Source organism: Lepisosteus platostomus, unplaced genomic scaffold (genome assembly GCF_059453375.1).
Source record: "Lepisosteus platostomus isolate fLepPlt1 unplaced genomic scaffold, fLepPlt1.hap1 Scaffold_97_H1, whole genome shotgun sequence".
Classification (NCBI taxonomy): Eukaryota; Metazoa; Chordata; class Actinopteri; order Semionotiformes; family Lepisosteidae; genus Lepisosteus; species Lepisosteus platostomus.
Window position 1 is genome coordinate 1 of NW_028291709.1, and position 115,000 is coordinate 115,000.

Genomic DNA, 115,000 nt, shown 5'->3' on the forward strand with positions numbered 1-115,000 from the left:
AAAAGTATTCAGAGGGTCATAGATGGCAGGTTGCTGTGGAATGGGGGACCGTTAACCTGCGGCTAATCAATGTGTATTGTCCTACTGACGTGGGAGGAAGGGTGGAGCTACTCAAGGCACTCTCTCCCCTATTGTTAAGTAGCACTGACGTGATAGTGGGAGGGGATTTTAATTGTATCTTAGAGCACACAGACAGGCAGTCTAGCTCTCCGATAAAATTGGATTCCAGCTCACTGGCCCTGCAAAACTTAGTTCAAACTCTCAGACACATATAGATGTATATATCCCGCAACAGCAGGATATACATGGTCAGGGAGGAATAGCAGCTCCAGAATTGACTATTGCTTTGTCTCAGAGAGAGTGAAAGTTGTTGGGGTCACTCTTCAGCCTGTCTTCTTCTCAGATCATCAGGCTTTAGGGTGTAGAGTGGAACTCCAGGGCGGGACTGTCTTTGGCCCAGGCCTCTGGAAACTCAACACAAAGCTGCTAGAGAACGAGGGGGTAGTATCCCGCTACAAGGAGAAACTATCACAGTGGCTGTCCTTGCAGTGTCTGTACGGGTCAGTAGGAGAGTGGTGGGAGGAGGTGAAGATGAGGACAAAGGCCTTTTTCATGGCTGAGAGAAGGAAGGCTGCTGCCAGACGGAGAGGAGTGCTAGCCAGGAAACAGAGGCAGCTGCAGCGTCTCTACACAATGCTGCACAGTGGCTTCGATGTGCTCGAGGATATCACCCTTTTAAAAAAGGACATCCGGAGCATAGCCGAAGAAAGTAGTCGAGGAGTGCTGTTAAGAAGCAGAGTGCAGTTCTTGGAAGAAAATAAGAAGTGTACTCGCTTCTTTTTCAGGAAAGTGGTAGGCTCCAAGTCTGTCATGGAAAGTGTAGTTGATGAGGAGGGACGAGAGAGAACAGAGCCGAGTGCTATCCTCTCCTGCACCGAGGCCTTCTACTCAAGACTGTACAGCTCTACAGAGTTAAAGGATGAAGAAATTCATTTTTTTACCTCAAAGCTAGAAAACGTTTTGAGTGAAGAAGATAGGGAAGTACTTGAGAGGGATTTGACAGTAGAAGAGCTGAGACAGGCTATGGAGAGCTTACAGAAGGGGAAAACTCCGGGTGCTGACGGGCTCCCTAAAGAATTTTATTGCACCTTTTGGGATCTGCTTCAGGATCCGCTACTGCTCCTATTCGAGGAAAGCTATAAGACAGAATTGCTGCCTGACTCCTTAAGAGAAGGCACTATCTCTCTCTTGTTTAAGAAAGGAGCAAAGAATGACATAAAGAACTGGAGACCCCTCAGCCTCTTAGGCGTGGACACTAAGATCCTGCGCCTACAAAATGTAGTGGCCTCACTGGTAGGGAAAGAACAGACTTGTGGGATAGCAGGACGCCTGATGAGCGACAACCTGGCCTTGTTGAGGGATGTCTGTCTGTACTCAGAGGATCGCTCCCTCCCTCTGTGCATTTTAGGCGTAGACCTAGAAAAGGCCTTTGACCGCCTAAACCGGCAGTACTTAACATCGGTACTTGAGCACATGAAGTTTGGCCCCATCATGAGAAAGTGGATTAACCTGCTGTACACAGGTAGCAACAGCAGAGTAATGGTTAATGGCAATAGATCACGCCCCTTTGAAGTCTGTTCAGGGGTGAGGCAGGGCTGCCCATTATCCCCCTTGTTATTCGTTTTGGCTATGGAGCCCTTAAGCCTGTGCCTTGCGCCAGGATCAGGCCATTAATGGGATACCAGTGCCTGGAAGTGGGGGAGGAGAGGTAAAGACATCTCTATACATGGATGACGTCACCCTGCTCCTCTCTGACAATGCCTCAATTAGCAGAGCTCTGCAGTGCTGTGATCGTTTCTCTTTGGCTTCCTCCGCAAAAATTAACAAATCTAAGAGTGAGATTTTTTATCAGAACTGGAGGGAGCCAATAGAAGGACATGATCTCAGGCTGCAAGAGAAGAGAATTAAGGTCCTGGGGGTGTATTTTGGAGAAGAGATGGGAACAGTAAATTGGCAGAACAAATTGCCAATCTTAAACAAAAAACTGATGCAATGGAAGGACCGAGACCTCACCATGACAGGGAAGGTGCTGGTCATCAAAGCCGAGCTCTTGCCTGTCTTGAATTTTCTGGCTTCTACCTTCCCAATCCCACACCGTGTTGCGGCGGTGCTGAGGAGATTGATGTTTCAATTTCTATGGGGTGGGAAGCAGGAAAGACTCAGAAGGGAAATAATGTACAGGCCGCTACCCTCAGGGGGGAAGTCTGTCCCAGATATTGCTACGAAGCTGCTGTGCATTTTCCTGGCCTCTGTGCTGAGAGGCTTTGCAACAGCACCTGCAGCGCGTACCTGGACTTATTTTTCCAGGCTCTGGGTAGGTAGGGAGGTGTTCAGAGTGTGGGGTGTCAGACCCAAGCTGGACGTCCCACTCTCTGACACATGCCCTGCAATTTATGGGACAGTTAAAAGTTTTCTAAGATCTCACCCAATTGGCCATATTCCCCTCCGAGATGTCAGCGTCCAAAAACTGGAAGATTTCGTTGCACCCCAGAATAATAGGCAGACCCCTGTGGGCATTTTAACATCAGCCCAAACAAGGAAGGTGTGGAAACACACATCCTCTAAGTTTCTGTGCAACATTCACAGAGATTTAGCCTGGAGTCTCGTCCACCAGTGCTTACCGGTACGAACTTTCTTGTACCGTAGGGGCCTCACCCCCAGCCCTCGTTGCGTTAGGGTGGGCTGCGGCGAGGAGGAGACTGTGACCCATCTCCTGTGGTCCTGTTTTTTTGCTAAGGCCTTCTGGGCACAGTTTGAAGATTGGTTGCAGGCTCTCTCGCCCCAATTTACCCTGACCGCTGCTTTCGTCATATACGGCATCTCTCCTGTCAAACTTCCTCCTGACGTGTTTGACAGGATCTGGGCCGTGGTGAACAGTGGGAAAGACGCCCTGTGGAGAGTGAGGAACATGGGGCTGTTCAAAGGCATCGAGGTCCCAGTCAAGGCAGCAGGTAGCCTGGCCCTGTTCATCACCCGAGAGAACTATTACCTCAGAGATCTGTGGAGAGAAGGGAGGGAGGAAGCAGAAAATCTGTGGGAAATAGAGAGCATAGGTCAATATCTCAAGAGACTGTGAAAAACATTATCATGTTTAAGTAAAGAATGTGATTTGCACCAGAAAAAAATAAATTGTTACTATGTAACTGTTACCGTGTCAAAATGTAATGAGATGTGATCATATATACTGTTTTAAGTATGTATATTAATGTAAAGCTTTCTGATTTGTGATGTCCTGTATTTTATTGTGAAAAGAAAATAAAGTTCTTAAAAATCGAAAAATCGAAATCGGTTCACCCAGGGCGAGGCTCGGCCATTGCACTCCGGCTGTGCTGACCCCTGCGAATTCCCCAAATGAGGGAATCTCGACTGCATAATTTCTGGTAGTGGGGGACTGCGTTCGCGCTCTCCCCTGATGTGCTTGGTCCAAAATCAGATACGGGAGGGTTAGGACACCACGAGCTGCGTGGCTGCGGAAGGATCCCGGTTCGACAGGAGTGGACGCCGCTGCTGGTTCTCGCTGGCTTTTAGTTAGGGGTCCGGAGAAGCATCTCAAGCTAGTTCCACTACTCCTTCCGGACGTTCATTCCCTTTTCAAAGTCAGTCGTTTTGCTGTAGTCTGCGTTCTTTAGGCTGATTATCGAGGTTAGCCTTTATTTGGTCATGGGGGGCCTCGGTACTGTATGCTGAGACTAAAGACAGTTTCACCCGTTTTCTGATTGCTCGGTTCTGTACCAGTGCAGACATGTCAAACAGTGAATGGCTGTACCTCTATTGTATCCGTGCTCAATGAATGAAATCGGTAACAAATGAATATATGTCTAGTTATACGAAAAACGAGTGGTTTATCGACTCATCTTCATTTGCAGATTTAGAGGCAGCTTCGATATTCGTTTTACAGACGGGTTTTTTTTCTTTGAATATGGGTCACACACATGCCACAGCAACAAAACATCTTTAGAGATGAGGCTATAGATCACCTTTCCATCCTGCAGGTTTTCCTCCCAAAGCCTATGGCACCAACAGCGACCCCTGCTGGTCAGGAGAGCAAAGGCTTACAGCACCTGGTATTCCCAGGCGGTCTCCCATCCAAGTACTAACCAGGCCCAACCCTGCTTAGCTTCCAAGATCAGACGAGATCAGGCATGTTCAGGGTGGTGTGGCCGTAAGCGAAAGCCCCGGCGCCTGACTCGCTACTTGAAGCTGTGTGTGGCGGGGGCTCCGTGCCCCTGAGCGGGACTGAAGGATCGTTCGTGTGCAACTCTTTGGAAAGGAGCTGCTTTCCAAATCGCATTGCGTGCCTGGATGTTGGCGAATGCGCTCCCTTGTGTTGGCTCGTCCCGCACTGGAGGAGGACAAACAATCTGCACGGAGGAGCACCAGGCAAGTCTTCACCAGACAAAAACCTCCAGTGCACAGCACTCTGGAAACATTTCGGGGCTGTCGCGTGTTTATTTCAGCACGTAAAGCGCACCGGTCCAACACGCCGCCCTCTTGTGGCCTTGCGGCGTCAGAGCAAGAGGCTCCTTCTCGCTGCCCTTCTGCTGTGTTGCAGGGCCCCGAGAGGGAACCTGGAGCGCACAATTTGTGGGGGGCGGGGGACCGCGTTTGCGCTCTGCCCCCGGTCTCTTGCGCGAGTACTAAATCTCACGGACAGGGGGGCCTCGTCATTGATTGTTACAGGTGAGACGGGGATTAGGAGGAGACCCCGACTGATGGGTAAAGGGGAGCACTAACACCAGAGGGACACCCCCGGCGTCTCTTTTTGAGAGACGCCCTGGGGTTTCCTAATGGCCAAGGAGGGTCGGGACCTCGGTTTGACGCCTCCCCCGAAGGACGGCGCCTGTTTGTGCAGCAGAGTGTCGCCATCAGGAGGCTGGGGCGTAAGAGAGCCACACAGCCCGCAGGGTGAGCGCTCCCTGCTGGTCCCAGTCATATCTCTTGCAGGAGCAGCAGCAACCGGAGCTTTTCCGGGGGGGAATCTCCCATCCGGGTGCCGGCCAGGCTCACACCTTCACTGTGGCTGTGGAGGTGTGGTTTGTAAGGGCCCAAACTAGGGTTAGAGTTAGGGTTGGAAAACAACCTGGATTTTTTTAAATGCCTTTACTGTGCTCTAGGATGCATTTGAAATGCAGGAAAAGTGTTGGTTTGTTGTTTCCTTGATTACGAATTTTTACCAATATTGCAGTTTTTTCTACTCCATATACTGTACATATCAAAATGATGGTCAAGATTGGAGATTGTGATAATACACTTTCTAAATGCTAAACTCTCTTAATTATTGCATGTCAAAAGCAAATTAAAAGGATAGTTTTAGCCAGACATTGGTGGTAATTGCAATCCTTACCTTTTTAACCTAGGAAACAGTTTGGTTTTATTTGCAATTTCAGCAGCAAGTAAAGAAAAAGATCTGGATATCTGAAAGTTTTTCACAGGTGACACATTAAAATACTTTAAATGTGCAACTTTGAATGTTTCTGGTTGATTTGGAGTCATCTGGGTTACATTTTGGGCACTGTATTTGTAGGCAAGGTTGTGGAGGTGTGGTTCGTAAGGGCCCGAACTAGGGTTAGGGTTAGTGTTGGACAACACCTGGATTTTTTTAAATGCCTTTACTGTGCTCTAGGATGCATTTGAAATGCAGGAAAAGTGTTGGTTTGTTGTTTCCTTGATTACGAATTTTTACCAATTTTGCAGTTTTTTCTACTCCATATACTGTACATATCAAAATGATGGTCAAGATTGGAGATTGTGATAATACACTTTCTAAATGCTAAACTCTCTTAATAATTGCATGTCAAAAGCAAATTAAAAGGATAGTTTTAGCCAGACGGTGGTGGTAATTGCAATCCTTACCTTTTAAACCTAGGAAACAGTTAGGTTTTATTTCCAATTTCAGCAGCAAGTAAAGAAAAAGATCTGGATATCTGAAAGTTTTTCACAGGTGACACATTAAAATACTTTAAATGTGCAACTTTGAATGTTTCTGGCTGATTTGGAGTCAACTGGGTTACATTTTGGGCACTGTATTTGTAGGCAAGGTTGTGGAGGTGTGGTTTGTAAGGGCCCAAACTAGGGTTAGGGTTGGAAAACAACCTGGATTTTTTTAAATGCCTTTACTGTGCTCTAAGATGCATTTGAAATGCAGGAAAAGTGTTGGTTTGTTGTTTCCTTGATTACGAATTTTTACCAATTTTGCAGTTTTTTCTACTCCATATACTGTACATATCAAAATGATGGTCAAGATTGGAGATTGTGATAATACACTTTCTAAATGCTAAACTCTCTTAATTATTGCATGTCAAAAGCAAATTAAAAGGATAGTTTTAGCCAGACATTGGTGGTAATTGCAATCCTTACCTTTTAAACCTAGGAAACAGTTTGGTTTTATTTGCAATTTCAGCATCAAGTAAAGAAAAAGATCTGGATATCTGAAAGTTTTTCACAGGTGACACATTAAAATACTTTAAATGTGCAACTTTGAATGTTTCTGGCTGATTTGGAGTCATCTGGGTTACATTTTGGGCACTGTATTTGTAGGCAAGGTTGTGGAGGTGTGGTTCGTAAGGGCCCGAACTAGGGTTAGGGTTAGTGTTGGACAACACCTGGATTTTTTCTAATGCCTTTACTGTGCTCTAGGATGCATTTGAAATGTAGGAAAAGTGTTGGTTTGTTGTTTCCTCGATTACGAATTTTTACCAATTTTGCAGTTTTTTCTATTCCATATACTGTAAATATCAAAATGATGGTCAAGTTTGGAGATTGTGATAATACACTTTCTAAATGCTAAACTCTCTTAATTATTGCATGTCAAAAGCAAATTAAAAGGATAGTTTTAGCCAGACATTGGTGGTAATTGCAATCCTTACCTTTTAAACCTAGGAAACAGTTTGGTTTTATTTGCAATTTCAGCATCAAGTAAAGAAAAAGATCTGGATATCTGAAAGTTTTTCACAGGTGACACATTAAAATACTTTAAATGTGCAACTTTGAATGTTTCTGGCTGATTTGGAGTCATCTGGGTTACATTTTGGGCACTGTATTTGTAGGCAAGGTTGTGGAGGTGTGGTTCGTAAGGGCCCGAACTAGGGTTAGGGTTAGTGTTGGACAACACCTGGATTTTTTCTAATGCCTTTACTGTGCTCTAGGATGCATTTGAAATGTAGGAAATGTGTTGGTTTGTTGTTTCCTCGATTACGAATTTTTACCAATTTTGCAGTTTTTTCTATTCCATATACAGTACATATCAAATTGATGGTCAAGTTTGGAGATTGTGATAATACACTTTCTAAATGCTAAACTCTCTTAATTATTGCATGTCAAAAGCAAATTAAAAGGATAGTTTTAGCCAGACATTGGTGGTAATTGCAATCCTTACCTTTTAAACTTAGGAAACAGTTTGGTTTTATGTGCAATTTCAGCAGCAAGTAAAGAAAAATATCTGGATATCTAAAAGTTTTTCACTGTTTTGACATGTCTGCACTGGTACAGAACCGAGCAATCAGAAAACGTGTGAAACTGTCTTTAGACTCAGCATATAGTACCGAGGCCCCCCATGACCAAATAAAGGCTAACCTCGATAATCAGCCTAAAGAACGCAGACTACAGCAAAACGACTGACTTTGAAAAGGGAATGAACGTCCGGAAGGAGTAGTGGAACTAGCTTGAGATGCTTCTCCGGACCCCTAACTAAAAGCCAGCGAGAACCAGCAGCGGCGTCCACTCCTGTCGAACCGGGATCCTTCCGCAGCCACGCAGCTCGTGGTGTCCTAACCCTCCCATATCTGATTTTGGACCAAGCACATCAGGGGAGAGCGCAAACGCAGTCCCCCACTACCAGAAAGTATGCAGTCGAGATTCCCACATTTGGGGAATTCGCAGGGGTCAGCACAGCCGGAGTGCAATGGCCGGGCCTCGCCCTGGGTGAACCTCCTTCTTGATCAAGGTATCTCCCCTGCCAGGTAAGTATGAGTTGTACAGGCCCCTGCAAGCGGCCTGCACCCACAGCACAAATCGCGCAGCCTAGGCCACCTCCTCGCCCCGCACGCCACCGCCTCCTGCTGGGCCCACTCTTTCGCACACTCACACGCCACACTAACACTCAAAAGTGTGGGCAAAACGAGAAAACTAGCGCGCCATTTCCTACACATCTGCAGTCGCCGTTGCGCATTCGCAGCATGTCCCGGGATGCAATTCGGCCTCATTTGCATAACTCCAGACCGGCAGATCGCCACGCAAGCTCGCGACGTGCGCCTGCCACACACCGAACAAACCTTTTCAGCAATTTCCAAAAAACGGGCCTGCTCGCCTGCCCACAAGGCTCCGTCTCTTACCTGCTCTCCAGAGCCTGCTGCCTTCTGTGCTTTTCTCTCGGCACCGCTGCAGCGCACACAACTCCTGCAGCGGGAGGGGGGGAGAAAGTTCCTGCGCTCCGCCGCAGGGAAGGCTCGCTCTGTGCGCACACGTCCTTTCGATGCCAGTCCAACAAGTGCTCCACATTAGCTGCGTCGGGGCTCCGGCGTGTCGCACCTCACCTCACCTCACCTCGCACTGCCCCCTCCTTGAATGTCTGCCGCTGGGCATGCCCCGCTCTCCTCCGCCTTATCTTAATGCGTGTGAGCACCGACAATGGCCACAATGCCGGGGAATGGCACCTCTAAAGTGTTAATTGGGGCACAGGAACAGCCCGTCTCGTCTCAGGGGGGCCGGCTTCAGAGACAATACAGCAAACACAGTGGGGCGCGGGAAGAAGACGACACCACACATGCGGGTACATTCAGCTCCGGCGGGAACGAGACATTTGTCGGTCTTTTCAAGTGCCGAGAGCCGAGCAATCCTTCACTTGTATCGTTTCTCCCCGGTGACTAGATCTGGCCCTGCGACTCTCGACTTGGCTCAACCCGGGGCAGCCCAGCAGGTGTGAGCCTGGCCGGCACCCGGATGGGAGATTCCCCCCCAGAAAAGCTCCGGTTGCTGCTGCTCCTGCAAGAGATGTGACTGGGACCAGCAGGGAGCGCTCACCCTGCGAGCTGTGTGGCTCTCTTACGCCCCAGCCTCCTGATGGCGACACTCTGCTGCACAAACAGGCGCCGTCCTTCGGGGGAGGCGTCAAACCGAGGTCCCGACCCTCCTTGGCCATTAGGAAACCCCAGGGCGTCTCTCAAAAAGAGACGCCGGGGGTGTCCCTCTGGTGTTAGTGCTCTCCTTTACCCATCAGTCGGGGTCTCCTCCTAATCCCCGTCTCACCTGTAACAATCAATGACGAGGCCCCCCTGTCCGTGAGATTTAGTACTCGCGCAAGAGACCGGGGGCAGAGCGCAAACGCGGTCCCCCGCCCCCCACAAATTGCGCGCTCCGGGTTCCCTCTCGGGGCCCTGCAACACAGCGGAAGGGCAGCGAGAAGGAGCCTCTTGCTCTGACGCCGCAAGGCCACAAGAGGGCGGAGGCGCCGCGCGCCCGGCCGACGTGTTGGACCGGTGCGCTTTACGTGCTGAAATAAACACGTGACAGCCCCGAAATGTTTCCAGAGTGCTGTGCACTGGAGGTTTTTGTCTGGTGAAGACTTGCCTGGAGCTCCTCCGTGCAGATTGTTTGTCCTCCTCCAGTGCGGGACGAGCCAACACAAGGGAGCGCATTCGCCAACATCCAGGCACGCAATGCGATTTGGAAAGCAGCTCCTTTCCAAAGAGTTGCACACGAACGATCCTTCAGTCCCGCTCGGGGGGCACGGAGCCCCCGCCACACACAGCTTCAAGTAGCGAGTCAGGCGCCAGGGCTTTCGCTTACGGCCACACCACCCTGAACACGCCCGATCTCGTCTGATCTCGGAAGCTAAGCAGGGTTGGGCCTGGTTAGTACTTGGATGGGAGACTGCCTGGGAATACCAGGTGCTGTAAGCCTTTGCTCTCCCGGCCAGCAGGGGTCGCCGTTGGTGCCGTAGGCTTTGGGAGGAAAACCTGCAGGATGGAAAGGTGATCTATAGCCTCATCTCTAAAGATGTTTTGTTGCTGTGGCATGTGTGTGACCCATATTCAAAGAAAAAAAACCCGTCTGTAAAACGAATATCGAAGCTGCCTCTAAATCTGCAAATGAAGATGAGTCGATAAACCACTCGTTTTTCGTATAACTAGACATATATTCATTTGTTACGGATTTCATTCATTGAGCACGGATACAATAGAGGTACAGCCATTCACTGTTTGACATGTCTGCACTGGTACAGAACCGAGCAATCAGAAAACGGGTGAAACTGTCTTTAGACTCAGCATACAGTACCGAGGCCCCCCATGACCAAATAAAGGCTAACCTCGATAATCAGCCTAAAGAACGCAGACTACAGCAAAACGACTGACTTTGAAAAGGGAATGAACGTCCGGAAGGAGTAGTGGAACTAGCTTGAGATGCTTCTCCGGACCCCTAACTAAAAGCCAGCGAGAACCAGCAGCGGCGTCCACTCCTGTCGAACCGGGATCTTTCCGCAGCCACGCAGCTCGTGGTGTCCTAACCCTCCCGTATCTGATTTTGGACCAAGCACATCAGGGGAGAGCGCGAACGCAGTCCCCCACTACCAGAAATTATGCAGTCGAGATTCCCTCATTTGGGGAATTCGCAGGGGTCAGCACAGCCGGAGTGCAATGGCCGAGCCTCGCCCTGGGTGAACCGATTTCGATTTTTCGATTTTTAAGAACTTTATTTTCTTTTCACAATAAAATACAGGACATCACAAATCAGAAAGCTTTACATTAATATACATACTTAAAACAGTATATATGATCACATCTCATTACATTTTGACACGGTAACAGTTACATAGTAACAATTTCTTTTTTTCTGGTGCAAATCACATTCTTTACTTAAACATGATAATGTTTTTCACAGTCTCTTGAGATATTGACCTATGCTCTCTATTTCCCACAGATTTTCTGCTTCCTCCCTCCCTTCTCTCCACAGATCTCTGAGGTAATAGTTCTCTCGGGTGATGAACAGAGCCAGGCTACCTGCTGCCTTGACTGGGACCTCGATGCCTTTGAACAGCCCCATGTTCCTCACTCTCCACAGGGCGTCTTTCCCACTGTTCACCACGGCCCAGATCCTGTCAAACACGTCAGGAGGAAGTTTGACAGGAGAGATGCCGTATATCACGAAAGCAGCGGTCAGGGTAAATTGGGGCGAGAGAGCCTGCAACCAATCTTCAAACTGTGCCCAGAAGGCCTTAGCAAAAAATCAGGACCACAGGAGATGGGTCACAGTCTCCTCCTCGCCGCAGCCCACCCTAACGCAGCGAGGGCTGGGGGTGAGGCCCCTACGGTACAAGAAAGTTCGTACCGGTAAGCACTGGTGGACGACACTCCAGGCTAAATCTCTGTGAATGTTGCACAGAAACTTAGAGGATGTGTGTTTCCACACCTTCCTTGTTTGGGCTGATGTTAAAATGCCCACAGGGGTCTGCCTATTATTCTGGGGTGCAACGAAATCTTCCAGTTTTTGGACGCTGACATCTCGGAGGGGAATATGGCCAATTGGGTGAGATCTTAGAAAACTTTTAACTGTCCCATAAATTGCAGGGCATGTGTCAGAGAGTGGGACATCCAGCTTGGGTCTGACACCCCACACTCTGAACACCTCCCTACCTACCCAGAGCCTGGAAAAATAAGTCCAGGTACGCGCTGCAGGTGCTGTTGCAAAGCCTCTCAGCACAGAGGCCAGGAAAATGCACAGCAGCTTCGTAGCAATATCTGGGACAGACTTCCCCCCTGAGGGTAGCGGCCTGTACATTATTTCCCTTCTGAGTCTTTCCTGCTTCCCACCCCATAGAAATTGAAACATCAATCTCCTCAGCACCGCCGCAACACGGTGTGGGATTGGGAAGGTAGAAGCCAGAAAAATCAAGACAGGCAAGAGCTCGGCTTTGATGACCAGCACCTTCCCTGTCATGGTGAGGTCTCGGTCCTTCCATTGCATCAGTTTTTTGTTTAAGATTGGCAATTTGTTCTGCCAATTTACTGTTCCCATCTCTTCTCCAAAATACACCCCCAGGACCTTAATTCTCTTCTCTTGCAGCCTGAGATCATGTCCTTCTTTTGGCTCCCTCCAGTTCTGATAAAAAATCTCACTCTTAGATTTGTTAATTTTTGCAGAGGAAGCCAAGGAGAAACGATCACAGCACTGCAGAGATCTGCTAATTGAGGCATTGTCAGAGAGGAGCAAGGTGACGTCATCCATGTATAGAGATGTCTTTACCTCTCCTCCCCCACTTCCAGGCACTGGTATCCCATTAATGGCCTGATCCTGGCGCAAGGCACAGGCTAAGGGCTCCATAGCCAAAACGAATAACAAGGGGGATAATGGGCAGCCCTGCCTCACCCCTGAACAGACTTCAAAGGGGCGTGATCTATTGCCATTAACCATTACTCTGCTGTTGCTACCTGTGTACAGCAGGTTAATCCACTTTCTCATGATGGGGCCAAACTTCATGTGCTCAAGTACCGATGTTAAGTACTGCCGGTTTAGGCGGTCAAAGGCCTTTTCTAGGTCTACACTTAAAATGCACAGAGGGAGGGAGCGATCCTCTGAGTACAGACAGACATCCCTCAACAAGGCCAGGTTGTCGCTCATCAGGCGTCCTGCTATCCCACAAGTCTGTTCTTTCCCTACCAGTGAGGCCACTACATTTTGTAGGCGCAGGAAAAGGGCTTTGGACAGGATCTTAGTGTCCACGCCTAACAGGCTGAGGGGTCTCCAGTTCTTTATGTCATTCTTTGCTCCTTTCTTAAACAAGAGAGAGATAGTGCCTTCTCTTAAGGAGTCAGGCAGCAATTCTGTCTTATAGCTTTCCTCGAATAGGAGCATTAGCGGATCCTGAAGCAGATCCCAAAAGGTGCAATAAAATTCTTTAGGGAGCCCGTCAGCACCCGGAGTTTTCCCCTTCTGTAAGCTCTCCATAGCCTGTCTCAGCTCTTCTACTGTCAAATCCCTCTCAAGTACTTCCCTATCTTCTTCACTCAAAACGTTTTCTAGCTTTGAGGTAAAAAAATGAATTTCTTCATCCTTTACCTCTGTAGAGCTGTACAGTCTTGAGTAGAAGGCCTCGGTGCAGGAGAGGATAGCACTCGGCTCTGTTCTCTCTCGTCCCTCCTCATCAACTATACTTTCCATGACAGACTTGGAGCCTACCACTTTCCTGAAAAAGAGGCGAGTACACTTCTCATTTTCTTCCAAGAACTGCACTCTGCTTCTTAACAGCACTCCTCGACTACTTTCTTCGGCTATGCTCCGGATGTCCTTTTTTAAAAGGGTGATATCCTCAAGCACATCGAAGCCACTGTGCAGCATCGTGTAGAGACGCTGCAGCTGCCTCTGTTTCCTGGCTAGCACTCCTCTCCGTCTGGCAGCAGCCTTCCTTCCCTCAGCCATGAAAAAGGCCTTTGTCCTCACCTTCACCTCCTCCCACCACTCTCCTACTGACCCGTACAGACACTGCAAGGACAACCACTGTGATAGTTTCTCCTTGTAGCGGGATACTACCCCCTCATTCTCTACACCCTAAAGCCTGATGATCTGAGAAGAAGACAGGCTGAAGAGTGACCCCAACAACTTTCACTCTCTCTGAGACAAAGCAATAGTCAATTCTGGAGCTGCTATTCCTCTCTGACCATGTATATCCTGCTGTTGTGGGATATATACATCTATATGTGTCTGAGAGTTTAAAGTCTTGAACTAAGTTTTGCAGGGCCAGTGAGCTGGAATCCAATTTTATCGGAGAGCTAGACTGCCTGTCTGTGTGCTCTAAGATACAATTAAAATCCCCTCCCACTATCACGTCTGTGCTACATAACAATAGGGGAGAGAGTGCCTTGAGTAGCTCCACCCTTCCTCCCACTGGACTGGATGGAGGAGAGGAGGGCATCTGTAGCACTTGCAGAGTCTGAGAAAAGCAGCTCCGCTGAATCCTGGGTATCGTCGCTGGACCCGCTCCACCGGGGGGCCCCACACTGGCCCTCGTTCTGAGGAGCAGGAGTGGGGGAGGGGTCCTCGCTGTTCTCTGGGGTTTTCAAACCCTCGTGCTTGTCTGGTGCAGTCTGCGGTTGTGGGAGCGTAGTGGATTTCTCTTCCACCGGCCCTGGAGCCACAGCAGGACTGATCCTGGCTGGAGGCTGAGACTCTTTGTCCAACAAGGGTTCTTTGTTTGACTTGTTGTTTGCTTTGGCTTTTCGGGCCGGTTTGGCTGAAACAAGCACTGCCTCATCCTTTCTCATTTTGAGTTTATTGGCGTAGGCGTGAGGGCAGTTCTTAAAAACGTGTCCTTCCGAGCCACATAAATTGCACTTTGGCAGCATTGAACAGTCAGAGGCTAAATGTCCCTGTTTGCCACAGGTCTTGCAGCATTTCACAGTGCAGGACGATGCCAGGTGTCCCACAGCACCACAGCGCCGACACACCTTTGGTTGTCCCACATAAAAAATATAGCCATTGCAGGCGCCCAGCCGGATTGTAGAGGGCAGGTGCCTTAAGCCTCCATTTACATTGTCCGGTAGCAAGCGAACCTCGAATTTCCTTGCTCCTGTTTTTATACCGTCAACATCTCTAACCTCAGTTCCATGGTGGACGGTGCAGTACTGCTTAAGCCAGGTGTGAATGTCCTCCGTCTTTGCCATTTCCGAGAACATAACAACATGCACCGTTTTCCTCTCTCTCTGTGTCAGAGGCTGCAAGTTGATCTTCTCAAGGGCAGGAACTTTCCCTCTTTTTGCCTCAAACACATCCACACATTGTTCAAACAGAGAATAGGTAGCAAAAACAACCTCAAATGCTTTCTGACCTGGGAGAGCGAAGATGAAATCCAAGTGCCGAAGTTCAAAGCCAAGTTCCTTCTGTAACACTTTTCTGCTGAACTGCATACGATCCATGAAGAGATCATCCAAAAGCTCAAAACTTACAGCATTCTTGCGGGATCCAAAGGTTGCCATCTCAAACTGCAAAACAAACACTGCTTCCACAAAACAAGAAAACAATCCAACTACTCCAACTACAGGCTGATCAAGGTATCTCCCCTGCCAGGTAAGCTGAGCCGCAGGCGATGAGCCCGGAGCTGAACGGGCCCCACTGGCTCGTTTGTAAGGCCAGGTGCATTGCCAACCACGACTGGCAGGGCAGAGGACTTGAAGGCGGCCTGGGCTCCTGCAGCTGTTCAGCCACGCACTCTGGTTTCTCTTCATCTCGTACAAATCTTTTGCCTTTTACTAAAGATTTCCATGGAGAGGAGCATGAATGAGTTCCATACAATTTTTGTGCTTCCCTGCCTTCGGGTGGGGCGCAGCTGGGCTGGTCAAAGAGAGAAAACAAAACCGCTCACAATCGCTCTTACAATGCAGTAAGTAGCACAGACTACTTAGGGAGTAGGCTGATGTGTTTAAAAACAACCAGCGCCAGGCAGGAGTCGAACCTCCAAACTCCTAATCCATAGTCAGACACATTATCCATTGCACCACTGGCCCTGGTGTGACACTTCAGGACTGTAACCCAGTGAGCTTAGCACTGCAACTAGTAAAATATTACCCCTGGTCCATTCTTTTCCAAAAGTGAGAAACACCTGTTTTCTACATTTTGTCTGTTTTAAAACCATATCTCTTTAAACCAAACCAAGAGTTTGTCTTTTGCACTGATATTCTGATTCATTTCGATTTCAAAGAAAAAAAAAACATTACCTTCCAAAGCATCATAAAATTGTCCCTTCCTCCAGACACTACTTCTCTCTTGTAGTAGTACAGCAGACCTTTCCAGGTGAGCAGATCACAGAGTCCGAAATGAGCTTCCTCCATCAAGCAAAGTACCTGAACATGACTCTGTCTTCATAAAAGCGCCCCTGTAATAAAGAAATTAAATCCGAAATCAAGAGGGCAGTTGCCTACTGAAGTTCAAGAAGTCATCAATTTTAACCTAGCAACACATTAAAGGCTGCATCTATACAAGTACGATTCTAGAAATGCTCACCAGATTACGTTTTAAGAAAGAACTGCGCCTCAGGTTCCGCCGAGATCTTAACTCAGATGGCAGGATTCAGAGTCTGGAGTGTGGAATGATGGCGCACGGAGGGTCCACATACTGTGGATCCCTCAGTGATCTCTCGCGTGTTCAAACCGCCAGCGTGTGACTCCCCTGTCCCCGTGACCTCATTGCTCTGCTCTCGCCTCTGTGCAGCTGAGCCCGACTCATGGTAAAGTGGAAAAAAATATGCCCTCAACGTGAGATTTACTCTGGAGTGAGGATAGTTGTTACTTTCTCATCGTTGAAATGGATTTATGTGATATGGCGACTAGGTTCTTCTCCATTAGCAGGCTTAAGGTTAAAGAAAAAAACATTGCTGACTTCTTTTTTTTTTTGCCAGCCGCGAGCGCTGATTAGCGAGGTTTGTATTTCATGTTTTGCAAGTTGCATCCATTTTAAGAAAAACAAGTCGTTCAAGACAGGAAATGAATACTTGCATTTAATTAAGTCTAGACGTATGCGGTTGTCCATAATGACCAGTTCTGTTCAAGAAGACAGAACAAAAAAAGGCACCGCTGGGATTCAGACCCAGGATTGCCTGTTTACTAGACAGGCGCTTTAACCAACTAAGTCACGGCACCCCGGGAGTGCTGTCGTTTTGCAGCCGCTTGGACACACCACTCAGACACATCTGCATTCGGTGTGTGCTCCGCCTGCTCGCTGAGCAAGTTGCCACCTTTACATACAATAGCAACATCGACACCAAGAGAAAGGATGACAAATGGCTTTTATCTGGAACTTTTCATGTCCAAGGAGCTCAATGTGCTTTCTGTGTACAACAGGGCCACTGAACTTCACACTGGCCACTGAACCACAGCAGTGGCTTGCTGGCTTGACATCTCCCAAGGAAAATGTTGAAATCGCATGTGGAACAGGAAAATGACCCTCGAGTATGAGGGCAAAAAAAGAAAAAGATCAACTGGAGTGCGCCAACCCATGTCAGGACAGCCCAGTTTTGTTGACGAGGTGGCCGAGTGGTTAAGGCGATGGACTGCTAATCCATTGTGCTCTGCAGGCATGGGGTTGAATCCCATCCTTGTCACTCTCCATGTCTGACACGTGTGCCCGTTTGGTGTTGGCCCTCCTGTTCTTTGCTCCAGTACTAGAGCCTTACATTTTCTAGCGGTGGCTGAACATGGTATAGTAGGCTAACGTCGGTATCGAGCAGTGGCAGTAACAGTATTTACGTTCCGCTGCTGCCAAGTGGCTCTGGGTTGAGACTGCGTTTTCACTTACTTGCAGCACAAACGGAGAAAGCGATTTTTGACAGTCTCTCGAGAGACTGCACTAGGTGTTTAGGGATAGACTTTGTCAGTTCCCCCTGGGATGATGGCCTCTCAAATAGTTTGTGATTCCTCTAGACGTTTATACAGTAGAAGCCTGCTTCGTAGCTTAAATCCAAGCTAATGTAACGAGTTAGAGGTCTGATGCAGAACTGCGAATTCAATGAAGGGGAACACTACAGTACATTGCACTGTATGTGTGAGGAAAGCTGCCCCCTTCTGTCCCTTGTCGACTGAACAGAGGACTGTAAAGGATACCGCCAAGAAACTTTAGGATGCTGGTTGGAATCCAGCTCCAAAGAGGCCCCTTTGGGTGTTATGTCATCAAAAAGTAAGAACAGCGAATCTCCCTTTGATCAAAAGCGCAACAGAACTGTTTTCCGTGGAGCAGGTTTCAGACCCGTAGACCTGTTTTATTTGTAGGGCAGGGCGCATTCCCAAACGCGAATCTCCTGTTTTAGAAATGCTTTGGGCGGCGTGAAGTGAAAATAAGAAGTGGGCTCCAGATGCACATGGAAGCAATCAAGTGTTTCATCCGAGCTGTTTCAAAGACTGCCCAAGAGCTTTCCTTTCACAGAGGCGCAACGATTAATGATGGGGGAAACAAAACACTGGACTTATTATATGCCAATGCTAAGGATGCATATAGTTCCACAGCCCTTCCCCCCCTTGGCAGATCAGATCACAACCTTATCTTGCTTACACCACTATACAAGCCTATTGTCCAGGCTGTATTTGATTACCAGATGGACTGTTTCCTCCAGCGGTATAGTATTGCAGTGAGACAGCACGATGCCTGCAAGACTATGTCACGCTAAACGCCACAGATTGTGTTTGTCCGTTCGTGTCAGTCGTCCCGCAGCCACGGGAAGTGGGACACAAACATGCTGCAATGCTTTCAAGACGTTAGGATTTGTTAGTGCAAAATCCGAGAAGAGTACTTGTGGCTTGAATGTGAACTGTACGTGCCCGCCCCCTTTCCTCTATAGTGCATGAGTTCCTCCCGGCATGCCCTTCGTCATTGTTCTGTCATCTTGTATTTAAAGGGTTGTATTTCTGCTGCTGAAACTAAGCAACGGTTTTCTCACAACTCCGTTTGTTCCCGACTGAGCCCTTGTCTGTCATGAAATTCTTCAAAACCTCAAGCTAGAAGAAGAAGACGACAAATATGAAGCGTTACAGCAACGACATGCCATGAGACGATCGATAACGATTTCCATAGGATCCCCGCGGTTGCCTAGCAACCGTCAGCTTTGCGCAGTGGCAGTATCGTTGCCTGTGAGGTTTAGCCGAGGCGCGATTATTGCTAGTTGAAAACTTTTCTCAATACCCCGCTTCCGCCGGTTTGCAATACAATCGGCGAAAGCATTTTTTGACAGTCTCGTCAGAGACTGAGCAAGGTGTTTAAAGACAGATTTTGTCATAGTGACATCATGGTAGAAAGAAACGAGCTTGTTACGTCTCAACAGAAACGCTCTTTAGCTCTTTCGGCGTTATGCAAAGAACAGCGACTGTCGAGATCACTTTTGAGTCAGCGCGAAACGCCGTGTGCTGTCAGTTTGATTTCATATTGCTCGTAGCGGCGCCCGGCTTTTGTCTGTCAAAAGTTAGGTTGCGCTTCTTCATGCTGCATCGTCGGCATGAGTGGAGCTTTTTAAACGTCTGTACTTACTGCGCCCCATAAGAAATTGTTTGTCCCCGTTCAAAAGAGATTGTGCGATGTCCTGCAGCGTTCGCAAAGCAAACCTTTGACAGTTTGATAAGAGCGTAAATAAAAAGGCGATTCCTGCGTCTACCACTAATGTAAGAGCTATTTCAAGTGCGGCGTGGTGCGGCTTTTCAAGTGCTTGTGGGCATTTCTCTGTTGTTGATTCTTTTTTTGTGTGTAACAAAGTGGCATTTTCATGTCCGGACGGGGAGACTTTATCATTTCGATATGAAGCCACCTTTAAGTCCTCTGAGGCGTGTCTGTCTGCAAGGCTTGTATTTTGGAAATGTTTTTTTGAAACGGAGAACGACTTTGAAATAGGCTTCCGCCGGCGCCCCGCGATCCAGGTAAGATTGTAGCAAGAACGCAGCGGCGGTGGGGCTTGCTGTAGTCGTGGCCGAGTGGTTAAGGCGATGAACTAGAAATCCATTGGGTTCTTCCCGCGTAGCTCCGAATCCTGCCAACTACGTTGTCCACCTCCTGTCGTTGTGTTCCGGCTCAAGCAAAGAAGCGCGCCTCTTTGCTGTTCCTGGTGGTTTTAAAACACCAAATCGCTTGTACCCACTGCCTTGGAAATAAATTCTTCAGCGTCCGCGAATGGCATTTTGCAGCTGGAAGCATGTCGACGCTTTTTGCACAGAGCACCAAAAAAGCGTCTTTTTTGAAAGCCCAGGCACCGAGCATTGGTGGTTCAGTGGTAGAATTCTCGCCTGCCACGCGGGAGGCTCGGGTTCGATTCCCGGCCAATGCAGTGGCTTTTGCAGCGAGCGGCTCCATCACTTGCATCCCCTTGCAACTCGCAACTGAAAACCCACTGAAGCTAAGCAGGTGTGAGCCAGGTCAGTACCCGGATGAGGATGAGCTACAGGGAAAAACAAAGCTTCCAGCTGGAAGCGGTGTTAATGGTGCCGGCGGGGGTGCGCTCACCCTGAGGTCTGTGCGGGTCCCAATTCCCCAGCATAGTGACGGAGACGCTGTGTTGTAAAAGGGCGCTGTCTTTTGGATGAGATGTAAAACCGAGGTCACAGCGCTCTGTGGTCATTAAAAATTAAAAATGACCACCAAAACCTTTGACAAAAGCTCTTGGTAATTGATGGTCTTCAATAATGCTTCTCCTTTAGGTACATTTTAAATCAGCTGACAAATGCTGTGAAATGGGGGGGCACTTCAGGCCAGTGTAGGATTTGGGTTACAAGAACCATGAAACTGCGTGAGAAAGCCCTGTTGTAACAGAAGGAATAAGGTTCTTGATCCTGAGATGAAGTAAAACAGATGAGTTTATTGCATGCAAGGAACAATAAAGCCAAAGTCTTGTTTCCCGCAAGAAACAACAAAACCGAAGTATTGTTCGATGTGCCGGTACAAACTTTTAGGTTATATAGTCCTTGCTTGCTGCTTCAGACGTCATTCGATGTTATTGTAAGGGGGGGGGGGGGGTTATGGTATTTGGCCAGTTAAGAGGCCCTTGCTAAATGGTCAGTTTAAGATTATGCCCCCAGGGGGTTCCTTGCTCGCATCCGGAATCCTTATCAGTTAACCCCCTTTCCTGCCATAAACCCCTGTTGCTTAGAAGTCTAATTTTCAGGCAGAACTGACTTAAGTTATTAACCCTTTTAACATCTTGTCTCTTACTTCATTCCCCCCTTATAAAATATGGCATACATCAGGACTGTCTATTTTTACAAATACAATGTCAGGGCAGATCTTTCCTTTTTAGATGTACAGGCATGCATTACCATGACATTGTGCGTTCCACGGTTACAACAAGGTGTTATTGATGTTTTTGTACAAGTGATAGTTACAATTTTACACATAAAACAATCCTAATCCTACAAATACATAAAGTCCTACCCCAGGACCCAAACGCAGACCTCAGCCATGTGGAGATCTATCGTCAGGATCTTGGAACAGCAATATTGACCCAACTCCGATTATAATTTTTTGGCTGAATAGATATGCCAACATCTGGAATGTATTGATACCATATCCCCAGTAATGCTCCTCAGGCCTAACAAGCACACTGTTGGTCTTAGGAAGCATCAGACACAGAAACGGTAACAACATCCTTCTTTCTGTTCACTCAGTCTCTGGTGCCGTGGGTCGGTGAAAGTGCGATGCGCGGATCCAGCGATCTCATCCTGTCACTCAGATGGCACAATCAGTAGTTAGTGGCACTTGATATGGTCCCTCCCAGCAGGATTGCAACGTCTGGCAGGGTATCTCTTCTTCACCTACACCCACTCGCCAGGTATCCGGTCGTGTCTCCCCTCTGCTGGAGGTCCCCAAGCGTCCGGCACCTGTTCACAAGCCCTGTGCACCGCTTCAGTTAACAAACCTACAATACTTTAATAGAGAGTTAGTTAATTCATCAGTGCGTTAGCCAAACTTGGCCTCCAGGGAGTTTCTTTGGCTGCCCGTGATGATCTCAAATGGGCTCAGTCTCACAGTTCCATTTGCTCCAGCCCGCAAACCGCACAGGACTGCAGGTAGAGCATCTACCCACGGTGTCCCTTCAGTTGATATTTCCTTAGTTGGTCTTTCAGACTGTGGGTGATGGGGGCAATGTGACTTCCAACTTACCCCTAGTGAGGCAATTACAGCCTGGCACACCTTCCCAGTGTAGTCTGCCCCTAGATCAGTATCCAAGGGGCAGGGCAGTCCGTACCACGGGATCATCTTTATCATACACTTGGGTATGTGCCAGCCCACATCACATCATCATACAACCCCACATTCTTTACACATTTGTTCTAACCACTATTAAACATCTATTAAAGGCCTCAACCTGAATTCTCCCTTTTCCCCAGTAGAGGTTTCACAGGGGTCTCAGACTCCCGCCCTCCCAGTGCCGCTCGTCTGGCATCTGCATCTGCATGGTTGTTACCTTGAGTTACTGGAATTCTTTATTTATTGTGTTATTGACACCTTACTCAAGCTGCTTCTGTCGGCAGCTGTAAAACTACAAATCAGTTCAGAGACAAGCCCAGTATTCTTAACTGGAGTCCCTGCCGTTGTGAGAGAATCTTATTTCTCCATAGCCATCCAGAATTGTGGCCTACATGCAACAAATACATACATTATATACATATACAGTAACCTTTTAACATCTTTCTTTTTACAATCTTCCATCAGTGCTCTTAACTGGCTTGCTGTGCTGAGGCAGTGGAGGGGCATTTTCCGATTGTTAGCACCTCGAATTCTGTTGTAACGGCTCAGCCTGTTCTCTGTTCTCCCTCATGCATCAGAGAGGACCCATCAGTAAACAGTATTACATTTTCTTCAATTTTCACCGTCCCCCACCCTTTGGCTACAGTATCGAATGGTATAATAGTGCCTACCTCCATGCTCCTGCGTCAGCACAGCTGCCCAGAACCCTTTGTCCACACTTACATACAAAGAATGGTTGATCCATCTGAGGAAACCCCAGTCTCAGCACCTGTAAGAGAGCTTGTTTCAAATTATTACAGGCGGCTTTTGCTGCTGGTACCAAGGCAATCTTGTCCTTGTACTGCACTCCCCCCTTAAGCAGATCTGTTAAAAGTTGTGCTCACCCCGTAAAAATATTGCACCCTGGCCCTGTTAAAATCACACAATGCTCGACACAAAAGGGCCTTATCATAACTGCTTAATATTAGACACTCTAAAGCTGAAGCAACTCAGACTTGTGGGTTTCCTCGTCAGGGGAAGCACTCAGAATACCATCAACATACTGAGTGATCACAGTCAGTTGAAGCCACGTGATACCCTGTTCTGGATAGTCATTCTTTGTAATGCATAATATTCCAACCCAATAGATCTGGGATAAAACCACCCATTAAAATCTGGTACTCAGCAAGTAAAACTTGGTGCCCCAATACTCCTGTGGCCTCCTGCCATCTCCCCATATACATTACTCTATAGCACACTGTTGAACAGAGGAGTGAAACAAGCATGACAGTAGTGCTCCAGTATCCCCTAACAGAGAAACCAACACTCCATTAACAGTACATTTTAATCCACTGGACTGGGACAGACTTAGGTAGGCTACAAGGGATTTACAGGATCTAATCGTTAGGTAAACAGATCTTCTCACAAGATGTTATTCTCCCCAGTCTCGATTCTAAACCTACAGCGTTTCAGCATGTCTGAGACATTCGAATAAACCCAAATTGTTTTCACTATTGCAACTAATTGTATAAAAATACAAACACTGTTTATCTAACTACTTTTACGTCCACCTGTACTGTACTTATACGTTTCAGACGCTCTTATATTTTCCAATCTCCTTAAGTTGATTTTCATCAAGTCTCTTTAGTTACGTCTCTAGCCAGTCCCGCTGGCTAAACACACTCACACCGTCATTTAGTATACAAAAACTCACAGTTACACACATACATGCCGGCACACAAATTCATAAAACACACATACACATCGAGAATATATTTTTCTCTTCGTACTACAATGTGCTGTATTCTTGTTTTACTTCTACATGAATCCTTTTAATTCCTGAAGTGCACTCCAGGTTCGCTGCATTCCTAATTTTGGGTGCGGTACTTTAGCCCACCAGTCAATATCTTCCGGTTTTGGATTTGATCGTATGGGGGAATCAGGGAAGGTAGGTGCGAGTACGGACCCCCTCGATGGGGTGCGAGACACTTAGAGTGACGCTGTCATCAACAGCGCCAGCCCCCGCTACATCAGGCCCTCTCCCACTTAGGGTGAGAGTACAGGTCTGCAGGCACCCTCTGTTTAAGAAGGGAGTTCCTGTTCTGTCTCTATCACACTCGTACCAGGTGTCATCCCACCCAGACCCCCCGTCTCCATATGGTCACTGTGGGAATTGATCCCAATTATTTTCATTTCCTGCCTGTCTGTTCCCCTATGGGAGTGCAGGATATAACACATTAACTAGTGCAGTGCGACCAGGAACTAATTCTTCTTTTAGTTTCTGATTCTCCTGCACTGCCTCTTTTCGCTTTTGTTTATACTCTTTCGTAGCGAGTAAAGTATCTTTTCTTCTGGGTTTTTGTTTTCCCCGTAAACACACTTAAGAAGTCACATCCCAATTTCTTTTTTTTCTCATGTATCTGCCACCACTGGTGCCGGCCGTGCACCAGGGTGGGAGCTACATGCTTGTGCTTTTGCCAATCAATACGCATATGCTTATTTTACAGGTGTCTTCGCCCCAGACTCCCTCTGACAAACTCAGCTTTTCCCATATTTTTCTCCTTCTTTTCCTTCAACTTACACTTTTCCGATATATAAACGGACCCTTCCACCACTTTCTCAAACCATCAGTTAGTACACATGTTCGGTCTCTTTTACTTTTGTCGTGTGTGAGGTAACAGCTCATACAGTAAGGGGATGCTTTCACTTGAAAAACCTGTGCATTCCTGCACTCATTCAGCCAAGGGCGTCTGTTACCTCCAGATCTAAATGCCTCTCAGAGACTTTAGAGAGGACTTACACCACACTGTTCACAGGTAAGGAACGAGACCTCGAAAACCCCCTTTCTTGATCAGTAATTCACCATGCCCAGAATGCCAGCATCGCTGCTTTTGCTCCAGGGTGGACTTACACACTGAGCTCAATCAGGGCGATTCTCGGGTCTCAACGTCCTTTAAATCCTGCTACTTAATGCTTTGCTCTTTTATTATGAGGTGTGTTTATGTTAGTGTCGTGCGTGTGTATATGTATTTCACAAACAAGGAAAACACCAAAAACATACATACATATATATATCTCCTACTTCTGTTTCCTTTAAGACAAAAATCCACGCCATCCAGTTATTTAATCCACGTTATTAAATAACTTAATTTGCGCCCTAAAAAAATAGTTGTACTTTGTCAATGGTCAGACAACACTAAATGACACGAACAGTCACTCAGTCTGTTTGATGGGCAGGAGGGCTATCCGTCCAGGAACTGCACATATCAGTGTCGTTATTGAGTGTCAACATTACGATCCTGTTTGCTCAGGTGGACCGATTCCTTGCAGTAGTTTATCATTATACTTAAAATCGTTATATAACTAGGACTAGTTATAGCAGTCTGTGCTTTCTGTTGGTTTTACAACATTTTTTCTTAACGATTCAGAACGTCCATGTAGCTGCAAAAATGAACGCTTATGGTACTTTTCGCTCCAGGCAATACTCTCCAGTGAGAGTGACGAAAAATGTGAAACTGAACTTCATCGCAAATACCAGATTGCTAGTCGATATCTTCTATCATGAAGCACTAATCAATGGCATAGCTGCGAGATTTCATTTGGGTAGCTGCACCGTACAGCTCCGTTTCAACCGAAATATCACCCCCCCTCAGAATTTCAGAAGCCCCCCTACAGATTTTTCCCCGGGCCCCGCGCACTGATGGGGGACGGGGTTTCCAGGAAATGGTATCAACTTTTCTCAAGAAAATAAAAATAGAAACTCTATAGGCACTCAAAAATTTTACTGTTTTTTTTTCAGGCAGGTGGCAAGACCCCTCCACAAAACCCTTGTATGCCAAGCTGTGGGCATTGATTCGTCGAATATACGTATATTCACGGCGAAAATACGGCTATACGTATATATACGTCGCCTCGACGTATAATCAACGTCGAATTGCAACCGTAAAATCGACGACATTAATAAATGCATATATAACGTCGAAAACACATCTAACACTAGGAGTATACGGCACTCTGCACAGTGTACGAAGTAAATTATTTTCGCAGTAATTAATTTACACGTGTATAATAAATATAGTAAATATTGTAACGCCCTCGCCTGGTGGTGAGGAGGAAGCGCCCCTAGGCGCTCGTAGTACCGCTGGGCATGCTGGGAGTGGTAGCCGGGAAGAGTCTGAGGGTCAGCACGATGACCAGCGGCTGACCCTACCTGTGTAAATAATGTCCTAGTAATTCTAGTGCCCTGTGTAGTCCTGTAAAAGTAGAGTGTGTTGTTAGGTAATTACCACCCTAAATGTGCGTACGTTTTCGTCAGTCTCCTCATGTGTGTGTGTAGATCCTGTGTTCGGTTTTGGTGTGGTTGTTAAATAAAGTCAGTGCTTGGTTAATCGCGTCTCCACTGTTCTTTAGTTCTGAACAAGAACCTGCAAGCGCTACATTGGTGTCAGAAGTGGGCAGAATGAACAACTCGTGGCAGACACTACCCGATTCCGTAAAGCGCCGGCTGACGCTGAAAGACGCAGAACCCATCGGCGTCGCACATAGGGAGCCTGAGCAACTCCTGGGTGCGACAGGTGGCCACAGCCCTTACCAGGGCTACCCAGTAGTGGTCCCGCCAGTAGAATTGGGGCGGCCGCCCCGGAGAGAGGATGCCCTCCCTGCCGGAGCCGATCAGCGATTCCCACACCCATCGGCGCGGGTGCGACCAGGTCGCTACGATGGTGAAGCGCCTTGGGAGACCTATGAGGCGCAGTTCCAGCTCGCGGCCCGGACGAATGGCTGGAGCCGGGCGGAGATGGCCGGCCACCTGGCGGCGGCGCTGGAAGGAGCGGCCTGCCAGGTGCTCCTGGACGTCCCGGAGGAGGACAGAGGCGACTACACGGCGCTGGCAGCAGCCCTCCAGCTGCGCTTCGGTGTAGAGGAGGTGCCGGACTTGATGCGGGAGAGGCTGGCCCTGCGGCGGCGCCGACCAGGAGAGCGACTGGGCCCGGTCGCCGCGGATGTCATGTTCCTCGCCCGCCGAGGATACCCAACTTTCCCCCGGGAGGCGCAGCGGGAGATGGCTCTCCAGGCCTTTCTCAAGGCCATCTCGCCCGAGGAGCTGCGGCGCCACGTGCAGCTGGCCACGCCAACATCGCTGGAGCAGGCCTTGGCCCTTGCTACACGGGCTGAGGTAGTGTTCGGGGTGACTGGCAGCGCCAGCAGACGCAGTGCGCCCTGCCGGCTGACCGAGGCGGCGACGGAGGAATCCAGCGAGGGGGAAGAGGAGCCAGCCCGTGCAGCGACCGCCACGGAACAGCCCCGCACGCTGATTTGCAACCGCTGCGGGAAGAGAGGACACCAAGCCCGGTTCTGCCGGGCACCCGAACCTCGCTCTCCCCGATCGGCGTCGGGAAACGGGAACGGGGCGGCTCAGCGCGGGGAAGGCCACCCTTGAACACCTCAACCCCCGCTCCGGAGAGCGCTGTAAAAACCGGCGCCCCTCACGCCACCGTGGGGCGAGTCGGCTGTAGCCGGGGCCTGTACCTCCACTGCCGGATTGAGGACCAACCCTGCCTGGCCCTACTCGACACCGGTTCATCAGTAACCCTACTTCGGCCGGGCGTCCTCCCCGACACCGAGGGCACCAACCCCCCAGGATGGGAGGCCTCCAGGACCGTGAGGACCGTGACGGGACAGCTCGCTGCAGTCCGGGGGAAACGGGTGCTTGCCTTCCGTCTGGGCGCAGCGACGGTGCGCCACCCCTGCTACCTTGCACCCATCCAGGAGGACTGCATTCTGGGGCTGGACCTACTGCAGCGAGTGGGGGCCAGGTTGGACTTGGACCGGCAGGAGTTGGTGTGGCAGGGGGAGCGACTGCACCTGGTGGAGGGCAGGTCCGGCGAAGGCCGAGGGACGCGGGCTTGCCGGAGCCGGGGGAACAAGAGGCAGCGGCAGCGGCGGCGGCGGCGTCAGTCGCCGGGGCAGACCAGGCCTGCGAGCCGGGGAGCGAGCGTGCCGGATCCTGCTCCTGAGTCGGCCGGGGGGCCAGACAAGGTAGCGGCGGCGGGGGCCGAGCGTTGCGTGGAAGCGAGGCGCGCCGTTGAGGATCTCTACCAGCGGAGCTGCGAGGGCCTCGATCAGGACCAGCGGCAGCGGCTCCAGGAGCTACTCGCCCAGAACGAAGACCTCTTTGCGGCGAGAGATGAGGACTGCACCCGCACTGCCCTGGTCCAACACGAGATCAACACCGGCGACGCTCAGCCCATCCGCATCCCACCAGGACGCATGATTCACGCCAAGCGGACCGCCGCCGAGGAAAAGATCCGGGAGATGGCCGCAGCGGGGGTGATTGAGCCCTCCGCGAGCCCGTGGTCGGCGCCAGCCGTACTGGTTAAAAAAAAAGACGGCTCGTGGAGGTTCTGCGTCAACTACCGCAAGCTGAACAAGGTCACCCGGAAAGATTCCTACCCCCTGCCGAGGATAGATGACGCCCTGGACTACATCACCGGGTCGACCTAGTTCAGCTCCTTGGACCTCCGCTGCGGCTACTGGCAGGTACCGCTTGCTCCCGATGCTCGCCCGAAGACGGCCTTTTCCATCGGCCAGGGCCTCTGGCAGTTTACTGTCATGCCTTTTGGCCTGTGCAATGCCCCGGCGACGTTCGAGAGGCTGATGGAGAGGGTGCTGGCATCGGTCCCGCGGAACCAGTGTGTGTTGTATCTGGACGATCTGCTGGTTCATGCACGGAGTTTCGACCAGGCCTTGACGAACCTCCAGGCGGTGCTGGCCTGCATCCGCCGTGCTGGCCTGAGGCTCAACCCCCGCAAGTGCGAGCTCCTGCGGCGGGAGGTGACCTTCCTGGGACATGTTGTTGGATCGCGAGGGGTGGCTACGGACCCAGGTAAGGTCGCCGCAGTGAGGGGCTGGCCGACTCCACGCACCGTCGCGGAGCTCCGCAGCTTTCTGGGGTTGGCCTCGTACTATCGGAGGTTCGTCCGGGACTTTGCCAGCATCGCTGCCCCGCTGCACCGCCTCACCGACAAGGGCCGCCGTTTTGACTGGGACTCGGGCTGTGAGACTGCCTTTGGCCGGTTGCGTGAAGCTCTGGTGGGGGCCCCCGTGCTGGCCTACCCCAACCCGCGGTTGCCGTATATTCTCGACACCGACGCGAGTGACTCGGGGGTGGGGGCGGTGTTGGCGCAGGAAGGGCCAGATGGGGAGCGCGTAGTGGCTTACTATAGTCGGGCTCTGACTAGGCCTGAGCGGAACTACTGCGTGACCCGTCGCGAGCTGCTGGCGGTGATGGCGGCGGTCCACCACTTCAGGCCGTACCTGTTCGGGACCCGGTTCCGGTTGAGGACCGACCATGCGTCCCTCACCTGGCTGCTCCACTTTAAGGAGCCAGAGGGACAGATGGCGCGATGGATAGAGATACTGCAGGAGTACGACTTCACTGTCGTGCACCGTGCGGGGTCTCGCCATCTCAATGCCGACGCTCTCTCGCGGCGCCCCTGCGAGGCTGCGGACTGCCATCACTGCGCCCGGCGGGAGCAGCGTGAGGAGGCTGTCCGCGCCGTGGCGGGGGTGAGCGCCACGGCCACGGCCCGGGAGGGGCCGCTGGGGGTGGGCCTGCCAGACCTGGCGCAGCGTCAGGCAGCTGATCCTGACGTGGGGCCGGTGCTCCGCTAGAGGGCAGCAGGAGTGCGGCCTACGCGAGAGGAGCTCGCCCCGCACCCGAAGTCCGTCAAGGCCCTCTGCGCCCTGTGGGAGGCCTTGGAGGTAAAGGACGGGGTGCTGCGCCGGGGGTGGCGGGTACCCTCCAGTGGCGAGGTACGGTGGCAGCTGGTGGTGCCTCGGTCGCTCCGCGGGGCGGTGCTCCGAGCGGTGCACGGCCAGCCGGGTGTGGGGCACTTCGGCGGTAAAAAAACCCTGCAGCGTCTCCGAGGCCATTTTTATTGGGGTCTTTGCCACCGGGACGTGGAGCGGTACTGCCGAACGTGTGCGGTGTGCGTGGCGCAGAAGGGTCCCCCCGAGCGCTCTCGGGCCCCCCTCCAACAACACCAGGTGGGGGCTCCTATGGAGCGGGTGGGAGTGGACGTTTTGGGCCCGTTTCCGCGCACCGAGGCCGGGAACCGCTACGTCTTGGTGGCCATGGATTACTTTACGAAGTGGCCGGAGGCCTACGCCCTCCCGGACCAGAGTGCCCCCACGGTGGCCGATGCACTGCTGGAGGGGATGTTTGCCAGGCTGGGGGTGCCGGAGGAGTTACACAGTGACCAGGGGCGTAACTTCCGAGTCCCAGGTCTTCTCCAGAGTGTGCCAGCGCCTGGGGATTACTAAGACGCGGACCACCCCGCTGCATCCCCAGAGCGACGGGTTGGTAGAGCGGTTTAATCGGACGCTCGCCACCCAGCTGGCCACCCTGGTGTCCCGGCACCAACGGGACTGGGACCGCCACCTCCCCCTTGCGCTCTGGGCGTATCGGACCGCGGTCCAGGAATCCACCGGGTGCACCCCGGCCTCGCTCATGCTGGGCCGGGAAATGCGAACACCGGTGGACCTGGTCTTCGGCCCGCCGCCCGGAGACGGGTCGGCACCGCCGGCTGGACCGGACTACGAGTGGGACCTGCGGCAGCGGATGCAGCGGGTGCACAGCTTTGCACGGACCCACCTGACACAGGCGGGGGTCCGGCAGAAGCTGTACTACGACCTGCGCTGCAGGGGGCCTGCCTTCCAGCCCAGGGACTCGGTTTGGGTGTACAACCCGCGCCGCTGCAAAGGCCTCAGCCCTAAGCTGGCGCCGTCGTGGGAGGGGCCCGCTGAGGTACTCGGGGTGGTGGGCGAGGTCTGCTACCGTGTCCGGTTGCGAACACAGGGGAGAGTGGTGGTCCTGCACCGAGACCGCCTGGCCCCCTACCGGGCCCGGGAGGAGGAGCCGTGTGGGGAGGCTCCAGAGGACCAGCCGGGGCTGGAGCCGGCCGATAGTGGGGCGTCCGTGGATCGCCAGCCGTCACCGCGGCGCAGCGGCTGCTCGCGCAGGGTTCCGCAGCAGTTTGCCGAATACGAGTACAGCCTGAGGGGGGTGTTCGACGTCGGCGAGACGCCAGACGCTTCAGGTGGGGGCAGTGTAACGCCCTCGCCTGGTGGTGAGGAGGAAGCGCCCCTAGGCGCTCGTAGTACTGCTGGGCATGCTGGGAGTGGTAGCCGGGAAGAGTCTGAGGGTCAGCACGATGACCAGCGGCTGACCCTACCTGTGTAAATAATGTCCTAGTAATTCTAGTGCCCTGTGTAGTCCTGTAAAAGTAGAGTGTGTTGTTAGGTAATTACCACCCTAAATGTGTGTACGTTTTCGTCAGTCTCCTCATGTGTGTGTAGATCCTGTGTTCGGTTTTGGTGTGGTTGTTAAATAAAGTCAGTGCTTGGTTAATCGCGTCTCCACTGTTCTTTAGTTCTGAACAAGAACCTGCAAACGCTACAATATAATTAATTACTGCGAAAATAATTTACTTCGTACACTGTGCAGAGTGCCGTATACTCCTAGTGTTAGATGTGTTTTCGACGTTATATATGCGTTTATTAATGTTTATTTCACAGCGTCGTGCACCTTTTCATTGCTCTCGCTTTCAGAGCCTCCGCACGGCACACGACTCGACATCAGGAAGCACATTGAAGTGAAAGCAGGGAGCGCTGCGACATGCACTGTGCAGATCCCGCCACACTAAGAGGTATATAAGCGTCAAAGGCAAGTCATTCCGAGTTGGTCGTTTGTGTTTTCCGTTCAGACGCGAAATGCTGAAATGATCTCTCGGCTCCTCGGTTGTCATTTCTGCTCCGTAAAGGAATCACAGCACGCGTCGCCTTCCAGCACGCTGGGTCGGGACACGATGCCGGGGCTCGGAGCGTGCGATGTCTTCCTCGTTAGTATAGTGGCAAGTATCCCTGCCTGTCATACGGGAGACCGGGGTTCGATTCCCCGACGGGGAGTAGCTTTTCTTTTACCTCCTTAGAGAAAGGACTGCCTTTCACTTCTCTGTTTTCTAACACAGCGTCGTGCACCTTTTCATTGCTCTCGCTTTCAGAGCCTCCGCACGGCACACGACTCGACATCAGGAAGCACATTGAAGTGAAAGCAGGGAGCGCTGCGACATGCACTGTGCAGATCCCGCCACACTAAGAGGTGAGTGGGTCTGTTCGATGCACAAAGAACGCTTTGATAAGCGTCAAAGGCAAATCATTCCGAGTTGGTCGTTTGTGTTTTCCGTTCAGACGCGAAATGCTGAAATGATCTCTCGGCTCCTCGGTTGTCATTTCTGCTCCGTAAAGGAATCACAGCACGAGTCGGCTTCCAGCACGGTGGGTCGGGACACGATGCCGGGGGTCGGAGAGAGCGATGTCTTCCTCGTTAGTATAGGACCTGTCACCTGTCCCCACCTGTCACGCGGGAGACCGGGGTACATCAGGACGCGCATTGAAGTGAAAGCAGGATGCGCTGCGACATGCACTGTGCAGATCCCGCCACACTAAGAGGTGAGTGGGTCTGTTCGATCACAGCGCTAGGCGAATCCCCAATCCCCTTTTGTGCGTGGCGACAGAAGAAGTCTGGTCTGTTTCCGCCCGGTTTCGATCCGGGGACCTTTCGCGTGTGAGGCAAACATGATAACCACTACACTACGGAAACTGTGGTCAGATGTGCCCAGCGGCCCAGCGCTGAGCTTCGCCAATGCGATTCAGCTGCTTCCAGTGCCTTTATTGGGGTGCGCTGATGGACCGTGCTCTCTCTCCAGAGACCAGCACGCCTGTCATGGACGGAGCAGGAAAGACGGCGCCACATTCTACAGCCCTCTCCACGCAATCGACGAAATCGGGCTACTGAAGTGGAGAAAATCGCCTCTCCAGAAAGTGCAAATATCATCTTGGAGAGTATAAATCCTATTGCCGAAGGTCAGCCCTGTCTACCAGAGTGACCCTCCCACCTCCTGCAGCGATGGTCAGCTCGTCTCACACGCGAGAAGTTTCGGCTGGAAACAAGCGCCCCCTCTCTCGCACGTTTTGCACGTTGAGTAGTTTTAATGCGGCTCCTTCGTACACAGTGCTGATCTTTTGGAAAGCAGGAGGCAAAATTGACACGTTCCCATACCAGGAGTCGAACCCGGGCCGCCTGGGTGAAAACCAGGAATCCTAACCGCTAGACCATATGGGAGTGCACAACCCTGCTGTTCCGGGCATCATGCAAGCAAACTACATAAATATGAGAAAACACGCAAGAGAGTTGTCACTCAGAGTGTCGAAGGGTCGATGTATACTGGGGCTCAGTTGAAATGCAACGTCAGGACTTTCCCGAATTATGTCACACGAAGAGAGCACAGCCTTTTCCGCCCTGCCACGTGTGTATCGGTAACTCGCCGTGATCGTATAGTGGTCAGTACTTTGCGTTGTGGCCGCAACAACCCCGGTTCGAATCCGGGTCACGGCAGAATAGGGGCGTCTGCTTTTACTACTTGCACGAATGAAGGCAAAAAAAAGCCAATTGATGTGAACGAACGGCGCTTTACAGAGGAGTACTGCCTGACTGGATCGTTGATGAACGACAGAGACCACTCCGACCTCTTCTCGGGTTTCTTCAATGACTTACTAAGGATCTTCTTCACATTCGCCCATGCAGGGGAAGCCAGTTATACCAAAGCAAACGCAGGAAAGTGCAATTCAAGCAGAGACCAGGAGGGACTTGTTTACACCGAGAGTGGTCGGAGAATGGAACAATGCGCCCAGTCCTGTTGCTGGAGCCGATTCTTGATGAGATCTTGGGCTCACTAAGAAGCCCCCGCTGGATGCTAATCTTTCTGTTGTTCTTGCAGGTCCTGCGCTGCTTTTGAGCCGACAGAGCTCGTCCTGATCTGTCGGCACAGCCCAATTGCAAATGATCGGCTCCGCATACAGAAGGAACGTGCGTTTGGTACAAGAGTGCATGAAGGCACCGGAAATAGAGGTGCGAACGCAAAATGTGTGGTTATCTGAAGAATTTATTTCCATGACAGCAGAGCCAAGCGATTTAGCGTTCTTATAGTACCAGGAAAGGAGAAGCAGCACTTCGCCTTTGCCGCGCAGGCACAAGGCGACATGCGGCAGATGCCGTAGTCGGCAGGATTCAAATCTGCGCGGGGAGTCCCCAACGGATTTTGAATCCATCGCCTTAACCACTCGGCCACGACTACAGCGAGCTTTCCGCCGCCGCATTCTTCCTATAATCTAACACGGAGTGCGAGGTGGCTGAGGAAACGTTTTCAAAGTCGCTCTCCGTTAAAAAAAAAACCTTTCACAAAATACGTGCCGGCAGACAGACACGCCTCAGAGGGTTTAAGGCTGGCTTCACGTTCAAATGATAAAGTCTCCCCGTCTGGATGTCAAAATGCAACTTTGGCAGACAGAAAAACATCAACAAACCACAAATGTGGACAAGGATTTTACAAGCTGCACCACACTGCACTTTCAAAAGCATTTACATTCGTGTTAGACGCAGGAATTGCCTTTGATTTGCGCGCTTACGAACGCCATGGAAAACGAAACAAAACAAGAGCCCTCAGCTCCTGCACTTGATTATAATGCCATTACGTGTCGAAGCAGTAATTTACGTAATTTACTGCCTGAAAAAAAAAAACAGTAAAATGTTTGAGTGCCTATAGAGTTTCTATTTTTATTTTCTTGAGAAAAGTTGATACCATTTCCTGGACACCCCGTCCCCCATCAGTGCGCGGTGCCCGGGGAAAAATCTGTAGGGGGGCGTCTGAAATTCTGAGGGGGGGGGGTGATATTTCGGTTAAAACGGAGCTGTACGGTGCAGCTACCCAAATGAAATCTCGCAGCTATGCCATTGATTAGTGCTTCATGATAGAAGATAACGACTAGCAATCTGGTATTTGCGATGAAGTTCAGTTTCACATTTTTCGTCACTCTCACGGTTTGTATTGCCTGGAGCGAAAAGTACCATAAGCGTTCATTTTTGCAGCTACATGGACGTTCTGAATCGTTAAGAAAAAAATGTTGTAAAACCAACAGAAAGCACAGACTGCTATAACTAGTCCTAGTTATATAAAGATTTTAAGTATAATGATAAACTACTGCAAGGAATCGGTCCACCTGAGCAAACAGGATCGTAATGTTGACACTCAATAACGACACTGATATGTGCAGTTCCTGGACGGATAGCCCTCCTGCCCATCAAACAGACTGAGTGACTGTTCGTGTCATTTAGTGTTGTCTGACCATTGACCAAGTACAACTATTTTTTTAGGGCGCAAATTAAGTTAGGTAAATCTTTTTGCCCAAAACTGAAGGGGCGACACTCCTCCCTCCCCCCGTGATGCCAGGCCTGTCCCCATCCTATTCCATAATGTCATTATATATAATACCATACAACAGTACGATCCTTACTAACTGCATGCGTTAAAATTGCACATCAGCACATAGCAGGGGGCACATAGCCGCGATGTATTATCAATGTTAAATTTCAACCATAATATCGACAACATTAATAAACGCATACGTTGAGAAAATATCGAACCCAGCATATTTTCCGGTTATATACCACAATGCATTGCTAGTATTCGTTGGTCACCATTTTGGACACGTTTTTCAAACGTAAAAGTATATCCGCAAATATCTCAGCAATCCTCTTTTGACGAGTAAGTATGAACAATAATAATACTATCTGAATACACACAGATCTTTCTTAATATTATTTTGATTAAAATAGTACGTGAATAAGCAAAAAATGGCACATAAAAATAGTGTGAATGGGGAAGATGGCACAAAATCGTTTTGCCATTTCTCTATTCTTATTCTATGTTGTACTTTCAAACTTTAGGTACTCTTTAATTAGGACAGACTTTATTGCTCAACTGCTATGATGCAAGCCAAATTTTATACATTTATTTCAGCTTTGAGCTTTCAGCTTTGACCAACCTTGAACTCACCGGCCGTGGTTAACGCGTGTTGGATTTTAACGGGCTCTGTGTGTTCGATGTACATAAGCCACTGATGCTGGGTGTAGAAAATCGTTTTTGCTGGTGGTGGTAATTGTCATGGGGTAGCAACGCTATCGTCTCTTCCTGTAAAAACATAAGTCTGAACATGGCCATGCAGACACTAGCGATGGTCACAAACTGAAAGGGGTCGATGCACACAACGCAGGCGGCCCCTGACTCAGTCACGCGTGTCTGTCTGGTCATATTCATGACCTCGTCCCAAAACCTGACACAGCCTTCTCTTAGAATTGCCACATCCAACTGGCAGTAACGTTTCAACTCTCTCTGTAAGTTAAACACACTTCCCTTGCATTCTTCATACCAAACCAAAAACTCGGCTTTCTCCCTCTGCAGCATGTAGTTAACGCCGTAAAGTTCTGGCGGCGGCATCGGGCTGACATAATTTTGGTTTTCTGAAGTGTTCATCAAGTGTGGAAAATGACCCTTACCCCCGGGGAACCCCATGGCGGCCGACAGTTTGCTTAATTTCATAGGTAGAAAGTTTAAAGAATCGATAAATCTGATGTTCAGAGCTTTTACGGTCATACACATTATCTTACCACCCTGATTAATTAGTTCAACGTCCATCTTTTCATCTTACAACTGTCTGATTACTAGGTAATTGTCATATCCCTTGCCATTGTGCGATATGAATGTATGGATTTTGAAACGTCTATCGATAAATTTACACACAAAATCCTTTAGACAAGTTTCACCATAAAATTCCCAGCTTCGTTTATTGTTAATATGAAGGGCATGGATGTAATTTGGTATGTGTGTCCCCGTTTCTTGCATGCATTCAAAGTCGAAAAAAATGTACTTGTTTGAAATTTTGGGGTTGTCCAAAGGCAGTATGTAGCACAAATGTGTGTCAGGGGTGTCGATCACGTTGTTACAATGCGAGCACAGTTTCTCTTTACATTTGTGACTAGAGAGGTTATAAACCTCACATTTCTCACAAAAGACCCTGCGCTCACACTTACTAACACCCGTCGCTGCATTCCGAAAGTGTCTCGCCAAACATTGAGAGCTACGACAAAAGACCTTACAGGCCGGGCAATTCTGAATTTCTGCATCAATTTCGCAACACTGGGGATCTAAACAGGTTTTACAAGCTTTAACACAGGCGTGTGCGTTCTTGTGGCTATACGCCGCATGGTAGTTAGTGCAAAAATATGCCGCCCCCACAAAAGCTTTAATATTTAAAACCCCATAAAAATGCTCTTCATGCAGTAGAACAAAAAGTATTTTAGAATTAGGTGGTGTGGGCCCCGTTGTAAAATATTTCCAATCACCCTGGTCGTGGTACAAAATTTTAATGACCACCTTTAAATGTTTTTCAAAAGCGGTAATGTCTGACAAACTAATTTTCTGATTCTCTGAAAAACCCAACTCTTTGTGCATTCGTTTAGCGCCCTGTAACATTTCCCCATTGGTACAACCTTCATTCAACAAACCGTACACACTCCCGGTGAAACACAGATTACCGCCCGTGTAATGTAAGTCGATAAGGTGCGCTTTTTTCTGAGCAATTACCCAGAACGGATTTAAATCTTCGACGGGCACCCCCCTGCATATTCCTAACTATCGTCACCACTAATCGGAGGCTGTCATCGGTGAGAATTTCTGTGTGGCTCTGTAAGAGGTCTGAGATGTGGCTTAAAAAATCAGCAGCATTTAATTCTCCGGGTTGTCTCCTGCGTGAGAACAAGGGTTTGTTAAAACCACCCGCAGTCAAACGCAGCTGTACAAAATCATTCGCCCCGATGTTTGGAGAAAGTTCATCCAATATTCTCTGGACTGCACCATGCACATGTTTAGTCATTTATCCCGGTGGGTCTTCGCCAGTGCACCATGAAATAGCATTATCAGGAAACGAAATGCAGAGGTTAGATCAGCATCTTCTTTAGAAAAAACGTCTAAGAGTCTAGCGGCGTAAACCTGGATCAGTTTTGGAAACACTGAATGTACACTTGCTAAAGCGGCTCTTAGATTCTCTAATCTACACAGTGTACGAAGTAAATTATTTTCGCAGTAATTAATTTATTATATTTACTATATTTATTATACACATGTAAATTAATTGCTGCGAAAATAATTTACTTCGTACACTGTGCAGAGTGCCGTATACTCCTAGTTGCGGCACACACGATACATACAGTAAAAAGCCTCAGGCACTGTGTTAGATGTGTTTTCGACGTTATATATGCGTTTGTTAATGTCGTCAATTTTACGGTTGCAATTCGACGTTGATTATACGTCGAGGCGACGTATATATACGTATAGCCGTAATTTCGCCGTAAATATACGTATATTCGACGAATCAATGCCCACTGGGAACAAGCTCGCTTCTTTCTACCATGATGTCACCATGACCAAATCTGTCTTTAAACACCTTGCTCAGTCTCTAACGAGACTGTCAAAAATAGCTTTCGCTGATTGTATTGCAAACCGGCGGAAGCGGGGTATTGGGAAAAGTTTTCAACTAGCAATAATCCCGCCTCGGCTAAACCTCACAGGCTACGATACTGCCACTGCGCAAAGCTGACGGTTGCCAGGCAACCGCGGGGATCCTATGGAAATCGTTATCAATCGTCTCATGGCATGTCGTTGCTGTAACGCTTCATATTTGTCGTCTTCTTCTAGCTTGAGGTTTTGAAGAATTTCATGACAGACAAGGGCTCCGTTGGGAACAAAGAAACCCGTTGATTCTTTTCAGCAGCAGAAATACAACCCTTTAAATACAAGATGACAGAACAATGACGAAGGGCATGCCGGGAGGAACTCATGCACTACAGAGGAAAGGGGGTGGGCACGTACAGTTCACATTCAAGCCACAAGTACTCTTCTCGGATGTTGCACAAACAAATCCTAACGTCTTGAAAGCATTGCGGCATGTTTGTGTCCCACTTCCCGTGGCTGCAGGATGACTGACACGAACGGACAAACACAATCTGTGGCGTTTAGCGTGACATAGTCTTGCAGGCATCGTGCTGTCTCACTGCAATACTATACCGCTGGAGGAAACAGTCCATCTGGCCATGAAACTCATTTGAACGTCTAGCTACAGCAACTAACAATATCATGATTTATTCAGGATGTGTGGAATCAGCACGTCCCGGAGACAGCTTCCGAAATCTTGAGCATTCTCTGGTGGTAGGGGCGTTCAAGATGGCGCTCAGGTGGGAGGTAAAGTTTAGTGGTTGAGGATTTTTTTTGAGTTTTTCATGACCTGAATGTTAATTTTTGCTTTTTTTGACTACAGAAAAATAAGGACTTAACACTACTTGTTTAAACTTCAGTTATAATTGAAAGAAAAAAAAACTATTTTTTTTAGGTTTAAGAATTTCGATATGAGTAACACTGGGAAAAGAAAAGAGAGTGCTGGGTCTTCGAAGGAGAACTCTAAGATACCTCAATCGTATATGTATAGCACTACAAGAAAATTGATGGCAACTAAAGGGAAAAGTGAAGCAGCTGGAGGGGACGTGGAAAGAGTGCTGGAGATGCGCTCGTACGCGAGCGCTCGCAGCCCAAGTGAGACTCAGCTGCCAGAGGAAGAGCCGGAGTCCCTGCCCAGCACACCTGTGAAAACCCCGGCAGCCAAGAGAGGAAGGGGCAACCTGACGCTGGAGGAGCTCCAGACCAACATCTTCAACATGATGGCACAGAGCATGGGTGAGCTGAAGGAAATGACTTGATCTAATACAGTCGCAATCGAAAGTCTTAAAAAGTCCATGGACTGTGTGTTTAAAGAGGTTGAAGACTTAAAGAGTGAAGTAAAAGTTCTTAAACAAGTAAATACCAAACAAGAAAAGCATATTAAAGAACTTGAATTGAAAGTGAACGATGTAGATAGATACCGTCGATGATGGAATTTAAAATTATTTGGAGTTAAAGAGGAACGTGATAAGGACCTTGTTGCAACAGTGAAGGGTATCTGTAAAAGGACCCTGCCGGACCAGGAGGACGTAATATCGGCCATTGACTTTGTTCACAAGCTCGGGAGAGCGAACATGTCTGGGCAAGTGCTCCCCAGATCGATTATAATACAGTTCACCAAGAGGACGGCGAGGGACATGCTGTGGCGAGCGGCGAGGGGGAATGAGTATTTGAATGGGAACAAACTGAGGTTTGCAGAGGACCTGTCTGCTGCGGACAGGAGTACCAGGAACCAGCTGTGGCCCCAGGTTGAAGCTGCCAGAAGAGAGGGGAGGAGAGCCTACTTTGTGGGAGCGAGGGCCTTTGTGGACGGGAAGGAGATTTGCTCCCAGTGACTGCTCAGTTAATGATTATGTTTGGTTTTATTTGTTATACCAGTATATACTAGTGTTTCTTTAGTGTTAGTTTGGAATGGTGTAGTTAAGTGTTAAGGACTGTTATAGTTCTGGTTCTTTGAAAAACTCAATAGTTTAGACAGTCTTAGAGTTAGTTATTTGCTTTTGTGTATGTCTTTTTCATGAATGCCAGAGGTACTCGAAATGTTGTTAAAAGAAAAACTGTGTGCTGAGTTTTATTTTTTACAGGAAACGCATGCATGTTGAAACTAAAGTTTATAAATAATTGAGAAATATTAAAGCAAGATATGATACGTGTAAAATATACAATTTGATCACATAATTACTTAATTACCTCTGGTAGTTAAATGCTTTTTTCTGCTGCATTTTTTTTCTCTTGTACATGACTCTGATCCTCTTGTTGTATTTGTATTTGTAAATTCTGTTTAATAAAAAATTTTTTAAAAAAAGCATTCTCTGGTGGTGTCCTGCAGACTTCCTGTGGGCATGCGTTGGTGGTATAGTGGTGAGCATAGCTGCCTTCCAAGCAGTTGACCCGGGTTCGATTCCCGGCCAACGCAGTGGTGAATGTTTTCAAATGCTATCATGAGCCTTGGATTGTGACTAGCAAAGCGAAGCCTTTTGAAAGAGCTAAAGCACTGAAAAACGGAATTGAGGGAGAATCTTACAGGGGATTCTGAGTGGTGTCTGCATACACGCAGTCCGATATGGGTGCTGAAAGCTTGAGCTACTCTCAATGTCATGCTGGCTTTCCCCGGAGTAAATCTGTTACATTGAAAGAATGCTTCTCGCAGGTTCAAAAAGGGACCCTTGTTAATTGGAGAAATCAATGATTTCAAATGAATTCTGTATGCGTTAAAAGACAGCTATACACAGAAAACATGCAGGACACTGCTCATGAGTGTGGAGTTCAGCCGAAACACAGTGCGTTTTTTCAAGCCATCTGACAAAGCCCGCCCACTGAAAACTGCAGCAGATCGTGTAAAGACGTTCAACTTTGTAACTACTGCACGCACAGGAAGCAGAATAAATTCCTCTTTTCAAACTGTCAAAGGTTTGCTTTACGAATGCCGCAGGACATCGCACAATCTCTTTTGAACAGGGACAAACGATTTCTTATGGGGTGCAGTAAGTACTGTTACTGTCACTGCTCGATACCGACGTTGGCCTACTATACCATGTTCAGCCACCGCTAGAAAATGTACAGCTCTAGCACCGGAGCAAGCAACAGGAGGGCCGACGTCAAACAGGCACATGTGTCAGACATGGAGAGCGACGAGAATGAGATTTGAACCCATGACTGCAGAGCACAATGAATTAGCAGTCCATCACCTTAACCACTCAGCCACCTTGTCGACGAAACTGGGCTGTCCGGACATGGGTTGGCACGCTCCAGATGATCTTTTTCTTTTTTTTCCCTCGTACTCGAGGGTCATTTTCCTGTTCCACATGTGATTTCAACATTTTCCTTGGGAGATGTCAAGCCAGCAAGCCACTGCTGTGGTTCAGTGGCCAGTGTGGAGTTCAGTGGCCCTGTTGTACACAGAAAGCATATTGAGCTCCTTGGACATGAAAAGTTCCAGATAAGAGCCATTTGTCATCCTTTCTCTTGGTGTCGATGTTGCTATTGTATGTAAAGGTGGCAACTTGCTCAGCAAGCAGGCGGAGCACACACCGAATGCAGATGTGTCTGAGTGGTGTGTCCAAGTGGCTGCAAAAGGACAGCACTCCTGGGGCGCCGTGGCTTAGTTGGTTAAAGCGCCTGCCTAGTAAACAGAAGATCCTGGGTTCGAATCCCAGCGGTGCCTTCTTTGTTGTGTCTTCTCGAACAGAACTGGTCCTTACAGACAACCGCCTACGGCTAGACTTAATTAAATGCAATTGTCATTTCCTGTCTTTAACGCGACTTGTTTTTCTTAAAATGGATGCAACTTGCAAAACATGAAATACAAGCCTTGCTAATCAGCGCTAGCGGCTGGCAAAAAAAAAAGAAGTCAGCAATGTTTTTTTCTTTAACCTTAACCCTGCTAATGGAGAAGGGTTAAACGACCGAGTCAATGCAGCTTAAACGATGCGCAAGTCGGGTTCTTAGCTGAAAGGGTGGTAAATCACACTCACCCCAGTCCTTAATCTTTTAAAGAGGATACAAAATTGAACCTAGTCGCCACATCACATACATCCTGTTCAATGATAAAAAGGTAACATCTATCCTCGCTCCAGAGTAAATCTCACGTTGAGGGCATCTTTTTTTTCACTTTACCGTGAGTCGGGCTCGGCTGCACAGAGGAGAGAGCAGACCAATGAGGTCACAGGGACAGGGGAGTCACACGCTGGCGGTTTGAATACGCGGAAGATCACTGAGGGATCCACAGTATGTGGACCCTCCGTTCGCCATCAGTCCGCACTCCGGACTCTGAATCCTGCCATCCGAGTTAAGATCTCAGCGGAACCTGAGGTGCAGTTCCTTCTTAAAACGTAATCTGGTGAGCATTTCTAGAATCGCACTTGTATAGATGCAGCCTTTAATGTGTTGCTAGGTTAAAATTGATGACTTCTTGTATTTCAGTAGGCAACTGCCCTCTTGATTTTGGATTTAATCTCTTTATTACAGGGGCGCTTTTATGAAGACAGAGTCATGTTCAGGTACTTTGTTTGATGGAGGAAGCTTATTTCGGACTCTGTGATCTGCTCACCTGGAAAGGTCTGCTGTACTACTACAAGAGAGAAGTAGAGTCTGGAAGAAGGGACAATTTTATGATGCTTTGGAAGATAATGTTTTTTTTTCTTATACTGAAAATGAAAAGTAGTTGTTTCTATATGGACTCAGTCTTTGGAATTTGTATATTTATATATTTCAGTGAACCCTCAGCCATTCCTTCTGTATTGTAATTCAATTTCTCTTTTAAAATTCCTTCCCCACTTCTAGGACCTGCAGTTGCTGAACTCCACAATGGCTTCTATTGGAAAGTCTGTGACTGAGACCAAGTAAGTGTTCACTTTTTTATGAAACCATTATTTATTTTGGAGCAATGAGCAATTCTTATATAAATGCAATAAAATCATTATGCTCAAACTATGAGAGAGAATTTTAAGGATAATTTAAGAAATCAGTCTTAGCTTGTTTCTATACACAGATGGTATTATTTATTTTCAAAGGAAACCCGCGAGGATTCCCCTGGTGTGCAAGATGTGCCTGAATACTTTTGATCAGCTTCCTGCTCACTTCAAGAGAGCGTGTATGAAGCATGCCACGGCAGAAGAGATCGGGATGGCCTCTCAACAGACGAGGGAGGACATGATGAATCACCTGAAGAACGGGGTCATTGTGGATTACCACAGAATAGAGATCAAAGGACACTTTGTGGGCTTGAAATACAAAGAAAATCTTGTTCTATGGTACAAGATAAATACAAAACTTAAGCTTTTATTTTAATTAGATTTATTTATAAAGCATAAGCAATCATTTATTACATTAATATATGTGAAAATAACATTTTAGTATCATACGTTTAGTATATTTAGTTCCTAATGCTGAAAGAAATGATCATAGAACATGACATCTAACCTTACCTGCGGTGTTTTTAATCCCTATTGCTCAATGCACGGTGAAAGCATTGCATACATATGTCTGACAATGAGGAATGGGACCCTGAGACAGTCATTTGCCTGTTTCACAAATGATCGTATTTTACTAGAGATTCTGTTTGGGATTCAGATGTGCATTCTGACAGCAATCCCTTTCAATAAATGATACGTTCTGGATGAGGTCAAAGGTGTTGGAACACTGTATTTAGGATGTGTTTGCAGTGATTGTGTGTCTTCTGCTTCAACGCAGTGATATATAGACGTGCTCCTGTAATTTATTGGTACAAGCCCAGGGCAGTGAGCAGTCTGAGGATTTATTTCCAGACGGCATAGAGCAGTGAAGCAGTGAAGTAGTGCAACACACTGGATCATTATATTGTTAGAATCTATTCTACTTAAATTATTACATTATACACAATTTGAGTTCATTTTAAAAAGTAAAAGGTAATGAAAGGAATGCATTTTCGTAAGAAAGATAATACCGATATGCATGTGATAATCTTCCTTATATCATGTAGTGCGTCATTTGGACACTTTGTGGGATTGAAATACAAAGAAAACCATGTTATATGGTACAAGATAAATACAAAACTTAAGCTTTTATTTTAATTAGATTTGTTTATAAAGCATAAGCAATCATTTATTACATCGCTTCTTGAATTAAATCTTTTGACGTAAGAGGTAAGACTTCTATTTTACATTTAAACCCATGTTTAGCTGTGTTTTTTAGATTTAACTGAACCAATTTCTGTGTGTGATAATGTCCTTGAATTCTGACAACATCACACTAAATTACATGATATAAAACAGCTAATGTTTCTAGAGATAGAATGTTTCTAGAATGTTTCTGGGATGCTGGGATGTTTCTGGGATGCTTCTAATTACTTTTTATTACCAGGGACAGTTTAATTCACCTTGTACAGTACTGAAAGACCAAGATGCTTTTTTCTAAAGTTATTTAACATTTTATAGAACTTTGTCTACTATGGCAACATGATGAGCTTGGTGAAACTTGGAAAAATACTGCTTGGACACTTATCTTAAGATAAAGATAGGATAAAGGTTTATCTTTTGCACCTACCTGACCCCCAGGGAAGGCCAATGCTTTCTAAGTTGATGGTTCCCTACAGTAGACTGTACCTTATCTTCAAAGGTAATGTATATTGACCCAAATCAGTTTTGGACTCCAATCTACTGACGAAATGGAGCCTATCCTTTTTTCAGGATTTTAGCATCATACGTTTGGTATATTTAGTCCCTAATGATGAAAGAAATGATCATAGAACATTTGGACACTTTGTGGGCTTGAAATACAAAGAAAATCATGTTCTATGGTACAAGATAAATACAAAACTTAAGCTTTTATTTTAATTAGATTTATTTATAAAGCATAAGCAATCATTTATTACATTAATATATGTGTGTAGCGGCGAGGCTTATTAATAAGGCAGAATTAAGTGTTCTGAGCCTTTCCAAATGAGGCCCCATTTCTCTGTTCATCTCTGTGGTGCAGCCACAGAGAGACTATTCATGCAGGGTGATTTAAGGTCCTAGGACAGCTCCCAAAGGGGGATGCACTTAGCTAAGCCTTTCTATCATGATCAATGGTCATCCATTGGCGCCTATCTGTCTAGGGAGTGCCAGTTGGACATCTGGACTGCATTACTAAGTGTCAGGACTAAGTGACTCATATCTCACCTTGATCAATCAATCAGGGACTTGTAGGGCCGAGTAACCCACGTGGGACTCTGATGCCCATGGAACTTTCAGCCAATCAATGAGCTGAAGTTCCTCCAGGTAAAAACAGGCAACACAGAGAGCCTGTGAGATTCAGTAAGATTCAGAAGGGAGGATTCAGAGGATTCTGTGGACAATTCTAAAGGGAATTCAAAGGAGAATTCCAGGGCAGGACGGCCCAGGAGCAGAAGGCTCCCAAGGGCAGGACATTCTCGCAGCGCGCCTCCTGACCATCCTGAGACTCAGCCCGGACAACCACGGAACGGCCAGTGTGTCCGAGTGCCAGAACTTTCCTTTGTTCTAAGAGTCTAGAGCGGAGGTTGCCAGAGAATAACCAGAGGATCCACCCGAGGTTAGCACCAGCAGCAGGCCTCGTGAACAGGTCGGAACTGTGGACAGCTGAATCACTATTCAGAACTAGCTCTTCATCAGAAACGAACCGGTCCTCTTCCTGACTTGCTCGGACCCACAGTCATCTTTTCTCCTGTGCACAAACTTTGCTAGTTAAAGCCAACACTAACTAGCCGGTCAGTGAGCATCAGCAGCGCAGCGTCGCAAGCCGCACAGCACAGCCTGGCACGGAGCCAGAGAGCGCGGATTGGACAGCAACAGCCTGCAACTGTTTCTTTGTACCCGCAGGAAGATCTGAATCCCCAAAGATTGGATGAGTATTCAACTTCAATGCATTACAGCTCGAGAATTCAATTGTTATCCCAACCAGTTGATATCAATTTAATTCCTAAGAGTTATGTACTTGTTTGAGTATCTAATGTAGAAGTTATAACCAAGTTCATTAACGAAACGGTCTTAATGAATGATATACTGAACGTATGTCCTCTTGATATGTGTAACACTTCGTAACTGACTGAATATATATCTTTTGTATTCTGATAACCCTCTTGATAAGATCTGTTAGGTTTACATGCATATTTTATGTATTAATAAATGTATCCTCGTGTATTAGTACCTGTGTGTGCGCGTTGTTTGAGTTATGTCGCATGGTTTGATTCTAAAGCCATCAAAAGAATCAACTTTGTGATTTACTGCTACAATTAATAATTGTCTCAGTAAATGCCCAAACCCTACAGAACTGGTGCCTTCAGAGAGCCACTACATTTAATTTTGCTATGGCAACATTACATATTTGGCGTCCCTGAGCCGGTTTTCTTACATTATTTGGCGTCCCTGGGTGGGCGTGGCAAGACTGAAATGAGTCAACCAAGCGGAATAATTCAATATAAAACGCCGCGGGTTTCATACACAACAATACGGTGTGCTGAAAGCCGAAAGAAAAAAAAGTTCCCCTTGCTCTTTAAGCAGTGCTTGATTGTTTTGTGATCTTTTGCGATCTATCGGGTTGATTGCATACTTGATCTTGTGGTTTTCTGTGGTAAAACTGTGATTTCGTACTTAAAAGTAATACTCTTTAAGTTTAAGGATGGTTGCTAAAAGGTCTGAATTCGAGTCGCTATTAAGCACTCTCTCTAGCAGCGACAGGTCTGACCACGATCTCTTCCATATCTCCGTCAGCGGAGAAGCTAGAAGGATAAATCTCCATTCTCTGAGAGAGCTAGCGAAGGACATAGAGAGATTTGACCCCGCAGTGTCAAAGAATAATATCGAGAGTTATATTCAGGACCTCAGGTATACCCTGCAGTATCTGCCAAACGCCACAGAACAGGAGAAAGTGTTTCTGGTCAGGAAAACTACCAGCAGAGCTGTACATGAGTGGATGGCTAGGCAGATGAAAGAAGTCTGTAATGATTTTGAGCAGCTTTGTCAAGCACTTATCGAAGAATACAGTGCGTTTATTGACCCGACTGCTGCGATAGCCGCCGCTCTTAACATTAAGCACAAGAGAGCAGAGTCCCCTCGCGAATATTACGAGAGACTTAGACGAACTTATTTTGCAGGGCGAAATGATGAGGGTTGCGAAGAGAACACACATTTCAAGGGTTTATTCATTGCGAATCTCCACCCGTCAGTCAGAAAGATGATCTTAATGCATACAGATGCACAGACCATGAAAATGACTGATATTAAGAGATTCGTGCAGAAAGCCTGGGAGTATGATGTCCAAAGTCGCTCTGAGCAAAAAGCTGTTAAAGTGACTGTGTTTGCCGTCAGAGCCAGCAGGGTTAATTCCCCCCTGCTCGAAGGAGCACAGGCTCCTGAGCTGGCTAAGCCCCGTTCCAAAGCATGCACACAGGACCACACCCAGCGTCCTAAGTGCCATGAGAACACCGGGGGAGGGAAAGGGCTAGATAAAGCTGAACAAAAGGATTCAGTAGCCACCCGCCTGGCCAGGCTTGAACAAGCTTTATTAGGACAGGGACAACCGCTCCCCAAGGCTGCCGGAAGCGTGAATGAGCTGATACTCTCCATGAGGAGGCGGAGACCCGCCCCCTCTCCCTCCCTCAGTCTATCTGATTGAGCAGAAGGGTTCCTGCCTGGATGAATTCAGCCACTCCCAAGTGAGTGCTGACTCCACCCCTGAAGTCACAGAGCAGGCAGTAAAACACAGAGGAAAAGCAAGAAGCTTTTACCTCAAGGCTGCCATGGGAGATGTCTTACACTGTGAGACACTGATTGACACTGAGGTTGAAAGGTGTTTGATGTCACACGGCAAGCTCAAACGGGTTGAAAAAGAAAAGGGCATGCGACTCAGAGAGGAACCTTTGGTGGATCACCAGAAAGGCAAAGTGTGGAAACAGGTCAAGGCTCCTAAGCCTTCTGTACAGAAGGAAAGGGGGGCCAAGAGGCAGACTGTGCTCACACAGTGCCCACCGAACACAGAAGCCTATGTGGAGATTCCTTCTGTTCCCTCTGGACAAGAAATAAAAATATTTCCTTGTTCCCCGGATATACAGGGAAGTCGTGTCCCGGCCAAGGTCCCAACAGCCTCCATGCCACAGGAGCGGTGCTCCAAGCAGCCGCCTGATCCACCAGGTAAAGCACACACCTTTTACATCCCTAAAGAGGAGCAGATCTCCCCACCTGGCGATGAAAAGGAGCTTTCCCTGTGCACCCTGGCACCCAAGAGGGGTCAGGAACACCACCCTGCAGTGGTGGAAGGGATCCAGATGGCAGGAGAGCAGGTTGGTGATGTAGCCCTCACCCTTAGCCCTGAGAGGTCCTCTATTAGTAAGGATCTGCTTGAGCAGCTGTCACAGGGCCACCGCCAGGTGCCCCTGGTGCAACATTCACAGGTTAGACAGGAGGTCCAGCTGGACGCTGAGACTACTGCGCTGTGGACACACCTGATCCCAGATGCCGATTCCCTCTGCTCTGACCCAGGGAACCTGCAGTCAGGTAACATTATTTCTCACAACTACCAGGTAGTGAGTGAGACTGACCTGATTGTTCCTGCCTCAACGGCAGGGTTGCCAACACACCCAGTCCCCCAGAAGGGACAGGGAATGAAAGCCGAGCCGGTTTTCTTACAGCCACCAGCTCAGTCTGTCAGTCTGAGTCTGACCAACAGTGGTTCAGCCAGACTGGAGCTGGATGGTCAAGTCACCCGCCTGCCAGTGCAGGACATCGCAAAGAGGGGTGTCAGAATCCCCGCCTGCACTGACATGGGCCTGGTGAGTGATAGTAAGTTCAAAGACAGTGAACTAGCTATCCCAGTGCTGGGGCAGCTCCCTGAACCCCTAGCAAGGGAAGGGGGGAGCGAGCAGGTGTCCTACACCCACGCCCAGCGAACGATTGTAAACATGCCGATAGAGGGATTCCTCAATCAGGAAGTGTGCAGGGTGGACCTGAACAGTGAGAATGGGGTAACAATCCCAGATCACTCAGGTGCTCCAGATGACCACTCAGCCGAGGGTCAGGCATGCTCTACCGCTGCACCACCCCCTGCAGGGTTCCTAGAGCACAGGCATGAACAAATCGAAAAAGCAGATGCCCTGGAAAAGGAGGAGCAGCATCAGCAGCTGCGTCAGATCTCCCCATATTTCCAGGATGTTGGTGCCCAAGATGCCACAGGGCATACTGTGAAAGACACCATGTACACGCTGCGCCAGCTTAGAAAGGCGACAGTCACTCAGAAGGAGATGACTGGGATCAGCCACCCGAAAAGACTTTTGGGAGGACTGATTGCTGCCGCCACTGTTGCACGTTTGCTTTTTTCTGGTAGGTTTGTGTGCTACTGGCACTCTCACCCTGACTGCCCCAAGAAGGCAGGGGTCAGAGATGCCGGAGGGTAGTGACAGACTGTATCGACAGCAGCAAAAGTTGGAAAGCTTAGGGAAAACCCTACAGGCAATTTCCTATGCAACAGGGTTAAACCTTATTCCCCAACCAGTGGACATGATTGTTGGTGTTATACAGTGGGTTTATGCTTGTGTGCAACAGGCCAGAATGTTGACACAAGACCTATTAAGGGAGCTTAGTGCCACTGTAGCTAGTCTAACCACGGCACGATTCCCAACCCACTTGATTCCACTCTTCTCAGTAGAGGAGTATGTGACATTAACCCCATCGCTCATAGCTCACCCAGAAGGCAATCCAAGATTGAATTTGGTTCCAAATCTTGAGATGGGTATGGCTACCAAAGCTATCCATTGGCTGTGTCTAAACGATTCACCAATGAAGGGTGTAAAGCTACTAACGAGCAGAGGGAGGTTAATGAACCCCATGAAGAGCAGGTAGGAAGTAAATGGCTGGTCAGCACACCACATTTAACTGACACTATGACTTGTGACAGGCATGATACAGCTACCACAATGCAGCTACCTAATCAAACAGTTTTCCTGCAAGTTCCCGAGGAGGCCATAGTACAGCATGGTAACTTAACACTGTACGGTCTGGAACCAGACAACATAAGACCAAACTTGAGGTCATGGATGCCTTCAGGTGCCACACTATTGAATTGGATAGAAATCCAAGAAACAGTAAGCCCTGAAGAGGTACAGGTAGTTAGTTTGCTTTAATGGAACAAACCTCCAAACCACCCAAGCAGATACCCAACACAGGTGTTGTGGTTTATCGCGGGGCTGGGAACAGGAACTGTTGTTATTGTAACACTGCTGCTGGGAAGCTGGATCATGACTGACAGTGTACTCTGAATGCTGTACTCTTGCATCAAAATGTAATCTGGGTAGCATGAATGAGTCAAAGGTAGCATGTCAAAAGAAAGGAAGTGATTTCTTCCCAAATATGTACTACAGAGGTATCAGATATTGACAGTGAACTTCCTGATGTGTAATTCCTAGACTTAGATAATGTCTCCTACCGTGTTTATACATACTCCAGATGTTATTCATCCTGTTTGTATCCAACGCTGGTTCCGGTATGAATTCTCGAGGAGTAATGTGGACATTTAAGATTAATGTTCTAATGGCAAGGGACATCACTTAACTCTGTTTTGTTTTGAAGGCAACAACGCCTCAGGACCTCATGACCTTCAAAAAGGGGGGATATGTAGCGGCGAGGCTTATTAATAAGGCAGAATTAAGTGTTCTGAGCCTTCCCAAATGAGGCCCCATTTCTCTGTTCATCTCTGTGGTGCAGCCACAGAGAAACTGTTCTGCAGGGTGATTTAAGGTCCTAGGACAGCTCCCAAAGGGGGATGCACTTAGCTAAGCCTGGCTATCATGATCAATGGTCATCCATTGGCGCCTATCTGTCTAGGGAGTGCCAGTTGGACATCTGGACTGCATTACTAAGTGTCAGGACTAAGTGACTCATATCTCACCTTGATCAATCAATCAGGGACTGGTAGGGCCGAGTAACCCACGTGGGACTCTGATGCCCATGGAACTTTCAGCCAATCAATGAGCTGAAGTTCCTCCAGGTAAAAACAGGCAACACAGAGAGCCTGTGAGATTCAGTAAGATTCAGAAGGGAGGATTCAGAGGATTCTGTGGACAATTCTAAAGGGAATTCAAAGGAGAATTCCAGGGCAGGACGGCCCAGGAGCAGAAGGCTCCCAAGGGCAGGACATTCTCGCAGCGCGCCTCCTGACCATCCTGAGACTCAGCCCGGACAACCACGGAACGGCCAGTGTGTCCGAGTGCCAGAACTTTCCTTTGTTCTAAGAGTCTAGAGCGGAGGTTGCCAGAGAATAACCAGAGGATCCACCCGAGGTTAGCACCAGCAGCAGGCCTTGTGAACAGGTCGGAACTGTGGACAGCTGAATCACTATTCAGAACTAGCTCTTCATCAGAAACGAACCGGTCCTCTTCCTGACTTGCTGGGACCCACAGTCATCTTTTCTCCTGTGCACAAACTTTGCTAGTTAAAGCCAACAGTGAGCATCAGCAGTGCAGCGTCGCAAGCCGCACAGCACAGCCTGGCACGGAGCCAGAGAGCGCGGATTGGACAGCAACAGCCTGCAACTGTTTCTTTGTGCCCGCAGGAAGATCTGAATCCCCAAAGATTGGATGAGTATTCAACTTCAATGCATTACAGCTCGAGAATTCAATTGTTATCCCAACCAGTTGATATCAATTTAATTCCTAAGAGTTATGTACTTGTTTCAGTATCTAATGTAGAAGTTATAACCAAGTTCATTAACGAAACGGTCTTAATGAATGATATACTGAACGTATGTCCTCTTGATATGTGTAACACTTCGTAACTGACTGAATATATATCTTTTGTATTCTGATAACCCTCTTGATAAGATCTGTTAGGTTTACATGCATATTTTATGTATTAATAAATGTATCCTCGTGTATTAGTACCTGTGTGTGCACGTTGTTTGAGTTATGTCACATGGTTGGATTCTAAAGCTATCAAAAGAATCAACTTTGTGATTTACTGCTACAATTAATAATTGTCTCAGTAAATGCCCAAACCCTACAGAACTGGTGCCTTCAGAGACCCCCTACATTTAATTTTGCTATGGCAACATTACATATTTGGCGTCCCTGAGCCGGTTTTCTTACATGTGAAAATAACATTTTAGCATCATATTATTACATACAGGTCTCTAGCTTCAACACAGTGATATATATATATACTCAGTGATTTATTGGTACATGCCCAGGTCAATAATCAGAATGAGGATTTATTTCCAGACGGGCTACAGGTAGTGTTGTGAAATACTTCAACACACTGGATCGCAGATTTAGACCCCCTGCACTCTTACTCCTTAAATACCAACAAATGCAGATATGTAGCAATCATATTGTAGCGGACACTCATTTGCCTGTTTCACAAATGATCATATTTTACTAGAGATTCTGTTTGGGATACGGATGTGCATTCTGACAACAATCTCTTTCAAAAAATGATTTTACCTTATCGCAGCTTTGCCCTTCTTGCCTCTTTGGAAAATATCTCCATCTTGTGGTCGTTGTTGGTAATGTCTAGACAACATCTCCATCTTGTGGTCGTTGTTGGTAATGTCTTCTTATGCCCTTTTTTATTTTAATTCTCTATTAGTTGATTCTAGTATCTCTACAATGGAGCTGAAAATTTTCCAGAAAGTGGTTGCAAGCCCGATATCATGCGAAGAAACTTCAGGATTCGGGGATCAGTCAATGGATTTTCTTCAAAGTTGGATTTTTGCACTCTGTGGACCAAGAGATGTTGTTCTATAATGTTTTTTTTTTCAAATTTAAAAATATCATTTTTTCATGGAGCTTTGAATGGGATGGATTCACCCTCCTTTAGCCAGGACAGAGCTCCAGGAGCCTGGGTAGGATTCTAGCTTTCTCCCCTTGCAGGCACCTGGCATAGAAGACAATATTTTTTTCCTTAAAATCTTTTTTTTGTGTGTTCCTTGTTGTTCCAAACTTAATTTTAATCACTTTTAATTAGAGATTTTATTAAAAATAGTGCAATAAATGACTAATTTCACAAAAATTAATGTAATATAAAACGGATGTTTTCAACTTAATTGTAGTGTTTTAGAAACTAATATGTCTTCAAAAATGGTTGTTTTTCACTCCTATGAATGAAAACTGTTGTTATATGATGTTTTTTTTTCAAATTTTAAATGATCATTTTTTCATGGAGCTTTGAAGGGGATGGATTCACCTCCTTTAGCCAGGACAGAACTCCAGGAGCCTGGGTAGGATTCTAGCTTTCTCCCCTTGCAGGCACCTGGCACAGAAGACATCATTTTTTTCCTTAAAATCTTTTTTTTTTGTGTTCCTTGTTGCTCCAAACTTAATTCTATTCACTTTTAATTAGAGATTATATTAAAAATAGTGCAATACATGACTAATTTCACTAAAAATACTAAAAGTAATATAAAACGGATGTTTTTAACTTTATTGTAGTGTTTTAGAAACTAATATGTCTTCAAAAATGGTTATTTTTCACTCCTAGGAATGAAAGCTGTTGTTATATGATGTTTATTTTCAAATTTTGAAAAAGCAAAGGATTCTAGCTTTCTCCCCTTGCAGGCATCGGACACAGAGAACCTCATGGTTTTCCTAAAAATCATTTTTTATGTTCCCTGGTGTTCCAAATTTAGTTTTAATCAATTTTAATTTGTTATGTTACAAACAGGGTAATAAAGTCTTAATTGGACTATAACTAATGTCATATTGTCTGCTACAAAACTGATATTTTCAGCTCTATTGTAGAGATTCTAGAATCAACTAATAAAGAATTGAAATAAAAAAGGGCATAAGAAGACATTACCAACAACGACCACATGATGGAGATATTGTCTAGACATTACCAACAACGACCACAAGATGGAGATATTGTCTAAACATTACCAACAACGACCACAAGATGGAGATATTTTCCAAAGAGGCAAGAGGGGCAAGGCTGCGATAAGGTAAAATCATTTTTTGAAAGAGATTGTTGTCAGAATGCACATCCGTATCCCAAACAGAATCTCTAGTAAAATATGATCATTTGTGAAACAGGCAAATGAGTGTCCGCTACAATATGATTGCTACATATCTGCATTTGTTGGTATTTAAGGAGTAAGAGTGCAGGTTTAAACCTGCGATCCAGTGTGTTGAAGAATTTCACAACACTACCTCTAGCACATATGGAAATAAATCCTCATAATGATTATTGCCCTGGGCATGTACCAAAAAATCAGTGAGCATATATATATATATATCACTGGGTTGAAGCTAGAAACACAGAATAACTGCAAACACATCCTAAATACAGTGTTCCAGCACCTTTGAACTCATCCAGAACGTATCATTTCTTGAAAGGGATTGCTGTCCGAATGCACATCTGAATCCCAAACAGAATCTCTAGTAAAATACGATCATTTGTGAAACAGGCAAATGACTGTCTCAGGGGCCCATTTCTCATTGTCAGACACATGTATGCAATGCTTTCACTGTGCATTGAGCAATAGGGATCAAAAACACAGCAGGTAAGGTTAGAAGTCATGTTCTATGATCATTTCTTTCAGCATTAGGGACTAAATATACTAAACGTATGATGCTAAAATGTTATTTTTACATATATTAATGTAATAAATGATTGCTTATGCTTTATAAACAAATCTAATTATAATAAAAGCTTAAGTTTTGTATTTATCTTGTACCATAGAACATGATTTTCTTTGTATTTCAAGCCCACAAAGTGTCCAAATGATGCACCTTTGACCTCATCCAGAATGTATCATTTCTTGAAAGGGATTGCTGTCCGAATGCACATCTGAATCCCAAACAGAATCTCTAGTAAAATACGATCATTTGTGAAACAGGCAAATGACTGTCTCAGGGGCCCATTTCTCATTGTCAGACACATGTATGCAATGCTTTCACTGTGCATTGAGCAATAGGGATCAAAAACAGAATGGAAACAGACGTGGAAACCAACGAGGATGGGATTTGAACCCATGCGTGCAAAGCACAATGGACTAGCAATCCATCGCCTTAACCACTCGGCCACCTCGTCAACAAAACTGGGCTGTCCCAACTGGGTTGGCGCGCTCCAGATGATCTTTTTCTTTTTTTCCCTCGTACTCGAGGGTCATTTTCCTGTTCCACATGCGATTTCAACATTTTCCTTGGGAGATGTCAAGCCAGCAAGCCACTGCTGTGGTTCAGTGGCCAGCGTGGAGTTCAGTGGCCCTGTTGTACACAGAAAGCACATTGAGCTCCTTGGACATGAAAAGTTCCAGATAAAAGCCATTTGTCATCCTTTCTCTTGGTGTCGATGTTGCTATTGTATGTAAAGGTGGCAACTTGCTCAGCGAGCAGGCGGAGCACACACCGAATGCAGATGTGTCTGAGTGGTGTGTCCAAGTGGCTGCAAAAGGACAGCACTCCCGGGGCGCTGTGGCTTAGTTGGTTAAAGCACCTGTCTAGTAAACAGAAGACCCTGGGTCTGAATCCCAGTGGATAACCGCCTATGGCTAGACTTAATTAAATGCAAGTATTCATTTCCTGTCTTTAACACGACTTGTTTTTCTTAAAATGGATGCAACTTGCAAAACATGAAATACAAACCTTGCTAATCAGCGCTAGCAGCTGGCAAAAAAAAAAGAAGTCAGCAATGTTTTTTTTCTTTAACCTTAACCCTGCTAATGGAGAAGAGTTAAACGACCGAGTCTATGCAGCTTAGACGGTGCGCACGTCGGGTTCTTAGCTGAAAGGGTGGTAAATCACGCTCACCCCAGTCCTTAATCTTTTAAAGAGGATACAAAATTGAACCTAGTCGCCACATCACATACATCCTGTTCAATGATAAAAAGGTAACATCTATCCTCGCTCCAGAGTAAATCTCACGTTGAGGGCATATTTTTTTTTCACTTTACCGTGAATCGGGCTCGGCTGCACAGAGGAGAGAGCAGAGCAATGAGGTCACGGGGACAGGGGAGTCACACGCTGGCGGTTTGAATACGCGGAAGATCACTGAGGGATCCACAGTATATGGACCCTCCGTGAGCAATCAGTCCGCACTCCGGACTCTGAATCCTGCCATCCGAGTTAAGATCTCGGCAGAACCTGAAGCGCAGTTCCTTCTTAAAACGTAATCTGGTGAGCATTTCTAGAATCGTACTTGTATAGATGCAGCCTTTAATGTGTTGCTAGGTTAAAATTGATGACTTCTTGTATTTCAGTAGGCAACTGCCCTCTTGATTTCAGATTGAATTTCTTTATTACAGGGGCGCTTTTATGATGACAGAGTCATGTTCAGGTACTTTGCTTGATGGAGGAAGCTCATTTCGGACTCTGTGATCTGCTCACCTGGAAAGGTCTGCTGTACTACTACAAGAGAGAAGTAGAGTCTGGAAGAAGGGACAATTTTATGATGCTTTGGAAGGTAGTTTTTTTTTTCTTTGAAATCGAAATGAATCAGAATATCAGAGCAAAAGACAAACTCTTGGTTTGGTTTAAAGAGATATGGTTTTAAAACAGACAAAATGTAGAAAACAGGTGTTTCTCACTTTTGGAAAAGAATGGACCGGGGGTATTTTACTAGTTGCAGTGCTGAGCTCACCGGGTTGCAGTCCTGCAGTGTTGCACCAGGGTCAGTGGTGCAATGGATAACACGTCTGACTACGGATCAGGAGATTGTAGATTCGACTTCTGCCTGGCTCGGGTCGTTTTTAAACGCATCAGGCTACTCCCTAAGTAGCCTGTGCTACTTACTGTATTGTAATCGTACCCAGTAAGAGATTTCCTTCATGTAAATGAACTGCACCTGACAGCTTTAGAAAAACACCTGGGCTCAGTACGGTGCTGAGAGCTCAGCGTTGCTGTTGTTCTAATTAGCACGCACTGCATCGGCTATGAACCCGAACTTTTCAATTATTCCGATCAGTAAGTCAACACGTAGTCCACATGAAAGGTAGAAATATTCTCTTGTCTGTCTCTTGTTTGTATAGAACTGAATGTCCCTGACAATGTACTGTTAGTTTTAATTGAAGAACGGCATTTGTGTTCAAATATACCAGACAAGTTTACGTAACTGCTCATGCGACACTCAGTTGTAATTAGTCAAGAAATAAAGTCGAACAACAGCTGCGGGTTTGATTCTGAACGTATGAGATTGCAGCGCCTTTTACTTCCATTGACAAATGATAGAGATTCGAAGAGAGATCCTTCAGACCAACAAGCAAACCCACGGCTATTTCGGTTTTCTATCTAGGCAACGTTGGTGTCTGCAATAGCATACATGAAAGCGTGATGCAATTTCTGTGGCTACATTTGTTGCACATCATGCACAGTAAGAGTGTTTCTAACACCAAATAAAAAGTCAACAATTAGCGATCACGCCTTCTCCTCAGTTAACCCACTGAAACCCTTGCTGTTAACAGTTCTTTAATGCGTGCTTTACGAGCACCTACATATCGTGTCGGTTCTTTCAGCTTTATTCATTAGGTTTTCAAAGGCATAAGTAGAGCACCAGAGGTGCGAACGCAGAATGTGTGGTAATCTGAAGAACTGCTTTCCATGGCAGCGGGTCCAAGCGATTTAGCATTTTCATAGTACCGGGAAAGGAGAAGCGGCACGTTGCCTTTGCCGCGCAGGCACAAGGCGACGTGCGGCAGACGCCGGAGTCGGCAAGTTCCGAACCTGCGCGGGGAAGCCCCAACGCATTTCGAGTCCATCGCCTTAACCACTCGGCCATGACAAAAGCGAGCTCGCTGCCGCCGCATTCCTCCTATAATCTAACACGGAGTGCGAAGTCGCTGCGGAAACCTTTTTAAAGTCGCTCTCCGTTAAAAAAAAAATACCTTTCACAAGATTCGTGCCGGCAGACAGACATGCCTCAGAGGGTTTAAGGCTGGCTTCACGTTCAAATGATGAAGTCCCCCAGTCCGGATGTCAAAATGCAACTTTGGCAGACAGAAAAAACATCAACAAACCACAAATGTGGAAAAGGATTTTACAAGCTGCACCACACTGCACTTTCCAAAGCATTTACATTCGTGTTAGACGCAGGAATTGCCTTTGATTTGCGCGCTTACGAACGCCATGGAAAACGAAACAAAACTAAAGCCCTCAGCTCCTGCACTTGATTATAATGCCGTTACGTGTCGAAGCAGGAATTTACGTCATCCTACCACTGCAACACGGGGAATAGAGGGAAATGAGAACAATCTACGAATTGTCTCTAAACAGTCCCTACAGTTGTAAGACGCCTGGAAGCGTGCACCCCCATCATTAATCTTTGCGCATCTGTGCAAGGTAAACTCTGGAGCAGTCTCTGAAACGGCTCAAAGGAAACACGTGATTGATTCCATGTGCATCTGGGGTTCATTTCTTATTTACATTTAATTCAAGGGAAAGGCTTGGGTCAGTTTCAGACGGCCTCCAACAGCGAGATTCAAGCGTCCCACCTTCAGCCCAATCTGCGCCGCCAGAACGCCAATGGCTCCTCTGGTCTCCGGGGTGCGGTTGTGACTCTGTAACCTAAAGTGTTGGTGGCAGACAAATGGAGACTAACAGGTGATGTCCTAGGACATGACTACATTGTGACACTCGGTGGGGATGGTGACCATTGCTTGGAAAAGAGTGCGAGGCCCCTTTAGAAAAACATTTTGTTAACAGGCATTCTGCCTCAGCCTAAACACCTATAGCTTGCAAAGCACATGCTATTAGACAGGCACCTCTGCAAGACCTTAAGAGTCTCTTAAACTAGTGATAGAAAGGTGTTCCCAATAGGCGATGTTCGGCTTTCAAATCATCTCTCCGTGGAAGCGCCGAGATGCAGCTGTTTAAGGCTTAGAAGCAGCTGACTGTTTCACTACCTAGCTGATCACTGTCAGTCAGGGAGCTCAGAGGTGAAAAGCCTGTCTGAGAGACAATTCGTCGTCGATCAGTTCAATATGTTCCGTACCAGCTCGGCGCACCTGAGATCATCTTGGTAGCCGTGTAGCTCAGATGAGTGAGAGCGTGTGTGTGTGTACCACCGTGATTGGATGCCGGTCCTTCTCAGGTCACAGTAAACCTTCTGCTGCCTAACTTCCCTAATTTTGGGGATCCCTTTGAAAAAGCAAAGGAAAAAAAAACTGGCTCTCATCAGCGTGATTGACCCTCCCCAGTGTGCCCCAGTGGCCTAATGGCTAAGACACTGGCCTCCTAAAACAGCGATTGTGGGTTTGAGTCCCATCTGGGGTGCTCCTGTCCCATTTTGAGCGTACAAATGTCCTTGTGATTTGCAAAGCTACAACCCCACCTTACTCAGTGAGCGTCTCTGCTTTTCTCTCACATACAGTTGGGAGAAAAACTTTTGTAAACAGCCCTTTGGAATGATGTGGATTTCTGCATGAATGGCTCCTAACATGTGATCTTATCTTTATCTAAGTCATAATAATTAATAAAGAGAGTCTGATTTCACAAACAACACACGCCCAACATTTGACATTGCTGTTTCTTTATTGACCAAATGGTTTAAACAATCAAGGTCATTGATGGAAAAAGTATGTGAACCCTTATATTAAGGAGCTAGTGGAACCTCCTTTATGACAAAAACCTCAATCCCCACTTTCTGTAGCGGCTGGTCAGACCTGAGCAGCGGTTAGGAAGTATTTTGGCCTATTCCTCTATGCAAAACTGTTTCAGTTCATGTATATTTTTGGGATGTCTTGCGCTGAACGGCCTGCTTCAGATCACGCCACAGCACTTCAATGGGATTGGGGTCAGGACTCTTACTTGGCCATCCCAAAATATGGAATTTCTTCTGTTTCAGCCACTCTGTTGTTGATGTACTCCTTTGTTTTTGTCATGCTGCATGACCCAGCGTCTTTCGAGTTTTAGATCACAGGCAGACACCCTGACATTCTGCTGTAGAATTTCCTGATACATCTTGGAATTCATCGGTCCCTCGATGATTGCAAGCCGTACAGCCTCCGCCATGCTTCCCAGGTGGGATGAGGTTTTGGAGTTGGTATGCAGTGTTTTGTTATCTCCAAACATAACGCTGTGCACATTTACCAACAAGTTCAACTTTTGTCACGTCTGTCCACAGAACATTGTTCCAGGAGTTGCTGTGGAACATCCATGTGGTCTTTAGCAAACTTGAGAGGGGCAGTGGTGGTTTTTTTGGGGGGGAGAGCAGTGGTTTCCTCCGTGGTGACCTCGCATGATCACCACTCAGATTTCTGTTCAGATTTCTTCTTATGGTGGACTCATGGACACAGACGTAAGACAAAGTCAACCACCTGTTCGCTAGATCCCATACCCACTCAGCTAGTCAAAGATTCCCTCGAAGGACTGGCAGGACCTATAATTAGTATGATGAATGCATCGCTTGCGTCAGGCGTTGTACCTGATCAATTTAAGGTAGCGGTTGTTAGACCGCTCCTTAAGAAGTCAAATTTGGATCCACAAGTTCTTAACAACTACAGGCCTGTCTCAAAGGTCCCATTTCAATCTAAAAGTTTTGAGAGAATAGTTGTTGCCCAACGTCAATCGTATCTGGATTCAAATAATATACTTGAGAAATTTCAGTCTGGTTTCTGAAACAGCATTAACAAGAGCCTTAAATGATATTCTTTTAGCTACTGATGCGCGGAATGCAACAGTGCTAGGTTGCAACAGTGCTAGGAATGCAAACGTTAGGTTGCGCTTCTTCATGCTGCATGGTCGGCATGAGTGGAGCTTTTTAAACGTCTGTACTTAGTGCGCCTCATAAGAAATCGTTTGTCCCCGTTCAAAAGAGATTGTGCGATGTCCTGCAGCGTTCGCAAAGCAAACCTTTGACAGTTTGAAAAGAGGAATTTATTCTGCTTCCTGTGCGTGCAGTAGTTACAAAGTTGAACGTCTTTACACGATCTGCTGCAGTTTTCAGTGGGCGGGCTTTGTCAGATGGCTTGGAAAAACGCACTGTGTTTCGGCTCGGGAAACATCATGAGCAGTGTCCTGCATGTTTTCTGTGTATAGCTGTCTTTTAACGCATACAGAATTCATTCGAAATCATTGATTTCTCCAATTAACAAAGGTCCCTTAAAGGATGAGTCAAAGTAACGTCTAATCGGATTAGTTTCCTTAGAGCTGGTTTAGAGTTTGCTCAAGAGTTTACCTTTCACAGATGCGCAAAAAAGAATGTTGGCGGTGTACGCTTCAAAGCGCCTTACAGCTGTAGGGAGTGATTCGAGACGATTCGTGGCGTGTGCTCGTTCCCATATACCGTACACCCCGGGGTGCAGTGCTAGGATGACGTATAATACCGCTTGGGCAAGTAACGGCGTTATACGCAAGTGCGGGACGTGAGGGTTTTCGTTTGTTCGTTTTGTTTTGCTCTGCTTTGCTTTGTTTTGCTTTCCATCGCGTTGGTAAGAGCGTAAATAAAAAGGCGATTCCTGCGTCTACCACTAATGTAAGAGCTATTTCAAGTGCGACGTGGTGCGGCTTTTCAAATGCTTGTGGGCATTTCTCTGTTGTTGATTCTTTTTTTGTGTGTAACAAAGTGGCATTTTCATGTCCGGACGGGGAGACTTTATCATTCCGACATGAAGCCACCCTTAAGTCCTCTGAGGCGTGTCTGTCTGCAAGGCTTGTATTTTGGAAATGTTTTTTTGAAACGGAGAACGACTTTGAAATAGGCTTCCGCCGGCGCCTTGCGATCCAGGTAAGATTGTAGCAAGAACGCAGCGGTAGTGGGGCTTGCTGTAGTCGTGGCCGAGTGGTTAAGGCGATGGACTAGAAAACCATTGGGGTCTCCCCGCGCAGGTTCGAATCCTGCCGACTACGTTATCCGCCTCCAGTCGGTGTGTTTCGGCGCAAGCAAAGAAGCGCGCCTCTTTGCTGTTCCTGGTGGTTTTAAAACGCCCAATCGCTTGTACCCGCTGCCTTGGAAATAAGTTCTTCAGCGTCCGCGAATGGCATTTTGCAGCTGGAAGCAGATGTCGACGCGTTTTGCACAGAGCACCAAAAAAGCGTCTTTTTTGGAGGCCCAGGCACTGAGCATTGGTGGTTCAGTGGTAGAATTCTCGCCTGCCACGCGGGAGGCTCGGGTTCGATTCCCGGCCAATGCAGTGGCTTTTGCAGCGAGCGGCTCCATCACTTGCATCCCCTTGCAACTCGCAACTCAAAAAACCCACTGAAGCTAAGCAGGTGTGAGCCAGGTCAGTACCTGGATGAGGGTGAGCTACAGGGAAAAACAAAGCTTCCAGCTGGAAGCGGTGTTAATGGTGCCGGCAGTGGGGCGCTCACCCTGAGGTCTGTGCGGGTCCCAATGCCCCAGTATAGTGACGGAGATGCTGTGTTGTAAAAGGGCGCTGTCTTTTGGATGAGATGTAAAACCGAGGTCACAGCGCTCTGTGGTCATTCAAAATGACCACCAAAACCTTTGACAAAAGCTCTTGGTAATTGATGGTCTTCAATAATGCTTCTCCTTTAGGTACATTTTAAATCAGCTGAAAAATGCTGTGAAATGGGGGGGCACTTCAGGCCAGTGTAGGATTTGGGTTACAAGAACCATGAAACTGCACGAGAAAGCCCGTACACTGAATTACACGGCTTTCTATTCAAAGGAGGACAAAAGAAATTCCCTGAGTTCGATTTTTTGCAGCACAGAGAGGAGCACTGTCGTGAGGCCGGTTAGCTCAGTTGGTACGAGCGTGGTGCTAATAACGCCAAGGTCACGGGTTTGAGCCCCGTACTGGCCAGGTCCTTTTCTCCTCTCTTACCAAAGCTGTTAGGTTCCTTTCCGTGGTGAGAGGGGTTGTCATGCAACGCTGCCACATAGTGCCGACAGACAAGAGTGTTGCGGGAGAAGAGAAAAGTGTTTGAAGATTTAAGAGTGTCTTAGGTGGAGCCAAAATCAAGTGTCACAAATACAAGTGGGAGGATTTCCAATGTTTAATATGGTAAAAATAAGCGGAAGTTATCTGCCGGTCCGGCACAGTCTGCCATGCTTTTGTCATATACTGTAAAGTGGTGTCGAACTGGGTGTCGAACTGGAGCCTCACCATTTGCATATGTGAGGCTCCAGTTATACATCGAGTGTCACATTAAATGACAAAAATGAAGAGAGTTAAAGCAGCTGGAGAGGTTTTCTTACAACTTTTGAGCTGACAGTTTTGGAAAATGTTTCCTTCATGCTGCACTGTACAACATAGGCAGCCAAGAGTCTCCAAAACAAAACAGAATTGACAGATAGGAGAAAATTCCCACTCATCCTGAAGTTCCCAAAATCCAGCACTGAGCGTAAACAAAGTGTCTAAGTAGCGTGGGAATGCTAACCCTAACCCTAGCTGGAGTTTGAGCAATCCAGCACTGAGCGTAAAAAGATGAGTCAAAGTAACGTCTAATCGGATTAGTTTCCTTAGAGCTGGTTCAGAGTCTGCTCAAGAGTTTACCTTTCACACATGCGCAAAGAAGAATGTTGGGGGTGCACGCTTCAAGGCGCCTTACAGCTGTAGGGAGTGATTCGAGATGATTCGTGGCGTGTGCTCGTTCCCATATACCGTACGCCCCGGGGTGCAGTGCTAGGATGATGTACAATACCGCTTGGGCACGTAACGGCGTTATACGCAAGGTTTTCGTTTGTTCGTTTTGTTTTGCTCTGCTTTGCTTTGTTTTGCTTTCCATCGCGTTGGTAAGAGCGTAAATAAAAAGGCGATTCCTGCGTCTACCACTAATGTAAGAGCTATTTCAAGTGCGTCGTGGTGCGGCTTTTCAAATGCTTGTGGGCATTTCTCTGTTGTTGATTCTTTTTTTGTGTGTAACAAAGTGGCATTTTCATGTCCGGACGGGGAGACTTTATCATTCCGACATGAAGCCACCCTTAAGTCCTCTGAGGCGTGTCTGTCTGCAAGGCTTGTATTTTGGAAATGTTTTTTTGAAACGGAGAACGACTTTGAAATAGGCTTCCGCCGGCGCCTCGCGATCCAGGTAAGATTGTAGCAAGAACGCAGCGGCAGTGGGGCTTGCTGTAGTCGTGGCCGAGTGGTTAAGGTGATGGACTAGAAATCCATTGGGGTCTCCCCGCGCAGGTTCGAATCCTGCCGACTACGTTATCCGCCTCCAGTCGGTGTGTTTCGGCGCAAGCAAAGAAGCGCGCCTCTTTGCTGTTCCTGGTGGTTTTAAAACGCCCAATCGCTTGTACCCGCTGCCTTGGAAATAAGTTCTTCAGCGTCCGCGAATGGCATTTTGCAGCTGGAAGCAGATGTCGACGCGTTTTGCACAGAGCACCAAAAAAGCGTCTTTTTTGAAGGCCCAGGGACTGAGCATTGGTGGTTCAGTGGTAGAATTCTCGCCTGCCACGCGGGAGGGTCGGGTTCGATTCCCGGCCAATACAGTGGCTTTTGCAGCGAGCGGCTCCATCACTTGCATCCCCTTGCAACTCGCAACTCAAAAAACCCACTGAAGCTAAGCAGGTGAGCCAGGTCAGTACCCAGATGAGGGTGAGCTACAGGGAAAAACAAAGCTTCCAGCTGGAAGCGGTGTTAATGGTGCCGGCGGTGGGGCGCTCACCCTGAGGTCTGTGCGGGTCCCAATGCCCCAGTATAGTGACGGAGATGCTGTGTTGTAAAAGGGCGCTGTCTTTTGGATGAGATGTAAAACCGAGGTCACAGCGCTCTGTGGTCATTCAAAATGACCACCAAAACCTTTGACAAAAGCTCTTGGTAATTGATGGTCTTCAATAATGCTTCTCCTTTAGGTACATTTTAAATCAGCTGAAAAATGCTGTGAAATGGGGGGGCACTTCAGGCCAGTGTAGGATTTGGGTTACAAGAACCATGAAACTGCACGAGAAAGCCCGTACACTGAATTACACGGCTTTCTATTCAAAGGAGGACAAAAGAAATTCCCTGAGTTCGATTTTTTGCAGCACAGAGAGGAGCACTGTTGTGAGGCCGGTTAGCTCAGTTGGTTCGAGCGTGGTGCTAATAACGCCAAGGTCACGGGTTCGAGCCCCGTACTGGCCAGGTCCTTTTCTCCTCTCTTACCAAAGCTGTTAGGTTCCTTTCCGTGGTGAGAGGGGTTGTCATGCAACGCTGCCACATAGTGCCGACAGACAAGAGTGTTGCGGGAGAAGAGAAATGTGTTTGAAGATTTAAGAGTGTCTTAGGTGGAGCCAAAATCAAGTGTCACAAATACAAGTGGGAGGATTTCCAATGTTTAATATGGTAAAAATAAGTGGAAGTTATCTGCCGGTCCGGCACAGTCTGCCATGCTTTTGTCATATACTGTAAAGTGGTGTCGAACTGGAGCCTCACCATTTGCATATGTGAGGCTCCAGTTATACATCGAGTGTCACATTAAATGACAAAAATGAAGAGAGTTAAAGCAGCTGGAGAGGTTTTCTTACAACTTTTGAGCTGACACAGTTTTGGAAAATGTTTCCTTCACGCTGCACTGTACAACATAGGCAGCCAAGAGTCTCCAAAACAAAACAGAATTGACAGATAGGAGAAAATACCCACTCGTCCTGAAGTTCCCATAATCCAGCACTGAGCGTAAACAAAGTGTCTAAGTAGCGTGGGAATGCTAACCCTAACCCTAGCTGGAGTTTGAGCAATCCAGCACTGAGCGTAAAAAGATGAGTCAAAGTAACGTCTAATCGGGTTAGTTTCCTTAGAGCTGGTTCAGAGTTTGCTCAAGAGTTTACCTTTCACAGATGGGCAAAGAAGAAAGTTGGGGGTGCACGCTTCAAGGCGCCTTACAGCTGTAGGGAGTGATTCGAGACGATTGGTGGCGTGTGCTCGTTCCCATATACCGTACGCCCCGGGGTGCAGTGCTAGGATGACGTACAATACCGCTTGGGCACGTAACTGCGTTATATGCAAGTGCGGGACGTGAGGGTTTTCGTTTGTTCGTTTTGTTTTGCTCTGCTTTGCTTTGTTTCGTGGTCAAGAGGCGTAAGGTAAGTCGTAATCCAGGGAGAACACTGGTGGCAAACAGTCCGAGGTGAGAGGCGAGGTCCAAAGTCAAAAAGGCAGAAGGGGAGTCCAATATCCAGAATAAACGAGGTAATGGAAAAAACGCCAGGTAGAGCTCTCAAGGAATAGACTCAATACAGAGCAGCGGGAAGCAGGTAAAGATGGTAAAAATAGCACTGTGTACCGCACGGTGGAGTGTGTGCAGGTGGGTTAACTCGTGCGGCAGCGTTTGTTAATAATCACCCCCTGCTGGTGCTGATTAGATCGCTTAAGAGTTGGTCTTAACTGCCTGGCGGTCATGACAAGCTCCTCTTCAAGCTGTGGTTTAGTTTTGCATTCATGTGTTTCTAGAGCAGTTATTTATGGGGGTGGGTGGGTCTTTCACAGAGGCTCAGGACAAATCCCCCGCATGAAAGTCTACTGTGTGCGTTCAGACAGTCACAGGTCAAGAGCCAGGCAGGAGGACAATGGACAGAAGAGCCAACGAGCTAAAAATAAAAGAACGAATATGAAAAAGCCACCATCTTTTTCTTTTTGACATATTCCGACATTCATGCAAGCCAAGACAAAGTTGCTCGTAGCTACTTGTGGATTCAAATACTCTATCGAGTGCTTTGATGAGTTTTTGCAATTTGATTGTCGTCCTGTCAGCCTGTTTCTGTTTTTTTTTTTCAATCTAGTGATGGAAAGTAAGAGGGAAATGATGGAGCAATCAATAACCGCTCCGGAAAAATGGCAGAAAGAAATGGCCCGTCACTAAGGACATTTGTGAAGCAGAGGAGTGACATCACCACAAAGGCGACTTATTCTGCTGATCGTTTTGGTGAATAATGATTGAGGCGCGTTAAGAGAAAGGTAGCTGCGTCAGCATGCTTAGGCTGCAAAGGATAAAGCAAAGATTTACTCCATGCTGAAAAGAGAAGAAAAGAAGCACAACGTTTCGGCTGTGGAGCCTTCTGCGCCATCTTCTTTAGCGATGGTGATGATGTTTACATTGGAAAAACTGAGACACGCATACCAGAGGAGCTTGAACCACCAACCTTTCAGTTAACAGCCAAATGCACTAACCGATTGCTCCACAGAGACTGACAGCCTTTTGTGCTCCCTACATTTGCAGGTTTATGGTCAAAGAAAACAATCGTTTGCGCTTCTTGTAGCCAGCAATATTTTTTCACTGACAACCAAGAAATTGATTTCATCTTTCACAAAATGTATGGATTTCTTCAAAAACAAGTTATTCCAGAAAGGAAATGAATTCTTGCATTAAACTGAACAAAGCTGTACATGTTTGTCTGAAATGATACATTTGGCACAACAAGACACGGAGAGAGGCACAGCTGGTATTCAGACCCAGGATCGCCTGCTTACTAGGCAGGCACTTTAAGCCACTAGGGAGCACCGCACTTTTACAGACACTTGGACACATCTGCGCTCGGTGTGCACTTAACAATCTCTGAGCCCGTTGCCACTTTCCCATTTAATAGCAGAACTGACGCCAAGAGAAATGATGAGAAATGGCATTTATCTGGCACTTCTCATGGAGCTCAATGCCCTTGACACCTCCCCAAGGCGACAGAGCTGTGCATTCTTTGGCGACAACATTTTTTCTTTTGTTTTATTTCTATACTTATTGATAGAAAAAAAAAACGATATGTCATGTACTGTAAGGGAAATGTCTCTTTTCATGGGGAAAGCTAGCACCAGCAAATGTTGTGTTTAGAAGAAGTGATTTAACATGACACGTGACCTAACATACCGGAGCAAAAGCTCACCCAGCAAGCCCTGCTTTACTTCTACAGGAGAGAAGTAGAGCCTGCAAGATGTTCAGCTGGGTAGCTATGTCAGCATGCCTCGGCTGCAAAGGAACAAGTAATAGGTTTATTGCATGCTGAAAAGAGAAGAAAGGAAACACAACGTTTCGGCCGTGAGGTCTTCTCACACCTGAAGAAGCCTCACACCTGTAAAAGGTTCCATGGTTTTTCTTTCTTCTCTTTTCAACATGGAATACACCTATTGTCTGCAAGATGTGACAATTTCACGGTGTTTTGGAAGAAAACCTTTTTTCTTTGAATTCAAAATCAATCGGAATTTCAGCACGACACATCAACACTTTTTCTGTTTTAAGGAGATGATATTTTAAACCTGATAAAAATAGTAGGAAACACAAGTTTCTTGCTGTGAAAATTTAGATGGGGAAGTGTACTACTGGTAGCAGTGTAGAGCTCTCTGTGGTGGAGTACAAGCACATGTTCTATGGGCCAGTGGCGTAATGGATAACGCGTCTGACTTTGGATCAGAAGATTGTAGGTTCGAGTCCTGCCTGGCTCGTGAGGCTTTTAAACCTCTCAGGTTCCTCGGTAACAGGTTGCCGTCATGTATGTGAACTATAGAAAAGCATTTGCCACAACCCGTAAATTAGCACGCAAGTGCGGGCTAGTTAACACAGAACTGTATGGAGATCATCTCCAGCTCCGAGCTCAATTGCAATGAAAAAACATGCAGAACAGAACTGGAGAGCAGCTGAATTTGTGCTCAGTAGGGTGGGGAGGACTCAGCGCTGCTATTGTTCTAATTGGCATGAACTGCAGGGGATCTGAATCAGAACATGTCAGTTAGTTCGATCATTGCGTCAATATGTAGGCCACGTTAATATAGAATTATTACTTTGTCTGTCTCGTCTTTGTATATAGCTGAATGTCCCTGACAATTTCATGTTAGTTTTTAAGAACGACATTGGTGCTAATATATACATATATAGCATATAAGGAACACGTAAAAGTTTAGTCCATGCTGAAAAGATAAGAAAACCGCCACAACGTTTCATCTTGGAATAAATCTTTACTTGTTGTTTTGCAGCCTACCCATTCTGACCTAACTCCTCCCTTGAAATTCCCTAACAGATAAGGGTACGTAACGGCTCATGCGATGCTCAGTAGCAATTTTTCCCAAAACAAACAAGAACAGCAGCTGAGGGTTTGAGTTTGAACATGCACTTTATTAAAGCAGCTTTTATTTCCATTGATAAATGCTAGATATTCCTACAGAGATTCTCCAGGTGAGTAAGCGATTCCTGTTTCTGTTTCTATTTCTGTTTCATATATATATACAGTATGTATATATATATGTTACATGTGTCTCTGCAATAGTATAAATGTGTTATACACTATCAGGGGCTGCTTTTTTGTGCACCTCATCTACAGCAAGGGTTTTTTTTTTCATTTATGTTTGTGGACCTTCACCATTTGAGGAAGTGAGTTAGATAAGAAAGTTACAGGTATGGTGAGCAATGACTGACAAAGGCACGTACTGCGTATTCCTTACAAAAGTGTAAGCAATTTGTTCTAAAAAACACCGGCTAAAGTACAACATCGTTAGCAATCTTATTACTTAAACAGAATTAACATCAATAAACTGTAAGGTGCTGGTACATGCGAGTAGATTTGATCTTCTATTAAACAAAAATGCAATTACAGCTCTAAAAAGGTCAACCTAGACTTCTGTAACAGATCTGTTCAGGTCATCGCTGTTCCTCTGACCTTGTGAGTCTTTGGAATTTTAAAAGTGTATTTTGCTTGCCTTTCATGTGGTCTGTGTACAAGTCACTGTGGCGTATGCGGTCCTACACAGCCTTGCCTTAGACGTGACGAGCCTCCGCTATGTTGCAATGGAGAAAGGTTCAGTACGGAGCTGCCGAGAAAATTCAGCTGGAAAGCTCGTTGCAGAAAAGCATCGTTATCTGTGTCTATCTGCAGAGCGTCCTTCGTGGGTGCTGAAGATTCGATTTCACAGGCTGCAGGTCCAGGCGATTTAGAGTGTTAAAGGTCCCAGCGAAAACGAAACGGCGCTGGTCCTTTTACACGCACGCACGCACGCAACCAAATGCAAAGGACGCCGTAGTCGGCAGGATTTGAACCTGCGCGGGGAGACCCCAACGGATTTCAAGTCCGTCACCTTAACCACTCGGCCACGACTACAGCGAGCGCCACGGCCGCTGCCTTCTTGCTACAATCGAACAGGGAGTGCGAGGCGGCGGCGGCGGCGGAGGCAACTTTTTTCAAGTTCGCTCTCCGTTTAAGAAACCTTTTACGCTATACGTGCAAGCACACACACACACCTCAGAGGACTTAAGGGTGGCTTCAAGTTGGAATGATAAAGTCTCCCCGTTCGGACATGAAAACAGAACGTTCTTAGACAGAAAGCAATCAACAACAGAGACATGTGGACGACGATTTCAGTCACTGCACTTTGAATAGCATTTTTACTCCAGTTACAGGAGATGCACCAATGGCCCTTGACCTACGCTCTTACCAATGCCTTGAACATTCAAACAAAACAGCCCTCAAGTCCTGCGGTTTAATATAACGCTGTTACGTATCGAGGCAGTATTTGACTCCGTCCTACCGTTGAGACACGGGGCGTACAGATGCAGCTATTCAAAACAAGCGGGCGATACCACATTATTTTGCGGTGCGCTTTACGCAGTCTACCACGAGTTACCGTAAATTCTCCTATAAAACCGCAAAAAAATAATAGTATCCGGAATTACTGCAAGGTGGAGCTAATAAAGCTCAACCTCTCATGTTTGAGCTGTCGCCATCAAAGTCTTTAACGAAGATATTACTAATAGTATTAATAATGAATGACCTTGGACAAGCTGTAAACTCAAAGTAGTGCCCTGGTCCACATTCTTTTTTTCATTGACCGTCTTTGTAAAAGTAACACCACAGCATTTCGCAATCACGCATTTGTTTCCAATCATGCAAAGTACAGTAATTTTTGAGAATCTCCGATTCACCATGCCTTTCACATGCTCATTAAAGAGATTGATTTAGGAACATAAACATATTACTGTATGCAAACTGTACTGTATACAGTATGTATATGTACATGTATATTTAATGTCTTTACTGTGCCCGTTTAAGCATTGAATATTTATATGGAATTTTACCACTGAAGGGAAATCTTAGTACCTGAGCATAAAAAGAATAGGAGCATACTGTAACACGTGTGAAGGCCATAAACAATATTAATTTTGGAACTTAAACATACAGTATATGGCTGGTCTCGGTACTTTAAAGAAAACATACACACCAGTATTCCATTTCTCCCTAAACATTTTAAGCATCGAAGTCTTTAACTAACGTGATACTGGAGTCAACAAGCTCCGGTACAAGAATTTGATTAAAAGGGACTATAATATGGAATCGCGTATTTAAAGAAATTAATAACGATATAATTATACTCATGTACCGCAACACAAGAATTGTTACATAATGTTTTGTAGGGCTTTTTCGACACTCTTTGTGTGACCTTGCTGGTGGTGCTGTGGGTTAGCTTCCTGACTCCCAAATCACATGTTGTGTGTTTGAATCCTGCTGGAGCCGTTACTTTTTTTTTTAATAAACATTTTTTTTTAAAAAATACAATGTTTCCCTGGCTCAGAGATTAAATAAAACTTCACTCGCACCAAACAAATTTATATTTCTAATTATCACAACATGATCAAATTTAAGTCATTTTAATAACAATGAATAGTCACCTAGGCATTACAATATAAACATTTATATTGATTTAAAACCCATAAATAAAGCTGATACTGTTTAGACTTTTAATTATTTAAAACTGTATTACAGCAACACAATGCACAATGCAACGTAATAATAATAATAATAATCATAATAATAATTGCTTACATTTATATAGCACTTTTCTGGACACTCCACTCAAAGTGCTTTACAGGCAATGGGGACTCCCCACCAATGTGCAGCATCCACACATAAATCGCTATCTTTGTCTTCCGTGTAATAATGTTCACCTCTCTGTCCAGCAATTTAACAATAGTAATAATAATGAACTTTATTGTATATGGCGCCTTAAAAGCTGGCTCCTCAAAGCGCTTTACAGGATAAAAACAATAACAACAATACTGTTAGGCTGGGCAAACGATTTTTTTAAAAGAAATACAAAATGAGATATAATGATGTGTTCCGGCTTAGACATTAATGAAGAGCATAACACGTGGGTGGCCAGCGGGAGTGCTGGCTGTGACGGATTAAACCGGTTTCACAGGTATTTTCACAGTAGAAGGGGACCAGATTTCCAGCGAAAGACACCTTCCCCCCTACAAAACCAAGGAAGTACAGTACTTACTAGTTAAGAAAGCTAGGCTCCTCAACAAAATCGCTTTAACATGCTAATGCGTTGGTGTAACAGTCCGGGCGTGGCAAGCTTCTAATGTCAACCCGACTATGGCGAAAGGAACCCTTCTTTTATTGGAAGACAATGAACATATTCTAGTCCTAAATGAATTAATAGCAAACATGGTTTACATAAAAGACATTTTTCCAAGAAAGTTTAGCCATTGTCACTAATGAAACCACTAAATAAAGACATAAATAAAGAAATCCCCTGGTGCAACATTCACAGGTTAGACAGGAGGTTCAGCTGGACGCTGAGACTACTGCGCTGTGGACACACCTGATCCCAGATGCCGATTCCCTCTGCTGTGACCCAGGGAACCTGCAGTCAGGTAACATTATTTCTCACAACTACCAGGTGAGATTGAGATTGAGTGAGTGAGATTGACCTGATTGTTCCTGCCTCAACGGCAGGGTTGCCAATACACCCAGTCCCCCAGAAGGGACAGGGAATGAAAGCCGAGCCGGTTTTATTACAGCCACCAGCTCAGTTTGTCAGTCTGAGTCTGACCAACAGTGGTTCAGCACCAACCACTGGAGCTGGATGGGCAAGCCACCCGACTGTGAGTGCAGAACATGGAAAAGGGGGGTGTCAGAATCCCCGCCTGCACTGACATGGGCCTGGTGGGTGATGGTGAGTTCAAAGACAGTGAACTAGCTATCCCAGTGCTGGGGCAGCTCCCTGAACCCCTAGAGAGGGAAGGGGGGAGCGAGCAGGTGTCTTACACCCACGCCCAGCGAACGATTGTAAACATGCCGATAGAGGGATTCCTCAATCAGGAAGTGTGCAGGGTGGACCTGAACAGTGAGAATGGAGTAACAATCCCAGATCACTCAGGTGCTCCAGATGACCACTAAGCCAAGGGTCAGGCATGCTCCACCGCTGCACCACCCCCTGCAGGGTTCCTAGAGCACAGGCATGAACAAATTGAAAAAGCAGATGTCCTGGAAATGGAGGAGCAGCATCAGCAGCTGCGTCAGATCTCCTCAGATTTCCAGGATGTTGGTGCCCAAGATGCCACATGGCATACTGAGAAAGAGACCATGTACATGCTGCGCCAACTTAGAAAGGCAACAGTCACTCAGAAGGAGATGACTGGGATCAGCCACCTGAAAAGACTTTTGGGAGGACTGATTGCTGCCGCCACTGTTGTGTGTTTGCTATTTCTGATAGGTTTGCATGCTACTGGCCCCAAGGAGGCCATAGTACAGCATGGTAACTTGACACTGTACGGTCTGGAACCAGACAACATAAGACCAAACTTGAGGTCGTGGATGCCTTCAGGTGCCACACTATTGAATTGGAGAGAAATCCAAGAAACAGTAAGCCCTCAGGAGGTACAGGTAGTTAGTTTGCTTTAATGGAACAAACCTCCAAACCACCCTGGCAGGTGCCCAACACAGGTCTCATGGTTCATCAGGGGGGCTGGGAACAGGAACCGGTGTTATTGTAACACTGCTGATGGGAAGCTGGATCATGACTGACAATGTACTCTGAATGCTGTACTCTTACATCAAGAAGTACTCCGGGTAGCACAAATGAGTCAAAGGTAGCATGTCAAAAGAAAGGAAGTTACTTCTTCCCCAAATATCTGCCTACAGAGGTATCAGATACTGACAGTGAACTTCCTGATTTGTAATGCCTAGACTGAGATGATGTCTCCTACCGTGTTTATACATACTCCAGATGTTATTAATCCTGTTTGTTCCCAATGCTGGTTCCGGTATGAATTCTCGAGGAGAAATGTGGACATTTAAGGTTAATGTTCTAATGACAGGGGACATCACTTAACTCTGTTTTGTTTTGAAGGCAACAACGCCTCAGGACCTCGTGGCCTTCAAAAAGGGGGGATTTGTAGAGGCAATGCTTGTTAATAAGACAGAAATAAGTGTTGCTGTGCTTTCCCAAATGAGGCCCCATCTCTCTCTTCATCTCTGTGGTGCAGCCACAGAGAAACTATTCATGCAGGCTGATTTAAAGATGTTTTCTTTTGATAAGGGACAGCTCCCAAATGGGGATGCACTTAGCTAAGCCTGGCTATCATGATCAATGGACATCCATTGGCGCCTATCTGTCTAGGGAGTGCCAGATGGACATCTGGATTGCATTCCTAGGTGTCAGGAGTAAGTGACTCATATCTCACCTTGATCAACCAGTCAGGGACTGGTAGGGCAATGTAACCCATGTGGGACTCTGATGCCCATTAAACTTTCAGCCAATGACAAGCCGAAGTTCCTCCAGGTAAAAACAGGCAACAGAGAGCCTGGAGAAGGAGAACTAGTAGGACTATTCCAGTAGGAGAATTCTAAGGAGAATTCCAGGGGTGCAAGACAATTCCATGGCAGGACGGCCCAGGAGCAGAAGGCTCCCAAGGGCAGGACATTCTCACAGCACGCCTCCTGACCATCCTGAGACTCAGCCCGGACAACCACGGAACGGCCAGTGTGTCCGAGTGCCAGTACTTTCCTCTGTTCTAAGAGTCGAGAGTGGAGGTTGCCATGAGTAACCAGAGGATCCACCCGAGGTTAGCATCAGCAGCAAGCCTCGTGAACAGGTCGGATCTGTGGACAGCTGAATCACTAATCAGAACAAGCGCTTCATCAGGAACGAACCGGTCCTCTTCCTGACCTGCTGGGACCCACAGTCATCTTTTCTCCTGTGCATAAACTTTGCTAGTTAAAGCCAACACTAACTAGCCGGTCAGTGAGCATCAGCAGCGCACTGTCGCAAACCGCACAGCACAACCTGGCACCAAGCCAGACAGCGCGGATTGGACAGCAACAAGCCTGCAACTGCTTCTTTGAGTCTGCAGGAGATCTGAATCCCCAGAGACTGGATGAGTATTCAACTTCAATGCATTACAGCTCGAGAATTCAATTGTCATCCCAACCAGTTGATACCAATTTAATTCCTAAGAGTTATGTACTTGTTTTGAGTATCCAATGTAGAAGTTATAACCAAGTTCATTTACGAAACGGTCTAAATGAATGATATACTGAACATATGTCCTCTTGATATATGTAACTCTTTGTAACTGACTGAATATATACCTTTTGTATTCTGATAACCCTCTTGATAAGATCTGTTAGGTTTACATGCATATTCTATTTATTAATAAATGTATCCTCGTGTATTAGTACCTATGTGTGTGCGTTGTTTGAGTTATATCGCATGGTTGGATTCTAAGGCCATCCAAAGAATCATTTTATGATTTACTGCTACAATTAATAATTGTCCCAGTTAATGCCCAAACCCTACAGAACTGGTGCCTTCAGAGAGCACGCTACAATCTATACAAGTACGATTCTAGAAATGCTCACCAGATTACGTTTTAAGAAGGAACTGCGCCTCAGGTTCCGCCGAGATCTTAACTCGGATGGCAGGATTCAGAGTCCGGAGTGCGGACTGATGGCGCACGGAGGGTCCATATACTGTGGATCCCTCAGTGATCTTCCGCGTGTTTAAACCGCCAGCGTGTGACTCCCCTGTCCCCGTGACCTCATTGCTCTGCTCTCTCCTCTGTGCAGCCGAACCCGATTCACGGTAAAGTGAAAACAAATATGCCATCAACGTGAGATTTACTCTGGAGCGAGGATAGATGTTACCTTTTTATCATTGATCAGGATGTATGTGATGTGGCGACTAGGTTCAATTTTGTATCCTCTTTAAAAGATTAAGGACTGGGGTGAGCGTGATTTACCACCCTTTCAGCTAAGAACCCGACGTGCGCACCGTTGAAGCTGCATAGACTTGGTCGTTTAACTCTTCTCCATTAGCAGGGTTAAGGTTAAAGAAAAAAAACATTGCTGACTTCTTTTTTTTTGCCAGCCGCTAGCGCTGATTAGCAAGGTTTGTATTTCATGTTTTGCAAGTTGCATCCATTTTAAGAAAAACAAGTCGCGTTAAAGACAGGAAATGAATACTTGCATTTAATTAAGTCTAGCCGTAGGCGGTTGTCCATAATGACCAGTTCTGTTCGAGAAGACAGAACAAAAAAAGGCACCGCTGGGATTTGGACCAAGGATCTCCTGTTTACTAGACAGGCGCTTTAACCAACTAAGCCACGGCGCCCCGGGAGTGTTGTCCTTTTGCAGCCACTTGGACACACCACTCAGACACATCTGCATTCGGTGTGTGCTCCGCCTGCTCGCTGAGCAAGTTGCCACCTTTACATACAATAGCAACATCGACACCAAGAGAAAGGATGACAAATGGCTTTTATCTGGAACTTTTCATGTCCAAGGAGCTCAATGTGCTTTCTGTGTACAACAGGGCCACTGAACTCCACACTGGCCACTGAACCACAGCAGTGGCTTGCTGGCTTGACATCTCCCAAGGAAAATGTTGAAATCGCATGTGGAACAGGAAAATGACCCTCGAGTACGAGGGAGAAAAAAGAAAAAGATCATCTGGAGCGAGCCAACCCATGTCCGGACAGCCCAGTTTCGCCGACGAGGTGGCCTAGTGGTTAAGGCGATGAACTGCTAATCCATTGTGCTCTGCACGTGTGGGTTTGAATCCCATCCTCGTCGCTCTCCATATCTAACTCGTGTGCCTGTTCAACGTTGGCCCTCCTGTCGTTTGCTCCGGTACTAGAGCCTTACATTTCCTAGCGGTGACTAAACATGGTATGGTAGGCTAACGTCGGTATCGAGCAGTAACAGTATTTACGTGCTGCTGCTGCCAAGTGCCCCTGGGTTGAGACCACGTTTTCACTTACTTGCAGCACGAATGGAGAAAGAGATTTTTGACAGTCTCTCGAGAGACTGCGCTAGGTGTTTAGGGATAGACTTTGTCAGTTCCCCCTGGGATGATGGCCTCTCAAATAGTTTGTGATTCCTCTAGACCTTTATACAGAAGAAGCCTGCTTCGTGGCTTAAATCCAAGCTAAGGAAACGAGTTAGAGGTCTGATGCAGAACTGCGAATTCAATGAAGGGGAACACTACAGTACATTGCACTGTATGTGTGAGGAAAGCTGCCCCCTTCGGTCCCTTGTCGACCGAACAGAGGACTGTAAAGGATACCGCCAAGAAACTTAAGGATGCTGGTTGGAATCCAGCTCCAAAGAAGCCCCTTTGGGTGTTATGTCATCAAAAAGTAAGAACAGCGAATCTCCCTTTGATCAAAAGCGCAACAGAACTGTTTTCCGTGGAGCAGGTTTCAGACCCGTAGACCTGTTTTATTTGTAGGGCAGGGCGCATTCCTAAACGCGAATCTCCTGTTTTAGAAATGCTTTGGGCGGCGTGAAGTGAAAATAAGAAATGGGCTCCAGATGCGCATGGAAGCAATCAAGTGTTTGATCTGAGCTGTTTCAAAGACTGCTCAAGAGTTTTCCTTTCACAGAGGCGCAACAATTAATGATGGGGGTGCACCCTTCAATGCGCCTTACGACTCTAGGGAGCGATTGAGACGATTCGTAGCTTGTGCTCATTTCCCTCTATTCCCCGTGTTGCAGTGGTAGGATGGCGTAAATTACTGCTTCGACACGAAATGGCATTATAATCAAGTGCAGGAGCTGAGGGCTTTTGTTTTGTTTCGTTTTCCATGGCGTTCGTAAGCGCGCAAAACAAAGGCAATTCCTGCGTCTAACAGGAATGTAAATGCATTTGAAAGTGCAGTATGGTGCAGCTTGTAAAATCCTTGACCACATTTGTGGTTTGTTGATGTTTTTTCTGTCTGCCAAAGTTGCATTTTGACATCCGGACGGGGAGACTTTATCATTTCAACGTGAAGCCAGCCTTAAACCCTCTGAGGTGTGACTGTCTGCCGGCACGTATTTTGTCAAAGGTATTTATTTTTTTTTAACGGAGAGCGACTTTGAAAACGTATCCGCAGCCACCTCGCACTCCGTGTTAGATTATAGGAGGAATGCGGCGGGAGTGAGCTCGCTTTTGTCGTGGCCGAGTGGTTAAGGCGATGGACTTGAAATCTGCTGGGGACTCCCCGCGCAGGTTCGAAACCTGCCTACTCTGGCGTCTGCCGCACGTCACCTTGTCCCTGTGCCTGTACTATAAAAACGCTAAATCGCTTGGACCCGCTGCCATGGAAAGCAATCCTTCAGATAACCACACATCTTGGGTTAGGACCTCTGGTGCTCTACGTATGCCTTTGAAAACCTAATGAATAAAGCTGAAAGAACCGACACGATATGTGGGTGCTCGTAAAGAACTGTTAACAGCAAGGGTTTCAGTGGGTTAACTGAGGAGAAGGCGTGATCGCTAATTGTTGACTTTGTATTTGGTGTTAGAAACACTCTTACTGTGCATGACGTGCAACAAATGTAGCCACAGAAATTGCATCACGCTATCATGTATGCTATTGCAGACACCAACGTTGCCTAGATAGAAAACCGAAATAGCCGTGGGTTTGCTTTCTGGTCTGAAGGATCTCTCTTCGAATCTCAATCATTTGTCAATGGAAGTAAAAGGCGCTGCAATATGATACGTTCTGAATCAAACCTGCAGCTGTTGTTCGACCTGCAGCTGTTGTTTATTTCTTGACTAATTACAACTGAGTGTCGCATGAGCAGTTACGTAAACTTGTCTGGTATATTTGAACACAAATGCCGTTCTTCAATTAAAACTAACAGTACATTGTCAGGGACATTCAGTTCTATACAAACAAGAGACAGACAAGAGAATATTTCTACCTTTCATGTGGACTACGTGTTGACTTACTGATCTGAATAATTGAAAAGTTCGGGTCATAGCCGATGCAGTGCGTGCTAATTAGAACAGCAAAGCTGAGCTCTCAGCACCGTACTGAGCCCAGGTGTTTTTCTAAAGCTGTCAGGTGCAGTTCATTTACATGAAGGAAATCTCTTACTGAGTACGATTACAATGCAGTAAGTAGCACAGACTACTTAGGGGAGTAGCCCGATGCGTTTAAAAACGACCTGAGCCAGACAGCAGTCGAACCTGCAATCTCCTGAACCGTAGTCAAACGCTTTATCCATTGCGCCACTGGCCCTCGTGTGACACTGCAGGACTGTAACCCAGTGAGATCAGCACTGCAACTAGTAAAATACCCCCGGTCCATTCTTTTCCAAAAGTGAGAAACACCTGTTTACTACATTTTGTCTGTTTTAAAACCATATCTTTTTAAACCAAACCAAGAGTTTGTCTTTTGCACTGATATTCTGATTCATTTCGATTTCAAAGAAAAAAAAACATTATCTTCCAAAGCATCATAAAATTGTCCCTTCTTCCAGACTCTACTTCTCTCTTGTAGTAGTACAGCAGACCTTTCCAGGTGAGCAGATCACAGAGTCCGTAATGAGCTTCCTCCATCAAGCAAAGTACCTGAACATGACTCTGTCTTCATAAAAGCGCCCCTGTAATAAAGAAATTAAATCCGAAATCAAGAGGGCAGTTGCCTACTGAAGTTCAAGAAGTCATCAATTTTAAACTAGCAACACATTAAAGGCTGCATCTATACAAGTACGATTCTAGAAATGCTCACCAGATTACGTTTTAAGAAGGAACTGTGCCTCAGGTTCCGCCGAGATCTTAACTCGGATGGCAGGATTCAGAGCCCGGACTGTGGACTGATGGCGCACGGAGGGTCCACATACTGTGGATCCCGCAGTGATCTTCCGTGTGTTCAAACCGCCAGCGTGTGACTCCCCTGTCCCCGTGACCTCATTACTCTACTCTCGCCTCTGTGCAGCCGAGCCCGACTCATGGTAAAGTGGAAAAAAATATGCCCTCAACGTGAGATTTACTCTGGAGCGAGGATAGATGTTACCTTTTTATCGTTGAACAGGATGTATGTGATGTGGCAACTAGGTTCAATTTTGATTCCTGCGGCGATTCCTGTGTCTACCACTAATGTAAGAGCTATTTCAAGTGTGGCGTGGTGCGGCTTTTCAAATGCTCAACAGGATGACTTTGCATGCACGCGTGCTTTCATGCAGTCGTTTGTGCAACCATGTCTGCTTACGTGCAAACGGGCGTGGTTTCATGTATGCAAAAAACTTTCCTGGGCTCTTCTGAAGCACATAAAATTATTTGGAGATATACATTTGTCTTGTTTTCCTCTTAGGCTCTAGAATTGATAACTTTTTTTTCATTTTTGGCCTTTTTCTTCGTTTTCCAGAAAGTGGTTGCAAGCTTGATATCATGCGAAGAAACTTCAGGATTCGGGGATCAGTCAATGGATTTTGTTCAGAGTTGGATTGTTGCTCTCTGTGGACCAAGAGATGTTGTTCTATAATGTTTTTTTTTTCAAATTTAAAAATATCATTTTTTCATGGAGCTTTGAAGGGGATGGATTCACCCTCCTTTAGCCAGGACAGAGCTCCAGGAGCCTGGGTAGGATTCTAGCTTTCTCCCCTTGCAGGCACCTGGCACAGAAGACATCATTTTTTTCCTTAAAATATTTTTTTTTTGTGTTCCTTGTTGTTCCAAACTTAATTTTAATCACTTTTAATTAGAGATTTTATTAAAAATAGTGCAAAAAATGACTAATTTCACAAAAAATAATGTAATATAAAATGGTTGTTTTTAACTTATTGTAGTGTTTTAGAAACTACTATGTCTTCAAAAATGGTTGTTTTTCACTCCTAGGAATGAAAGCTGTTGTTATATGATGTTTATTTTCAAATTTTGAAAAAATCAAAGGATTCTAGCTTTCTCCCCTTGCAGGCATCGGACACAGAGAACCTCATGGTTTTCCTAAAAATCATTTGTTATGTTCCCTGGTGTTCCAAACTTAGTTTTAATCAATTTTAATTTGTTATTATGTTAAAAACAGGGTAATAAATTTCTAATTGGACTATAAATAATGTCTTATTGTCTGCTATAAAACTGATGTTTTCAACTCTATTGTAGAGATTCTAGAATCAACTAATAGAGAATTGAAATAAAAAAGGGCATGAGAAGACATTACCAACAACGACCACAAGATGGAGATATTGTCTAGAAATTACCAACAACGACCACAAGATAGAGATATTGTCCAAAGAGGCAAGAAGGGCAAAGCTGCGATAAGGTAAAATCATTAAAAGAGATTGCTGTCAGAATGCACATCCGTATCCCAAACAGAATCTCTAGTAAAATATGATAATTTGTGAAACTGGCAAATGAGTGTCTGCTACAATATGATTGCTACATATCTGCATTTGTTGGTTTTTAAGGAGTAAGAGTGCAAGGGGTTTATACCTGCGATCCAGTGTGTTGAAGTATTTCACAACACTACCCCTAGCACATCTGGAAATAAATCCTCAAAATGATTATTGCCCTGGGGATGTACCAAAAAATCAGTGAGCATATATATATATATCACTGTGTTGAAGCTAGAGACACAGAATAACTGCAAACACATCCTAAATACAGTGTTCCTGCACCTTTGACCTCATCCAGAATGTATCGTTTTTTGAAAGGGATTGCTGTCAGAATGCACAACTGAATCCCAAACAGAATCTCTAGTCAAATATGATCATTTGTGAAACAGGCAAATGAGTCTCTCAGGTGCCCATTGCTCATTTTCAGACACAATTATGCAATACTTTCACCATGCGTTGAGCAATAGGGATTAAAGATACCAGAGGTAAGGTTTAAAAGTGATTCTGAGGTGCAACACATCAGCGATACAGCTAGGCATCTGAAATGTGGGGTTTGAGAGCCCTTCAGGGAACACCGTACCCTAAAGGTACCAGAAGTCCACTAGTATAAGCATTAAGTCACTGTCACCCCTGTTACAATGTGATTGCTACATATCTTCATTTCTTTGGTTTTTAAGGAGTAAGAGTGCAGGGGGTCTAAATCTGCGATCCAGTGTGTTGAAGTATTTCACAACACTACCTGTAGCCCATCTGGAAATAAATCCTCATTCTGATTGTTGCCCTGGGCATGTACCAATAAATCACTGAGCATATATATATAGCACTGTGTTGAAGCTAGAGACCTGTATGTAATAATATGAGTCTAAAATGTTATTTTCAGATATATTAATGTAATAAATGATTGCTTATGCTTTATAAACAAATCTAATTAAAATAAAAGCTTAAGTTTTGTATTTATCTTGTACCATAGAACATGATTTTCTTTGTATTTCAAGCCCACAAAGTGTCCAAATGACGCACTACATGATATAAGGAAGATTATCACATGCATATCGGTATTATCTTTCTTACGAAAATGCATTCCTTTCATTACCTTTTACTTTTTAAAATGAACTCAAATTGTGTATAATGTAATAATTTAAATAGAATAGATTCTAATAATATAATGATCCAGTGTGTTGCACTACTTCACTGCTTCACTGCTCTATGCCGTCTGGAAATAAATCCTCAGACTGCTTACTGCCCTGGGCATGTACCAATAAATTACAGGAGCACATCTAAATATCACTGCGTTGAAGCAGGGGACACACAATCACTGCAAACACATCCTAAATACAGTGTTCCAGCACCACTGATCTCATCCAGAACGTATCATTTCTTGAAAGGGATTGCTGTCCGAATGCACATCTGAATCCCATACAGAATCTCTAGTAAAATATGATCATTTGTGAAACAGGTAAATGACTGTCTCAGGGGCCCATTCCTCATTCTCAAGACACATGTATGCAGTACGTACACCATGCATTGAACAATAGGGATTAAAGACACCACAGGTAAGGTTAGAAGTCATTCTGACTATATTCTAAAATATTGGACTCATATTCTTATGATGGCAGACATGATGCTGCGTTTTAAGCCGGGGTTAATGGACATTATATGACTGTCAATTCTGTTTTGTTTTGGAGACTCTTGGCTGATTATGTGGTACAGTGCAGCGTGAAGGAAACATTTTCCAAAACTGTGTCAGCTCAAAAGTTGTAAGAGAACCTCTCCAGCTGCTTTAACTCTCTTCATTTTTGTCATTTAATTGTCTGTTGGCACTATGTAGCAGCGTTGCATGACAACCCATCTCACCTGGACCGTACAGGGCTCGAACCCACAACCTTGGCGTCACTAGCACCACGCTCTAACCCACTGAGCTAACCGGCCTCACGACAGTGGTCCTCTCTGTGCTGCAAAAAATCGAACTCAGGGAATTTCTTTTGTCCTCCTTTGAATAGAAAGCTGTGTAATTCAGTGTACGGGCTTTCTCATGCAGTTTCATGGTTCTTGTAACCCAAATCCTACACTGGCCTGAAGTGCCCCCCCATTTCACAGCATTTTTCAGCTGATTTAAAATGAACCTAAAGGAGGAGCATTATTGAAGACCATCAATTACCAAGAGCTTTTGTCAAAGGTTTTGGTGGTCATTTTTAATGACCACAGAGCGCTGTGACCTCGGTTTTACATCTCATCCAAAGGACAGCACCCTTTTACAACACAGCGTCTCCGTCACTATGCTGGGGCATTGGAACCCGCACAGACCTCAGGGTGAGCTCCCCCCCGCCGGCACTGTTACGTCCCAGTGTGTGTTATGTGTGTTTTTCTGTTATGTCCACACTGCTGACCCTTGATTGTTCGCCCTTCCCCATTGGCCAACCATCACACCACTGTTTCAATATGATGTCATCATCAATCAGCCTTCAGCCAATCAGAACACATTTTATTCACTATATAACATGGAGGCTTTCAGAAAGAAAAGGCCTTTCGTTTGACTTCGGTCCCGTTCGGTTTTGGTTTTCGCTTCGCTTCGCTTCGCTTCGCTTCTTGTTATTGCTTCGGCTTCGTTTGTTGGTTTGTTTTGCTTTGTTTTTGTGTATTTTCGTATAGCTTCGGCTTTGTTGTTTTGTTGGTTTTACGTTAGTTTCTTTGTACTTTCGTTTGTTTGTGTGTTCATCCTTGATTTGTCTTTACCTTGCCCAAGTGTTACATGTTCAACTTATGTGTTCTTTTGTACCCTGTCCTGTTGATTACTCTTGTTTTTCCTTATTTGTATTCCTGGTTCACTTGTGTTTTTGTGTGAACTTTTGTATATAAGGTTAGTTTAGGTTGTTGGGTACACTTACACACTTAGTTAATTTTGTATTAGTACACTAGTTTAGTACGGGTGAGTGCCATTTGTCTTGTATGGTTTTGGGTAGTCAGTGCAGGTTAACTAGGGTGTTGAAGACGCAGAAGACCGTGTGTTTCTGGTTTTCTTTTGTTGTCGGATTAGCTTTCCCTCACTGTCCCAGCCAGCTCCATTTTGTTTGTTATTTTCTTTTCTTTGGCACCACTCTAGTTCCTTACCCTTATCACGCTTCCTAGTCCCTCACCAAAACCCATCTGCTTCCAAAAGAATTATCCTAAATGTTACACCCCTTTTCCCCTGGACACTTGGGGTCGTAACATTATTGGGGGTCGTCCGGGATATCAAATTCCCGTCCTAAGGATTTTTTTTTGTGTTGCAGAATTTTGGTGTTGGTACAGGATTTTGATTTGTGGATTGTGTTTTGGCAAGGTACTGTAGTTATGGCTACTTTTGATTTGCGAAAGTTTGTGGAGGAACCTTCCTTTGAGCAGCTGGATAAGTGTAGGAAGGACGAATTGCTCCAAATTGCTGATTACTTCCAGATTCAGGTTTCGACGCAAGCTCTTAAAAGGGACGTCAAGAGAGCTGTGATGGATAGGTTGGTAGAGTTAGAGGTCATTGCATTAACGAGCAGGTACGCCGGTTCTCCTGGGGCTGGTGCTAAACCTGCTATGGTGGTGGAAGAACAGGACGAGGTGCAGGGGGTGGCTGAAGACTTAGTGGAGGCTGAGGTCAAGGCCACCTTGCCTCCCTTTGAACCGTTCTCTCCGGTCTCCACCGGGTCAAAAAGCAATACTCGTCTGAAAGTTCATTTGGCCCGCTTGCACATGGAGGCGCAGGAAAAAGCCCAAGTACGCCAGGCAGAATTTGAATTGCGCCTTGCAATTCGTAAGATGGAGATCGAGGCGGAGAAAGAGGTTAAGCTCCGACAGCTTGAGCTAGAAGCACGAAAGAATGCTCCTGCTGTGCAGCCGACCCACTCCGAGGCCTCTAGCGTGTCTCCTTTGCAAGATCCACTCTCTACCACCTTTGATGTAAGTAAGCACATTGCTTTAGTTCCTCTGTTTAGGGAGACGGAAGTTGATTCGTACTTTGGTGCATTCGAGCGAATTGCCACATCACTTCGTTGGCCTAAGGAGGTTTGGTCACTGCTTTTGCAGTGTAGATTAGTGGGCAAAGCTCAGGAAGTTTGTTCTACACTTTCTTTAGAAGAAAGTTTGAATTACAATACTGTGAAAGCTGCTATCTTACGGGCTTATGAATTAGTTCCTGAGGCTTATAGACAACGCTTCAGAAATCATCGTAAAGTGTCAGACCAGACATTTGTTGAATTTGCTAGAGAGAAGGGCACTCTCTTTGATAAATGGGTTGTAGCCAGTAAAGTGAGTGACTTTAACTCATTGTGTGAGTTAATGCTCTTAGAGGAATTTAAGAACTGTTTGCCTGAACGCATTGTTGTGTATTTGAATGAGCAAAAAGTAACTACTTTATCGCAAGCCGCTGTTTTGGCAGATGAGTTCGTGCTCACTCATAAGAATGTTTTCATGTCTGTGCGTGCGGAGAAGACTTTGTCTACTCTAAGTTCCCAGTCTCAGTCTCCCCCAGTAAAAACTAGTTCCTCACGTTCTAAAGAGGAGCGTGAATGTTTTTATTGTCACAAGAGAGGTCATATAATTGCAGATTGTTTGGCCCTAAAACGTAAGCAGCAGCAACAGCAACAACCTAAGAGTGCTGGGTTTGTTAAGACTGTTTCCCGTTCTGCTATTCCTTTGTCTAGTGAAAACAGTCTCCCTGACCCTAGTTATGAACCATTTATTATGGAAGGATTCGTTTCGCTAACAGGTAAACCAGAAGACCAGAAAACAATTAAAATATTAAGAGATACTGGAGCAGCCCAGTCATTTATTGTTGTGGATGCACTGCCTTTATCTGATAAATCTTTCTGTGGTTCGAGTGTATTAGTTCAAGGCATCGAAATGGGTTTTATGAAAGTGCCTTTACACTGTGTACATCTACAATGTGGTTTAGTAACTGGATTTGTTAGAGTTGGGGTACGTCCTTCGCTACCTGTTAAAGGGGTAACTCTTATTCTTGGAAATGACCTGGCTGGGGGTAGAGTATAGCATATTGTTTGATTGGTTTTGTCTTCATTGTCCAAACATTAGATGTTTGTTTTTATGGGTGGGGGTGTTACGTCCCAGAGAGTGTTCTGTGTGTGTTTTTTCTGTTATGTCCACACTGTTGACCCTTGATTGTTCTCCCTTCCCCATTGGCCAACCATCACACCACTGTTTCAATATGATGTCATCATCAAACAGCCCTCAGCCAATCAGAACACATCTTATTCACTATATAACATGGAGGCTTTCAGAAAGAAGAGGCCTTTCGTTTGAATTCGGTCCCGTTCGGTTTTGGTTTTCGCTTTGCTTCGCTTTGCTTCTTGTTATTGCTTCGGCTTCGTTTGTTGGTTTGTTTTGCTTTGTGTTTGTGTATTTTCGTACAGCTTCGGCTTTGTTGTTTTGTTGGTTTACATTAGTTTCTTTGTACTTTCATTTGTTTGTGTGTTCTTCCTTGTTTTGTCATTCCCTTGCCCCAGTGTTACATGTTCAACTTTTGTGATCTTTTGTACCCTGCTCCTGTTTATTACTCTTGTTTTCCCTTATTTGTATTCCTGGTTCACTTGTGTTTTTGTGTGAACTTTTGTATATAAGGTTAGTTTAGGTTGTTGGGTACACTTTACACACTTAGTTGACTTTGTATTAGTACGCTAGTTTAGTACGGGTGAGTGCCATTTGTCTTGTATGGTTTTGGGTAGTCAGTGCAGGTTAGCTAGGGTGTTGAAGACGCCGAAGACCGTGTGTTTCGGGGTTTCTTTTGTAGTCAGATTAGCTTTCCCTCACTGTCCTAGCCAGCTCCATTTTGTTTATTTTCTTTTCTTTGGCACCACTCTAGTTCCTTACCCTTATCACGCTTCCTAGTCCCTCACCAGAATCCCCCTGCTTCCAAAAGAATTATCCTAAATGATACACCCCTTTACCCCTAGACACTTGGGGTCGTAACAGACCGCTAACTCGTTTCCTTAGCTTGGATTTAAGCCACGAAGCAGGCTTCTACTGTATAAACGTCTAGAGGAATCACAAACTATTTGAGAGGCCATCATCCCAGGGGGAACTGACAAAGTCTATGCCTAAACACCTAGCGCAGTCTCTCGAAAGACTGTCAAAAATCGATTTCTCCGTTTGCGTTGCAAGTAAGTGAAAACGCAATCTCAACCCAGAGCCACTTGGCAGCAGCGGAACGTAAATACTGTTACTGCTCGATACCGACGTTAGCCTACGCTCGATACCATGTTCAGCCACCGCTAGAAAATGTTCGGCTCTAGTACCGGAGCAAACGACAGGAGGGCCAATGTCGAACGGGCACACGTGTCAGACATGGAGAGCGACTAGGATGGGATTCGAACTCATGCGTGCAAAGCACAGTGGATTAACAGTCCATTGCCATCGCCTCGTCAAGGAAACTGGGCTGTCCGGACATGAGTTGGCGCGCTCCAGATGATCTTTTTCTTTTTTTTCCCTCGTACTCGAGGGTCATTTTCCTGTTCCACATGCGATTTCAACATATTCCTTGGGAGATGTCAAGCCAGCAAGCCACTGCTGTGCTTCAGTGGCCAGTGTGGAGTTCAGTGGCCCTGTTGTACACAGAAAGCACATTGAGCTCCTTGGACATGAAAAGTTCCAGATAAAAGCCATTTGTCATCCTTTCTCTTGGTGTCGATGTTGCTATTGTATGTAAAGGTGGCAACTTGCTCAGCGAGCAGGCGGAGCACACACCGAATGCAGATGTGTCTGAGTGGTGTGTCCAAGTGGCTGCAAAAGGACGGCACTCCTGGGGCACCGTGGCTTAGTTGGTTAAAGCGCCTGCCTAGTAAACAGGAGATGCTGGGTGAGCCTGGGTGATTCTCGATGATTGCAAGCCATACAGCCTCCGCCATGCTTCCCAGGTGGGATGAGGTTTTGGAGTTGGTATGCAGTGTTTTGTTATCTCCAAACATAACGCTGTGCACATTTACCAACAAGTTCAACCTTTGTCACGTCTGTCCACAGAACATTGTTCCAGGAGTTGCTGTGGAACATCCATGTGGTCTTTAGCAAACTTGAGAGGGGCAGGGTGGTTTTTTTGGGGGGGAGAGCAGTGGTTTCCTCCGTGGTGACCTCGCATGATCACCACTCCTGTTCAGATTTCTTCTTATGGTGGACTCATGAACACAGACGTAAGACAAAGTCAACCACCTGTTCGCTAGATCCCATCCCCACTCAGCTAGTCAAAGATTCCCTTGAAGGACTGGCAGGACCTATAATTAGTATGATGAATGCATCGCTTGCGTCAGGCGTTGTACCTGATCAATTTAAGGTAGCGGTTGTTAGACCGCTCCTTAAGAAGTCAAATTTGGATCCACAAGTTCTTAACAACTACAGGCCTGTCTCAAAGGTCCCATTTCAATCTAAAAGTCTTGAGAGAATAGTTGTTGCCCAATGTCAATCGTATCTGGATTCAAATAATATACTTGAGAAATTTCAGTCTGGTTTCTGAAACTGCATTAACATGAGTCGTAAATGATATTCTTTTAGCTACTGATGCAGGGAATGCAATAGTGCTAGGTTGCAACAGTGCTAGGAATGCAAACTTTAGGTTGCGCTTCTTCATGCTGCATCATTGGCATGAGTGGAGCTTTTTAAACGTCTGTACTTACTGCGCCCCATAAGAAATCGTTTGTCCCCGTTCAAAAGAGATTGTGCGATGTCCTGCACCATTCGCAAAGCAAACCTTTGACAGTTTGAAAAGAGGAATTTATTCTTCTTCCTGAACGTGCAGTAGTTACAAAGTTGAACGTCTTCACACGATCTGCTACAGTTTTCAGTGGGTGGGCTTTGTCAGATGGCTTGGGAAAACGCACTGTGTTTCGGCTCGGGAAACATCATGAGCAGTGTCCTGCATGTTTTCTGTGTATAGCTGTCTTTTAACGCACACAGAACTCATTCGAAATCCTTGATTTCTCCAATTAACAAGGGTCCCTTAAATGATGACTCAAAGTAACATCTAATCAGATTAGTTTCCTTTGAGCTGGTTCAGAGTTTGCTCAAGAGTTTACCTTTCACAGATGCGCAAAAAAGAATGTTGGGGGTGCATGCTTCAAGGCGCCTTACAGCTGTAGGGAGTGATTCGAGACAATTCCTGGCGTGTGCTCGTTCCCATATACCGTACGCCCCGGGGTGCAGTGCTAGGATGACGTACAATACCGCTTGGGCACGTAACGACGTTATATGCAAGTGCGGGACGTGAGGGTTTTTGTTTGTTCGTTTTGTTTTGCTCTGCTTTGCTTTGTTTTGCTTTCCATCGCGTTGGTAAGAGCGTAAATAGAAAGGTGATTCCTGCGTCTATCACTAACGTAAGAGCTATTTCAAGTGCGACGTGGTGCGGCTTTTCAAATGCTTGTGGGCATTTCTCTGTTGTTGATTCTTTTTTTGTGTGTAACAAAGTGGCATTTTCATGTCCGGACGGGGAGACTTTATCATTCCGACATGAAGCCACCCTTAAGTCCTCTGAGGCTTGTCTGTCTGCAAGGCTTGTATTTTGGAAATGTTTTTTTGAAACGGAGAACGACTTTGAAATAGGCTTCTGCCAGCGCCTCGCGATCCAGGTAAGATTGTAGCAAGAATGCAGCGGCGGTGGGGCTTTCTGTAGTCATGGCCGGTTGGTTAAGGCGATGGACTAGAAATCCATTGGGGTCTCCCCGCGCAGGTTCGAATCCTGCCGACTACGTTGTCCGCCTCCAGTCGGTGTGTTTCGGCGCAAGCAAAGAAGCGCGCCTCTTTGCTGTTCCTGGTGGTTTTAAAACACCCAATCGCTTGTACCCGCTGCCTTGGAAATAAGTTCTTCAGCGTCCGCGAATGGCATTTTGCAGCTGGAAGCAGATGTCAACGCGTTTTGCACAGAGCACCAAAAAAGCGTCTTTTTTGAAGGCCCGGGTATTGAGCATTGGTGGTTCAGTGGTAGAATTTTCGCCTGCCACGCGGGAGGCTCGGGTTCGATTCCCGGCCAATACAGTGGCTTTTGCAGCGAGCGGCTCCATCACTTGCATCCCCTTGCAACTCGCAACTGAAAACCCACTGAAGCTAAGCAGGTGTGAGCCAGGTCAGTACCCGGATGAGGGTGAGCTACAGGGAAACGATTTCTTATGGGGCGCAGTAAGTACAGACGTTTAAAAAGCTCCATTCATGCCGACGATGTAGCATGAAGAAGTGCAACCTAACGTTTGACAGACAAAAGCCGGGCGCCGCTACGAGCAATATGAAATCAAACTGACAGCACACAGCGTTTCGCGCTGACTCAAAAGTGATCTCGACAGACGCTGTTCTCTGCATAACGCTGAAAGAGCTAAAGAGCGTTTCTGTTGAGACGTAACAAGCTCGTTTCTTTCTACCATGATGTCACCATGACCAAATCTGTCTTTAAACACCTTGCTCAGTCTCTGACGAGACTGTCAAAAATCGCTTTCGCCGATTGTATTTCAAACCGGCGGAAGCGGGGTATTGGGAAAAGTTTTCAACTAGCAATAATCGCACCTTGGCTAAACCTCACAGGCTACGATACTGCCACTGCGCAAAGCTGACGGTTGCCAGGCAACCGCGGGGATCCTATGGAAATCGTTATCGATCGTCTCATGGCATGTCCTTGCGGTAACGCTTCATATTTGTCGTCTTCTTCTTCTTCTAGCTTGAGGTTTTGAAGAATTTCATGACAGACAAGGGCTCCGTTGGGAACAAAGGGAGTTGTGAGAAAACCGTTGCTTATTTTCAGCAGCAGAAATACAACCCTTTAAATACAAGATGACAGAACAATGACGAAGGGCATGCCGGGAGGAACTCATGCACTACTGAGGAAAGGGGGCGGGCACGTACAGTTCACATTCAAGCCACAAGTACTCTTCTCGGATGTTACACAAACAAATCCTAACGTCTTGAAAGCATTGCAGCATGTTTGTGTCCCACTTCCCGTGGCTGCAGGACGACTGACACGAACGGACAAACACAATCTGTGGCGTTTAGCGTGACATAGTCTTGCAGGCATCGTGCTGTCTCACTGCAATACTATACCGCTGGAAGAAACAGTCCATCTGGCCATGAAACTCATTTGAACGTCTAGCTACAGCAACTAACAATATCATGATTTATTCAGGATGTGTGGAATCAGCACGTCCCGGAGACAGCTTCCGAAATCGTGAGCATTCTCTGGTGGTGTCCTGCAGGGCTCCTGTGGGCGTGCGTTGGTGGTATAGTGGTGAGCATAGCTGCCTTCCAAGCAGTTGACCCGGGTTCGATTCCCGGCCGACGCAGTGGCGATTGGTTTTAAATGCTGTCATGAGCCTTGGATTGTGACTAGCAAAGCGAAGCCTTTTGAAAGAGCTAAAGCACTGCAAAACGGAATTGAAGGAGAATCTTACAGGGGATTCTGAGCGGTGTCTGCATGCACGCAGTCCGATACAGGTGCTGAAAGCTTGAGCTACTCTCAATGTCATGCTGCCTTTCCCCGGAGTAAATCTGTTACATTGAAAGAATGCTTCTGGCAGGTTCAAAAAGGGACCCTTGTTAATTGGAGAAATCAATGATTTCGAATGAATTCTGTATGCGTTAAAAGACAGCTATACACAGAAAACATGCAGGACACTGCTCATGATGTTTCCCGAGCCGAAACACTGCATTTTTCCAAGCCATCTGACAAAGCCCGCCCACTGAAAACTTCAGCAGATCGTGTAAAGACGTTCAACTTTGTAACTACTGCACGCACAGGAAGCAGAATAAATTCCTCTTTTCAAACTGTCAAAGGTTTGCTTTGCAAACCCCACAGGACATCGCACAATCTCTTTTGAACAGGGACAAACGATTTCTTATGGGGCGCAGTAAGTACTGTTACTGTCACTGCTCGATACCGACGTTGGCCTACTATACCATGTTCAGCCACCGCTAGAAAATTTACAGCTCTAGCACCGGAGCAAACGACAGGAGGGCCAACATCGAACAGGCACACGTGTCAGACATGGAGAGCGATGAGAATGGGAACCCATGCCTGCAGAGCACAATGGATTAGCAGTCCATCGCCTTAACCACTCAGCCACCTTGTCGACGAAACTGGGCTGTCCGGACATGGGTTGGCGCGCTCCAGATGATCTTTTTCTTTTTTTTCCCTCGTACTCGAGGGTCATTTTCCTGTTCCACATGCGATTTCAACATTTTCCTTGGGAGATGTCAAGCCAGCAAGCCACTGCTGTGGTTCAGTGGCCAGTGTGGAGTTCAGTGGCCCTGTTGTACACAGAAAGCACATTGAGCTCCTTGGACATGAAAAGTTCCAGATAAAAGCCATTTGTCATCCTTTCTCTTGGTGTCGATGTTGCTATTGTATGTAAATGTGGCAACTTGCTCAGCGAGCAGGCGGAGCACACACCGAATGCAGATGTGTCTGAGTGGTGTGTCCAAGTGGCTGCAAAAGGACAGTGCTCCTGGGGCTCCGTGGCTTAGTTGGTTGAAGTGCCTGCCTAGTAAACAGGAGATCCTGGGTTCAAATCTCAGCGGTGCTTTCTTTGTTCTGTCTTCTCAAACAGAACTGGTCCTTATGGACAACCGCCTACGGCTAGACTTGCAAGTATTCATTTCCAATCTTTAACGCGACTTGTTTTTCTTAAAATGGATGCAACTTGCAAAACATGAAATACAAACCTTGCTAATCAGCGCTAGCGGCTAGCAAAAAAAAAGAAGTCAGCAATGTTTTTTTTCTTTAACCTTAACCCTGCTAACGGAGACGAGTTAATCGACCGAGTCTATGCAGCTTAAACGGTGCGCAAGTCGGGTTCTTAGCTGAAAGGGTGGTAAATCACGCTCACCCCAGTCCTTAATCTTTTAAAGAGGATACAAAATTGAACCTAGTCGCCACATCACATACATCCTGTTCAATGATAAAAAGGTAACATCTATCCTCGCTCCAGAGTAAATCTCACGTTGAGGGCATCTTTTTTTTCACTTTACCGTGCGTCGGGCTCGGCTGCACAGAGGAGAGAGCAGAGCAATGAGGTCACGGGGACGGGGGAGTCACACGCTGGCGGTTTGAATACGCGGAAGATCACTGAGGGATCCACAGTATGTGGACCCTCCGTGCGCCATCAGTCCGCACTCCGGACTCTGAATCCTGCCATCCGAGTTAAGATCTCGGCGGAACCTGAGGCGCAGTTCCTTCTTAAAACGTAATCTGGTGAGCATTTCTAGAATCGTACTTGTATAGATGCAGCCTTTAATGTGTTGCTAGGTTAAAATTGATGACTTCTTGTATTTCAGTAGGCAACTGCCCTCTTGATTTCGGATTTAATTTCTTTATTACAGGGACGCTTTTATGAAGACAGAGTCATGCTCAGGTACTTTGCTTGATGGAGGAAGCTCATTTCGGACTCTGTGATCTGCTCACCTGGAAAGGTCTGCTGTACTACTACAAGAGAGAAGTAGGGTCTGGAAGAAGGGACAATTTTATGATGCTTTGGAAGATAATGTTTTTTTTTCTTATACTGAAAATGAAAGGTAGTTGTTTCTATATGGACTCAGTCTTTGGAAATTGTGTATATATATATTTCAGTGATCCCTCAGCCATTCCTTCTGTATTGTAATTCAATTTCTCTTTTAAAATTCCTTTCCCACTTCTAGGACCTGCAGTTGCTGAACTCCACAATGGCTTCTATTGGAAAGTCTGTGACTGAGACCAAGTAAGTGTTGACTTTTTTATGAAACCATTATTTATTTTGGAGCAATGAGCAATTCTTATATAAATGCAATAAAATCATTATGCTCAAACTATGAGAGAGAAAATTAAGGATAATTTAAGAAATCAGTCTTAGCTTGTTTCTATACACAGATGGTATTATTTATTTTCAAAGGAAACCCGCGAGGATTCCTCTGGTGTGCAAGATGTGCCTGAATACTTTTGATCAGCTTCCTGCTCACTTGAAGAGGGCGTGTATGAAGCACGCCACGGCAGAAGAGATCAGGATGGCCTCTCAACAGGCGAGGGAGGACATGATGAATCACCTGAAGAACGGGGTCATCGTGGATTACCACAGAATAGAGATCGTGTCTGGTGAGGCAAACAGGATAGTGGTTTTAAGACTGCTAGAGTCCTTGGGCCTTTTTGTACATGGGAAGCCTGAAGACACATTGGCAAGGTGAGATATTTTTAATCTGTAAGGCTTCTGTAGTTTCTTTTTGAAATCATTGTTACAACATATTATGTAAAAGCATGTTGAAAAGAATCTACCTGCATTCCAGCGGCCCTGAACAAGAGGCCGCTGTCCAGGAGGAAGAGATGCCAGAGGCTGCTCTAGAAACTGAAACAGAAGCGGATAAGGAAGGGGAAGATGTGAGCTCTGAAGAATTCTATCAGCAGTAAGACTTTTTATTTTTCAGATGTATCTATTTTTTACTAAAATTCTTATTTGTCTTATAGGTATAAAATGTTTAAACCGGTGTTTTATATCCTTACAGGCCCTGAGTAGTTAAAAAGTATCAGCAGGCTCTCCGGAAGAGAGTGGCTCAAGCTGGACTCTATAGAAAGCACTCCCTGGATGCTCCTCTCCTGATTGGATTCAAACAGTACCTTACCAAGGATCTGGGAGTGGCAAATTATTCTCAGGAGGTATTTATTTTTTAAAGGCATTTAAAATTAAGCAATGGTATCTTCATTGTAAATGTTTTTATTTCTTAGCTTAAAATTCACCAATGTGAAATGATGTCAGCCATAAACATCATGACTCTATTGACTCAGGAGCCAATGGTGTGTCGTTAAGGGTCGGAACTCCCGTCTTCCCCCCCGGCCGGTCGGTCCGGAGCCTCAAGGTCCCAAAGCCCCATGGTGGCACATCCCTCGCTTTAGGTGTGTGAAAGTGTGTATTGGTTTGGAAGGGGACCATGTCTGCAGCGGGGTTGAGTGCGCTCTATTATAAACCTAGGGAATCCGGTAGTTACGTCGGCGCGGGGAGTCTGGTGAGGGCCGCGAGATCCCGGGGTGTGAGCAGCGCCAGCCGCGGCCGGGTGGCCGAGTGGTTGTCCGGCCAGGCTGCTTATACTCTGCACAAGCCGGCGCATTTTCATTGTCAAAGAGCGGACCTCGGCTCTGAGACCCTATTACAAACTGCAGGACTACGCAGGCGACGATATTAAGGGCTCCTTCTATGCAGAAGAGCTACAGAAGATAAACCCTGATGTTGAGAACGTCTACCGCATCCAAACGATTTTAGCAGCCAGGGGTCGTGGCAAAAACAAACAGCTTTTGGTAAAGTGGCGCGGCTGGAGCGATAAATTCAATAGTTGGGTAAAGGCTTCCGAGCTCCGAGACATATAGAGGTGGTGAAAAATGCCACCAGTAATTCATCCTCAAAGATGTTTCCAAAGAACACCAATGCGTGCTTCACAGAGCATCTGGCAAAGGCGATTGCCCTGGACGGGAGCTGGGAAGTGGGCCTGGTCGAGCTGCACTATCCACATACACTACACACTTTTGATGAAGACAAAGTTTTTCTGTTCGTCAGTGATGAGCTCAAGACTATATGGACCTGTATCTTACCGAGAGGGTACTACAGCAACATCGAGCAGCTCTTGGCATGAAATGAAACTGCAATGAAACGGCTGTGGAAAAATCCAAGTTAACGGCTGTAAGTCTTAAGTACAACCCCATTAGCCGGTCGGTAAGGATTGTTAGTGATAAACGGATTGTTATACAGGTGCATAACCGCCTGGCGAGGATGTTGGGTTTCAAGTCGGGTGTCGTGGGTGTAAAATCACCGCACCCCGTCGATATGACTGGCAGATTTAACACCATGTATATATACACCGATATCATAGAACACCAGTTAATAGGCGACGTCTACGCACCAATTTTGTGTTGTGTGCCCTTTAGAGGCGTGGATGGTGAATTCGTCACAGTATTGTACGACAAACCCCATTACGTGCCGGTGAGCATCGACCATTTTAACAACATCACTATTGAAATAAAGACGGATCAAAACGAACACGTGTCATTTGCATTTGGAAAGGTCATCGTCAAGCTGCATTTCAGACCTGTGAAAGCGACAAACATCTAAAAGGATGACGGTCATCAAGAGCTACGGGGATCCTTCTCTGTATACGCACTACTACAAACAACAGGCTGTTATGGATTACCAGGATTTTCAGGGCTACCGGTTCAGTACGGCGCGGGTATCGGGGGTATTTTCAGAGTGCTATTTAGAAAAGCCTGCCTTTTCTGAAACGCGGGTTTGAAAAAGCTAAGCTGTACATGGCATCGGCGGCTAAAAACATCGCCAAAGACGTGGTCAGCAACGTTACAATCGCTGCCATGTTTAAGGTGGATGCACATCAGCAGGAAGGTTCGGGTCTAGCATACATCCGCAGGGTTGTCAAGAGAAAAAGACAGACGTCATCATCTCACCGTCGGGGGCCTCCGAAACCTGATAAAAGAACGGCTAAGCGCAGACAGTCAACTCATAAAAGCTTCAGGTCGACCAAGAAGGGCGTGACACACCACAATCAACAAGACATGAAACGAGACATATTTTAAATATGGCTTTTGTTCACGGCGGGTCTGCAGAATGCGCCAAGTCGGAGCTGGACATATTTCAATTAGCGCCTACCCAAACAAGCATCGAGAAAAGCTTTTACATAGATGTTCCACCCCTCACAGCCCTAACAGAAAACGCACCTCTGGAGTTCTACGTCGCCGGCAACGGAGAAGATTATTTAGATTTAAACAACACCCTGCTCTATTTGACCTGTAAAATAACAGAAGCAGACGGTCAGGACATTGATGCGGCAGCCCGTGTGAGTCTGGTGAATTACCCCATCACAGCCATCTTCAGCCAGGTTGACATCACCGTAGGAGACCGATTGATCAGCCAGAGCAACAACTGCTATCCTTACAGAGCCTTTATAGAGTCTGTCCTGAACTACAGTGACGAGACGCTGAAGACGCAGTATTCAACAGGGCTCTTTTACAAAGACACAGCCAGTCAACACGAGTCCACAATTTTGGATGGTCCCAATCAGGGGTTCCAAAAAAGAGCACCATACACAACGCAAAGTCGAAAACTGGAGCTCCTGGGTCACATTCATGCAGACCTGTTTTTTCAGGACAAACTACCCAAGTGGGCATTGATTCGTCGAATATACGTATATTTACGGCGAAAATACGGTAAATTATTTTCGCAGTAATTAATTTATTATATTTACTATATTTATTATACACGTGTAAATTAATTGCTGCGAAAATAATTTACTTCGTACACTGTGCAGAGTGCCGTATACTCCTAGTTGCGGCACACACGATACATACAGTAAAAAGCCTCAGGCACTGTGTTAGACGTGTTTTCGACGTTATATATGCGTTTATTCATGTCGTCGATTTTACGGTTGCAATTCGACGTTGATTATACGTCGAGGCGACGTATATATACGTATAGCCATATTTTCGCAGTAAATATACGTATATTCGACGAATCAATGCCCACAGCTTGGCATACAAGGGTTTTGCTGAGGGGGTCTTGCCACCTGCCTGAAAAAAAACAGTAAAATGTTTGAGTGCCTATAGAGTTTCTATTTTTATTTTCTTGACAAAAGTTGATACCATTTCCTGGACACCCCATCCCCCATCAGTGCGCGGTGCCCGGGGAAAAATCTGTAGGGGGGCGTCTGAAATTCTGAGGGGGGGATGATATTTCGGTTGAAACGGAGCTGTACGGTGCAGCTACCCAAATGAAATCTCGCAGCTATGCCATTGACTAGTGCTTCATGATAGAAGATAACGACTAGCAATCTGGTATTTGCGATGAAGTTCAGTTTCACATTTTTCGTCACTCTCACAGTTTGTATTGCCTGGAGCGAAAAGTACCATAAGCGTTCATTTTTGCAGCTACATGGATGTTCTGAATCGTTAAGAAAAAAATGTTGTAAAACCAACAGAAAGCACAGACTGCTATAACTAGTCCTAGTTATATAACGATTTTAAGTATAATGATAAACTACTGCAAGGAATCGGTCCACCTGAGCAAACAGGATCGTAATGTTGACACTCAATAACGACACTGATATGTGCAGTTCCTGGACGGATAGCCCTCCTGCCCATCAAACAGACTGAGTGACTGTTCCTGTCATTTAGTGTTGTCTGACCATTGACAAAGTACAACTATTTTTTTAGGGCGCAAATTAAGTTAGGTAAATCTTTTTGCCCAAAACTGAAGGGGCGACATTCCCCCCTCCCCCCGTGATGCCAGGCCTGTCCCCATCCTATTCCATAATGTCATTATATATAATACTATACAACAGTGACCGATCCTTACTAACTGCATGCGTTAAAATTGCACATCAGCTCATAGCAGGGGGCACATAGCCGCGATGTATTATCAATGTTAAATTTCAACCATAATATCGACAACATTAATAAACGCATACGTTGAGAAAATATCGAACCCAGCATATTTTCCGGTTATATACCACAATGCATTGCTAGTATTCGTTGGTCACCATTTTGGACACGTTTTTCAAACGTAGAAGTATATCTGCAAATATCTCAGCAATCCTCTTTTGACGAGTAAGTATGAACAATAATAATACTATCTGAATACATACAGATCTTTCTTAATATTATTTTGATTAAAATAGTATGTGAATAAGCAAAAAATGGCACATAAAATAGTGTGAATGGGGAAGATGACACAAAATCGTTTTGCCGTTTCTCTTATTCTTATTCTATGTTGTACTTTCAAACTTTGGGTACTCTTTAATTAGGACAGACTTTATTGCTCAACTGCTATGATGCAAGCCAAATTTTATACATTTATTTCAGCTTTGAGCTTAGTAAACCGTTCATTTTTTAGATTATACTAAAGAAGATATTAATCATCATTTATTTGGGAAGTAATATTATACAATTTTCTCCTAGCTGCGGTGCTGAAGTCCCACCCTACATCAACAGAAAAAGAAATAAAGGAGCACGCAATGTGTTACTTGAAGAATGCATATGCAAGGCAGGGGGCCAGGAGATCTGGACACTGAAAATAATAGGTTTTTGGTTCTAACTATTAGGACAATTAGACAGGGTTTGCAAATAGTGGACAAAAATTGTCTTAACTTCCATTGAAATATTTTTTTTTCTTGGAAATATAGAAGTTGTACATTTTAAAATGTATATTTGAATCAAAATGTGGTTTTGAGTTAGTGTGTTAAAGTAATTAGTTTTGTGTTTGTCATTACTATACTGTATATTGCCATGTTACCAGAATTTGTAGCTGAAGTTTAAGACTAGTTGTGTTTTTTATGATTATTGCCCATATGTTGATTGTTGATTGATTGTATACCATGTATAATTTGAAATACATATGTTTCAGGTGTGAATGTGTATTTTCAGAATACATTTCTAAACCTAATCATTGGCTTGGTTTACTTGTTTCTACGCCTATAAAATCTATCTTTGATGTATAATAGACCTCTACCCATATACGTATAATAGACCTCTAATGTTATCCGTATAATAGACCTCGAACCATATACGTATAATAGTCCTCTAAAGTTATCCGTATAATAGACCTCTAAAGTTATCCGGAACTCCAACCATATATGTATAATAGTCCTCTAAATTTATCCGTATAATAGAACTCCAACCATTTATGTATAATGAACGTCTAAACATAGACGTATAATTGACGTATAACTTTAGACGTATATTAGAATTTCATTCTAGACGAATTGTAGACCACTTTTAGACGTCTAAGGTATGCGTTTAATAGACGTATATTATACGTCTTTTGCCCACTGGGACTACTGAATGGCGTAGACCTGAAAATAAAACTCACGCGCAACAGAGATGGTGAACAAATCCCGACTAAACCGCTTCAACCGCTTCAACCAGACTTCCAGAATGGACATTGCATCGGTGAATATTTTAATCTGGTGGAAACATCCGGGAAGCCTCTGAAAGTCTTTTTTTGTGTGTAACAAAGTGGCATTTTCTTGTCCGGACGGGGAGACTTTATCATTCCGACATGAAGCCACCCTTAAGTCCTCTGAGGTGTGTCTGTCTGCAAGGCTTGTATTTTGGAAATGTTTTTTTGAAACGGAGAACGACTTTGAAATAGGCTTCCGCCGGCGCCTCGCGATCCAGGTAAGATTGTAGCAAGAACGCAGCGGCAGCAGGGCTTGCTGTAGTCGTGGCCGAGTGGTTAAGGCGATGGACTAGAAATCCATTGGGGTCTCCCCACGCAGGTTCGAATCCTGCCGACTACGTTGTCCGCCTCCAGTCGGTGTGTTCTGGCGCAAGCAAAGAAGCGCGCCTCTTTGCTGTTCCTGGTGGTTTTAAAACACCCAATCGCTTGTACCCGCTGCCTTGGAAATAAGTTCTTCAGTGTCCGCGAATGGCATTTTGCAGCTGGAAGCAGATGTCGACGCGTTTTGCACAGAGCACCAAAAAAGCGTCTTTTTTGAAAGCCCAGGCACCGAGCATTGGTGGCTCAGTGGTAGAATTCTTGCCTGCCACGTGGGAGGCTCGGGTTCGATTCCTGGCCAATGCAGTAGCTTTTGCAGCGAGCGGCTCCATCACTTGCATCCCCTTGCAACTCGCAACTGAAAAATCACTGAAGCTAAGCAGGTGTGAGCCAGGTCAGTACCCGGATGAGGGTGAGCTACAGGGAAAAACAAAGCTTCCAGCTGGAAGCGGTGTTAATGGTGCCGGCGGGGGGGCATTCACCCTGAGGTCTGTGCGGGTCCCAATTCCCCAGCATAGTGACAGAGAAATAAACATGTTTGGGCAACTTTGGTCACCCCCATTTAACTTCTGGGGTAGGAAAAGCACACTTTTCAAAACTTGTTTTTCAGCTCGAAATAAACGTGTTTTTTCAAACCTTGGAATCCCAATGTAACTGCCTGGCTCATTAGAGCCCACTGAGTCAGCCCTTAACCCCACTGTGCAGAAGTTGTCAAAACAGGTTTTTCAGCAGAAATAAACACGTTTGGGCAACTTTGGTCACCCCCATTTAAATTCTGGGGCAGGAAAAGCACACTTTTCAAAACGTGTTTTTCAGCTCGCTGTGACCTCTGTTTTACATCTCATCCAAAAGACAGCGCCCTTTTACAACACAGCGTCTCTGTCACTATCATAAGTGACTGCCATCATAAGAATATGAGTCCAATATTTTAGAATATAGTCAGAATGACATCTAACCTTACCTGTGGTGTCTTTAATCCCTATTGCTCAATGCATGGTGTACGTACTGCATAGATATGTCTTGAGAATGAGGAATGGGCCCCTGAGACCGTCATTTACCTGTTTCACAAATGATCGTATTTTACTAGAGATTCTGTTTGGGATTCAGATGTGCATTCGGACAGCAATCCCTTTCAAGAAATGATACGTACTGGATGAGGTCAAAGGTGCTGGAACACTGTATTTAGGATGTGTTTGCAGTGATTGTGTGTCTCCTGCTTCATCGCAGTGATATATAGATGTGCTCCTGTAATTTATTGGTACATGCCCAGGGCAGTAAGCAGTCTGAGGATTTATTTCCAGACGGCATAGAGCAGTGAAGCAGTGAAGTAGTGCAACACACTGGATCATTATATTATTAGAATCTATTCTACTTAAATTATTACATTATACACAATTTGAGTTCATTTTAAAAAGTAAAAGGTAATGAAAGGAATGCATTTTCATAAGAAAGATAATACCGATATGCATGTGATAATCTTCCTTATATCATGTAGTGCGTCAGTTGGACACTTTGTGGGCTTGAAATACAAAGCAAATCATGTTCTATGGTACAAGATAAATACAAAACGTAAGCTTTTATTTTAATTAGATTTGTTTATAAAGCATAAGCAATCATTTATTACATTAATATATGTGAAAATGACATTTTAGCATCATAATATTACATAAAGGTCTCTAGCTTCAACACAGTGATATATATATATATATATGCTCAGTGATTTATTGGTACATGCCCAAGTCAATAATCAGAATGAGGATTTATTTCCAGTCGGGCTACAGGTAGTGTTGTGAAATACTTCAACACACTGGATCGCAGATTTAGACCCCCTGCACTCTTACTCCTTAAAAACCAAAGAAATGAAGATATGTAGCAATCACATTGTAACAGGGGTGACAGTGACTTAATGCTTATACTAGTGGACTTTTGGTACCTTTAGGGTACGGTGTTCCCTGAAGGGCTCTCAAACCCCGCATTTCAGATGCCTAGCTGTATCGCTGATGTGTTGCACCTCAGAATCACTTTTAAACCTTACCTCTGGTATCTTTAATCACTTTTGCTCAACGCATGGTGAAAGTATTGCATAATTGTGTCTGAAAATGAGTAATGGGCACCTGAGAGACTCATTTGCCTGTTTCACAAATGATCATATTTGACTAGAGATTCTGTTTGGGATTCAGTTGTGCATTCTGACAGCAATCCCTTTCAAAAAACGATACATTCTGGATGAGGTCAAAGGTGCAGGAACACTGTATTTAGGATGTGTTTGCACTTATTCTGTGTCTCTAGCTTCAACACAGTGATATATATATATATGCTCAGTGATTTTTTGGTACATGCCCAGGGCAATAATCATTATGAGGATTTATTTCCAGATGTGCTAGGGGTAGTGTTGTGAAATACTTCAACACACTGGATCGCAGGTTTAGACCCCCTGCACTCTTACTCCTTAAAAACCTGAAGCGTCTGGCGTCTCGCCGACGTCGAACACCCCCCTCAGGCTGTACTCGTACTCGGCTAACTGCTGTGGAACCCTGCGTGAGCAGCCGCTGCGCCACGGTGACGGCTGGCGACCCACGGACGCCCCACTATCGGCCGGCTCCAGCCCCGGCTGGTCCTCTAGAGCCTCCCCACACGGCTCCTCCTCCCGAGCCCGGTAGGGGGCCAGGCGGTCTCGGTGCAGGACCACCACTCTCCCCCGTGTTCGCAACCTGACACGGTAGCAGACCTCGCCCACCACCCAGAGTACCTCAGCGGGCCCCTCCCACGACGGCGCCAGCTTAGGGCTGAGGCATTTGCGGCGGCGCGGGTTGTACACCCAAACCGAGTCCCCGGGCTGGAAGGCAGGCCCCCTGCAGCGCAGGTCGTAGTGCCGCTTCTGCCGGACCAGCCAGCAGTGCCGACCAGTCTCCGGGCGGCGGGCCGAAGACCAGGTCCACCGGGGTTCACATATCCCGGCCCAGCATGAGTGAGGCCGGGGTGCACCTGGTGGATTCCTGGACCGCGGTCCTATACGCCCAGAGCGCAAGGGGGAGGTGGCGGTCCCAGTCCCGTTGGTGCCGGGACACCAGGGTGGCCAGCTGGGTGGTGAGCGTACGATTAAACCGCTCCACCAACCCGTTGCTCTGGGGATGCAGCGGTGTGGTCCGCGTCTTAGTGATCCCCAGGCGCTGGCACACTCTGGCGAAGACCTGGGACTTGAAGTTACGCCCCTGGTCACTATGTAACTCCTCCGGCACCCCCAGCCTGGCAAACATCCCCTCCAGCAGTGCATCGGCCACCGTGGGGGCACTCTGGTCCGGGAGGGCGTAGGCCTCGGGCCACTTCATAAAATAATCCATGGCCACCAAGACGTAGAGGTTCCCGGCCTCGGTGCGCGGAAACGGGCCCAAAACGTCCACCCCCACCCGCTCCATAGGAGCCCCCACCTGGTGTTGTTGGAGGGGGGCCCGAGAGCGCTCGGGGGGACCCTTCTGCGCCACGCACACTGCACACGTTCGGCAGTACCGCTCCACGTCCCGGTGGCAAAGACCCCAATAAAAATGGCCTCGGAGGCGCTGCAGGGTTTTTTTACCGCCAAAGTGCCCCACGCCCGGCTGGCCATGCACTGCTCGGAGCACCGCCCCGCGGAGCGACCAAGGCACCATCAGCCGCCACCGTACCTCGCCACTGGAGGGTACCCGCCACCCCTGGCGCAGCACCCCGTCCTTTACCTCCAAGGCCTCCCACAGGGCGCAGAGAGCCTTGACGGACTTTGGGTTTGGGGCGAGCTTCTCTCGCGTAGGCCGCACTCCGGCTACCACTCCCAGCATGCCCAGCGGTACTACGAGCGCCTAGGGGCGCTTCCTCCTTACCACCAGGCGAGGGCGTTACAATACATAGAATATGCATGTAAAACGAACAGATCTTATCGAGAGGGTTATCAGAATACAAAAGGTATATATTCAGTCAGTTACAAAGTGTTACACATATCAAGAGGACATACGTTCAGTATATCATTCATTTAGACCATTTCATAAATGAACCTGGTTATAACTTCTACATTAGATACTGAAAACAAGTACATAACTCTTAGGAATTAAATTGATATCAACTGGTTGGGATAACAATTGAATTCTCGAGCAGTAATGCAGTGAAGTTGAATACTCATCCAATCTCTGGGGATTCAGATCTCCTGCGGGCACAAAGAAACAGTTGCAGGCTTGTTGCTGTCCAATCCGCGCTCTCTGTCTAGGTGCCAGGCTGTGCTGTGCGGGTTGCGACGGTGCCCTGCTGATGCTCACTGACCGGCTAGTTAGTGTTGGCTTTAACTAGCAAAGTTTGTGCACAGGAGAAAAGATGACTGTGGGTCCCAGCAAGTCAAGAAGAAGACCGGTTCGTTCCTGATGAAGAGCTAGTTCTGAATAGTGATTCAACTGTCCACAGTTCCGACCTGTTCACGAGGCCTGCTGCTGGTGCTAACCTCGGGTGGATCCTCTGGTTACTCTCTGGCAACCTCCGCTCTAGACTCTTAGAACAAAGGAAAGTTCTGGCACTCGGACACACTGGCCGTTCCGTGGTTGTCCGGGCTGAGTCTTAGGATGGTCAGGAGGCGCGCTGTGAGAATGTCCTGCCCTTGGGAGCCTTCTGCTCCTGGGCTGTCCTGCCCTGGAATTCTCCTTTGAATTCCCTTTAGAAAACTCCACAGAAATCTCTACTGAATTCCCACTGAATCTCTCAGGCTCTCTGTGTTGCCTGTTTTTACCTGGAGGAACTTCAGCTCGTTGATTGGCTGAAAGTTCCATGGGCATCAGAGTCCCACGTGGGTTACTCGGCCCTACCAGTCCCTGATTGGTTGATCAAGGTGAGATATGAGTCACTTACTCCTGACACTTAGGAATGCAGTCCAGATGTCCATCTGGCACTCCCTAGACAGATAGGCGCCAATGGATGACCATTGATCATGATAGCCAGGCTTAGCTAAGTGCATCCCCCTTTGGGAGCTGTCCCTTATCAAGGGAAACCTTAAATCAGCCTGCATGAATAGTTTCTCTGTGGCTGCACCACAGAGATGAACAGAGAGATGAGGCCTAATTTGTGAAAGCTCAGAAACACTTAATTCTTTCTTATTAATAAGCCTCACCGCTACTCCGCCCAAAGCACTTTGAGATTCGCGTTTGGGAATGCGCCCTGCCCTACAAATAAAACAGGTCTACGGGTCTGAAACCTGCTCCACGGAAAACAGCTCTGTTGCACTTTTGATCAAAGGGAGATTCGCTGTTCTTACTTTTTGATGACATAACACCCAAAGGGGCTTCTTTGGAGCTGGATTCCAACCAGCATCCTTAAGTTTCTTGGCGGTATCCTTTACAGTCCTCTGTTCGGTCGACAAGGGACTGAAGGGGGCAGCTTTCCTCACACATACAGTGCAATGTACTGTAGTGTTCCCCTTCATTGAATTCGCAGTTCTGCATCAGACATCTAACTCGTTTCCTTAGCTTGGATTTAAGCCACGAAGCAGGCTTCTACTGTATAAACGTCTAGAGGAATCACAAACTATTTGAGAGGCCACCATCCCAGGGGGAACTCACAGTCTATCCCTAAACACCTAGCGCAGTCTCTCGAGAGACTGTCAAAAATCGCTTTCTCCGTTTGCGTTGCAAGTAAGTGAAAATGCGGTCTCAAGCCAGAGCCAATTGGCAGCAGCGGCACGTAAATACCGTTACTGTTACTGCTCGATACCGACGTTAGCCTACTATACCATGTTCAGCCACCGCTAGAAAATGCACGGCTCTAGAACCGGAGCAAACGACAGGAGGGCCAACGCCAAACGGGCACACGTGTCAGACATGGAGCGCGACGAGGATGGGATTCGAACCCATGCGTGCAGAGCACAACGGATTAGCAGTCCATCGCCTTAACCACTCGGCCACCTCGTCGAGGGATCTTGGCTGTCCGGACATGGGTTGGCGCGCTCCAGATGATCTTTTTCTTTTTTTTCCCTCGTACTCGAGGGTCATTTTCCTGTTCCATGTGCGATTTCAACATTTTCCTTGGGAGATGTCAAGCCAGCAAGCCACTGCTGTGGTTCAGTGGCCAGTGTGGAGTTCAGTGGCCCTGTTGTACACAGAAAGCACATTGCGCTCCTTGGACATGAAAAGTTCCAGATAAAAGCCATTTGTCACCCTTTCTCTTGGTGTTGATGTTGCTATTGTATGTAAAGGTGGCAAGTTGCTCGGCGAGCAGGCGGAGCACACACCGAATGCAGATGTGTCTGAGTGGTGTGTCCAAGTGGCTGCAAAAGGACAGCTCTCCTGGGGCGCTGTGGCTTAGTTGCTTAAGGCGCCTGTCTAGTAAACAGGAGACCCTGCATCCGAATCCCAGCGGTGCCTTTTTTGTTCTGTCTTCTCGAACAGAACTGGTCATTATGGACAACTGCCTACGTCTAGCCTTAATTAAATGCAAGCATTCATTTCCTGTCTTGAACGACTTGTTTTTCTTAAAATGGATGCAACTTGCAAAACATGAAATACAAACCTTGCTAATCAGCGCTCGCGGCTGGCAAAAAAAAAAAGAAGTCAGCAATGTTTTTTTCTTTACCCTTAACCCTGCTAATGGAGAAGAGTTAAACGACCGAGTCTATGCAGCTTAAACGGTGCTCATGTCAGGTTCTTAGCTGAAAGGGTGGTAAATCACGCTCACCCCAGTCCTTAATCTTTTAAAGAGGATACAAAATTGAACCTAGTCGCCACATCACATACATCCTGTTCAACGATAAAAAGGTGACATCTATCCTCGATCCAGAGTAAATCCCACGTTGAGGGCATATTGTTTTCCACTTTACCATGAGTCGGGCTCAGCTGCACAGAGGCGAGAGCAGAGCAATGAGGTCACGGGGACAGGGGAGTCACACGCTGGCGGTTTAAACACGCGGAAGAAAACTGAGGGATCCACAGTATGTGGACCCTCCGTGCGCCATCAGTCCGCACTCCGGACTCTGAATCCTGCCATCCAAGTTAAGATCTCGGCGGAACCTGAGGCACAGTTCCTTCTTAAAACGTAATCTGGTGAGCATTTCTAGAATCGTACTTGTATAGATGCAGCCTTTAATGTGTTGCTAGGTTAAAATTGATGACTTCTTGAACTTCAGTAGGCAACTGCCCTCTTGATTTCGGATTTAATTTCTTTATTACAGGGGCGCTTTTATGAAGACAGAGTCATGTTCAGGTACTTTGCTTGATGGAGGAAGCATATTTCGGACTCTGTGATCTGCTCACCTGGAAAGGTCTGCTGTACTACTACAAGAGAGAAGTAGAGTCTGGAAGAATGGACAATTTTATGATGCTTTGGAAGATTATGTTTTTTTTTTCTTTGAAATCGAAATGAATCAGAATATCAGTGCAAAAGACAAACTCTTGGTTTGGTTTAAAGAGATATGGTTTTAAAACAGACAAAATGTAGAAAACAGGTGTTTCTCACTTTTGGAAAAGAATGGACCGGGGGTAATATTTTACTAGTTGCAGTGCTGATCTCACTGGGTTACAGTCCTGCAGTGTCACACCAGGGCCAGTGGCGCAATGGCTAACGTGTCTGACTACGGATCAGGAGATTGCAGGTTCGACTCCTGCCTGGCTCGGGTCGTTTTTAAACGCATCGGGCTACTCCCTATGTAGTCTGTGCTACTTCCTGCATTGTAATCGTACCCAGTAAGAGATTTCCTTCATGTAAATGAACTGCACCTGACAGCTTTAGAAAAACACCTGGGCTCAGTACGGTGCTGAGAGCTCAGCGTTGCTGTTCTAATTAGCACGCACTGCATCGGCTATGAGCCGGAACCTTTCAATTATTCCGATCAGTAAGTCAACACGTAGTCCATATGAACGGTAGAAATATTCTCTTGTCTGTCTCTTGTTTGTATAGAACTGAATGTCCCTGACAATGTACTGTTAGTTTTAATTGAAGAACGGCATTGGTGTTCAAATATACCAGACAAGTTTATGTAACTGCTCATGCGACACTCAGTTGTAATTAGTCAAGAAATAATGTCGAACAACAGCTGCGGGTTTGATTCTGAACGTATCAGATTGCAGCGCCTTTTACTTCCATTGACAAATGATAGAGATTCGAAGAGAGATCCTTCAGACCAGCAAGCAAACCCACGGCTATTTCGGTTTTCTATCTAGGCAACGTTGGTGTCTGCAATAGCATACATGAAAGCGTGATGCAATTTCTGTGGCTACATTTGTTGCACGTCATGCACAGTAAGAGTGTTTCTAACACCAAATAAAAAGTCAACAATTAGCGATCACGCCTTCTCCTCAGTTAACCCACTGAAACCCTTGCTGTTAACAGTTCTTTACTGCGTGCTTTAAGAGCACCTACACATCGTGTCGGTTCTTACAGCTTTATTCATTAGGTTTTCAAAGGCATAAGTAGAGCACCAGAGGTGCGAACGCAAAATGTGTGGTTATCTGAAGAATTGCTTTCCATGGCAGCGGGGCCAAGCGATTTAGCGTTTTTATAGTACCAGGAAAGGAGAAGCGGCACTTCGCCTCTGCCGCGCAGGCACAAGGCGACGTGCGGCAGACGCCGGAGTCGGCAGGTTTCGAACCTGCGCGGGGAAGCCCCAATGCATTTCGAGCCCATCGCCTTAACCACTCGAGCACGACAAATGCGAGCTTTTCGCCGCCGCATTCCTCCTATAATCAAACACGGACTGCGAGGTGGCTGCGGAAACCTTTTTCAAGTTGCTCTCCGTTAAAAAAAATACCTTTCACAAGATTCGTGCCGGCAGACAGACACGCCTCAGAGGGTTTAAGGCTGGCTTCACGTTCAAATGATAAAGTCCCCCAGTCCGGATGTCAAAATGCAACTTTGGCAGACAGAAAAAACATCAACAAACCAAAAATGTGGACAAGGATTTTACAAGCTGCACCACACTGCACTTTCAAAAGCATTTACATTCGTGTTAGACGCAGGAATTGCCTTTGATTTGCGCGCTTACGAACGCCATGGAAAACGAAACAAAACTAAAGCCCTCAGCTCCTGCACTTGATTATAATCCCGTTACGTGTCGAAGCAGGAATTTAAGTCATCCTACCACTGCAACACGGGGAATAGAGGGAAATGAGCACAAGCTACGAATTGTCTCTAATCAGTCCCTACAGTTGTAAGACGCCTGGAAGCGTGCACCCCCATCATTAATCTTTGCGCATCTGTGCAAGGTAAACTCTGGAGCAGTCTCTGAAACGGCTCAAAGGAAACACGTGATTGATTCCATGTGCATCTGGGGTTCATTTCTTATTTACATTTAATTCAAGGGAAAGGCTTGGGTCAGTTTCAGACGGCCTCCAACAGCGAGATTCAAGCGCCCCACCTTCAGCCCAATCTGCGCCGCCAGAACGCCAACAGCTCCTCTGGTCTCCGGGGTGCGGTTGTGACCCCGTAACCTAAAGTGTTGGTGGCAGACAAATGGAGACTAACAGGTGATGTCCTAGGACATGACTACATTGTGACACTCGGTGGGGATGGTGACCATTGCTTGGAAAAGAGTGCGAGGCCCCTTTAGAAAAACATTTTGTTAACAGGCATTCTGCCTCAGCCTAAACACCTATAGCTTGCAAAGCGCATGCTATTAGACAGGCACCTCTGCAAGACCTTAAGAGTCTCTTAAACTAGTGATAGTAAGGTATTCCCAATGGGCGATGTTCGGCTTTCAAATCATCTCTCCGTGGAAGCGCCGAGATGCAGCTGTTTAAGGCTTAGAAGCAGCTGACTGTTTTACTACCTAGCTGATCACTGTCAGTCAGGGAGCTTAGAGGTGAAAAGCCTGTCTGAGAGACAATTCGCCGTCGATCAGTTCAATATGTTCCGTACCAGCTCGGCGCACCTGAGATCATCTTGGTAGCCGTGTAGCTCATATGAGTGAAAGCGCGTGTGTCAGGACTCTTACTTGGCCATCCCAACATACGGAATTTCTTCTGTTTCAGCCACTCTGTTGTTGATGTACTCCTTTGTTTTTGTCATGTTGCAAGACCCAGCGTCTTTTGAGTTTTAGATCACAGGCAGACACCCTGACATTCTGCTGTAGAATTTCCTGATACATCTCGGAATTCATCGGTCCCTCGATGATTGCAAGCCGTACAGCCTCCGCCATGCTTCCCAGGTGGGATGAGGTTTTGGAGTTGGTATGCGGTGTTTTGTTATCTCCAAACATAACGCTGTGCACATTTACCAACAAGTTCAACTTTTGTCACGTCTGTCCACAGAACATTGTTCCAGGAGTTGTGGAACATCCATGTGGTCTTTAGCAAACTTGAGAGGGGCAGTGGTGGTTTTTTTTGGGGGGAGAGCAGTGGTTTCCTCCGTGGTGACCTCGCATGATCACCACTCCTGTTCAGATTTCTTCTTATGGTGAACTCATGAACACAGACGTAAGACAAAGTAAACCACCTGTTTGCTAGATCCCATCCCCACTCAGCTAGTCAAAGATTCCCTCGAAGGACTGGCAGGACCTATAATTAGTATGATGAATGCATCGCTTGCGTCAGGCGTCGTACATGATCAATTTAAGGTAGTGGTTCTTAGACCGCTCCTTAAGAAGTCAAATTTGGATCCACAAGTTCTTAACAACTACAGGCCTGTCTCAAAGGTCCCATTTCAATCTAAGAGTCTTGAAAGAATAGTTGTTGCCCAACATCAAATGGATTCAAATAATATACTTGAGAAATTTCAGTCTGGTTTCTGAAACTGCATTAACAAGAGTCGTAAATTATATTCTCTTAGCTACTGATGCGGGGAATGCAACAGTGCTAGGTTGCAACAGTGCTAGGAATGCAAACGTTAGGTTGCGCTTCTTCATGCTGCATCGTCGGCATGAGTGGAGCTTTATAAACGTCTGTACTTACTGCGCCCCATAAGAAATCGTTTGTCCCCGTTCAAAAGAGATTGTGCGATGTCCTGCAGCAAACCTTTGACAGTTTGAAAAGAGGAATTTATTCTGCTTCCTGTGCGTGCAGTAGTTACAAAGTTGAATGCCTTTACACGATCTGCTGCAGTTTTCGGTGGGCGGGCTTGGTCAGATGGCTTGGAAAAACGCACTGTGTTTCGGCTCGGGAAACATCATGAGCAGTGTCCTGCATGTTTTCTGTGTATAGCTGTCTTTTAACGCACACAGAACTCATTCGAAATCCTTGATTTCTCCAATTAACAAGGATCCCTTAAATGATGAGTCAAAGTAACATCTAATCGGATTAGTTTCCTTAGAGCTGGTTCAGAGTTTGCTCAAGAGTTTACCTTTCACAGATGAGCAAAGAAGAATGTTGGGGGTGCACGCTTCAAGGCACCTTACAGCTGTAGGGAGTGATTCGAGACGATTCGTGGCGTGTGCTCGTTCCCATATACCATACGCACCGGCGTGCAGTGCTAGGATGACGTACAATACCGCTTGGGCACGTAACGGCGTTATATGCAAATGCGGGACGTGAGGGTTTTCGTTTGTTCGTTTTGTTTTGCTCTGCTTTGCTTTGTTTTGCTTTCCATCGCGTTTGTAAGAGCGTAAATAAAAAGGCGATTCCTGCGTCTACCACTAATGTAAGAGCTATTTCAAGTGCGCATGGTGCGGCTTTTCAAATGCTTGTGGGCATTTCTCTGTTGTTGATTCTTTTTTTGTGTGTAACAAAGTGGCATTTTCATGTCCGGACGGGGAGACTTTATCATTCCGACATGAAGCCACCCTTAAGTCCTCTGAGGCGTGTCTGTCTGCAAGGCTTGTATTTTGGAAATGTTTTTTTGAAACGGAGAACGACTTTGAAATAGGCTTCCGCCGGCGCCTCGCGATCCAGGTAAGATTGTAGCAAGAACGCAGCGGCAGCGGGGCTTGCTGTAGTCGTGGCCGAGTGGTTAAGGCGATGGACTAGAAATCCATTGGAGTCTCCCCGCGCAGGTTCGAATCCTGCCGACTACGTTGTCCGCCTCCGGTCGGTGTGTTCCGGCGCAAGCAAAGAAGCGCGCCTCTTTGCTGTTCCTGGTGGTTTTAAAACGCCCAATCGCTTGTACCCGCTGCCTTGAAAATAAATTCTTCAGCATCCGCGAATGGCATTTTGCAGCTGGAAGCATGTCGACGCTTTTTGCACAGAGCACCAAAAAAGCGTCTTTTTTGAAGGCCCAGACACTGAGCATTGGTTGTTCAGTGGTAGAATTCTTGCCTGCCACGCGGGAGGCTCTGGTTCGATTCCCAGCCAAAGCAGTGGCTTTTGCAGCGAGCGGCTCCATCACTTGCATCCCCTTGCAACTCGCAACTGAAAACCCACTGAAGCTAAGCAGGTGTGAGCCAGGTCAGTACCCGGATGAGGGTGAGCTACAGGGAAAAACAAAGTTTCCAGCTGGAAGCGGTGTTAATGGTGCCGGCGGGGGGGCGCTCACCCTGAGGTCTGTGCGGGTCCCAATGCCCCAGCATAGTGACGGAGACGCTGTGTTGTAAAAGGGCGCTGTCTCTTGGATGAGATGTAAAACCGAGGTCACAGCGCTCTGTGGTCATTAAAAATGACCACCAAAACCTTTGACAAAAGCTCTTGGTAATTGATGGTCTTCAATAATGCTTCTCCTTTAGGTACATTTTAAATCAGCTGAAAAATGCTGTGAAATGGGGGGTCACTTCACGCCAGTGTAGGATTTGGGTTACAAGAACTATAAAACTGCACGAGAAAGCCCGTACACTGAATTACACGGCTTTCAATTCAAAGGAGGGCAAAAGAAATTCCCTGAGTCTGATTTTTTGCAGCACAGAGAGGATTGCTGTCGTGAGGCTGGTTAGCTCAGTTGGTTAGAGCTAATAACACCAAGGTTGTGGGTTCGAGTCCCGTACGGGCCAGGTCCTTTTCTCCTCTCTTACAAAAGCTGTTAGGTTCCTTTCCGTGGTGAGATGGGTTGTCATGCAACGCTGCTACATAATGCCGACAGACAATTAAATGACAAAAATGAAGAGAGTTAAAGCAGCTGGAAAGATTTTCTTACAACTTTTGAGCTGACACAGTTTTGGAAAATGTTTTCTTCACGCTGCACTGTACCACATAGGCAGCCAAGAGTCTCCAAAACAAAACAGAATTGACAGTCATATAATGTCCATTAACCCCGGTTTTAAACACAGCATCATGTCTGCCATCATAAGAATATGAGTCCAATATTTTAGAATATAGTCAGAAGGTCTTCTAACCTTACCTGTGGTGTCTTTAATCCCTATTGCTCAATGCATGGTGTACGTACTGCATACATGTGTCTTGAGAATGAGGAATGGGCCCCTGAGACATTTACCTGTTTCACAAATGATCGTATTTTACTAGAGATTCTGTTTGGGATTCAGATGTGCATTCGGACAGCAATTCCTTTCAAGAAATGATACGTTCTGGATGAGGTCAAAGGTGCTGGAACACTGTATTTAGGATGTATTTGCAGTGATTGTGTCTCCTGCTTCAACGCAGTGATATATAGATGTGCTCCTGTAATTTATTGGTACATGCCCAGGGCAGTAAGTTGTCTGAGGATTTATTTCCAGACGGCATAGAGCAGTGAAGCAGTGAAGTAGTGCAACACACTGGATCATTATATTATTAGAATCTATTCTACTTAAATTATTACATTATACACAACTTGAGCTCTCAGCACCGTACTGAGCCCAGGTGTTTTTCTAAAGCTGTCAGGTGCAGTTCATTCACATGAAGGAAATCTCTTACTGGGTACGATTACAATGCAGTAAGTAGCACAGACTACTTAGGGAGTAGGCTGATGTGTTTAAAAACAACCAGCGCCAGACAGGAGTCGAACCTCCAAACTCCTAATCCATAGTCAGACACATTATCCATTGCACCACTGGCCCTCGTGTGACACTGCAGGGCTGTAACCCAGTGAGCTTAGCACTGCAACTAGTAAAATATTACCCCCGGTCCATTCTTTTCCAAAAGTGAGAAGCACCTGTTTTCTACATTTTGTCTGTTTTAAAACCATATCTCTTTAAACCAAACCAAGAGTTTGTCTTTTGCACTGATATTCAGATTCATTTCGATTTCAAAGAAAAAAAAAACATTACCTTCCAAAGCATCATAAAATTGTCCCTTCCTCCAGACTCTACTTCTCTCTTGTAGTAGTACAGCAGACCTTTCCAGGTGAGAAGATCACAGAGTCCGAAATGAGCTTCCTCCATCAAGCAAAGTACCTGAACTTGACTCTGTCATCATAAAAGCGCCCCTGTAATAAAGAAATTAAATCCGAAATCAAGAGGGCAGTTGTCTACTGAAGTTCAAGAAGTCATAAATTTTAACCTAGCAACATATTAAAGGCTGCATCTATACAATTACGATTCTAGAAATGCTCACCAGATTACGTTTTAAGAAAGAACTGCACCTCAGGTTCCGCCGAGATCTTAACTCGGATGGCAGGATTCAGAGTC

General features: G+C 46.2%; 29 non-coding genes across 29 annotated transcripts; 19 read left to right on the top strand and 10 right to left on the bottom strand.

Moving 5' to 3' along the window:
• The first annotated feature begins 3,312 nt into the window (after positions 1-3,312).
• On the top strand, positions 3,313-3,472 carry LOC148630374 (U1 spliceosomal RNA). The gene has a single exon (XR_015935202.1). It is a non-coding gene; the product is annotated as a U1 spliceosomal RNA (small nuclear RNA).
• A 637-nt stretch (positions 3,473-4,109) lies between these two features.
• LOC148630375 (5S ribosomal RNA) lies at positions 4,110-4,228 on the bottom strand. The gene has a single exon (XR_015935194.1). It is a non-coding gene; the product is annotated as a 5S ribosomal RNA (ribosomal RNA).
• Positions 4,229-7,862: 3,634 nt separating this feature from the next.
• Positions 7,863-8,026, bottom strand: LOC148630376 (U1 spliceosomal RNA). The gene has a single exon (XR_015935191.1). It is a non-coding gene; the product is annotated as a U1 spliceosomal RNA (small nuclear RNA).
• A 1,811-nt stretch (positions 8,027-9,837) lies between these two features.
• LOC148630377 (5S ribosomal RNA) lies at positions 9,838-9,956 on the top strand. Its single transcript, XR_015935192.1, has one exon. It is a non-coding gene; the product is annotated as a 5S ribosomal RNA (ribosomal RNA).
• A 637-nt stretch (positions 9,957-10,593) lies between these two features.
• LOC148630378 (U1 spliceosomal RNA) lies at positions 10,594-10,753 on the bottom strand. Its single transcript, XR_015935206.1, has one exon. It is a non-coding gene; the product is annotated as a U1 spliceosomal RNA (small nuclear RNA).
• A 4,499-nt stretch (positions 10,754-15,252) lies between these two features.
• On the top strand, positions 15,253-15,369 carry LOC148630379 (U5 spliceosomal RNA). Its single transcript, XR_015935196.1, has one exon. It is a non-coding gene; the product is annotated as a U5 spliceosomal RNA (small nuclear RNA).
• A 3,264-nt stretch (positions 15,370-18,633) lies between these two features.
• LOC148630380 (U4 spliceosomal RNA) lies at positions 18,634-18,775 on the top strand. The gene has a single exon (XR_015935201.1). It is a non-coding gene; the product is annotated as a U4 spliceosomal RNA (small nuclear RNA).
• A 997-nt stretch (positions 18,776-19,772) lies between these two features.
• trnag-gcc (transfer RNA glycine (anticodon GCC)) lies at positions 19,773-19,843 on the top strand. Its single transcript has one exon. It is a non-coding gene; the product is annotated as a tRNA-Gly (tRNA).
• A 13,005-nt stretch (positions 19,844-32,848) lies between these two features.
• trnae-uuc (transfer RNA glutamic acid (anticodon UUC)) lies at positions 32,849-32,920 on the bottom strand. The gene has a single exon. It is a non-coding gene; the product is annotated as a tRNA-Glu (tRNA).
• A 201-nt stretch (positions 32,921-33,121) lies between these two features.
• On the top strand, positions 33,122-33,193 carry trnah-gug (transfer RNA histidin (anticodon GUG)). The gene has a single exon. It is a non-coding gene; the product is annotated as a tRNA-His (tRNA).
• A 657-nt stretch (positions 33,194-33,850) lies between these two features.
• On the bottom strand, positions 33,851-33,932 carry trnal-caa (transfer RNA leucine (anticodon CAA)). Its single transcript has one exon. It is a non-coding gene; the product is annotated as a tRNA-Leu (tRNA).
• Positions 33,933-38,145: 4,213 nt separating this feature from the next.
• LOC148630385 (U4 spliceosomal RNA) lies at positions 38,146-38,287 on the bottom strand. The gene has a single exon (XR_015935204.1). It is a non-coding gene; the product is annotated as a U4 spliceosomal RNA (small nuclear RNA).
• A 2,240-nt stretch (positions 38,288-40,527) lies between these two features.
• trnag-ucc (transfer RNA glycine (anticodon UCC)) lies at positions 40,528-40,599 on the top strand. Its single transcript has one exon. It is a non-coding gene; the product is annotated as a tRNA-Gly (tRNA).
• Positions 40,600-41,773: 1,174 nt separating this feature from the next.
• trnat-agu (transfer RNA threonine (anticodon AGU)) lies at positions 41,774-41,847 on the top strand. The gene has a single exon. It is a non-coding gene; the product is annotated as a tRNA-Thr (tRNA).
• Positions 41,848-55,113: 13,266 nt separating this feature from the next.
• trnas-gcu (transfer RNA serine (anticodon GCU)) lies at positions 55,114-55,195 on the bottom strand. The gene has a single exon. It is a non-coding gene; the product is annotated as a tRNA-Ser (tRNA).
• Positions 55,196-61,862: 6,667 nt separating this feature from the next.
• On the top strand, positions 61,863-61,944 carry trnas-aga (transfer RNA serine (anticodon AGA)). Its single transcript has one exon. It is a non-coding gene; the product is annotated as a tRNA-Ser (tRNA).
• A 213-nt stretch (positions 61,945-62,157) lies between these two features.
• On the top strand, positions 62,158-62,228 carry trnag-gcc (transfer RNA glycine (anticodon GCC)). Its single transcript has one exon. It is a non-coding gene; the product is annotated as a tRNA-Gly (tRNA).
• A 559-nt stretch (positions 62,229-62,787) lies between these two features.
• Positions 62,788-62,861, top strand: trnai-aau (transfer RNA isoleucine (anticodon AAU)). The gene has a single exon. It is a non-coding gene; the product is annotated as a tRNA-Ile (tRNA).
• Positions 62,862-64,129: 1,268 nt separating this feature from the next.
• On the top strand, positions 64,130-64,211 carry trnas-aga (transfer RNA serine (anticodon AGA)). The gene has a single exon. It is a non-coding gene; the product is annotated as a tRNA-Ser (tRNA).
• Positions 64,212-65,052: 841 nt separating this feature from the next.
• Positions 65,053-65,126, top strand: trnai-aau (transfer RNA isoleucine (anticodon AAU)). The gene has a single exon. It is a non-coding gene; the product is annotated as a tRNA-Ile (tRNA).
• A 3,209-nt stretch (positions 65,127-68,335) lies between these two features.
• Positions 68,336-68,408, top strand: trnaq-uug (transfer RNA glutamine (anticodon UUG)). The gene has a single exon. It is a non-coding gene; the product is annotated as a tRNA-Gln (tRNA).
• Positions 68,409-69,972: 1,564 nt separating this feature from the next.
• On the bottom strand, positions 69,973-70,054 carry trnas-uga (transfer RNA serine (anticodon UGA)). Its single transcript has one exon. It is a non-coding gene; the product is annotated as a tRNA-Ser (tRNA).
• Positions 70,055-90,269: 20,215 nt separating this feature from the next.
• On the top strand, positions 90,270-90,340 carry trnag-gcc (transfer RNA glycine (anticodon GCC)). Its single transcript has one exon. It is a non-coding gene; the product is annotated as a tRNA-Gly (tRNA).
• Positions 90,341-90,762: 422 nt separating this feature from the next.
• Positions 90,763-90,904, bottom strand: LOC148630397 (U4 spliceosomal RNA). Its single transcript, XR_015935203.1, has one exon. It is a non-coding gene; the product is annotated as a U4 spliceosomal RNA (small nuclear RNA).
• Positions 90,905-91,557: 653 nt separating this feature from the next.
• Positions 91,558-91,629, top strand: trnag-ucc (transfer RNA glycine (anticodon UCC)). Its single transcript has one exon. It is a non-coding gene; the product is annotated as a tRNA-Gly (tRNA).
• Positions 91,630-100,518: 8,889 nt separating this feature from the next.
• On the top strand, positions 100,519-100,600 carry trnas-aga (transfer RNA serine (anticodon AGA)). Its single transcript has one exon. It is a non-coding gene; the product is annotated as a tRNA-Ser (tRNA).
• A 5,814-nt stretch (positions 100,601-106,414) lies between these two features.
• Positions 106,415-106,496, bottom strand: trnas-gcu (transfer RNA serine (anticodon GCU)). The gene has a single exon. It is a non-coding gene; the product is annotated as a tRNA-Ser (tRNA).
• Positions 106,497-108,120: 1,624 nt separating this feature from the next.
• Positions 108,121-108,193, top strand: trnar-acg (transfer RNA arginine (anticodon ACG)). Its single transcript has one exon. It is a non-coding gene; the product is annotated as a tRNA-Arg (tRNA).
• A 4,247-nt stretch (positions 108,194-112,440) lies between these two features.
• Positions 112,441-112,522, top strand: trnas-aga (transfer RNA serine (anticodon AGA)). Its single transcript has one exon. It is a non-coding gene; the product is annotated as a tRNA-Ser (tRNA).
• The last annotated feature ends 2,478 nt before the right edge of the window (positions 112,523-115,000 follow it).